Source organism: Setaria viridis, chromosome 2, assembly GCF_005286985.2.
Source record: "Setaria viridis chromosome 2, Setaria_viridis_v4.0, whole genome shotgun sequence".
In the NCBI taxonomy this organism is placed as follows: Eukaryota; Viridiplantae; Streptophyta; class Magnoliopsida; order Poales; family Poaceae; genus Setaria; species Setaria viridis.
The window spans coordinates 44,538,001-44,669,893 of record NC_048264.2 but is presented as its reverse complement, the minus strand read 5'-3'; the positions used below and the strand labels follow the sequence as shown (position 1 = coordinate 44,669,893).

The following is a 131,893-nucleotide window of genomic DNA, read 5'->3' as shown; positions in this document are numbered from 1 at the left end:
CACTGATGCTGCTGTCGATCAGTCCGTCAGTGAAGATGCATGGTGACTCATGCTGGTTCATTTGTCGTCATGGACTACAGTACACGGTTCTGTCGTCAATTTAAAACTTTTCTCATTAAGATTCTTAATTAAACAAAGTAAAAATAACGGCGTATGTATGAACACGAGATCGATTCATCATAGAACACGTAAGGTAGCTTAGCTAGGTAGGTAGCATATAAAAAGTTTATAACTATCAATTTCCGTGTACTTTTTCCCCATGAAAAACGGGGCTAGGTTCCAGTTTACCCTGCTCATATTTCTACCATTTCCGCCAGCAGCTTCCCATACTCTATATAGGCGGAGCCCCAACCAAAACTGGAAATTCGTGTCGGAACCCTAGAATGAACCGGCAGAGTCAAACAAAATGGGATCAAATCTCACTGTCCAGATACGATCCCCGTATCTTTAACCTTAACAAAGTAGCTCGCGCCGATCACGTACGCCCCCGAATAGCATATTGCCGCACCAGCCTCTCCAGCCATGATCGATCCATCTCGCGTGAGGTCTACGCGGGGGCGATCGATATGGTACAATCATACGCGCGACTCGGCGTCGCCGGTGCTCTCGATCAGGGTTTGCAATTCGTCAGTGCTAGCTAGGACCACAGCATCGATCACTGAATAATACAGAGAGCTCTACTGGGAGCTAAAGATGCCACTCCCCCTTTGGCGATCGATGATCATGTGCCCGGACGGCCGGCCTTTGCCGCCTAATGCTCTTTTGGCGCTGCTGCTTTATGACCACGGTCAAGCTAAGTGCAAATGCAAGAAGCAATCGCCGGCACTTGTTCTCCTCCATATGGTCCTGGACGGCCATGACTGGCACGCATGTGATCTCTCTCCTTGTAGCCTCCAAGTGTGACAGGCTTGAATATTAGGGTTCAGTCAGTCAGTCAGTCGCATGATGCATCCAGCATCCAATGTATATTCATTCACAAGTGGGCGTGTCGTTGTGCTGTGCACCGTACCCCTAGATCACACGCCATTAAACCAATGATTTGTTATATCGAAACCTGCAAAAGCTCCCGTGCTTTTCCTGCCGATTTGAGGTTAAGTGGTTGGCCCGGAAGCCATCTTTTGTGCCCCCAATTATTCCAGCGCCGACGACGGCCGGGGGTGTGTCAATGTGTGGCGGTGCCGGTTTCTTTTGGGCATGCAAGGCAGAAAGCAAGCAGCTACCACCACCCCTGCATGGGCTTGCACTTGCACACTACTGGTAGTGCATCCGTCTTTCCACGCACGCCGCAGGTAAAAAGAGCAAAAAAGCCCTCAGCATTAGCAAGGTCCCCGCCGTGTAGTTAAACAGCCAGCTTATTACGCAGCACTAATCTATACATGGTCCCCGAATCTTGCTAGGGCTGCTCTCATAAGCATATGAAATTTGCGAAACGTGTACGGATTCTGTGGGTAAACGTGGCTGCAGGGGCTGGCTTTTCCAAGTTTAGACCGGTTTCTAAGTGGTTGCCAGGATACCATTTGGTCCCGTGTGCCTACACCGATCGCCCGATCTGCTTTACACTTGCATATATGTACAAGTATATAGTAGCCGGTGCGTGGCACTTGTCTGGTAGTGCAGTGTGCGCGCCCAGCTTCTTCCGGGCTAAGGCATCTACCACTGCCATGCTATTTGCTACGCAGCATTTCTAGTTTAGGCTAGGCTGCCTTAAAAGTGCCTTGTGCGATGTTGCGCCGATGCTCCTGGTCCAGAGGCATGGGTGGCGGTGGTCGCCCGCCATCCCCACATCGGCAGCGACCCCGTACGCAGCATGCATGTGTTGAGGGGCAAAAAAGAGTTCAATCCTCCCATTTGCAGACACTGAGTTTATTCTCTGCTTGTTAATAAATTCAGAGATGTTCTTGTAGGCAGTATCGGCACACCTAAATACAGAATACTCAGCTGTATTACTGTAGCAGGTATATTGTCGCGTACTATACCTGTGTACGTACGTACTCCCATCTGCAGTGTTGCACGTTGCCACTGCGAGGTTCTGCTAGCGTGCGAAACTGTGCCGAATGGAAGCGATGCATGGCCCTGTTGTGGTCACACCTCACCGGCCTGGGCCTGACCCTGCTAGCTGCAGGTTCCAGCTCCGTCTGATACGCCGAATCGCTGCCGCGCATGAGCTCGCGAGCACGGATCGGAGCAGCAGCAGGGAAAAAGGAGCGGAGCGCCGGAGCCCGTCGCGGGCGAGGGCCGGCAGCGCCTGGTCAGGGGCGGCATGTGGCCTCGCTCCGATCCGCATGCAGCCTGCGCCTGCGCCCCGAAAAAGGCGAGCTGATGGATCCGCGGCCGGCGGGGAGCGCTCGGCCGGCGCAGCGGCGGCACCGGCACATTGCCTCGGGGGCGCGCGCCCTGTTCGCGTGGCGCGGGCGCCTGGTGCCGTGCCCACCCCTGCCCGCTCCTCCCATCGCATTCAATCATGCTTCTTACCTCTTTCCCCCCGGCCTGCGCCACGGCCGTGCCTGGCCGGGCCTGCAGGGCCATGTGGATCCTTGCCGTTTTCACCCACCGTACCCCGACGACCCCCGGCGCTGGGAGGAAAAAGTGGCACGGCGAGCCAAGGACGGAGTACTCCCCTTCCCCTACCGCATGCATGCATGCTCCCAGATCTCTGATCTTTTTGGCACCACGCCATTGATGATCGATCCCGTCTCGTTTGGGAAGCCATCAACTACTACACTTGCTTCCAAGCATTGGTGGTAGCTACTGGATCCATCCATCCATCGGCTACTACTCCGATCGGATCCCTCGTCTCTCTCCTGGTAGTTGCTGCCTGCGAGCGAGGATCTGGTATGATTCAATGTGGGAGAGCCGGGCCGGCCGGCGGCCAGCCATTGGAAACTTCATTGAAGAATCTGCCTCGTGCAACATCTGGAGATTCAGGCTCGGTCGTGCCAGGCGATCGACCGGCCGCCCTGATTCCGCATCTGACAGGGTGCATGTTGCATTTACAACAAACTAGCTGCTGCTGCTGGTCCAGCGCCATGCACTGTGCACCGTGTTCTTTCGGTTCCTTCCACGCCGGCCGCCCTGCCTGTTCCGGCCGGTTTCCACCAACCAGAGTAATTGCGATCGATCGATCGATCAGTGTGCTGATCTGTGTGTCCACAGACACGCACGCAGAGATTGCAAAGCTAGCTAGAGCGAGACAATGCAATATAATGTAGAGGTAAAGGAGTAGTTAGGCTTCTTCTATTCCTCCCCCCTGATGCCATCCTCCGCTGTCACAGGTACGACCAAAGGCTAATTACAAGACCTTGCTGGGAAGGATATAGTAATAGGGACCTCCCAAGAGACACAAGGCCCTAGCAGCTAGGTTGTTTCTCCTTCGCATGGCCAGATATATCGGCCACGCGTGCAAAGTTCTAGGTAGACTACTATCATTAGAGCGGCAAAAAGAAAACAACAAAAGATAGGCTCCATCTCTTGTTGCTCGCCATCACCCACCCGGCGGCATCCATGCATGTCTGATAGAGCTAGTGATCGACATGCACTATGTCATTCATCATCTTCACTGGCCCGCCGTCCCCCTTGCCCTTCACCATCTTGCGAAGGAACTCCTTGACCTACAACATCACAAATCACACATGGGTCATTAGTTAAAACAATGTTAAGTTTACCAACAGAATTTCAGAAGTAACCATTAGAAGAAGAAGAAAAAATGAAAAAGTAAATGCATTATTCGCGCTGGTGCTCTCCTTCTTTTTATCTCCAAAAGCGACAATGTAACTTTTGGAGCAATGCAAGTTGATGGAAGGAACTCCTAGCACTAACAATTGACAGTCACTGTCACAAGTGCTTCCAAGCAGTTTCTCTAAGATTTGATTTGTAGCGGCTCGATCGCTTTCGGATCGGTGGGCAAAAGGCGCCAGTTGATTCTCACCTCAGCAGGGTCACGCAGCGAGTAGGATGCCGCCGTCTCCTTGGGGAACTTGGACACCAGGATTCCGATGCCCTGCCCCATGCCGCGCAGCACCTATATATGCGAGCATGTCGACAAGATAAAGAGACCAAAGCGTTACTACCACATATAGTGCTCAACTCGTACTAGAAATAGAACTAGCTAGCCACAGAGGCTTTATTTGTCTTTCTTTCCAACACAAAGCTTGCTAGTTCCAAATTGCAAGTTATTTTGGTTTTTCTAAGTTCACGGACATACGATATAGATGCATAATAATATATACATCTAGAAAAGCTAAAACTATATACCTATAGGAGCGATCTATGAATTCCATCCATATAAAGTGAAGATCATTAAGCAACTTAATCACGTTTAGCATGTATTACATGGAGTATGGAAGAAATGAAGTGTGTAGTGTATACCTTGAAGGCATCCTCGTCGGTGCGATCATCTCCAATGTAAATCGGGAAGACGTCGCTACGCCCAGCATAGCCTTCAATCAAAGAATGTAAAGGTTAGAATTTCTTTTGCACCTGTAGTGAGAGTAGATTGCTACACAATGGAGTGATCGTGTCGACATCACGCATCTGTTTCTGCAGAGAGTTTGTTTTGCAGAGGGCTGGCTGCTACTCACCGAGAGACTTGAGCAGAAACTCAAGGGCCTTGCCCTTGTCCCACTTGATGGAAGGGCGAATCTCCAGGACCTGCATGCATGACACCCAGTGCAAGCGCATTACCGTCATCGCCCTTGTGCATGCACGTCGTACGTGACAAGGAGGAGCTGTCGATAACAGGACAAGGTCGGTCGCCGGTCGCCGCCGACCAGCTACTACTTCTAGCCCACTAGTGGCAGTACTAACATAATTTTGATTCTTTTTTTTTAAAAAAAAATAAATGCATGCCCGTCAGAAGATACGGGATACCTTTTCTTGATACCACTAGTGCAGCATAACTAACTCTGAATTGTGGCATGCTTTTTCTTGATCCCACTAGTATTTTGTGAAGAAATATATTCTATCGAAAGACGTGTATTAACACTACCGCGAATATTCTACTAGCAATAAAAAAATTAAACTTGACAGAATTCCAGCATAGATTCATAAATCTGATATGATACGAGATGCTCACCTTTCTTCCATGAGTGAGCTTGAGGTCCGGGTACTCCTTGAGCACCGACCTGACTTCCTCCTCCACGGCTTTCCATTCCTGCCGAGACCAATCGATGCAACGTATGTAAAAAGCAATCAATCAACCGTAATTACGATTTACAACTGCAATTAAGAGTGTGGTTAACCAAGAGCCCCACAGAATTAACGTGGCTGATTCGCAAGCAAGCTGCCAAATTGCTCCTGCTCAAGCTGATGCAGTAAATGTGTATGATCGGTAGGTGGATGGTCCTCGCTAGCTCACCTCCTCCTGGACGCAGCGGAAGTGGACGGAGAGGCAGTACTTGTTGTGCTCCACCTTGGCGCCGGCGATGGACTCCATCTTGGCCGTCAGCGTGCGGTACACCTGCCATCGACGGCGACACGTACGTACATGCATGACATCATGTTTGGCTGGATGCTACACAAAGATCTTGTCGGGACGCGGCATCGCCGGTGGCCGCAACGATACAAAGATCGGCGAGCAAGAAACGCCATGCGCGCGTGCGTGCATGGAGGAATTGAAGGAGGAAGAAGAAGACGACGACGGAGCGGTCGCTGGCTGACGTTACCTCTTCAATGATCGGGAGGAACTCACTCCCCGCTTGGTAGTGAACGGCTTCTTCGGCCTGCACGAAGAGGTGGGACCATGGTCAGGGGCATGCTTACGTGGACAGTAGTCGTCACTATTTTTACATGAGAGAGAGAGAACAAAGATGGGGACTGTGGGCAACTAACATTTGCCTGGACATGCTTGTTGGACTGCTTGGCGGGGCCCTCGATGTCCATGCCATGGCTCCCGGCGTAGTACAGCTCGGTCAGCTTCACGAAGTTGAAGACCTATAAATTGCACCAAGGCCATGGCCATAAATACAATACAACCCCATCACTCACTCCCCTCTGCTAAGTGCTAACAAACAAAAACAAAAGGCGTGCAGCAGCAAGGCTCGCGGAGAGGAAAGGCAAGCTACACGAAGGCCAGAAAGGCAGTCGGCAAGAAATAAAAGGTGAAAACGCCGGGAAAGAAAGAAACGGGGCCCTGCATGCCGTTGCCGTCCCGGGCTCCCTCCTCGTTCTCGGCATGTTTGCCGGCCTGCCCCGGCCGGCGCGGCGCCGGCCTCACTCAGATGGAAGCACAGCAGGAAACGCCTGCGGTTTCCATGCACTGGCCCGGCCGGCGCGTCCAGGTTCATCACAGGCGCCACGCCGCCCGTGCATGTGGACGGACGCGGGCGCGACGCGTGAGATGAAATCCTGCGGGGTATCGGTAGAAAAGGAAACCTGGGAGATTCTTTTTACAGTTTGTGGGTGTAGCCGTGTAGGAGTAGGAGGACAGCATGGCAAGGCTGAAAGCCTGAGAGGCACCCCACAAGAGAAGAAAATCTCTCTGTTTTTTTTTTTTTACCGCGTGAGTGAAAAAAAAAATGAAACGGAGAAAGTTGCAGTGGCAGCTTGCCTCAAAGAAACTGAAGGAAGAGGAGTTCATATGGAATCGGAATGTACCTTGTCCCTGCACCGACCGCTCACAATCGCGGTGGGGAAGTGCTCGGCGACACGCCTCACGGCATCTCTCATCTGAGAGAGGTGAAAAAAGAAGAAGAAAAATTACAGCGACGGTCATTAGATTGAGCACGGTTAAAACAGGGAGGGAACAGAGGATACTCTGTTCTAATAGGAGAGGAACTTAATAAAAAAAAAAGGAATCTTTTGCATCTAGAAGAAACCGGGGGAAGAATTTTTGTTGACCTCCTCAGACATGACGGCGCGGTCGGGGTCCTCGACGATCGGCGACAGGGTGCCGTCGTAGTCCAGGAACATCACGATCTGCTTCCCCTTCGCCGCGGCGAGCGCCGGCTCGAACCAGGTCAATGCCGACGGGTGCTTCTCCTGACGACGGAACCATGAAAAAAAAGGGTGAGTCGCGGATCGATCGATCTCGCCGCGGAAAAAGGAGGAGAAGATGTGGGGGGTGCTCGTAAAGGTGGTACCATCCAGTCGCCGTGCTCGGCGTCGGCGGCGCGGCGTGGCGAGGAGGCCTTCATGGACTCGAACCAGGAGCCGCCCCCGCCGCCCCCGGGAGCGGCGCGGTCAACGTGCAGGGCGGCGACCTTCTTGCAGTCGCGGGCGGCGCCCTTGGGCGGCGGGAACGGCGAGAAATGCAGGCCCGCCGGCGCCGGCGCCGCGACGGCGGTGACCGCCTCGTCGGTGGAGAAACCGGCGTGCTTCGTCATGGCTCGTGCGGCGGTCGGGATCGAACGCTAGCAGCCACGGGACGGCGGCTACTGTTGCCGGAACAGGAGGTGTTGGCTACAGGGGGAGGAGGTGCTCTCTGTGATCGATATGGATTGGTGGTGCTCTCTGGGGACGGCGCGGCCAGGGGGTATATATAGGTAGGGGAGGGTGGCCCACCTGCAGGGAGGAGAATTGGTTGCCTGGGCTGTGGGAGGTTGGGAAAATGCATTACAGATTGGAAATGGATTACCCCTTTTATTTTGCTGTTTAGTAGATTCTGATGCATGAATGACTGTACAAGTGTTGAAATCGCCGCGTAACGACAAGCGGTATTCTCTACGTATACATCCTACGTACCGACAGGTTGCACGTAAAGTATACCAGGCGTGCTAGAGTGGTTTTGTCGGCGAGACGGTGGCGTAAAGTGTCTACGAGTTACAACTGCCCGGACAAGTGGCACGGTTTCTTGCAAGTAAGCCTCTTAGTCTATTTGCAATAGCTAAGGAAATTTGTCGTTTATGAACAAAGATAGATACAAAAATTATCGGGGATTTAACTTTAAAAATAATTATTATTGGAGATATCATATTAGGTTGCAAAATTAATTGTGTTGCTACATAAGTGCTACCCTTTCACTAAAGCTAACATAGCTGCATTGCACAATTTCAACACCCCCCTTCACTAAAGATAACATATCCTTGAAATTGGTATTGTCTCTCTGGGATGTATAGGTTTGATGATACATAGATTGCGCAGCATTAGCTCTACTCCCCACTCTAGTTAGTATACATGTTGGCAACGTATGTAAGTCCACTTTCCTCTTTTTGATCTCAATATAGAGCATCGATCTGTTGGCCTGCAAGAGACCTTCTGCCGCCAATCGCCTATCAATCCTTACTTGTAGCGACCATGCTAGTAGGGGAAACAAGGGATGCCATTGCCCTCTTATGCTCCAAGTACACGTACTCATGCGTATATATCTATTTGCTATGTTGAATTGGTTTGGAGGTTACTGTTTTCCATGTATTGCAAAATTCGAAGGCCCCTTGGCTCCATCCATATTGCCTGTTGGCTTATTGCATGAAAAATCTTAGAATAGTCATTAAGCCCTATGAGTGGATTCAAGCGTTGATCATCCATATATATGTGTTAAATTCTTCTCTAATAGTAAGATGGCACTACATATCAATTTGGAGCATCTAGGTTCACACCAGGGACACGTACCATAGGGAGGTAGTTTTGAGGATGACTTGCACTGTAATACGAGAGATTCCAAATGTGATGATTGGGGTACGAGGACCTTGGCGGTGCATGGTCGCTGTTGGCTCTACTTCCCACTTCAATAGATACGCAAACGTTCTATACTTCTCAACCTCGACAGATGGAAGGCGCCGGTGTGGTGTCATTCATGGGTTGTACATAACTACGTGAACATTGCTACATTGTTTCCCCCCTTACTTTTTTTTCGAAAAGTTTGCAGGAGCCATTTAAGAAGAAAGAGGAAGTAAGTCTTACAAGTTCTTACATAGCGTTATTACATAATAATGAAACTCTAACTGCTCACTGCACTTAACTAAAAGTTTCCCCCTTTACTATAGTCCTCCATTTATGTTTCATCTTTCATGTCCCTGTTGAAATACCAATAGCATGAAGATATAACAACTAATTGAAAGTATTTTCCTCTTGAGAAATGTATATTCGCTAGACATATATATCATGCATGTAGCGATATTGCATACTTGCGCTGCACGGTTTTCTCCCGGCATAAGCGATCCACATATATCGACTTACTATAGTTTAACTTTTTTATTAACAAAATGTTCAATTACGATTGGCATATATCAATCTTATAAAGCAAGGCCGTTCGGTGTTTACACGTGCATACACAGAAATCGAACCCTTTTTTTTTCACTCGCCCTAAAAAAAACTAATGGGATACCAGTAGTAGTCATGTCTGTCTGTGATCCTCTAGACCTAACTAGTAATTGTGATCAAAATGGAAACAAAGATACAAACCAGATTTCATCAGCAATGCGTGTATACCAGTCAGCTTTCGAATGCAGCATTGTCACTTTGTCCAGATGATGACCAAGCGCTGTGCTGAAAAGTGTGGAGATTTTTTGCTTTGCCCTTTCTACCCTATTCACCTTTTCAATCCTGCATCGGTTCCCCTTGGTGTTTTAATTTGTGGCTTCATTTCCATCGCGATTGGCACACATGGTTTGTAGGGATAGCCCTACTGCAATCCGCATCCGACAGCCGCGCCCCTTGGAAAGACATCTGCATCAGTGAATCTATGGGCTGCGCGCTAGCCTTTTGGAGTGTACGTGGCACTAGCTAAAGTCATGCGACCATTTCGGCAAAAAGGTTAAATAACCGAGGGAAAGGCCTATGCTTTTTTTCCTGAAAGCAACATGTATTATTTAATGATTTATATATATCATATATCTGCAAGCAAAGTAATGAATGATTTGGTATAGAATAAACTGAACATGAAACACGCAAATCTGGATCGAGATGAATAATCACATCTTTTCTGGTGACTGAAAAAATCAGTGCAAAGTGTTAGTCGCCCTCTGAAATTAAAGTCCAGCTTATGCATAGACACTCAATGGCTTTCTGCTTGAAGACATAAAAATAGCTTGTGAGAACTGATCGGGAAGCATGCATCATACTTATATACTGACTTCATCGTGACTCCATTCGTGGTCCCTTGACTCGATTATCGGAAAGCTTCGTCATTTCGAAGTGATGGCCATTACGATTCTGTCAGCGTGTGGGTTTATAATAAAGTTATTAGTGCATGTAACAAACTCATAATCATAGCCAATCATATGCTTTCTTGGCATGCAATGATCAGTGCGAGTTCGTACGGTCTTAGCCTGCCGCCCATGGCCGGCCATGTCGTGATCATGCGTGCGGACACAGCACGGAAAAACAAGCGGTGGCCGCGGACGCTTCCTTGCCCTATGTAGTTGCAATGCAAGATTCTAGCCTTGTAGGCTCTCTGCGGCTCGAGCGTGCAGGGCAGCGTGAAAGGTAAAAAAACGTGCGCAGGCCTGCTCGTGCTTTCACGTAAAGAACTCTCCCTCTCGCAGTGGCGAGCTGAAAAAGGTCATTCCGAATTCCGATCCGTCCATGTTTTTTACGATGGTCGTCAAGGCTGGACTCTCGCATGCATGTTACTTCAAGTTACTAGAACATGTCTAGAATGCCTTTTTCTTTCCTGCAATTATACATGCATGCATCTAGAACGTGCATGGCCTATAGCAGATCAGTCACGTACGCGTGCAGAAAATAAAAGCGTGACGTGTTCATACGACGACTTGCTTGCACAGTTGCACCGGAGTTGAGAGAGATATCTGCACGTGGCTCAAATCTTTCATCACATCCACGCCAAGGATCGATCGATGATGGGCACACGCAGGTATTTGCGACCAATGATCGACCGGCCATTGGATGTAGACGTGCAATGTCCCTAGCTAGTGCTACACCACGACCCTATGAAAATGCCAATGTGGAAATAAAACCTCATGCATGACATGCATCAACTTTCTCGCAGTAGGTGTCACCGTACGTGTCGATGTGTCCATGTAACGCAGTAGTAGGGGCCTGGCCCTTCCTGTTTCATCAGAAACAATTCGTGTACATACACTAGGAAAATGAATTGAAGTGGCGGCGGCTTTCTTTTACTCATTTTATCACCACCATAGCTGCATTGTAATTTCTACGAACCATTACACTCGCCGAATATATGGTACGGTCATCTTATGGCATCTACGAGATACTACAAACAAAATGCACCACGGCTAGGTGGCAGTATCTTTCACGATGTACATGGAAAGCGAGACCTAGCAGACCCTGCTCTGCTGCAATCTTTTCAGATGAAAAAAAGGGCATCATATCATTATCATGCTAGCAAGTTGCAACGTACTTAGCATCTGCCTGAAGTACGACCACTAGAGAGAGGGACGCGCGCACAGCTGTCGCGCACACAATGTGCCGCCCCCACCGGTGGAAAATTGAGCAGGTTGGAGAGACATATAGGTACCGGGATTAAAGCCTACCTTTTATCCTGGAATTAATAACCAGGACAAAAGATTTCTGAAAAAAATAAAAAAAATGCAGGCAAATTGCCTGGCCCCCATCGTGCCTGCTCGTGCTGCCGCCCCTGTAGCTCCACCACGACCACCACCTTCTCGAGCTCCAACTCCACCACAGAGACAACACATGAGTTCGATTTGATATACAACGCAACCAGCACAATCACAAGCGAATCATTCACAAACAAATCATACATTATTGGATCACTCACAACCACCACCTCCTCGAGCTCCAACTCCACCATAGAGACAACGCATGAGTTTGATTTGATTCACAACGTGACCAGCACTATCACAAATGAATCATTCATAAATAAATCATACACTATTGGATCACTCACAAACAAATCAATCACCAGCTTCTTGTATCCACAAACGGGAGATTCTCACCGGTCGGCTGGAGCTCATGGAGGCGGCAGAGGAGATCCCCGCCCGCACCGTGTCGCGCTGGGGCGCATGCGCCACGCCGGGCCACACCATGGCGACGGCTCGCCCACCCACGCCAGGCCGTGCCGCTCGCCCGACCGAGCCGTGCCGGGCCGCCTGCGCCGCACGCGGTGGTGGCTCGCCCACCCGTGCTGCGCCGCCGCCCACCTGCGTCGTGCCGCGCCACTCACCCGACCGCACTGTGTGGGGCCGCCTGCGCCGCGTGCGGTGGCCATCTCGCACGAGGAGTAGCTAGGGAGGAGAGGGAGGAGACAGGAGGCTGTGGAGGGAGAGGAGACGAAGTGGCTAGTGGGGTGGGGAAGATAAGGCCGGTGGTGAGGTGTGGGGAGGAGATAAGGATAGACCGGTTGGTAGAGATAAAAAAAAGTCGAAGGGAAAGAAAAAAGAGGGTATGTAGTCCCGGTTGGTGGCGTCAACCGGAACTAAAAAGTCCCTTTAGTCCCGGTTGGAGCCTATTTCATTTATCCCGCTGTTGGCTCCAACCGGGACTAAAAGCTCCACTTTTATCTCGGTTGGAGCCACCAACCGGGACTAAAAGAGCTCACGGACTACGAATTTTAGATCCGGAACTAATGCTTCTTTAATCCCGATCCAAAAACAATCAAGATGTTTATATCTAGATGGAAAGTCGTTTCTCCACTCGTGCCCGGTTCCGATTCCGATCCCTTAAAGCTTCCAGTACGTGCATGATCTCAGTCTCTCTCGTCCTCTCCCCATCTGAAAAAGCTCATAGGGATCGAAGGGAGGGGGAGGCAGACAGGGCACCGGCCACCCAGTACAGCAGTGCTTGTCCCGGCCTGCACGTCATGACTCGTCGAAGAAATCTAGCTTTAGCATCAGCACCATCTCTCACTCAGAAACGATCGAGCTGCACATATTCCATGGTCTAGGTTTCTAGCGACCGATCATCCATGTTGATGTGCATAAACAAGTAACAACTCTGCATGCCCGTTGAAAATCTAGTCAGGAACACCCTGGTTTCTCGAGTATTCTACTTGCCAATGCAAAGGCCGGCTTGGCGAACAGAGATGACTGGCCGGCCACTTGGATGGTCGACAAGGGCCCTGTTGTTTAGGGATCCCGAAAAGGAGCGGGAATTGCCTTTGCAAGTTGCAGGAGTTGCATTGCAGCTCCTAGCAGGCAGCTTGACTTGAGAGCCGGCCGGTGCACTCGAGACCGAGAATATTCTCTTGTCCCTGCGTAGGTCCAAGGGGAAACATTCCGTGCGATTGGCATGCATGTGAAGAGTACTGGGGTATCTCTGTTCTTTGATGAAGCCGTCGCCCGTAGACGACCACACCCGTATTTTAGTAGTGGAGCTGTCCCGTTTCGCTGTCTGCTTGGAATCAGCAAGCGCAAGCAACTTTGGTCTTTGGGAGCACACAGTATCAAGCGAAATCGTCCAGACTACTGGCGGCAGTGTAGTGTAGAGATCTCACTCACTTTTGGTAGCCCGCAGGCCCTGCACAGTAGGTGGCTAGGTGGGGTAGCCTAGCCTGCTTGAAGAATTGCTAGTGCTGGAGGAAAGGAAATGAAAGCCCAACACAGCACCGCTCAGTGTCGCTTCATCTCGCAAGACAAGATGGCTTTGGGTTGCATGCATTCAACACAGTACACATACGACGCATTGTTGTCAGGCGACACATGCACAGACGATGGATCGATGGTCGTCGCCATGGTGCCCTCTCAACGCGTGAACGATCGATCGAGGAAGCATGCCGAGGAGGCGATCGAGGACAAGGGCTAGCCGCCTAGCCCGATCGGTCACGCTCGGTCAGGTCCAGTCCAGCAGGTCGGTGTTCAACGTCGGATACATGCCGCCGCCGCACCACCCGGGCCAAACGTGAAACGCCCATACCGCGAGGCCGGCCGGGTCGGTGCGCGCTATGCTAGCTAGGCCGCGAGCGCGCGCACGCGCCCAGGATTCTCCGGAAGCAGCCAAAGCGCACGGCCGGGCACGCGGAACCATACACATGCGCGGCGCAGGAGGCGGAGTGCAGTGGGCGCGGCGGGGTGCCGGCCGATCCAGCGGCCGGGGCGAGACGCGCGCACGTCGCGCATGAGCCCCCCGCTCTCGGCCTCGGGATCGAGCCAAACCGCACGGCCGGGGCACGTGAAGGCGTGCACGCATGCGCGGCGGCGCAGGCGGAGATGGACAGAGAGCGGGCACGTTGGAATTGGACGCGCACACACCGTAGTACGGGCCAGACCAGACCGCGCGCGCGGCCGGGCACGTGGGAGACGTAAGCGGGCGCGGCGCGACGCGAGGAGACGAGGCGTAGGCACCCATGCCGCCATGCGGGCGTGCCGGCGCGACGCGAGCCATCGCCCATCAGCTCCCTGTTCCTTCTTCCTTGGGCGGTGGCGGTGGCGCGGGGGGCCCCCCGGGCGCGCGCGGCCGTTTGTTGGGCGGCGGAAAGGGAGCAGTGTTCCCTCGGCCTCGGGCCTCGGCTGGCTCGCGCGTTTGGTTTGTTGTGGCGCTGCCGCCGCTGCTGGCTGCTGCGTGCGCGTACCTGGCTGGTGGCGGGCCCACCGAGGCGGGGAAATGGGACAGGACAGAGGAGGCTGGATCCGCAGGGCCCCCACCAGCCTGGTGGAAGTGAAACAAAGCCAGGCGGCCGCTGTATTGGCTCTGCCGGCCGCGCTCTCTGCTCTGCTGCCCACGGAGAAGAGAGGAGGGAGGAGAGGGTCGTCGTGGCCTCGTGGGGGGCCTGGCCGGGTCCGGCTTGGCCCGGAGTCCCCCACACGGGCAACGGTTTTAAATGCCTCATTTAGATCTGGCTCCGGGAGGTGCTACTCCACCAGCTCCATCCGAAATCGTGCTAAAGGTAGAAGAGCAAATGGCTTCAACGACGAAGCTCCTCAAAATCCAGACAAGTCATTCCACGGAAGAGGAGCTAAAAATGTGGCTCCCCACAGCTCCTTCCCGTTTTTGCCATCCCTATCCCTCAGGAGGGCCTGTAGGCGAAGCGAGGATGGCGCTAAGCAGCCAGCGATGGGAGGCGGGGATAGCGCGAAGCAGTCGGTAGCAGGGGTGAGGAAGGACGGCGGCGAGAGTGCGGTGAAGATGCAGCACGGCGGGGAGAAACTGGGTGGCGCAAATCCAATCCCTGTGCGAGGGTTAACCTGGAGTAGCGATGGCGGCCGCCATGGGTGCATGGTCTGCCGACCCCGACGCTAGCATGCGGCCTGCCCTCCACCTCAGACGCTGGCGTAGCAGAAACAAGTTGCAGCGCAGCAGCAGAGACGGCGGAGGTCTAGGCATCAGTGGGTGGCACGTAGAGAAGACAAGAATGAAGGGAACGACCGAACGGACCAGGTTCCAGGAAGAATGAATGACCGGTGGTAGAAAAGAGAGAGAAAACAAAAAAATAATAGGCGTGTAAAAAAAGAGAGGAGTGAAGGGGAAATGGGAATGAGAAAGAAGAAAATAGTAAGGGTGTAATATAATGATTGGTTAATATATAATTCTATTCATTAATATTTTTATCGCATACAAAACTAAAATTATGAACAAGAGAGAAATCAAGGGTATTTTGGATATTTGAAACCTTTCATTTATTTAGGAAAAACAGAAAAAGCCGTTTTGTCAAACTTTTTTCAAAACAGCTTCAGCTCTATCAGAGAAGCCGCTCCACTAGCGGAGCTATTTCAACCACATATGCCGGTCCTGCCAAAGGGCTGATTTGTTACGGCTCTTTTTACGGCTCCTGGAGCACATTTATTAAGTGCCTGCTAGACTCACCAGAATGGGAGATTCGGGCAGAATGCGAAATGCAGCAGCGCAGCAGTACCGGAGCCAAGGGTAAAATTCTGTGATAGTTGGTTTTTGCAACCAAGTGCTTTGTACTGTACTAGTACCAACGCAAACAAACAGGTAGAGACAAACCACCTTACACATGATCAATGACGCCTCCTCTATATTGAATGACAACCAAGTGCAATCATGATATATATATTTTTTTAACATGTCTTATGATGTCATTTTGTAAAATTTGAACTTAAAATTCGACTTGTGCAATTTGTGCATTTATTCAGACTTTGGTTATACTTGAGGAAGTGATTTGATTTTTTTTTTTCAAATTTATATGCATGATTGCATTTTGTCCATCCAGTCTTCTATATTCTACGTACCAAAGTTGCCAAACTACGCAGCAATAAAGTCAACACGCACCATGTGAAACTTCAAATCTGTCTACGTACCAGGGTCTTGCAGCTAGAAAGTATACTCTTCCCTCTGCACCGTAGACTTAGACAATGCAAGCACAACCAGTGATTGATCGATGGAGACATGGAGTAGTTAAGAAACTGTGGATCTAGCCAGCTGAACCGTCCCATTTTTCAATGAGGAAAAGACATGGGAGAAACAACAATCAACTCACACTGTTTCCCTGGGAAACCAACAAATCAACGTGACAACAACGTAGGATTACACAGTAAACCTGCGGCCATCCAAGTCAAATCATTGGTGTGTTAGGCGCAAAACGAACATGCATGCTTACTACACCTTTTGTCACCCTCCCCCCACCCAGATCTCCTTAACTATATGTAGCGTCGGCCGGTCACGTCGGTCTCGCATGCTTTGCAGATCAGGTAGGTAAGTGATGGCATTTTATTAACAAGGTTCCTAATGAGCTACGCCATTGGCTAAGCGCCAAAGTTTGAGAGGGACTGAGGGAGTTAGGGCAAATCAATCCCCTCTTCTATTTTATTCATCCACCTCTTGACAACGCGCCACGTACGCCATCACTTTAAAAGGCTACCTCTTTCTTTTGGACCGGAGCTTTGCAATTGCTTGCTACACTTGCATTACAAATTGTGTTCATGATTTGATACTGCATGTATAGCGAGATAGTGCACGCGTGGGCCTTTATCCCGACCTTTAAATCGCTACGGCAAAAAGGAAATCATAAAATTTAGCTAGGACGAATGCATGAAAGTACGAAAAACTAATGGGAGATGACTAGATTTTATGATTGGGTGATATGGAAAGGCATGGATATCTTTTGTTGACATCTCTGTTGGATTGAAATATATATTGAGGCTTCAACTTTTCATTTCAACTCCATCCATCGTGAGTTTGTCTCTTACTAAGCGTGCCAAACTCTGGTCTATATTAGCGGATCAAAGTGGCTCTATAAATTTCATGTATTTGTGTGGCGTTGAAGGTTTTATTATGTACTACCTGGTGAACTAATGTATAAGGGACTAAAATTTTGAAATATAGGTATTGCTCTCTCGTTCCAAGAATTTTAGAGTAATGTATGTGGCCCAGATTTTATTTTAAGAATTACTGTGGTTTGGAACCCACAAGCCCCCCTTCATTCAAACAAGTTCTATTAATTAAGTGGTACGGATTCGGTATCACCGTACCGCACAATTATTGTCTACATTTGTCGGCAAGGTTGCATGAAAGATGGAATATGGCAATATGCGCAGGCAGCTCTTTTTTCACACAATTATAGACTGTATTGGCCACTAGATATCGATGTACCATTAGCTTATTTTCTGGTTAATTACCAAAAAGGAAGATCACCACTAGTATTTTTTTTAAGCAAACATCCTATCTTTGATCCATGTACAGTTGCATTTCCTGTAAAATAATATTATCGTCTCATTGTATCAAGGCTAAATTAACCTAATCTCTCAAGGGCCCAACACAATACGAACAACTTTCCAATTCTTTCTTACTCATAATTGCATCTACACATGTAGATTCATTCATCCATAGCAAATAAATACTATACCAAAAAAAGTATCAACAGCTTTTTCTCCATATCACTCCTTAACTTTTCTTAGAAAATAGCTGTGGAATAGTCCTATAAAACCATATCGAACAAGCTAGATTGGTTAATATAAAGCAAGCAAAATCCTACATCAAGCGCACACATTTGGAAACAGGAGGTGCAGTATGTGTGCTCTCTTCCTTGCATCGCATCTACCTAGCTATCTAGTAAAGTATATATACATGTATGTGATGATGCTAGCATCTACTTTTCTTTTCATGTACCACCAATTGATGTAAGAGTCCATCTGATGAAAATTGTTCTTTCTGTCACAATTTACATTTTAATTATATATTTTTTATATCAACGATAACCGACTATATCCTATGATTATGGTTCTATTCAATTTGAGAGATTATGGTTTTCATGATTTTTTTTGTCAACTGTATGATTTCAGAATGTTTATATAGTTTCGTTCAGCTGATCTGTGCTATATCTGCAATTACTTAATCATAAATAATTGAAGAAGATAGATCAACCTAATGGCTACAAAATCAAATATCAGTTCTCAGAACATTAATGGCCACTAAACTGTCTTTCAGTGTTTTTGCAGTGAACATGCTGTCTGGACAACCAGTATCTTTTTGAGACTGAAAACGAGCAGAACATTAGAGGGTTCGTGCTTTACAATCCTCAGTGAAAGACATGGAGTACCGAAGAATCAATCTGCATAGTCCTTGGGTTAAGAATCATTATGCATGCACCTGTCCTTGTGTCCGATACAAAGGCACAGGCGCACAGCTGTTCATGCAGAAATTCGTTACCTGAGGCCTGTGCTTCTTCTATGAGATTTCTAGCAAGTGGGATGTGCGTAACTTATAAAGTGCATTGTTTGGCCTCTTGGAACCGTCAGATTATTGCGCACAGCATCTTTAAGGAAGAGTCTTTTCCGGCACCCACCCTCAAGAGCAAAAGGGAGGGGATCTAGCTATCACTAGGTACCTGCCTAACCAATGGCTTGTCAACTTAGTTCTCCTGTTATGTGTCCTCTATTTGGTCCCCAATTGGGTCTGGAATTAATAGGCTTTGGAAAGGACCTTTGACGTGAGATGGTGCAGTACTAATTGTAAGCAGTTCATGTGCGTACGCTCCAATGGAATTTTAGGATCTATACCTGTTGTCTCTGAGTGCTACAAGAGAATCTGCATATGGGCATGTAAAATTATTCTGTTTTCTTCCGATTTACTGCGTTGGTGGTATCCACTACTGCATCTGTTTTAGTTTGCTGAAGAATCGTATTTGTGCTAGATGTGCACTAATGGTAACTGCAAAAGCTCCATGCATGCTGCGTGGGCCTCCCAAGTCCCAAACAAGATCTTTCTTTGTAAAAAAAAATCTTCACATGCATGATATGGCATCTCCATGAGTGCATGTCACCATGGTTTCTTTACAAGTGCACCTCCGGCCAGTATCCTCTCTCGTTCATCACCCAATCAGAACCCATACTAGCTAGCTAGGACGAATCAAGATCTTTCTCTCTTTTGGCCCCTAAACACATTAGGTTCTCTTGATCACATGCACACCTCCGATCCATGTTTGACTACCAACCAACGCCCATATCTCACCTAAACTCGCTGGAACCATCTCAAAATTAGCATCTTCAAAAGTGACGAGCCAGATCGTATCGTCACATTAGGCCAGGCCAGCCTTTGATCGTTGCACGCACGCTTAGCTTGCAGCTGCTGCTCATTTTCGTGCGCCTCGAAGTCCGTAAAGAGACGAATTGTTAACAACGTGTTCAGCTAGGCCGGCAGAGCACTTTATTCTTCCTACAAATGTGTCGTCGCTGATGTGCTCGTGTAGCGCTGCGAGTGATCGATGCTGCTAATGGCTACTCCGTAGAATCAAGCGTGCAGTTGCTGCTCAAACCTCCTATAGGCCTTGGAATCTTGGAAACCTCACGCAGGGACAGGCACGCCGAGTTCAAAAGTTGCACGCTTGGACATTAGTATAGTGCGCACGTACCTGCAGCTGCCAGAAGCCCAGAAAACCTAACTGGTTAGCTTCGGCGACTCGATCGCTCGCTGATCTTTGACCGGCCGGCCTGACGACGACGACGACGACGTGCTCTTCTTCTCGGTCGCAAAATTAAAGCTGCGCGTGCATGAGCGAGAGGCACATGAGGCGCCGCGCGCAGCAGTGAACTGGTGGTGAGAGCGATCGAGCTGACCAAGCATTGCGTTGCTTGCGTATGATATGATTGTGATGCGATGCGTGAGTGTGATCGACTTGATCTGAAGAGACGATCCAACTGCGATGCGATCGATCTGCCCCTACCGTCCCCTTTTTCATGCATCTGTCGTCGTCGGCGCCCTCGCTCGGAGGTCGCCCGCCATCCAATGGCGCAATCCGCACGTGTTGTAAAGCACCTGGGAAACCGAAAACAAGACGGCCACGGCCAGAGGACGACGGCCACTATTGGCCCTTGGAGTATTACCAGAACAGCCGAGGCCAGCACACGCAGACCACGCAGTAGCAATGGCGCTGCTAGCTTTTTCTCACTGCTCTTGGGTGGGCGGCTGGGCGCCCCTCGTTTTGGGATCCGGCCGGCGGCCAATTAGGTGACGGGAAACTGCCGGTGAGCTAGATGATCCCGAGAAAGGCGCGACGCCTTTCTTGGAGTGAGATGCCTGCTGCGTGTCCTTGGACGACGCTTTTGTTTGCTAACTCCTTTGGTCCGTTTGCTTAGTGCTCTAGTGTTTCCCGGTTGGGAGTTCATTCAGAAGTGACAAAAGGCACGCAGCAGGAGTCTGATGAGTAGCAGTGCGTCCACTGTGCAGCTTTGGCGTGCATGGGCCTCGAATTGTTGAGGCTGGTCGAGACAGGCCAATAAAGCACCCAACTATGATGGACCCAAAGGATTGGCGCTTTTAGTCAGTGATAGGCTCAGGTGTCCGCATAGTTCCTTCCATTCAGAACTGAGGGATGAGCAAACGAGCTTTTGATTTCCTGTTTTTTTGCCAGAACTTGGTGGTTGTGGTTTCGGTAACTTGAACTTCCTGGTTTCAGTGGAACTATATACAGACCACAGAGGCCGAAAGCCCGAAACGCCCCGGCACTACCACCACCTTTCGCACCTACAGCCCGGCCCATCGAACTTGCCGACGGATGTGCCGGGCCACACGTAAAGCCCCGCGATGCGGCCCATCAGACAGCAGCGATCGTGGCCCCTCGCCACGGGAGCGGCCCAGCAGAAATACGACTGTTTTTTAGTGGGCTGCAAATTTCAGACCTGAGAGGACATTATGCTGCGAGGAGCTTCGGCCTGCGTATAGTTTTGCTGGGCCTGGGCCTTCTTTTGCAACAGCCAACAGCACGAAGCTGAACACCAAACTCCCCATCAAAACTAAACACTGAACTTCTTCTCAAAAAAAAAAAAAAAAAAAAAACTAAACACTGAACTCCATCCGCACAGCATAGCTGTATATATGAAATTATGAAGTGACACATGCAAAGACTAAGGACTGAAAAATTGCACATCTTTGCCTGCAGGTCTAGCAACTAGTACACTGCTTTGCCCCTGGAGTCGGGTGTTTCGCCGTTGGCCAACTCAACTGACATCTCACTTGATAGATTCAGAAATCAATCAGAGAACAGGGCATGATTGCCTCTGGACTGCAACCTGAAGACAGTTGAACCGTTGGACTTGCATGTGAGAGCTTTTCGCCTGCTGCAGCTGCACAAGTCACCGGAAGAGAAATATAATCCTGCCCATTGACTGTCTTCTATCGCTGCTAACAAAGTTGTCATGCCCATCTTTCTGCTGATCTGCTGAAGAAATCAGAGTCACGCCCTGAAGAAACCGGAATCCAAAGCTGCTGGAACTTGCAGAAATGGTAGGCGCACATGACTTGCAGGCTGCCGAGTCCCAGGTGGTGTCTATCTGCACGTTATGACACTGTCATATGCTAGAGGCCATTCCATGCTTTGCTGCTTTGCGTTGAAGCATCAAGCATACGCACACACTCAACTGACTGATCAGAAATATGTAGGTGCAACCAACCCGTACATGGTTGAACCAAAACTGTTGAAAAGCCTTGCGATTTTTTTTGGGGAATCTGAGGCCAAGAAGCTGAAGCTGGTGGTCTCAAGTCTGAACAGTTGACCTGAATCAAACAAGCTGGAGGCTCTATTATACGTTAAGATTGGGTTAAAGCGGCGATCACACTCCAAATAATTTGGTCAACCAAAAGCACGGAGCTGATAAAGATAGACCAAAATCTAGCACAAATATAATAGGCGTCCAATGGATCTTTTAATTAGAAGCTAGATGGGGCATATTGTGCTCATCATCTTTTGTACTGCGGAATCTGGAAAGTTAATCTGCACGCCTCAACATTTGAAAATCCATTAAAGTTATGCATGCATGCGAATGTTAAACGTTTAGGTTTTTTTATTCCCCGCGCAGTCCAGTCAAAAGTTCGATTCTAATTGTACGAAGGCAATCATGCACACAAGGAAATGATTCAGAAATCAAAACTGAACTTCTTTTCCTCTGCTGATAATGGCTTCTCTGGATTAGTATAATGACAAAGACATCATCAGTAGTACGCCATCAGAAACGTTACTGGCGCCTATATCACTACCTGATATCAAAGATTTTCCGATCGCTCTTTCTAAATGCCCTAGGGATTTTTTTTTCTTCATAATTTCTTATCAAGTGGCCGAAGCCATTCTAGTCTGATTTGAACATTTTCAGGAAGGGAAAAGTAAATTAGCAACAAAAATCCCCGACCAATACTTTTCAAACATAAAAAAAGCATCTGTTGCTTATAGAAAACTCTCGAGGATTGCCTCTATTATTAAAAAAACCTAGGGTATTTAAGAAGATTATAAAGAAGACAAAAACCCGCCGGGCATTTGTAAAAAAGCACTTGGAAATCTTATTATGCATTTCTGCCAAAACGAGGGTAACAGCTTAACAAATGTTACCGATGCTACGACCCAAACGGCAGTACAATGTAGATTCTAGGCACGAAGAAAACAAACACGGGCAAGGCTAGGTGCTTTCTTGATGTGCAAGTATATTTAACCCCTTTCAAAAGTCTGATGAGCTAGAATATTTCTTTTTTCTACCACTGGGAAGGTTTGCTTACAGGCCTTTGGGGTAGAAAATTAGAGCTCGAATCGCGCTGTGACGCGATTTATTCTGTTTACCATGATGGCGATTACCTTCTGATATGACATATTGACAGTTTGACATCACTTTGTCAAATTTATGTTGATAAGTAAATAAATAAAATTACTGTTCTTGGTCTAGGGTTTATTCTTCACCATCCAGACAACTGTACGCTCGTCATGTATATATGCTCGAGTGCATATACTGCGTATATAAGCGTGTATGCATGCGTCAAATATGCTTGTGTGAGAGATGGGAGGGACAAATAAAGGGTTAGCTCGATTTGTTTCGAGTTCAAGTACGAGCGTACTCCGTAGTTTAAACGCTTCGGCGTACGTTGTACGTGCAGGCCTAAAATCTGTACAGGATTTAAAGGATTCCGTACAAGAAATCAAGAGCAGTTAACTGGACGGCTCATCAATAATATCTCGCTACGGATTTATATAAACTAATAAAACGAGCAATAATGTTAACGGTTGCTGAGATTCTATTTTTTAAAAAAACAAATCAGCTACTGCAGTACTGCTGGTGGATTGAAAGGTGTACACACTAACACGCTCCTGTCGTAATTCCGCCGAGTCATCACTCACTCTCAGATCTCAGTCACTAGGACCTTCCTAGATGTAGCATAGATTGCTCCCCGGAGTCATTGTCAAATCAGGATTATTTTCCAATTTCAAGGGTGAAAGAACATAATACCCGCACTTGATGACCTAAAGTTATCTCCAATGCAAATGACAACGCAAGGCTATGGATGGTGGTAGCACCATAAATAATGTGAGCGTAAGCTCATAAACAAAAGTTTAGCAAGGCAAGGTTATGATCATGGATCTAGTGGTATTAATGTACAAAATAGCGGGCTATAAGATTTAGCATAGAGTTGTGCTCAACTATTATATCTCACTATAACACCACTATAGCCTGCTAATTAGTACAACACTGTTGTAGCGGCAGCTAGCATCAACTGCTATAGCGTTGCTATAGTGAGCCCGCTATTTCGTACATTGAGTGGTATATATAATTGTCGTACTGGCCCATCAGAAGGTTTGGATAGTCCTAGATACAGGGCTGGACACCAAGACGTGTCTGACATGAAGACTACAGTGCAGGACAGCGTGGCCTACGTGGCAGGACAGGAACTAGTCAAGGATTAAGAAACTACTCATAACAATTAGAGTAGGACTCGCCTAGTCGAATCCGACTAGCATTCTCGTAAACAACCGACCTGTAACTCTGCCCCCGGCAATATAAGGCGAGGCAGGGACCCCATCCAGAGCAATTCAATCCAACCAACACACAGGACGTAGGGTATTACGCAATCTAGCGGCCCAAACCTATCTAAATCGTGTGTCTATATTCACCTTCGAGTTTCTGATCTCAGCGAGCCCCACAAACCAAATACAACCTCGGGCACCCCCCTCGGTAGGTTGCTGGGTCTAAACACCGACAGCTGACGCGTCAGGTAGGGGCTCTCGCTGAGAATCCACTGGCGAACTCGATGGCCCAAGTCATCATCAAGCCAATGGCCGCGTTCAAAGTGGGCACGACCTTCATTTTTGGCTCCTGGGTTTGCGTTGTAGATGGCGCTGGAAACTTCCACCACTGCATTGCGCCGGCCTCGAAGAAGAAGCAACAAGCCATGAAGCTCCAACGTCAAGCTCTGGAGGATCTCATCGAGAATTTCGGCGAATTTTGAATTTCTGACTTAGTCAGAGGCTGGGGGGACGAATCCAAGTACGTCCAGTCGGACTGATTTTCATGAGAGGGAGCTTAAGCTACCATGCGAATCAGACTACAACCCAAGTCGATTCCCGTTCGGACTCTGAAACACGGTTTCTAATTACCAAGCTACCCTGTCCAGATCACAACGCGACATGGATATGATCGAGAACCCCGACTACTACTTGGACCCAGTCGAGGAGACCCCTTTATCAGGTCTGCAGCAGGGCCTGGAAATTACATCAACTCTATAAGGCAGATTCGTCTACTGGCCCAACATGAAGCCACCTGCTCTTACCAAGAACGACGATTCACACCTTGTCACCTACCTGACACCCTCCCATCCTCCCGTTCCAGGAGGAAGCTCCTTTGTCACCCATCTACGAAGAAGGCGGCTCCACGGAGGTCATCACATCAAGCTCGGGAAGCTACTCTCTGAAACAAGAACTCTTCGCTCTCATTGCGGGATAAGAGGGCGAAGATGAAGAGCAACCAGAGAGAAATCCGCAGCATGAACATCACCCGGATGATGTCTCGCAAGATGAGCTCACCACCAACGTTGCTGGAGAGGAGACTGAAGCTCAAAGAACTCGACAACGAGCAAGAAACGCCACAAGAGCAAAGCCCCACCACCTTGTAGCAGACTTGCCAATCATGAACTTGGATAGCGCGTTTGAAGCAGTTCAATCGTGTCAACATCGTAATCCATTGATCTTATTACCCGCGCAATGCCACAGGACAAGTACACTAGACAATTGGCTGAACTGGCAGAGCGCGTGTATGAATAACTCGATCAGCAAAAACCCATACATTTAATTCAGCATACCCCATCCCAGCATAGTCAACATGGCAGCAACCATAGGCGTACTCCATCCAGACCAAGTCAAATTGGAGGTGCCTAGCCAAGCTAAACTGGAGCAGAGGGTAGTCAGGCGGGATCCTCGGAAGGCCGTGACCACCATGGGGCTAACCCAGAATGCCCAGTATAAGATCTCATATTCTTTGAAATATGAGAAGGTACCGCTGATGTTGTTAGTATCATACATACATCTATGGGCCCACCAGAAGGTTTGGACAATCCTAAATATAGGGCTGGACACCGAGAAGTATCTGACATGGAGACTATGATGCAGGACGGCGTAGTCTACATGAGGAAAATAGAAACTAGTGGAGGATTAGAAAAAGTACTCGTAGTAATAAGAGTAGAACTCATCTAGTCGAAGTCAATTAGTATTCTTGTAACCAACTAACCTGTAAGCCTGCCCCTAACAATATAAGGTGAGGCACGGACCCCTCCAAAGCTATTCAATCCAACCAGCACACAAGACGTAGGGTATTACGCTATTCAGCGACCCGAACCTATTCCGTTTACCTTCGAGTTCCTGATCTCGACGAGCCCACTAACCAAGACACTACCTCGGGCACTAGGTTGCCGGATCCAAACAACGACAATTAGTTTTATATAAAAAAATATAAATTGTAACACTTCCAATGTTTAAAATATTGTATTTCATTGAAATTGTTAGACGAAGTATCCTCTCGGTAGACGTCTTAAACGACCCATATTGTGGACGAGAGGAGCATGTCAAGTTCCACACAAACTTTTCTACTACTTTGAACTATGTTGGAAAATGGAAATGTCACCGAGTTAGCACACGCATAGTCAAAACCCAAGCTCCGCCACTCTCTCTTCTCGCAGAGGCACACGCAGACGTATGCTCGTGCATCAACCCACGTCAGCAAGACACCAACCCACTCATATAGTCTCCAACCCTCTTCCCCACCAAACCCTACATCTCCATCCCACCCCCTCACGCCCTCCGATCCTCCCATGGCGTCCACCGCCAGCGACAGCCCCCCGTCCTCCCCGGCCGCACCGGCCTCCGCTTTCCTCGACGATCACCACCAGCTCTTCCTCGACCCGGGCGCCACCAGCTCCTTCTTACCCGCCACCTCCTCGCGGGAGCCCCTGCCGCCTGCCCCGGCCTCATCATCAGCCGCGGCGCGCAAGCCGCCGCGGAAACGCCCGAGGGCGTCGCGCCGGCCGCCCACCACCGTGCTCACCACCGACACCTCCAACTTCCGCGCCATGGTGCAGGAGTTCACCGGCATCCCCGCGCCGCCGCCGTTCGCGCCCCACCTCGGCGGCCCAGGCGTGCTCTTCGGCGTTCCCCATCACGATCCCGCCGCCGCGGGCACGCGCGCGCCCCTCGAGCTGCTGATCCGCCCGTCGCCTCTCAAGCTCCCCGCCGCACCGCACGCCTCGCCTCCCGCCGGCTCATTCGCGCACTCTCTGTTCCCCAGCAGCAATAACCCGAATCCTGCTGGGTCGAGCTCTGAATTATTCTACAGCGGCTTCGCGCCGACGCTCTCCGGTGACGTCCCGCGATACGACGGCGGCGGCTTCGAGGTCGAGGCGGCGGAAGACGAGAGAGTGGGACATGGCCACGGCCTCTTCTCGTCTTTGTTGCACTCCGGTGATAGGTACCACAGCCACTAATCGTGTGCATGTGGAGATGGGAGGAAGATGCTAATTCTTTCATCATCTACTTGGCAAGGCTCTGATGACAAGGCTAATTCAACATATACGGTATGTTTAGTTGAATAATTCTTCTTGATTTTGGTGTGAGAGATGTAAATAATATACAAGGTTTTCATCTCTTGTTTTGCTTGTGTTTCTTGGAATGAAAAGACTCAATGCATTGTAAAAGGTACTTTCCTTACTGGTGTTTGTATTCTCATCAGTTCGGCTCACGTCCCTGTCGAGATGAGACGATACGATGAAACTCTTTCTTATGGTCATTTTTGTTTTCTCTTCTTTTTCAATGCACCGTGAAGGTTATGTTTATTTCCTGTACCCTTTGGACTTTGGGGATAATTCAGATTGTGGTTAGAAATCTGTTATACTTGCGTTGCATATCTTAGCTGAAAAGGTGTCCCTTGATTACCATGTTTCAGGGGAAATAGAAAAATATATACACCCACTAGCGGAAAACTCAGCATTCGTCCCGAGGCTCAGTGCCGGTTGCATTTTGGCCTAGTATTAATGTGAGCATTAGTACCGGACCTAACGGCTAGTCCCCGAGGAACCCGCCATGACCCCCTTTAATACCGGGTGGAGGCTTCCCCGATACTAAAGGTCACCCATTAGTACCGGTTGAAGCCTCCAATCGGTACTAATGTGCCTAAGGTTCTTTAGTACCGGGTGAAGGCTTCACCCGATACTAATGGGTGACCTTTAGTACCGGGTGAAGTCTCCACCCGATACTAAAGGGGTAGCCCTCTCTCCCCATCCACACATGCAGACCCCATGCAAGCCTTATCCCCTTCCATTCTCCCATTATCATCCAATCACGGCACCCCTTTCCCTCTCCGTTCTCTTGCTCCCACTCTTGCCGACCCTCCACCGGCCCCCTCCCTCCAAGAGGTCCCGACCCCCTCCCTCCCCCTCCACCGGCCCCCTCCCTCCCTCCCTCCCCGACCTCCCTCCTCTGCTCGCCCCTCACCTCGTGCATGAGGCAAGGAGCGGTGGTGGGGCGAGGTGCGGCGGTGGCGGCCATCGGGGCACGAAGCGGTGGCGGCTAGCGGGCTCGGCGTGACAGGATGTAGCAGCGCGGATGGAGCGACGGCGGCGGCGACGAGATCCGAGGATGGCGACGGCGACGAGATCCAGGGGCGGCGGTGGTGACGAGACCCGGTGCTCTTCACTCTCTCTCTCTCTCCCACCCCCTCCCCTAATTGCCCGACCTGCCCCTCTCCCGGCCGCATCCTGCCGGCTGCACCCAGACACCCCTCCCCCGCGACTCGCCGACGCCGACAAGGTGCGGTGGCGGGGCAGCTAGGTGCGGCCGGCGGATGCGGGGCTGGACACCTTTTATTTTTTAATACCCCTGTAGTACCGATTATTTGGCCTGGTACTGAAGGGGTACCGGGCCCCCCTTTAGTACCGAAGTAGCAATACCGGTTGCACAACCGGTACTAAAGTGGGGTTAGAAATCGGTACTGAAGGCGCTTTCCCTAGCAGTGGCCTTTGAGTCTTTGAAGCTTATTTGAGTCTTTGAAGCCAAATAAGCAATAAATTATCAGTAAAATTTGGTAATGAATATATCAATTGAAGCAACATTTAGGGAATCCAAATGAGATCCTCAAAGTTTGACAAACAACCCTTGAAAAAATTAAACCAGGTGAAGCACATGAGTTCTGAATGTCTGATATATATATTGACGACAAAAGTATGCAAATGTCTGCAGATGTCCTTGATATGCATCAATTCAGATTTTTCTTTTACACAAAAAAGCATTTCATGGTGTCGAGTTAACATGACCATGTACCATGTGCTATGATCCACATATGACAAGGTGAATCCTTTCTGCTATCTGTCTACACACATGCAGTCTTGCATGCAAAGCTACGATCTGGGTTCTTATATAAAGCAAGATCAAAGAATCACCATGGATATCACCAGCTAGTGCAAAAATGGGCATCACATCTCACTGTTCCATTGCACCTGAGACAGCAGCTCTGTGCCGCTGGAACTGATGGTGCGCTATAACTTAATAACTACTGTACCTTTTGTGTCATACTGTCATCACGTGAGAATTGTTGAATCGGTAGAGGTACATCCATGTGGAAAAAATCAATTCTTGATGCGCGTATGTGTACCTTGCTGCATTCATATGAACTTCGTACAGAAGCATATTTCTGATGCTGAAGCTCTCCACATATAGCGTGTGCAAAGATGCTGGCGGCACGCAGCCGTAACTGCAGGGAGCCGAATCTCTGGAACGACGAGGCAAGGCGATCTTTGCACTGTGAAGCGAAGCGAGGATATCGTTGTCTTTGTCCGGACCATGAAAACACAGACAGGACGCGGTAGGAAGGATCTGTCTGTTTTTGCACAGAAATATGCATGTCAATGTCCTGCTCACTGTTCGTGTTCATGTTATGATGCGCTGACATGTGACCTGAAACATGCAAACAGCAAACCACATGCTGCTGGATCGTGTAGATATTTTGTCTAGGGCCTTATTGCAACTCACAGTTCGTATAGACAAAGTGAGTGTGGGTTCTAAAGTTTAGCCTATTTTAATTTATCAGATGAGAAACTTTATTTGATCTCCTTGCATGCTGAAAAACTGAAGCCAGCATTATGTTTAATTTCGTCTACGATGGTCCGAGAGCTAAGCAGCCAGGCCCAAGGAAGGATTCAACCAACACTCTTCTCTATCTGGTTCACCAAAGAAATAAGTAAGTCAGGCCGTGCTGTTTAAGCCCAGAAGAGGCCCGGTCCATATACGAACGGTCTTGGCTGATCGATCCACGCACGGTTGGTTCTTCTCCTGTAAGCCCATTTTATTCACCTTTTGTGTTCACGCACCTTCTCTTCGATCGCTGTTTGTGTTCACCTTTGATCGTCTGATAGGCCAGTTTGAAAGCAAAGAACAACCCTAGCCATGTCCATGAGCTAGGCCAAACTGGCCCCTTGCTCGTATCAAGAGCTAAAGTTACAGCACACCACACACCCAGTGACCCCGTTCTTGTTGGAGCTTGCACTCGCTTGCCAAAAGTTACACACACCTACACCCTTCCTCGATCTCCACGGATAGCCCCATGCACGTATAAATATTAAATAGCCTCGTCGACTCTTCGTTGTTGTAGTAGTAACGAGTAAGTGGCGGTAGCCATGGATGGTGATTGCGGCGTCATCTGCCATCTCCAGTGCGAGATCACCTCCGTCAGCGTCACGGGCCTCGGTTGCGGCGGCGGCAGCGGAGGCGAGCTCTTCCTCCGGTGCCACGTCCCGGCGGGCGGCGGGAGGGCGATCCAGATCGACAGCCGCGGCGCCGAGCAGCCGGACGGATCAGGAGAAACGACAACGGGCGCCAGAGCCGTGTCGTGGCGCGACGTGGCGTCGCTGAGCTGCGACGGCTCGCCGGCGTGCGTGCGCGAGCTCGTGGACCGGGGCACCGTGGTGTTCGAGGTGCGGAGGCGTCGGGGAGGGCGCAGGCGCGCGGTGATGCTGGGGAAGGTCCTGGGTTCCGAGCTCGTGGGCCGCGCCGAGGTCCCGTGGAAGGACGCCGCCGCCGTGGCAGTGGAGCGGCGAGTCGAGCTCGCCGCGCCGAAAAGCCGGCCGGGCCTGGGAGAGGAGGCGCCGGCGGTCCTGTCGGCGAGGATGAGCGTGCGAGTGTCGGAGACGCCGGTGCCAGCCGGACGGAGGCGGGCGGGCTCGTCGGCGCATGCGCACCGGCGGCAGAGCGGCTGCGAGTGGAGCGTGGGCGACGAGGACGTGTTCGCGGCAGTCGCGTGTGCTGCTGACGATGCGTTCGAGTAGCCACTCCAAGCTGCAATGCTGATCGCGTTAGTTTGGGAGGAAACTGGCGTGACCGTGTGAGTTTTTCGATGAACTCACGGGTTGTTTCAGTGAACCATATGCAGTTCTTGATCGTTGCTATCGTCTCAGAAAAAAGATTTATCTGGGAGGGTTAAGTGGCTCATGGCCAGGGGTGTAGTATAGTTGAATTCGGGCCTCAGTTGCATTGGAGGATTTCTGAAGAAGTTCAAAGAATTTTTCTATTGAGCCAAGTATTTTCTGCATTTTTGGTACAGTACCATTGGGGTGCATGCTAGATTTTTTTTCTTCGAGTATTTTCACGCTTCTTGAATTTTCGTGACGAAATTTAGAAGAGGGCGATGAATTTGCTGTTGTCGCGTCAGTTAGCCGAATAGAGAGTTGGGCCTGTATGAGGCTCCCCATCTTGGCCCATACGAAGATCTACACGGTTTTGCTCGACCTTGACCCATGAAAGAGGTTGCAATTGCACCTTTTGCATCGCTTGGTCGACGTATTTTGCGCTATATCAGGCGACCTCACATCGCACGTGCCGACATACGCAAACCAGCCAAGCTGCCAGTATGCAAGTCCGATAAAATATAAACCTGTTATGCCTTACTCATATTTAATTTCTAGTGGACTTAGGCCGTGTTTTAGGATTTTTGGAATGCAGGATTCCCGAAAACATAAAAATAGAAAAATCATAGGATTTGAGTAAAAAAAAAAGAAATCCCTTAGGAATCTTAAATGTATGAATGTCACGAACAATCTGATGGGACGATAAAATGACGAATATATATAGGAATCCTGAGATAAAAAGAAAGAAAATATGAGGTTGGACCTCATGCTTATTTTTCTTCTAAAATTCTCTTGAAGTTTTAGATTCCATAAAAAGTTTTAGGAATAGATAGAATTGAATCATTCGTTCCAAAAGCTCGCATAAAAAAAATTCTATAGGAATTGAATCCTGAATAATTCATTTACTTCTGTTCTCCTCCATTCGAAAGGGGTCTTATGAAGCTAACGCTCATGCGCAACGATGTTCCCTCAGAAACATGCAATTTCAACGTGATCACTGCCCAACGATGTTCTCTACTGCTTTGCGAGTTGGTCTGGACACCAGTCATCTCGCAACCGGATCGAAACCTGACGCCTCAAAAAGAACCCGGCACCCGGTGGCATGGTCACCGACTCGCCAACCAAATACACGCACGCTTCAAAATATTTCCAGACTTTGAGATGGCAAGGCGACCTTTTTTTCCTTTTACAGCTCCGCCGTAATCTTGCTCACAATTATACGACGAGATCGATGGATATCCAGACGCGAGCGAGCGAGTAGCTAATAATAAGTTCTGAGCAGACCAGACAGATCAGAGCCGAGCCCAAAGTTGAGACCGACCTGGCAGGCTCTCTGCAGGCGCTCCGCCCAGCCAGCAGCCCAGCACCCAGCAGGCCAGCACAGCCGGCCTGCAGCCTCCCAGCTCACGCCCCACGCATCCAAAGCTCCGCCGCTCCGGCGAGCCCCCATGTGCGCGCCACCACCGGCCGATCCGGGCCGTCCATCTCCCCCCGGCCAAAAGTAAAAGCGCGCGCGGGCACGTGAAGCGCCACGCCTTTTTCAACCGGCCGGGCCGGGCAACGGTGAGGAGCCAGTAGCTTTTCTGGAGGCTTCGGTTCGATGGCTTCTTCGTCTCTCCGATCCATGCCAGCCATCGCCATTGGTGCCGTCCAGCCAGTGCGCGTGAGCTGGCCACTGGCAGGGGTTGCAGGGGATCCAAGCAAAGCGCAGCGAAGCAAAGCCGCCTCCGATGCTGCTTCAACGGCAAGGGATGGACGAACCGAGTGGCTGGTCGAGCTAGCTTAGCTAGATCAAGGCAGGGTTTGCACGAAAGCCCGGAGCAGCAGGTGCGCGTGCAACTGACCAAACACATGCTTACTGGCAGCTGTTACGTGTTGATGACTTGATGCAGTTAGTACTGTGTGTGCCTGATCTGCTTTGTGTGTTGGGGTGCATGTGCTTTGCTTGGGATGGGGATTTATCTTCTTCCAAATGTCAAGCGACGACGTATATACAAATGGGCACTCGCGTAGACGAAACAATACCGCAGAACAGATAACTCGTCTAGGCAGGGTACTACCTCCGTATTAAAATATTTATCACTGTTGACTTTTAATTTTAGCAACGATGTTCAACCATTCGTCTTATTAAAAAAAAGTAATTATCATTTATTTTGTTCGCAATTTACTTTGATGATATCAAAGGTATTTTGATAGTAATTTATTTTTTTATTAGTTGCAATAAAATTTTAAATACGATGAATGGTCATAAATATTTCAATACCAAGGGTACTTATTACCTGATCTTCAATTCCTCTCGACGCCCCGGAATTCCTTGCGCGAATGTCCTCTCGATAGCGATGTACCCGTTGCCAGCCAATTGCATGCACGTGGACAGGCGCAGAACTTGGCACGTGCGTTCTTTAAGACACACATCGTATGCATCGTTCATGCTTGTCGTCCTATGATTTGCCTCTCATTCCACCTTTTATTTCTGCGTGAATATTGCCCGACTTTTCTCTGACGCTAGCTACTGGTGCATGCATTGGTCCCTGCTGGCCGTGCACCAGCAGTGATGCACGGGCGGCAAAAAAGAATGCATGCTACGTTATTTCAAGCGTACGTAAAAGGCAATGGATCGATCGATCAGTGTCCACTTCTCCTTGTCTTAATTCGGACACAGATAAGATCATACCTTATCTTCAAGTGTTAGAGCAAGTACATTACTACATCTCAACAGTCTCATAAGTCGTCTCATGCAGTGCCACGTATAATTTTGACTGATGTGGAGGAGAAAGGGTGAGGAAAGAGAAAGAGGTCGATGTTTTGCGAAACAACTGCCTCATAGGTTAGATTTTATGACTATGAGACGACTACTCCACCATTGTACGAGTTGTGGGTGCAATGCAACTCATAATATTTTTTTTTACTATGCACAAATTAAGGAAATAGAATCCTATGAGACAACTTAACAAGATAACCCATTGTACGTATATGTTGTTTGTTAAACCATCTTAAAATTACGTGTTAATGCATGAGACCATCTATTAGACAACACCAATGTACTTGCTCCTTAGATACGAACAAAAGGGACAAACAACACCTGGTCGATCGAACAACCTTAGCACACGTAAAATTAAGCAAGCTAATCATGTCTTAAGGTCGAGACACTGACGTGCAGTGGGGCGTAAGTACGTGCCATGCGACCACGGGGCACAAGCAATGCTAGCTTCTACGTAAAGTCAAAGCTATACACACAGCATGCAGCTTTGGAAGTAAGTGCCAATTATTGGGAATATTTTTCACCGGTAGAGATAATGCCAGCATTGAATCTCTATGCTCACCTTTTTGTTGAACTCATGGCTGTCTTTTAAAGGGATTTTAGTAGGGGCCCTCCTCCCACATTTACCTAAAAAAGGTTGTACACACTATTGTTGCATAGTTGAAATCTATTAAAGAATGGTTAAGCTTGCAACCTCAACTCCTCCTCAAGGGCACCTTGCAGCATCCTTTTCTTTATGAGCGTGCAAAAGCGATATTCGATTTTCAAAGGAAAAAAAAAGAGTTGATGTAAAATGTGTCATTTTCTCTTATGAATTAAAATGCAGACCAATTGCGCCAATTGCGGTTAGCGATTTAGCACTAAAAGAATGAATATTCCTGTTGCCATTAATGTAGTTCATAGTCAGAAAAGACAAAATGAATTAATGTCTGAATGATGCTTTTGTTTTTGCCATGCTTGAGCTTCTCAACGTACTCACTCCGTTTATCTTTATAAGGCGTACATGCATATCAAGATTCAAACTTTATTATCTTTGACCAATAATTTAACCGATAATTTTTTAATTTTTATGATGTAAACTTGAATTGGTTGGATTTGTAATCAAATGTACTATCCGATGATTATAAGTTTATAACCATAAACAATATAATATAAGATAATTTAATGGTTAAAATGTAATTTGGGAGACCGTGTCATGTCATACCACACCTTATAAAAATAAACAGAGGGAGTAGTTAAATACATTCAATCCCAACATCTTTCTTACATTTAGTTCTTTCCTATTTTTTAAAACAAACAGGAAGGAAAAGGAAGCTGCTACTTTTATTTGTTGATAAAGATCTACTGAAGCCGAAGCGAGACATTATATTAATTTCTTTCCCTTTGGAGCCAAAGTGAGAGATAAATTGCAATTCTTATTTGGCCAAATGATCCTACATGCTAAGAAGAAAATTACCTGTGATTACCTTTTTTTGTATACGAGCAAGAATATAATTTAAAAAGGAAAGGTAAAGTAACCATCCTAGACTAGGACCATAACACCCATATTTTGCTAGCTAGACTAGGACCATAAGTCCATAACAGCGATAAAAAAACATTTCCCACATGTGGAGTAGAAGCTCGACCTATAGTACTAGCTAATAGCTAGCCCATAGAGTGTTTGTTTGTTTTTCCTTATTTTAATATCCCACGGATGTCATGCTTATTTTATATGCATCTTTTTATTCATTGCTTCATTTCGCAGTGTTGAGCATGAGATAATTTATCGGTGACATTTGCTCTTGCGAGTTAAAAACCATTGTATCGCATTCATATTGATCCTCCTTTTACATTTTTGATTCAACTCTAGGTACTACACCTTTTTTTTTCCTTTTCTTCTGCGACCATGAGCGGTCCAAACAAAGATTGCATTTGTAGTGGCACGGTACAGTCATTTCGTACCAAACAAAGAATTGCATTTGTACTTTTGCAGTAGACAATTACTCCTATAAGCTCGAGATTGTATTACTCTCTATCGTTAAAGAAAATCAATCCCCTGATCTTTCCTACCAGTGGCCTAGTGCTTTGTTGTTAGGACATGTTAGGTGTTTCTTGCACGTTTGGTACGTACAGTCACCCTTGCTAGCAAATCGGTCTGAAAACGGGTGCTCCATTGGTCATTCCGTCGTAGCCTCAAGGGAACCGTTGCTTTCCTGATACTACTGCTTGTCACCATGATTTGTTTGATTTTGGTTGCTGTTTGGTACGATAACGATCGCAACGCAAATCAGGACGAAACGGCCACTTCGTCGGGGCATTAGTGCCTGCTACATACAGTGCTACGAGAAAGCCGTTGGCCCATCCGCTCCGATGGCGCCACCGTACGTTGATTATGGTTGGGAGTGGTTCCAAATCCCCTCACTTTCTTTGGGGGTCGCAATCAAACTTCCATCAAAGATTTCCTCTAAAAAAAAGTTCGATCAAATAGTGGAATGGCATGCATGCACCTCCATGCGACCATGCCTAAAGAACTTATTTTACATGTAGAGAACACAAGTAATCTTTTTCTGACTTTTCTTTTTTAAACGATTTTCGGACTTTTCTTGGTTTTGAGCTTTCTTCTGTCTTATGGCTATATACTGATTACTGATTATCACTGACAGAGGGATGAAAGCGGATCAGATACGAACGGAAATATAGAATACAAATACACATAGTTAATTTTTTTCTCGAATTAAATTCGGATACAAATAGTGTCAAGATGTGTTGAATATTGATATTCGTCCTATTCACATCTTAAATATTCAAGTTTGTACTCTTTTTTATTTTGAATTAAAAAGTAGAGTGTACGCACAAATGTTAGGGGAAATGTCTACTTTAGAGCCTTGAATCATTCATTTTGTCTACTTGACACTTTGTATAGGAAATGTCAACTCAATTTACTCCTAAGTATCCAAATTGGCAAATTAAAAAATGATTTTTTTTTCTTATCTAGGTTCAAGGTTATATTTTGAAAAACATGATAATATCAGCGAGATAAAGTGTATTCAAAACGAGCTACGTGCTCTTTTTTTTTTCTTTCTGAATCGTAATGGCAGGAGCTCTGCCATTCATGATTCATCAAGCTAGAAAAACGTGCTCCCGCTGCTTCGTCACAAAAATTTAACCATCATGATGCGAATCCTTATCCAAGTGTTGCACGAATACCAAGGTAAATATACGACCGTAGCTTGTACTTGCATTACAAGAATACAAGATCCAGAACATTCTTGACTCGTTGTCAGCCTGCTCCTGCTCCTGCTCCGCGTCCGTAGCTGACGAAACAGACAGGGAGAGAGAGAGAGAGAGAGAGAGACGGCGACCGTTACGGGGGCCGATCCGGCCCGTTCCGTGCGTGCCGCCCGCACGCGGCACGCGTTCAAAATTTCAAATACTGACGGGCGCTGGGGGAAGGGACGCGCACCGCACGGCGTCGCGACGCGATCGTTACGGGCGCCACGGCCCCGTCCCGTCACGCGGTCAGCCCCCCTCAGCCCGCGGGCCCCGCCGGGCAGCCGCACAACGATCCCCTTCCGCCGACGACCGGGCCCGCCTGTCATCGGCCGCGGGGGGAGTGGGTGGGCGTGGGTGGGGTCTTTAAAAAAGGGTGGGGGCCGTGAGCCACCACACAGCGACCCCTCACCTTCCTTCCATTCGACTCCACACTCCACTCTCGTCCCACCTCACCTCGCCCTCGCCTTTTTAGAGAGAGAGAGCCCCCCAGCGAGCTAGAGAGAGAAACGCAGCGGCACCTCCCCTCCGTTTCGTCCCCGGCAGGAGTGTGTGTGAGAGGGCTGTGCGAAGTGAGGAGGGCGGACATGGAGAGGCCGGCGCCGGTGAGGAAGTCCCACACGTCGACGGCGGACCTGCTGATCTGGCCGGAGGGGGCGCCGCAGGAGCCGCTCGCCGGGGCCACGCCGCCGTCCAACCGCCGGCCGCACCAGGTGAGCGGACCCCCGGGTCCCCCACGAGGCGCCGCGGGGGCGACCAGCTCTCGGTCGTCATTGTTGACAAAGCAGGGGTTTCGGCTTGTCTCAACTTTTTTCTCTTCGGTGCAGCCGTCGGAGGCGGTCAGGAAAGTGGTGTTCGGCGGGCAGGTGACGGAGGAGGAGGCCGAGAGCCTCAACAAGAGGTGAGCTTCCGAGCGTTTACCCTGCCGGGATTCTTTCGGGGTGGAAGGATTTGGTGCTCTGTTCTTGTTCAGCCGTCTGATGACGGGTTTTTGGTCTTGGCGATTACTAGATCTCTCGAGATTTACGGCCCCAAGTTACGGAGAAGTTTAAATTTTTAGGTTTCGGTTATTGATCTGTGGAGATGCGAGCAGAGAAATCCGTTGGATTTGAGTTTTAGCTAGTTTTGCATATGCGCGCCGAGTTCCGACTCTGTTCTTTAAGATTTTTCTGTTTTCGGTTCTGCTCTGCAGGCTCCAGAAAAAGGAATTGCTAGTAGTGTATTCTAGTGTGGCATGGTTTGGATGTTCATGTAGTTGCCATCTCACCAAATATGTTGGAATCTTGAAATCTGACCGTACCTTTTGTAATGTTGAAGGTCAGTTGTGAGACAAACAGAAAGAGTTTCCTTGAAGATCACTTGCACTGTTTAAATAAGTAATCATGCTTTCGAGCGCTATTGATGAATTCGTGTCGATCATGAGGCTGCTGATCCGTGTAGGTTTCGGCAAGTTCTGCAAGCCATCTTAGTTTTATTGCTTACTCAGATTTCAGATTAGCTCCTGTATGGAGCTGTGATTTACTAGCTGTGGTTCACCAAGCTGTTTGGAGCCTTGATTTACTGGTTGTATTTCACCAAGCTGTTCTTCTTTCTTCAGGAAACCATGCTCTGCTCCTAAGTGGAAGGAGATGACAGGAAGTGGCATATTTGCAGCTGGAGGCGAGGTTGAAGAGGATGAATCTGCCAATGCCTCTGCTACTCCCATCCGAACGGCTCCAAAGAACTACCAGGTACAGCTTCTGGTTGTTTTTTGAAGGACTATGTAGGCTGATTTCCCTTCGGTTTTGGTGCGACATGGTCAGCTAGGCTGTACTCCTGGCAATGCTGCAGTGTTGATAGTATATTTTTATTTTCAGATGTTGTGCCGATTTTTTTTTTTTGCGGTGAAGAAGTTGATTTACATTCTTGCTTTACTATGCATTTAGAATGCCATTGATAAGCTGCTGATTGCTATGATCAAACTTGCTAAATGTTATACCTGTCCTAAGAGTCAGAGGTTGTTGGGATGAATCTTGAGTGAAGGGTTTGGGCAAGCATTATTAGTTTGTATACGCATTGGTTGGTGAGTGGTGACCTTTCCTTGTGATAGAACCGAACGTTTTGATTGGTCAGTTGGACTGAAGGAAATATTCAGAACTTTTATTGATAGACAAATTAGATTTAGGTACTTATCTACTGTCGGTACCTTTTGTTGCTTAAAATGTCAATACACAACAAACCTTGACTAAATTTTAAAACATTTTAGATTACAGCAAGTTCTGTATTTTTCCTGCATAATTAGCTACTGGAACTGAATTTTTGTACTGACTGCTAAGCCTCTCTAAATCTATCATTTAGTAATACACTACTTGCTGCATGCACACTTAAGCAGGTTTGTAAAACTTAATCATCTTGATGTAGCCTTCAAAGTGAAAGGATGAATATCCATTCCCATTGATTTGATGATAGGTTTAACTGAATTAGTAGCTGAAGCACAGTTACACGGATAGACTAATCCTGCTGAGTTTTTGTCTAATGCAGGCAATTAGTACTATAAGCCACATCTCATTTGCCGAGGAAGAAAGCGTTTCTCCAAAGAAGCCGACTTCCATAGCTGAGGTTGCAAAGCAGCGCGAGCTAAGTGGCACGCTTCTGAGCGAGGATGACAGCAAGATGAAGAGACAGATATCTGACTTGAAATCCAAGGAGCTCAGCGGCCACGACATCTTCGCTCCTCCTGAGGACCCGCGGCCACGCAACTCGGAGAACGGCTCGACCTCACAGACACCGGGCAAAAACGCTTATGTCCTGATCTCTCAACTCATTTCGTTCTTAATTGAGCCACACACACACAAAAAAAAAAAGTTGTGTTGCTTACTGTTTGTTGTCGTTCACGCAACAGGTAAGCAACTTCAAGTTTGGTGAAGCCGACGAAGACAGCGTGGTGAAGACGGCGAAGAAGATCCCCACGAAGAAATTCAGCGACCTGACCGGCAACGGCATCTTCAAGGGTGACGAGGCCCCCGGGATGGCGGAGAAGCACCTGAGCGCTTCGAAGCTGAAGGAGATGACCGGCAGCGACATCTTCGCGGACGGGAAGGCCCCTTCCCGGGACTACCTGGGCGGGATCCGCAAGCCTCCCGGCGGCGAGAGCAGCATCGCGCTGGTTTAACAAAAGCAGCAGCAGCTTCAACAACAACCTGATGGACATAGCAGCCCCTACACCATTCATTTCCTCATCGCCGTCGCCGTCCTCTAGGAGTGATCTTTTAGGAGTTCCTTTTTCCTTTCCCCCCAAGGACTGATCGATTGGAACCGCCGGTTTGCTTTCCTGTTTCCCGCGACTTCGCGCCAGGTTTTCCCTCGTGATCGTTGTTAATCCCCCCTCTGATGGTGGTGGTGGTGTGTGGGTGCGACAGCAACGATGGTTATCTCTCTAATTTAACATTGATGATTTGGTTTGCGCTTTTGTTGGTTGGTCGGACGTGCCGTGCCCGTGGTGCGCGTACTGATGTAACAACCTAGCGGTGCATTGTCTGATTCCGTGACTGGATGTCTCAGCTGCTGGCTGCTGGATCAAGGATCATGATCCTTGCTAGCGCTGGAGCTGCTGCCTTTTTTTTTCTTCCGTCTTCTCAAGTCTCCACTTTCAGTTGCATGAAGCGTCCCTGTTGGTAGGTCAGGAGGATGGGGATGGTCCCTTGATTGATGCCGGTCAGTGGCACCTAATCCCATTTTACTAAAATTGTGAGGAGCTGTAGCACCATCACCGCTGCTACAGTACGAGAAAGAAAACTGAGAGCGTAACGAGCTTGTCATGTTCTGGTGGTCTCGTTCCCATGGAGGCATGGAGCGAGCCATTGGTGGTGGGCCCAAGAGGCAAGAGTTTCTGTTACTCCTCCATGTTAGGGATAGCCCTGAGCTGCCTGCTGCCTGGCACGCTAATGATGGTGGCCATGCTGCATTTGCATCAGTGGCGCAGCCCATAGGATTCCCTGCTTCTGTGAAAGGCTACTGCTCTGGCCGTCCCGGTGAGTGACCACCGGCCGGGAATTATTCCACTCTCCATTGCTGCCATGGCAGACAATTGGATCTGGTTGAGTCATTTAGCTCCAGAGACTGTAGAGTCTTGTAGCTGTAGCATGCTCTGTTACTCTTTGAGAGTAGCCGTGTAGGACGGTAGGAGGGGCCGTTTCATATTTGATCTGCAAGCTCTACACTTCTACAGTGAAGTCTGGTCTGTAGTCTCCAGCTGCAGCCTGGAGGAGTAGAACAGTTTTTTTTTTTTTGAGAGTAGGAGTAGAACAGTTGGCCTAGAAGGACAGTGGCCCATGCGCTATGCCTCGCCCACCACACAGCAAGCAAACACCTTCACAGAGCGGCCCAACCAAACTCGTCGCGCTGCTGCTTCCCCCCGCCGCCGCCGCATCCCCCCTCCTCCCCCCCCCCCCCCCCCCCCCCCCCCCCCCCACCGTCTTGACACGGGTGGGCCTCAACGCTTGACGGGCCCGTTGATATCCCTGTTGGGCTGAGACGTAAGCCCAAATCTTCCGATGCCACACACACCAAACAGGTCCACAATACGACGAAGCGACGAGAGGGAAGCCCAGCCAGAGTCCGTGTCCGTGCGAACCAACGCGAGGAAGAAGAAACCGAGAGAGAGAGAGCTCTCGAGGAGAGGAGGGAAGCGAGCAGGAAGCGGGGGCTATCGGAGCGGCGAGGATGAGGGGCGGCGGCGGCGGAGGGATGATGGACGACGACGACCGGGTCACGCACGCGCAGATCCCGACTAGCTTCGGCCCCGAGCTGCGGGCCTGCCTCCGGTGCCGACTCGTCAAGACCTACGACCAGGTACCTTCCTCCGCCGGCGTCTCCTCGCTCTCCTCTCGCCTAGGGTTATGGTGTAGGTTCTCTAGCGGTCCAGCCAGGGTAGGGTTCTAGGATTGGGGATTTTGGGGGGGGGGGGGGGGGGGCGCGTTTATCCGGGAGCAATCCGTTCTCGGCGGCGGCAGTGGCGGACGCAGGATTTCAGAATTGGGTGTACAGAGATTCCAAACTTAATACCTCCATAAAAGAAGGGAAAAAAGTCTGCATAAGCAATTATAACACAGTCCACTATACTTCGCGTCTAGGTGATTGTCATTGCTGCACGATTTTACACTTATCTTGGAAAATCATATCCTCAAGGTTGTCATGGCGCTAATGCAACATATCTTCGTCTTGCAGAGTTGCAGTAGCTTGCTTGTTGACATCATAACCTAACATGGCACGGCACTCATCCCCCCGCGGTTATACAAAAGCTAGCCAACATCATAAATTGTCCATCATCTTCAAGAATTTAGTCATGTTAATCTTCATGAATTATCAACACCACATGATGTCCCATCAACCCGACATTTTGTCCTTGCAATTTCAGTTTCTCTACTGCAATGTCAGTATCCGTTTGCAGATGAAGATTAGGGGAATTTCAAATTTCTTTCTTATTGATGTACAACCGAAACTGCCAATTTTTTATTACTGAGTAGCTAGTAATCGTGTACCAACTATAGCAAGATGTGGCCATTGCGGAGACACAAACCTTCTATATAGATGAGATGCTAGCTGATGCCCTTCCCTTCCTCACTTCCACTCGTCAAAGAATCCACAATGAGCGCGATGCCTTCTCTCAGCTTGCGGCGGGCCGCTGGCGTAGCAATCCATGATAGCATTTCCTCACTCCCGCCGATGTTGGCTTGCCCCTTACCTTGGCGCTCACTGCTCGCATCTGGCCTGGATAGCGCGCGCTTGCTCCCCTGCCTGACGAGGTGGCTTGAATTGTGTAGACTGCACATGTGGGCAATACTAACAGGCCGGACATCATTGCATGCGAGAGAGAAAGAGAGGGTTGTGAGGGAGTTTGGGATATTGGCTGGGCTATTTCTAGTGCTGGGGCTCAAATATACACATTCTGGACAAACTGTGAGTACGCATATGGATTGTATACATACAAGATGCTAGTGTTTTGCAAAAAATATTGGGTGTACAGATGTACACCCATGTCCCTATACTAGGTCCGCCCCTGGGTGGCGGCTAGGGTTATAGCGCGCCGTCCCCTCGGTTCCGGATTGTTGTGTGTTGTGGCATTGAATTCCTGGGGCAAGTTGTATCGTTGACACTGATGCTGGTGGCGTTTGCACCATCTTGTGTCTGATTGTTCTTTGGGGGATATGTGTGCAGTTCAGGCAGAACGGTTGCGAGAACTGCCCATTCCTGGAGATGGACAAGGAGCACGACAATGTCGTCAACTGCACCACCCCGAACTTCACTGGGTAACTCCACACATCATTGCAACCAGCTTGTACTTATTATTGCTCTGTGATTCTGGAGAGTAGCTCATGAAAGCAGTTTTAATTGCAAAAATTCAAAGGATAGATTGATATGGAATACTATGCTAAGGAAGGTTCTTTATGGTATGCAGAATAATCTCTCTGATGGACCCCAGTAGGAGTTGGGCTGCTCGTTGGTTGAGAATTGGTGAGCGTTCAATTCTCTTGTATCCTGCAATTTGTTTTATCCTCCTAGGTCTACTGCATTATTTTTCCTTTCTTGCACTTGTATATGTTTATCTATTAGCATAGCTTACCATGGTATGCATATTTTGTTGTAATGCCATTTTGAAGGACGCAGCCTGTATTGGCATATTCGTTTAGGGGGAAAAAAACTGAGGTCAAATACATGAACTGGGCTTCATCTGCTTCATACTTCTACCAATTCCTGCTGACCTGTTTTGTGTGGTTATTAATTGTCAAGGATTATAAAACCAAGCTAAAAACCTTGGCCTGGGTTTTTTTTCCCCCAGTTTTAGCAAGTTTAAGCCCAGCAGTTTGCCCCAAATCATGGCACTAAATGAAAATTGCTTGTTGATTAGTTCATATCATCTCACAAATGTACAGAACGAATTGTTTTGTCAAGAATTTATGTTAATGCCTATTTTGCAGTGCCTTTATTTTTGGTTGACTTGTTACAATCTTCCAGAAGTATACTGTGCTTAAATTCCTTTGTTTCCTCTCTGAATTCTAAGGAGGCTTGCACAGACTGCTGCTTCATAACAGATCTAATTCTTTGATCTTTACACTTTTAACTTGAACCGTCTAATGATATCTTAGAAATTATGCTCAAACAGTGAGCAAAGTCTCACTCACATCAAAGTGTACTTCGTACTAAATATTATTGTTATAGACAGATATTGAATTGCGTGTTACATTTGTCAGAACTTTTAGGTGGCTGGCATGTTCTTTTCATATGATGTTTAAGTATGTGGTAGTGATCAAGAGCTTAACAAAATCATTACTGTAAAGTTGTTGAAAGATCACTTCTGTTTTGTGCAATACATGAATTAAGATACGTTATAGCTTCCCGGTGATAAGCATGCCATTTCCAAATTATGTGTAAGCTTGCAGTTTAGAGCTTAACAAAATTAATGCCTTACGTAAAACTCTTTTTGTGTATTTGTGCAATTCAAGATAGATATCCATTTGTTGCTCCATGGCACTACTAACCAAGATCATCCACCTTCGTCATTCTGCAGGTAGGTTCATTCCAGGGTGCTACACACTGGCAGTCTCGGAGGAACTTCCGGAAGAGTACCAGGTAAAACCACATACATACATTTTAGAAACGCTTATGCGGCAATGCTATGCACTTTCCAGAAACCTCATGTTTCTGTTTATCATCGCAGGGGATTTGCCAGGACAACAACGTGCAGTATGTGCCGCCCAAGCGTGTCTAAGGGGCTCAGTGTGTTCACGGCAACCAATCCTGAAGCAGTATGATAATGTAGCATAGCTTGTACTGGTTGTTGCCAAGGGGACTACTCGCCTCGCTCGTCATATCAGAGATTGCAGCTAATCTGGAACTGATGTAACGCTCGTGTACTCAAGGAGTCTATTTAGTAGGCGGTGCTGGTTGAGCCTACGCAATTGTTATGTTGCCTCTTTAGCTGCTTCAACGTGTGATCATGCCGTGCCTATCTGTCGGAGCAAGTAGTAGTTCTGTGTACAAGCTTCTGCATCTGTACTACGCTGCAGTGCCGTACGTTCAAGGCCTTGTGCATTGACGCATTCTTGCCTCCTCATACTCGTGATTTTTTTAAAAAAAATGCTCGTGATGTTTTTTGGCCAAAGAAGTATGGCCTTCGCCGGACAGAATGCGAATGCTGTGGTTCTGCACGTTCTGATATATGGCCTTCGCCGGACAGAATGCGAACGCTGTGGTTCTGCACGTTCTGATATACCGGTTGAACTGGTAACTTGTTAATGAAGTCGTCACAAGTCACAACATTGCCAGTGAATGTGGTGAATTGCTCAAGAAACTATCAGGTGAATGTTAAATATGTTCATGAAATTAGCCGCTGAATGTCAAACATGTTATGGTCCATGCCGTCAGGATCGGGGTCGGGAGATTAGCTAGCAGCGCATGCGTTATCACTTCAGTGTTTCTTTCGAATTTTGTGCGTCCGTACGAATCAGCTATCTAGCTTCTTTGAACTGCGCCGGTATGTCAGTATGCCTGGGGGAGCCGTTGCACCTGGCCCCGATTCAGGATGACGCACTGGCGCTCCAGGCGCATGGTGCACGGCTGCAGGCACCACACCACCACTCCATGACTGACCAAGTGGCCAGCAGACTTCATGCAGGAGGCACGCTCTGTACCCGCTTCTTACTCTTTCTTCACTTCAATACCTTCACCTTTGCGCTACCAAACAAAGCACGCAAACGGTGATCCCACCTCCAAACCCCCTGTAATGCATTTTCAATACCATTACAGTTACCTATGTGCCAACCAAACACTGAAGGTTTACATCTTCAAGAGCTACCAATGTTTATCGTGCTGGGGAAGAAAAGAGCACAGCACATCAGTTGTCGAATTTCAATAACTGGATAAACGCTAAAGCATGCATAGCAGAGATTCCCTTTCTTCACACGAGTGTATCAAAGTCAGCGTTACAAATTATCGCAGGTTACAGAACTTAATAAATTGGTCAGCAAACATCTTTCATAAGGGCCACGGGACGAAGTCTCTCAGCAAACCATCACCATTCAACCAGTCGATCAAGCGAACGGAAACCAGTTCGGCTTCTGTTGCTGAAACCTCTCCCACACGCCTTCTATTGCTGAAGAAGGGTCAAGAGCAACAACAGATCCACCTTTCCAACTGCACGATGCATGAGTGCGAGTGCAAAGAAAAACTTTTCGTATTCCACTCAAAACATTAACTTGCATATGTTAGTGACGTTCAATGTTGAGCATAGAAATAAAAACGTATGACAAGACCCCAAACAGAAGAAATCAACAATTGATCTCTATGTTCATGAAAGGCTCATGACAAAAGAGATCTAAAACGGATCTGTAAAAACATCACCGCAGACGAACATTAAAATCCAAATATTGAAGAGGGACACCCAGCAAGTAGAAACTTGGGCAAATCATTTCAAGATTATAAAAGAAATGAAACTCTGAACTCAGCTAAATCTTTGGAATCTTACTTGTCAGCATAAAAGGTGCAGACAGCAAGGGATGCAGGCAGCTGCAGTGCCACTATCATCTCATCATCACCATCAACTCATCATCATCAACAAGGCAAACGGCACAGATAATATCAACTTCAACAGTAAGCTACGTGCATGTTGACCGCATATCAGCCATCACATCTTCACTCCATCATGTAACTAGAAAGGTGCAGTCACCATGAATAGTAAGTACCCATTACTGGAAAGACAGTGATAATATGAAGTACTAATAGGAAAGGAAAATGGAATGGAACTGGTGTACACAAAGTTCTTGACAAGCAGTTCTGGTGCCAAATGAAAGTAGCATTCGAAGATTGAAGCAGCAACTGACAGCCAGCGTTACAGAACTGTAACTGAAGAGGGCCCACCATCAAGCAAATGCATAGCCTCTAGTTCATCCATCCTTCTAAAAGCAAGGAATTTGCATTAACAAATATTAGATATAAACTACAATCAACATAAAATAAGATGAACAATCTAGGGACCTGAGCTGTTCAAGATGTGCTGCAAGTGATACACTGCTCATGTCGAAGGGCTCCGAGAACGAGGAGACCGGTCATCATTGCGCCTGACAGGAGATTTCTCAGGAGAAGGTGATGCCTTGCGAGGAGGGGAGCGGCTAGGGCTCCTACTTGCAGGTGACGCACTGCTACCAGTTATGGAACAAAAAAAAATGTTCAGTACAATACAGAAAGACAAAAAAAAAAAACACCAGTACTCTCAAATGTGCAAACCTGTCTCTGCCACGCCTCTTGTAATCATCAGGACTATAGCTGCGACTTCGGCTACGACTAGGGCTTCTACGTGCAGGAGACAAACTGTTCATAATCATAGGACAATATTGGAATAAATCAGTGCAAACCAGCAAGATGAAAAAAATATAATTGATGTTTTAATGTGTATACCTGTCTCTCCCATGCTTTTTGTAATCATCAGGGCTGTAGCTGCGGCTCCTGCTACGACGACGATAGTCCCTCTCTCTGTATCTGTCACGTGTGTACCTATCTCTACTCCGACTCCGACTTCGCCTTCTATAATCTCTATCCCGATAGTCATCTCGATAATCATCACGGTACCTTCAAACATGTCAAGAATCACGATAGAAAATGAACAAGACTCCGGCATTCAGAAAATGAACAGAACAAGACTTGAATAAGCTTGAACATACACAATAGAAAATCACAGCTTATGGTGGCAATGCGTAGTTCAGAAAATGAACTATCATGTTTGTACACAGGCATGGAATCATGGCATGTGCATTGGCTTTGGCTAGATATTGGCACTTATCAATCGATGATATGCATCATCATTAAACACACACGAACTGATTAAGTTTACACTTAAGTACAGTAAAAGAAAGTACTGGGTATCATTTATTCTACAAATTTTGAAGAGTTAAGGTTCAAAAAATAATGGTAGTGTTATACCTCCGTCTTGGACTGCGGCTTCTGGAACGGCCCCTTGACCTTGGAACTGGCTCGACTATTCTTCCTTTGTTACTGTGAATATAAAAAATAAGAATATTATGAATGGTTCGGAAACTCACACCATATTGCTTTCCAGTGAGATTTTTTAAAGGATCAGCTGTGGTTGATTTGGTCACCATGTGGCACTATAGACCATTTTTAACTATTGTGAGTGTTGTGGATTTCATTTTATACATCCTTCTTGCTAACTCCCAAAGAAAATTACATTAAAAAAATCAGTATATGCACTTAGTCAGTGGTGTACCAACACAGAAGACATAATGAAAGAAAACAAAAGAAGACACTCACGACTGTTGTGACAGCAAAAGTGACAACTATATTGCGTAAGAGACCAGCGCGACTAAATAAATGGCGAGTAAACTCAAGACATGTAGACACTCATAATGACAGGTAAATGTAATGGAACTATTTAAACAGTCATTCTTAGCATTATAAATCCTCTACCTACCAGTGTTTGCTCTAACATAAGGTATTCTGCCATTTGAAAAGGCAAAACAATTTCAGAATTTCGCTGTTGCTTAATGTATCCAACCAGTAGCAGATAGCAGTTGCATATTTGCATTTATGTTTAGCAAACAATTTACATACTACAGCTATATCATTTCAGAACAACAGATAGAGCAAAGGTAAGTAAAAACTAAGTTACTGATTGAAGATCTCATTAGTAGCCATAAAAACAGCGTAAATAAGAGATAGAGATATCTTACATCCGTTCAGCATTTGGGCCATACTTGGCAAACTGCACCATGATCTCCCTCCCATCTACCAGTTTCCCTGCAAACAAAACACACCAAATGAACAACAATCCAAACACAAAGCACACATGACACACATATATTTCCGCCGGTGAGGAATTTAGGCGCACCATCGAGCCTATCAACTGCCTTCTGCGCCTCGTCCTCGTACTTGTACCTCACGAACGCGAATCCTCGGGAGTCACCAGTCCTACAGCCATAGCCATAGATAAGCATACACAAATCAATGAATCGAGCATAAATCAACTCCCGGCACCTATACAACGTCACTCCCTAATTCCATATTCGACACCACTCAGCCTGCCTACAAATCGCACACAGGTCAACACTCGAATCGGCGAATGAGACAACCAGGGGTCCATGGCCCCAGTTCGCCTCACACTCACCTGCGGTCCCTGGGGATGTAGATGTCGACGACCTCGCCGTACTTGTCGAAGAGGGGGAAGAGGTCATCGGCCGTCGTTCCTGCGAGGCCCCCAAACACAGATGAGCTGCCAACTCAAACCACGCGAAGGAGACGGAAGCGCCGCAGCGAGAGGGAAACTCACGGAAGGTGATGTTGAGGACGAGGAGGGAGTAGGTGTCGCGGATTGGCGGCGGGCCGGATCGCCCGAAGCGCGACATCTCGCCGGAGATGCGGCGGCGCGGAGAGGGGGTCGAGGCGCGGCGGGGTGGATGGAGGTGGGAAAGCGAGGGAAGGAAGATGACAGGAGACAGGTAGGGGACGGGAAGGGGAAGAAGAGAGGGGCGGCCACAAAAGCTGCCGATTCTTCTAGAGGCTTGCGCACGCGGCAGGGGCCAAGAGGGCAAGTGGGCCCCGTCCACACAATGTTAGACGGGCTATTCTTGTGTGGGCCATGCTGATTTCACCTCAGACCGGCCCAACTCGGCCCCTCTGTTATTCTACACGTCATTTTCTCTGTCCCTGAGATCGAGCTGAACAGTAAATTCCCAGAAATAGACATCTAAAACATTGAAATAAAAACTTTTAGTGAGGCCTTGGGATGCAGGAAGCCACCCATCAACACATACAAATTTGGACAATGTACCAGTGATACCAGATTATCTGCACATGCTGAGTAGCAACACGAAACAGCGCAAAGGTAAGTTTAAAACAGACAGCGCAAAGGTAAGTAAAAACATGAAAGCTATCCAAAAGTTCAAGAGACTAATATTTATCTTTATAAACAGCAAGGAATACAGAGGAATGAAGAGCGGAGTCATGTACACTCCTTGCCTTGCAACAATGGCATGAGATCTTAGCCCATGAAAAAGGAAGCACTAGAACACTAGCACTAAGCCTGAGCTCCATGAGAGGGAACACAGAAATTCGGGTTGCAAAACTCTCCCGGGCTCCCGGCAACGAAGACAGACGATGTTGAAATGAACCATGTGATCATTCATGTGACATCACTTATATTCAGTATCAACTTTGTTTGGCTTCATCTTAGTCTGTGAAAGAGTTTTAAAAATAGTGTTAGTGGAGTTCATAGTACATAAGAGATTCTGTTTCAAAATGCTAATGAAGATGTTGCAGTAACCATGAACCCCAAACATACTTCAAGCTAAGACCTAAGAAAACTTAACTTCTTTCCATAAATAATACGCGTATATGCTAGGAATCTGTGTTTCAGAATTCAGATATGAAACATGGAAACATTGTATTGTTCAATTGAATTAGGATACTCATCCAATGGGTTGATATACTTCTAACCAAATTATAGCAGGAAATATAGCTGATTCAGTTTTGGTCTACTCTGTACAATGATTATAAAACATGGTCTATAGATTCTAGGACTTCAAAATTTCCAAGGAAGTATCCGCATTGAAATTAGTGTTTGATTGGTAACTTCCATAGTTTAAAATGAAGAAGCAGGAACTTCTTAATGTAAGGATTTAAACAACTCAATGTATTCATTGGCCACCACAAGGATAGGGGAAAAACACATGGCCATTTACCTAATTGCCTTGCAGCCGAGACTCAAATCCACAAGTGCCAAGGTGTTTAGCAAGTTTCTCTCCACATAGCTTATGCCAATCATCTGATGCCCTAGCTTCAGCTGTTGTCCACACGACTGCACTTGCTTCCTTAAAATCAACAGTAGCAGATGTAACTTCTGGCTGCAAATGGGGGCAAAGGCAAGTATCCCAAGGTATGAGTATAAAGGAGCAGAAAAATTATTCAGATCATTGTTCAGCAAAAATCCTAAAGGCAAGTATCCCAAGGTGATGTTTAGCAAAGTGGGGTAACTACAGAAGCAACATAAAACCAACTGATCAGATAATTGTTCAGCTAAAAGCCTAAAGGTAAACGATGCCCCAGTAGCAAAAAAAAACTTTTCATCACTAAGCATCCACAACTTTTGTATCCTCTGAAACTACATGCAACATGTTATGAACTTGTCCTTTATGAATTCTTACTAGACTTGCAGGTTGCAACAGGAAACCGTTTCATGCTGGTGCATGGATATTCTCAGAAGAAGAAAAAATGCTGGTGCATAGATGCTGCACTGTTGCAAATGCCTAACAGCAAAGAAAGTTAGAAGGCTTGTCTGATCCACGTTCGGTAGTTAGCTACTTGAATTTCTCCGATTATTCTTCACTTTTGATCCTTCAGCATCATACTGCAAACCAATAACCATGCTCCATTTCCTTCGGATCCTCATCAACCCCTTAATTCTTAACGCAAACAAATAACTAAGAGATAGAAAGGAAAGGGGATGCATACTTGGCTCTCCAGAATCCGCTTCACGCTCGCGGCGCACCCGTCGCACATCATCCCCTGCAAACAAGAGTCAGGCAACAGCACGTCACAGTCACAGCCTCACAGGCCTGGGCTGGCTGTGGCTAACCAAAACCAACCATCGAAATCGAACAGGCGTTCGAGAAGAGGACACGAAGGGGAGGGGAGCTTCGAATTCGGGTAGGGTACCTGGACACTGAGCAGGATGGTCTCGGAGCCGCCATCCGCTGCCTCCCCAGTCGCTGCGGCGGCGGAGACCGAGGAGCCAACGCCGGCATACTCGCGGCCGCGGCGGGAAAACAGGGCGACGCGGCGGCTGCCGGAGGAGAAGGAAATGGAGGTGAGGCTGCGAGCTCTGGTGACGGAGGCAGGGGAGATGGGTTTGGAACGGGAGCGAGAGATTAGAAGAGGTAATTGTGCGATTAGCGCGGTAGACTCCATTGCTGACTCGCGTGCTGTGATCTCTCGTCGCGTCTGCCCCGACTCCGGAAGAGGGGCTTATCCGATTCAGCTTGTTGTTCGCTGCGAGATGCGAACTGCCACGTCATCATCTAGTATGGGGCCCGCTTGTCAGTGAGCAGAATTGTGTACGGGATCTATGTGGGTCCCTTATGTCAGTGAGCTATTCGCTCAACAAAGAACAGAGCACAAGAGCTTATTTCTGAAGCATACAGAGCAGGACACATGAAACAGTAAGAAATCATATGGTCTTTCGCCGTACACAAAATCGAGATGGAAATGAAAAAAAAAAGCAAACTAAAGATGGACTTCAGGTTCACTACAGAAGAAGCATCAGGAAATTAAAGGGCAGTATCAACACTACCGAAAAACTGCGTAACAGTAACAACACGTCAGTCAGGCGAGCGTATGTGCAGAGCTAGCGCTGTTTCTAGCATGCGCATCCACTCCCCGCCTGCTGCTGCGAGTTGGACTGGCTGGAGGTCGGCTTCAGGTTCACGTCCACCATGTCCTCCTGCTTCGCCGACGAGAGCGTCTCCATCCCCGGCAGCGCCGCGGCGATCTTGCGGAACAGCGGCTGCACGGATCACAGTGCAGTGGTGAGGTGCGGAGTAATGCATCCAAGGCAATTGCATCAGAGCATTTCGGAAAAGAGGTGCCATCTGAAATCTGAATCTGACCTTGATGTTGAACCCGGCTTTCGCGCTGGTTTCGATGAACATAACGTTGAGTTCTTTCGACTTGCTTTCCCCTTCCTCTGTGGACACTTGTCTGCAGAGAGCGTGAGGCATAAGCATCAGGCACTCGCAGGTTGTATCAGCCTGAACAAGTCCCACTGGAAAGAGAGATGAAAGCACAGGTCACCTCTTGTCGACAAGATCAGTTTTGTTCCCAACGAGCACGACAATCACATCACCACCCCTCTCGGTGCGGACTTCGTCGATCCATTTTGAGGTGTTCAGAAAAGACTGCCTATCTGCAGAGATAAACATTTCAGTAAATTTATAAACGAGAAGTCAGGTTATATATTGTGTTTTCAGAAAAGAAAACTGAACAGTAACTGATGGCCAGCTGCCCGGCTGCAATAGTATGGATTTGATGTGTCTTCGGTTCATTAGAGTTGAAATTTTTTGGAAAAAAAATCTGCTGATATTCTGAGGCATTAAAAATGCGAATCGTGTACATGAAATTGTTCGCTGAAATTAGAAAAGACAGGACAAAATAGTGTCATACAATTTTTTTGAGCAACTTACTGGATACATCATAAACAACCACTGCAACAGATGAGTCCCTGATGTAGCTTGGAATAAGACTCCTAAATCTCTCCTGTCCTGCAGTATCCCTGACAATGACGGGGATAAAATGTTAACTGTTCTCCAAAAAGAAAAATATAATGTTGATTACTTAAGCTACTGAAGCTCAATTTAGTCCTGTGAATCACTAGAAACTTGGGCACAAGGCTAGTAATTTCATATTTCATTACTGGGCATTAATCGTCCTAAGGATTACCGCTCGAGCATTTCAACATTTACCACTGTGGCTGAACCTACTGAGTTATCTGGTTTTTGCCTTCTTGGCAGACCAAAGAATAATGTACTTACCAAAGCTGTAGACGAACAGTGCGGTCCTCAAGATACATCGTCTTTGACAAAAAGTCAATGCCAATCGTAGCCTGGATAAAGTGCCCCCGTATGAGGACAGAGGAGTAAGAAGCAAATATATGAACCAGCATGGCAATCCTCACTGCAATATCTGTCCTACCACAAAACGTCATGCAAACTCCGCTCTCCACAAAATGGGTTATATGAAATGAAATTCAGGGAAGTGGTTAAATTTGCAAAGATGCATTCATCCAATCAGCAGAAAATAAACCAGCTGTCCTGCAGCGTGCTCGTGCATTGTCCAATCTTGGTAATATTTTCTTCAGAGTTGACCCGTTGGGCAACAACCCACGCAACCACTACGTTTGGACACTCCACTCCTACGCGATCAAACACTTTTGCGCAACATGTGAAACTATGACGTAATGGCAATTGGCATATGTGGCATTGCCCGCAATTGACGAAAGTATCTTTATTGGATACATTTTATCAAGACCGAGAAATGCTAGATTTAACGCCAAGGACAAGGATCAGTCACCCAAGCTATCCTTTGCATGAATGCTGAGATGATGGCATTAAAATCTCTTTCGAGGTAAAAAAAAGATAATGGCATTAGAATCAGAAGACATCAGCAAATTGGAAGCCAGTGGCAGATCATAAACGGCTCTAAACATGCATCCTCGTACCAGATCGCTGAAATGCACGATGCAAGAAAGAAGGCAACGCTGGATCAATGAAGAACACGCGCATTCACAGAATCTGATCGATCGGCATTCAGGCAATCGATTCCTCCCAAAAACAAACGAAGAGGTACGATGCAGTTACGCGAATTGACGAAACGGTGAATACGATTTGCGATTTCGGTTACCTGGTAGGTGGTGTCGAACTTGTCGTACATGAACCTGGTGATGATGCTGGTCTTCCCCACGGACTGGTCGCCGAGGAACACGAGCTTGTACTTGGCCAGCGCCGACACCACCGGTGCCATCGTCTCCCCGCGCCACGCCGCCTCGCTTCCCCGCGTCGGCTAGGCGATCGGGTTCTGCTCCGAGCCTCCGATCCTCTCGATCCGGGAACCGGAGGACGGCCTCCCGCGATTCCGAGATCTCCCGCTGTTCTGGCGAGGGCCGAGGAGGAAGTGGAAGGAACGCAGGCCGGTCACCACGACGCGCGCACGTCAGTGCTCGCCGCGGGGACGTGGTTGACGAGAGAGAAGGGAAGGCGTTTGCTGGGTTGCGCTCGCGTTAAATGGTGTGGTGTGGAATGCTGCCCGCTTCCGCTGGACTGAGAGCCAAGGCCCAGTCACACGGGTTGTCCCTGTTATCGGGCCGGTAGGTTGACATCCACTTAGCAAAATCTTCTCATCTACGTTAACGAAAAAAAATTCAAAATTTTAATTTTGTCAAAAGATGTCCAATGACATTTTATACATGATTTATGTTAAACAAAACATCAACCGTTATATAATAGATCATGCAAAACGGAATATGACGATCAAATTCGAAAAAGTCTTTTCTCCACCGCCTTCATCGGCCATCGCAACCATGTCCACTCTGTGTCGTTCCTTGTCGATCCTTTCACAACTATTATAAAAAAGTATTGTAAAAGAATTTCAATATGAATGTGTATGCTTTCGCTTTCATGAGTGTCACCTCTACTGCACCATGGCTCACCTTCTCCCAAAAAACTATTCTGCAATCACAAGAAAAATGATGCTATCATGTGAGTGTGACAGCATGGAACTAGTTTAAGAAAGCCAAGGGTGAAAAGTAGAGACAAATATGTTTTCAAGACGATGACAGGACATACCTTTGCCTATAGGACACCTGATATGTTCAGCATAAACTTCAAGGCTATCCAATGGATAAATTTCTCCACACATATAGAAATTATAATAAAAAGAAAAAGATGCAATATTCTCTTCCTCTAAATATTTTACGGGCAAAAACACGATTTTGCAATGCCGTAGGGGTAGGGCCAATATTTATATTTAACATAAGTAAGCAAAGTCTTTAGTCAATGCCCCTATTAAACAACTCAGTTGTAGTACAACAAATTGGTCCTGCAAACATCCTATTCTATCAAGAAAATGTGCATGTAAATTGTAAGCATCTGCGTGCTGAAGTCCGAGACGCGAGAGCAGGAAGCAAGCAGGCAGTGTGGATGCACGTGCGCAATTTATGTGACGCACTCAGCAACCACATCAAAATCAAGCAGGCACAGACTCCTGCTAAGGCCCCCCCGATTAGTGGTCCTTAATCTCGGAGGGCAGAAAGGTCAATTTCAATTCGTTCCGGGGAGTTACGTCGCTATCTCCGGCCCTCACCTGCGTTCCCGACCGGCATCATTATAATCAGGCAATTTACCACCTTACCCACCCTGTGAAAACCGGCTTCTATGGTTGCTGTTTTGAGTAAAAGAAACCCGGTTCTGTTTCTATGGGTTGAAACAAAATACGGCAGCATTCAACATCCAATCGCTAATCAGGATCATTATTTCTATGGTTTGAAATAATCTGCTAGTTTTTATCTTTGGTGAACTTTACTTCTTTTTTTCTAACACAAGATGCTCCGTAGTCCGTATACTTGGCAGTTGGCACACCTGGCAATCGTATCTTTAAGCCATGAAGCGTGTCCTACTATCTCATGATCCGCTTATTTTTTTATTAATAGCTTGGTCAGTTTGACCAATCCAGGCTCGGGGCTGCTAGCGCCGGAATACATGCCAAATAAAAATATGTATTAAAATAATCCTAAGTTTATTTTTGATAGGTGCGGATAGAGCCAAAGTTTTAAATTAGTATATGAACTAAATTTGATTTCTCAAGAGGAAATGATTGATATCAAATATTTTTTTTTTGCAATCCAAATTGATCAATGCATAGAAAGCCAACCAAGAATCCATCGCGGATTATGGGTGCCCCTGGGATTCCTGCTAAGCCGAAGACGTCCAAGCACTAGCGACGGCGGAAGCCCACCCACCGAAGCGACAGTCGAGGCAGGGGCATTCCGGTCATTCCCCACCAGTCCCCTCCCTTCTACTGCTACTTTTTTTCTCCCTTTTCCCACTCGTCACACTCACCGCCGTCGCAGCAAATATTCCAATCCGACGGCGCCGTGTCCTCAAATCCCGTGAGGCACCTCGCCGCGCAGACAAAAATCCCCAAATCCCCTCGAGAGCCCTGCGATTTTTAGCCTCCCAAACCCAGCGATTCGAGCCGGCGGTGGCGGCGGCGGCTGCGGCGGCCCCGGTCGGATCGTGGCATGGCGGAGATTCGCAAGTACGCCATGTCCAACCAGCCCCCAGGTACGCGCGGGTCGGCCTCTCGGTTTCCGCCACAGCTGAGTTGATCCGTATGCCTCCGCGGAGGCTGGTCTCCTCGGAATTTAGGGATATTTTTACCGTTTGTTCGTTTAGGGCCGAGCTGATGCCTTGTGTTGATATCTACTTAGGGTTTTGTGGTTGCGTGTTTGGGTGTGATTCTAGGGCTTCACGTTATGCTTAGAACAACAACTCATCGTTAGAAGTAGAACTAATCATTTTTTGTTTCTGTTTCTGGATTTAGAACTGATTTATTCTTTCAGAGGCTCACAAGGTGTTTGAATTTGTCAAAAATGAAAGGATAATGGTTGAGCATAAAAGGAAATATAGTGCATGTGCTAGTGTGGGAAGCATGGCACTAGTGATTGCTGGTGTCTTTGGCTAATGACTGATTAATGTCGCCGTTAATCTGCAGATATTGCTCAGATACTGCTGGAAGCTCAGAATAGGTGGTTGCGGCCCACCGAAATCTGCCAAATCTTGTCAAACTACAAGAAGTTCTCCATTGCACCTGAGCCGCCGAACAGACCTCCAAGTATTGCTTCTTCTTAGTTGCACTATTCCCCTCCTGAACACATTGGCAGGCAGTGTTAGCCATTTAATCTTTTTTCGGTTTATTAGATGCTGGATTGCTGTAGACTTGTGCTCAGTTGGCATGTAGGATGGTACAGCATAGAGGATGCATATTGAGATTTTTTAATTTTGTAGGAAGATTTACTCTTACCTCATTTTTTTCTGGAATACATCAGGATTGCAGTTTATTAGTTTTCCTTTTTTGTTTTGTTGGATGCCGTAGACTTGCGCTCAGGTGATTTATAGCATGGAAGTGGCATCATGGATACATTATGAGAATCTTTATGCCGTAATAAAAGAAATATTTAATTATGCTCTAACTGCAAATATTTCAGGTGGTTCGCTGTTTCTGTTTGATCGGAAAATATTGAGATACTTCAGAAAGGACGGACACAACTGGAGAAAGAAAAAGGATGGAAAGACAGTCAAAGAAGCTCACGAGAAGCTTAAAGTTAGTGCAAATTCTCTGTACAGAACTTTGTTTTCTCATATTCTCATAAAATTCAAAGGAATATTGAAAATATGATGCCTATTGCTGTGGTTCATGAAACACACTGAGTCACTTCGTACCATTAGTTTCTGGATGTAGTCTGTTTCTAGATACTGATCTCTTATCTACATGGTATTATTATAGAAGTAAATGAAGTTCTACTCTCTTTTTTTCATAGCAGTGTTAAAACTTAAGAAGTTCTGAGTAATGTGTCACTGATATTTCTGTTATGCTGCCAATAAAATTTAACCTTTTATTAATGAAAAGGATGATGGGAATTGCATGGTCATTGGTCATATGCCAAATGACCGCAGCATTTTTTTTCTGGCAATCTGTTGTTATTGACTGTGATTCAACCACCAGACTACTAAAGCTGAAAGCTTGTTTCTTTAGGTTGGAAGTGTTGATGTACTTCATTGCTACTATGCACATGGGGAGGATAATGAGAACTTCCAAAGACGGACATATTGGCTACTAGAAGAGTAAGTGCTAGAACAGTATTATAACTTAAATGGATATAATGTAAATAAAAGTATGAGATGCTGCCATTATAAAGTGTCATGATATGACTATTCTCCTTTTTTCAGGGGTTTCATGAATATCGTTCTGGTCCACTACCTTGAAATCAAGGTATGTTTACTTTCATACACGAACTTGTTTTTCGGCATTTTCTTTTTAAGTTTTGATAAGTGTCAGTTGAAAGGCTCATATTTGTGAAGCATCATTGCTAACATTCTTGATATTCACACCTACTCATCCATTTGTATTAGTCACACGCCCCCCAATGGAAAAGTAAGAGAACAAATGAAGAAGAAAAATTGACAGGGTACCACAAATTGTGACTGGAATAGTCTATGCTAGAGTATGGGTATTTGCATACTAGAAGTTTGCTACTGTTGTACCCGGTTCTCCATATCACTTGCTAACTATAATGAATTCTTTCTGGCAGTGAAATAACATCCTGTTAGGGTGCAAAATTTTTCTGAATCCAGCTTTTGCTTTGACCCAAGTCCTTTATTAAGATTATTTTATTTCTATATCTGATTGCTCAATCTGAATTATTTTTTTGCAGGGTGGTAAACAAAATTTCAATCGTGCTAAAGAAGCTGAAGAGAATGCAGGATTATCTAGTGCTGATAGTCCTGCATGTTCAAACTCTTTCGCTAGTCAGAGCCAGGTAGCCTCCCAATCTATGGATGCTGAAAGCCCAATTAGTGGACAGATTTCGGAATATGAAGATGCTGAAACAGGTCTTGCTGTTTCTCTATCTTCGTTCTGCATCATCTGCACTAAGTATACAATAACTGATGCATGATCAATAATAAATCTTTCGGTGCGTCTAAAGCATAATTCATTGCAACAGATAATTGTCGAGCAAGCTCCAGATACCACCCTTTCACTGAGATGCAGCAGCCTGTGGATGGGATCATGATGGGTAACTTTTTGGGTGCTTCAGCTCCAAGTGCTTCTGTAAATAATCTAGGCAAGCCTTTTACTCTATCTTCAAAGGTTTCAGAAAAATGTCAGCTTTCAGCTCATGTTTCATTTACTACAGGTGCAGGTTATCTTGGTGAAATGCAGCCTACGCCAGCTAACTTTACCAATCATTTTGTCACTCACGATGACATATCTAGTGCTTTCAATGAAACTGGAGCTGGGTTAAGAGGTGGTCCCAAAACTCCAATTGATTCAATGCGGTTTAGTGAACCGGTTCCAGAATATCCAGGTGGCTTCACGGAGCCAACACTCTATTCTTCTGTTGCTACAGTGGGTAACAATCTGGATGATAGTTTGCAGACATTTATGTCTGAGGCACTTTACACCAACAACCTCACTCAAAACGAAGTTGACGCGCTGAATGCTGCTGGCATAACATCTTCGCAGGTGATTTTCTATCTTCTTGTCATCTATCGATGTCTTGCAATGTCCTAGTTCCTATGCTGCTGTGCTTCTCTACACCCACTCTTTACTGGCGACAGTTGTGTCCAGTAGACCAGTCCACCTGCAGAGGTGTACGTTCCTTCCTGCTCTGCAGCATCTTAGTAGTGCATTGTTTGGGAAGTGCCTTTCAATTTTATCTTTAAATCTTTGAGCACTTACAATTTGGATCTCAAAGGCATAACCCAGGAGAAATAATATTCACTAGTGGTCTTCTTGTGCAAATAATAGGTCAACTTAACATGTCCGCTGCTGCCTTATGTATGTCGAATTACTATGTAGAAAGCACTAAATTCAGTGGAGCACTTATGGTTGACACCTAGCTGTAACAAATTGTCTTGAATAGTTCAATATATCTGTGCTTTGTAATTTACAGTAGTATCCAAACGTGACACATGAAAAGTTTACCTACTTCTATGTACTGATATGATGTGATCCTCTATTTTCAGGCTGAGAATGATGGTTATACAGATCAAAGTGCTAGATATCCACTTTTAAAGCAGTCTTCATTAGATCTCTTTAAGATTGAGCCAGATGGTTTGAAGAAATTTGACAGCTTCTCAAGGTGGATGAGCAATGAACTTGCAGAGGTTGCTGATTTGGATATTAAGTCCAGTTCTGATGCTTTCTGGAGTACTACTGAAACTGTGAATGTTGCTGATGGATCTAGTATACCTATCAATGAGCAGTTAGATGCATTTGTAGTCAGCCCCTCGCTTTCCCAAGACCAGCTCTTCAGCATCATTGATGTATCTCCAAGCTGGGCATACAATGGCACGAAGACTAAGGTTTGTATTTTGTACCATCTGTTACTATTACTACCATTATCATTTTTAGTATGCTGCTTTCCTGTCCGTAGGCCCATTGTATATGAGGCGCCCAAGACTTACTAGCATGTTGAGTGCTCTGTTCTTGTAATTTCAGTAATTAACAGTGTTCTGTTTCTATCTTTTGCTTCTTATACAATGCAGGTCTTAATTACTGGTACATTCTTGGCAAAAAAAGAAGATGTGGAAAATTCCAGGTGGTCTTGTATGTTTGGGGATGTTGAAGTAGCTGCTGAAGTTTTAGTGGATGGCTCCTTGCGTTGTTATACGCCAGTGCATCATTCTGGACGGGTTCCATTTTATGTGACATGTTCAAACAGAGTAGCTTGCAGTGAAGTGCGAGAATTTGAGTTCCGTGATTCTGAGACCCATTATATGGAGACTTCAGATCCGCATACTACTGGCATAAATGAAATGCATCTACATATTCGTCTTGAGAAGTTACTTTCCCTGGGGCCAGAAGACTATGAAAAGTATGTTTTGAGTAATGGAAATAAGTCTGAGTTGGTTGACACTATTAATTCCTTAATGCTCGACGATAAATTGTCAAATATGGCATTGTCTTCTGGTGAGAAGGAATTATCGACTGTACGGGATCAGAATGTTGAGAAACAGGTGAAAGAAAAGCTGTATTATTGGCTTATCCATAAGATACATGATGATGGAAAAGGTCCAAATGTGCTAGGCAAGGAAGGACAAGGTGTGATTCATTTAGTAGCCGCACTTGGCTATGATTGGGCTATAAAACCAATAGTTGCTGCAGGCGTAAAAGTAAACTTTAGGGATATTCGTGGATGGACTGCGCTTCACTGGGCTGCATCTTGTGGAAGGTATTGCAAAAATAATTTACATATGGTAGTTCTGAATCTCCTTTTCATGCTTAACTTATTGTATCTCTGTAATTTTAGGGAGCGTACAGTTGGTGCACTGATAGCAAACGGAGCTGATCCTGGTGCTTTGACAGATCCAACACAGCAGTTCCCATCTGCGACTCCTGCTGATTTAGCATCAGAAAATGGACACAAAGGCATAGCCGGTTTTCTTGCCGAGTCTGCTTTGACAAATCACCTTTCAGCTCTTACACTAAAAGAATCGCAGGGTGGCAATGTGGAAGAAATAGGTGGATTAACAGCAGCTGAAGAGTTTGCAGAGCCTAGTTCTGCTCAGCTCGCTTGTGTGGATTCTCAGGAAGAGTCCTTAAAAGATTCACTTGGTGCGGTTCGTAAATCAACTCAAGCTGCAGCCAGAATATTTCAAGCTTTTAGGGTGGAATCATTCCACAGAAAGAAAGTGATCGAATATGGAGATGATGATTGTGGATTATCTGATGAACGCACGCTTTCACTTATTTCGCTTAAAAATGCGAAACCTGGACACAGTGATATGCCTATGCATTCTGCTGCAGTTCGTATTCAAAACAAGTTTAGAGGGTGGAAAGGAAGAAAGGAGTTTATGATTATCCGACAGAAAATTGTGAAGATACAGGTATTTCTATTTTCTAGTCTATAATCTTGTTTTTGTTTGCTGAAATTTCATACAACCGCATCTTTCATTTGTTCATACTATACTTAATATCGTAAATTAAGCATTGTACAAACCAGCTAAAAAGTAATTTGATGAAATTATGCTCCACACTATGGATTGCTCAGTGCCAAACATTTTGAGAAATCACTGTTTAGTGTTGCTTGTCAGATTTCAGTCATCTGTATCAAACTACCTGTTTACACCCATTTGATATTTTTTTTTCATTGGGCAAATCATTCCAAGCTCCATTTCTTCGGTGATGCAGCAAGTTTTTTCAGCCACGGGTCATTTAGTTTGGATCAGATGCAAAAAAACATAAAGTCAAGTGTTTGTTACTCCCTCCGTTCCAAATTGTAGGTCGTTTTGACTTTTCTAGGTTCATAAAAATTATTATGCATCCAGATATACACTGCATCAAGATGCATAATAATATCTATGCACCTAGAAAAGCCAAAACGATCTACAATTTGGAACGGATGGAGTAGTACTGTAGTAGTCATGGTCTTGACATTTCAGTTGACAACGCTACATTTACTTGACGATAAGAGTGACGCATTAAGTTAGGTTGTCAAGTACAACTGTAAAATTCCCATCCCTTATTCTTTTCTGTATCTAACTGTACATTGTTTATTAGGCCCATGTACGAGGACATAATGTAAGGAAAAACTATCGGAAGGTGGTCTGGTCTGTTGGCATCGTGGAGAAAGTCATACTGAGGTGGAGGAGAAAGAGAAGGGGCTTGCGAGGTTTCCAAGCTGAGAAACAACTTGAAGGCCCATCATCGCAGATCCAACCTGCAAAGTCTGAGGCTGAGGATGAATACGATTACTTGAAGGATGGCAGGAAACAGGCTGAAGGCCGGCTACAAAGAGCACTTGCTCGTGTGCATTCCATGACCCAGTATCCTGAAGCAAGGGACCAGTACCGCAGGCTGCAAACCTGTGTTAACGAGCTGCAGGAGTCCCAGGTCCTCTTTATTTTTTCTCTAACAATAATCATCGTTTCCTTGAGCACTAACTAACATGCCATGGGTAGCGATCGATTTAACTTTGTATATGCTGTTTGATATTTGAACAGGCAATGCAGGATGGGATGCTGAGTGACGCAGCTGGCACCGATGGGGGTGATTTAATGGCTGAACTGGAGGAGCTGTGCCGGGGCGATGGTGATGCGCCAATGTCGACTATTTCATGACATTGAGCTTACTAGATCAGTTAGGCAGTGACCCGTTCTTTACCAGACTAGATGTAAATTCCTGTTACTAGATGGTCTGTTCTCACCGTTGGACACCATATATGATATAGCTAATACAATGGACTTTATAGTTCGACTTGCACTTGCACCTCGTTGTTGCGGATGTTGGTTTTTGTTTTTTCTGTAGCTCCATGTATGCCGTTGGGTGGGTCGTTTGCAGGCATCATGCTTGACAATTGACCTGCGCTCGATGCGATTATGTGTGAGGATTGTTCGCCCGTTCGGTTTTGAAGTTTCGTTGTTTAATCCAGCAACAAATGCTTCTGGTATTCTAACAATTTGTTCAAGCCAAAAATCCAAAATAGGTGCCCCGTTCGCTGTTAGCCCTATCCAATTGTCGCACCAGGCCTGTATTTCCTGAAGCTGGATGGTTACCATCTATCTGCCTGCTGAGTTTACGCATTGGACATGGATTAGCGTATTCCTTCTAGCCGCCTTCTGCGGCCGTGCGCGTGTCGCATGATCCTCCATGGTAGCGCGAATCTCAAAGCAACAAACCCATCCAAAACCCTTTCTCCCCTGCCTCTCCGAATCTTCATCAGCCACCGTCCAGCCCCCATTCCCCCTACTCCGCTAGGGTTTTTCTCCGCAGCCGCAGCACGCCGCCGGAGCAGCGCGAGATCACCTACGCCGTCGGCAGAGGAGAAGCAGCAGCTCGGATCCCATCCAATCGAGAGATGAGGCTCCTGACGCACAACATGCTGGCGTCGAACGTCCGGGGTGCGACGACCGGCTACCCGCTGAAGCTGGAGGCGGCTAAGTGGGTGACCAAGGAGGTGGACCTCAACGCCGACTTCATCCGCGGCCTCCTCCCGAAGATCGACTGGCGCGCCCTCGTCGCCGCCACCCGCGCTCTCGGCCTCCCCGAGCTGCTCCCTGAGGAGCAGCCCCCCGAGGAGGAGATCTTCGCCGAGGGCGCCGCCGACGTCGAAGGCAGCGCCATCCGCCGCATCCACCACGCGCTCCTCGAGATCCACGTCCAGGAGGGCTCCCTCGTCTGCCCCGATACCAGCCGCTGCTTCCCCATCGACAAGGGCATCCCCAACATGATGCTGCACGAGGACGAGGTCTGATGCGTGAGTCTCGCCACGGTCGCCTTTGCTTACCTGCTCGTTGTCGGCTGTCATAAAAGGGTTCAAGGGCTTGTGGCTGTGAAATATAAATGTGGATGATGACGTTATAATTTGAATGGATGACCGTGTTCTGTTTGGAATTTCGTTTTTGTCCCAGTAATTTGATACGGCTGAAATTGGATACTGCAACTTTATGTGTGCCTTTTAGTGTGGAATTGGGGGTGATTTGGTGGAACCAATAATTTCTCATTGAGTTTTGTGTTTGCAGTTGTTCCCAGTGGATCAATTGTTCCACAGAAAACTTTATGCTAATCAGGTTCGGTTATAGCAGTTCCAGTGAGGAAATTGCTTTTTGGTTGAGTAGTTTGGTGCCAAACTATGATGTTTTCTTGTAATTGTGTTAGAGGTGCTTGCTTAGGTGGTTAGTCAAGTTGATGTGAGCTTTGTGAACCTTGACGCTGAACTTGCAGCTTTGCTCTCACTGAGGTGATAGTAGATCGATGCATATAGTTGCACTTCGCATTTGTGCAGATATCAAGTCTTGGCCGCTGTCAGTTTGTGGTGATGCATAATAATACTGTTTAAGTGAAGAAATTTACTTGCACATCCTTGCAAACAGCCGATTGGATTGCTTATACACTTTGTATAACATAATATCATCCTTGCAAATTTGAGTGAACATATAGTTTCTTGGTGCACAGATCCAAGAATATATTCTCATAGGGTTTTCTCTGCATCTCTATCATCCATCTCGAATTAGCTCCTTGAAGTTACCTATGTATGATATTCAAGTATGTTGTGTCTACAACTTGCATTTGTAAGTCCAAGTCGTGTTACTATGTTTTACTTCCAATTTAATTGTTAATTGCTGTACCTTGCCCATCTCATTTCCTCATCTAGCTGTTCACTATGTGATAGGATGATGATATCATTATACTCATTGTGATTTTACTTTATTAGCTTGCAATGACAAGTATATGCCAGTTAGGATGATTATGTCTGTGCATTGCTAATTGTATGGTGTGGAATCCAGTTATCGGGTGTAACCCCTATAAGTCAATCATCTGTGTCCGTGAGCAAATATTTCATCCTCCTGCATTTATACTACGAAGATGCATGCTTGTACAATTATTGCTATCTGATTTGGGCAGTTTCAGAAATACCCTTTCAGAGGAATAGCGCACCAAATACTTACAGGTTTTATCAATGATATACCCTTTGGCCTTGATGCACAACCTATTTGCTGAATATATGTTGCATAACATTCTTCTATGTGTTTGATAATGGTGCTCAACCTCAGTTTTCTTGATTATGAAGCTGAAATCTGGGACTACACATCTGAATTCATGTTGGATTTTTATGTTTTTTTGAAGGAACCAATTTGTGTATCAGTCACCAGCTTATCAGTGGGTGAGTTGGTGGCCAATTTTTTTCGCTATTGTAAGCATTTAGATTTTTTTCCATGTACAGTTATCCCTATTTTACCAAATACAAGGTCTCCTTTCACTAGTGATGAGCTGAGCTTATGACAACATTCAAAAGGAAGCTATTTGTTAGCACTTATGGAAATTTTGGCACTTTGACGATTCATTTATTTTATATTATATTATTTATGGTTATAAATTTATAAACATTGTAGAGTATATTTGATTACTAATCCAACCATATAAAATGTACATTATAAAAATAAAAAATTAATAGTCAAATTATTGGTCAAAGATTGCAAAGTTTGAACCATGATATGCGTGTGCGCCTTATAAATAAAAACGGATTGATTATTTGTTAATCTTCATGTCTTCAACATCTCCTTTCCTCATTTGGCTGTGTTGATCAATATACTTGCGTTTGATGTTCACTATGTGGTATGATGACATTCATTGCGGTAGGTTTAAAGTATTGCCATGTCAGCTGCAGTTGTAGCAATGACAGTATTTGAATAACCGATATGCCAGTTAAGATTATTTTGACTGCATGTTTTTTTGTTAAGATAATTTGATGATATTGATTCTGTAGCAAGGATTTCATCCTCATGCATTGATCTTGTGGTCTTGCACAAATATTTCGTGGATAGATAAATATTCAAGGTAGTTGCACTGAAGATGTTTGTACGATCTTGTTATGTGATTTGGATACTGTTCAGAAGTCGCATTTTAGGATAACAATGTACCAGACCATTGTGTTTCTCACAAATATTATGCTTTTGCCTTCTTGTTGAGTAATATTTGTTGAATCCATGTTGCACAACCATTCTTTGTGTTTGACTTGAGCTGTGCTTGGGACGGGCTCGGAGCGTCCCTCTGAATCTCTGATGCCCGAGTTTTGTTAACCGTGAAAGCCAAATCTAGCACCCCATTAGATGAAAGCACAGTTGTATGTCCACCCAGCTCATCGAAGCAGCAACCCGCTATCTGTGGGTGAGTTGGTCACCAAAAAGTTGTCTTTGACATTGCAAGCAGCTTAGAATCTCCTCTAGGTAAGATATCATTATATTTCGGCAAACTGATGGTCCGGGCGACGAGTTGATTGAGCTGACGAGGACATTGAAACTGAAGCATCTGATAGCTCATGCCATATTGGGCGGTCAATGCGATCATCAGTGCTACATGATGTGAGTACTTACTTGCTTAATGATGCTGGTGACATCCGGCCCATACGCAGGACAACGACGGCTTCAGGATCCTGGCTTTTTGTTTCGCCCTGAGCTTATCCTTCAGGCTAGCACAGAGTAGCATCTCGAACCATTTTTCTTCTTTACTGATAAATTAAAAGGTCCTTTAATCGTGCGCCAGAAAAGCCAAAGGAAATAGCCAGATAAATAAATACTGCAGAAGTCGCGGCAAATTGATAGAGACAGTTTGGGTGAAGTGAAGGCGATGGAGATATGGGATGGCCGGAGCTTGCGGTGGCCCGTTGAACGGTGGCGGGGCGATGTTTTGGATGGCTGGGTAGTCGGTAGGTGCTGATGCGCATAGCTGACAGTGGCCTCTGGAGCCACTAATCAGGATATTCCCTGCAAATTATGCGAACGTGAAAAGCGAGTCAGGATAATTCTATGTAGTTCTGCAAACGTGAATAGCGAGTCCATGGGAGGCGCTGCTTTGTGCCCTGAAGAAGTGCAGACGGAAGCTAAGCCATTCCTATAATCGTATTTATAAAGCGTGATGTTTATGGCACGATATTCCGATTAAACTTTAATCATTTATTTATCCTATAATATATTATTTATGATTACAAATTTATAATTATTGGGAAGTGTATTCGATTGCAACTCCAAACATTTTAAGTTTACATTAAAAAAATATTAGCTAAATTATTGGTCAAAGATTGTAAAATTTGAATTTTGATATGCGTGTGCACAAGTATCTATTTGATTACAACTCCAATCATTTTAAGTTTACATTATAAAAAAATATCTAAATTATCGATCAAATATTACAAATTTCAATTTTGATATGCGTGCGTGCCTTATAAATAGGAACGGAGAGAGTACGTATAATACTGATAGGTTGTCCTAAACACCACATTTAAAAGCTGAGGTAGTAATATTTAAATCTTCTAAACTTGATGTTATAGGGAATATTGGTTATCCGCCACGGTTTACCACGCCAAGGTTTGACGGCGCCACAAATACAGCGATGTGCTTGGTTGGTCATTTTTGTGCCGCTGGCGCCAATTCTGAGCGCCACAGTTTCTGCGTGGCTGGTTGTAGCCGCCAACCAAACAACCTCGTAAACGGAATGCACCTTGTACAAAATACCTTTCAACTTTGCAAAAGCTATCTTTAAAAAAAACAAATAAACAGGCCCCTCGTAAACTTAGGAACAATTGAGAAGGAAATAAGTAGCAGCTACAATTCGTATCTTTGTTTTCGACGAAAAGTACAGGTCCTTGTGCCGTCCCACATGGAGGAATCCGGTACCACGACCCCGCAGAATTACTCCAAGACGATCGATCGATCGCCATTCATCGGATCCTCAACCCCCCTACTAAATGCAGCGCAATGCCGAATTGGCGATCGATGTGCGTCCATTCAATGGGGACAGGGAAGAAAACGTCCACTACTCTGGAGTGCATACCATAGCAGGCCAAACAGTGCGTCGCAGTTGCAAGATCAAAGCGTTTACGTGTACCCGAGTACCGATCCATGATCGATGAGATGGAGCACTGTCCAATGATGCTACGCCACCACACAGTGTCAACGTTGGTAGCAACAGGCCGCTACCATGAGGACCGGCTGAGATGTGGTGTCCAAGGGCACAGGTTTTTGCTCCACTGTCGATCTTTGCATGAAAACAAACTTTCTACAGATAGTGTTGTCAAGAGTCGGCAGCTAGAAAAAGGAAAGGACATCAGCCATCAAACAGTATTTTCCTCTCATAACAAATCAATCGTATCAGCTTTTCAGCTGGCTTATAAGCTGAAGCGAACAGACCCGAAATCATGGTGTTTGCGCCTTGGAGAAGACTGAGATCAAGTGAGCTTTTACCAAGTCATTGTATTCTACAAAGAAGCTTAACGAGCAAAGCTCCAGCTAAATCAAATTTGTCCACTCATCAGTCAACAACACCTTCCTGCTCCATGAGCACGCACGCTGCACGCGAGGTGCGTGCGTTCCCCGTCCCCCGACCCGGAGAAAACTTCCGCTGCGGGTCTATTCCGGCCGCTTACCGACCGGTGGACCGGCCGGCCACCGGCGACCTCTAGCCTGGCGTGTGCGGCGGCGGGGAGAGGCGGACGCGTGCACGACACCCGGTCTTAAAACACCCCCACCTGTCCCGGGCCCGCCGGCTGACCGGCCATCTACTCCTCCTCTACTACTCCCTGCCGCGCCAGCCGGACGGGATCCTCTGCGCCGGCCAGCTCCCACCCCCGCCGGGTGTCGCGCACCGTCCCCTCCCCGTCGGCGCCCGTGCCGGAGACGGGGAGGGCAACCGGGCGCCGTGGGCCCGGCGGTGGCGGGGAGCTCTTGTAGGCGGTTCGCTGGACCAGACCAGGAGAGCCGTGGCCCCACATGGCATTGGGCGCGGTGGCTGCGTCTGCGGGAAGACGGCGGAGAGCTGGTCGCTTTTGGAGTGCGCGATTAGGCGACGGCAACCTCGTGCCGCTCAGCTAAACTCATCTGGGACTGAGCGTGTTTTACGTGCCATCTGGAAACATTTTTTTTGTCTCGTTGCATGACCATCCGATCAATTCCGTGTGCAGGATTAAGTTGAGTACTGCGTTCAAACTCGGCAACCTGCAGCTTTCTCTTTCGCCATGGAGGATGCAACTGCCAACTGGGTAGCCTGCACGACTACACGCTATAACCCTAAGGCGAGAATGAGGAAGGGCACGCTATAACCTGAAGCTTTCTCTTCTGCCATGGAGGAATGCTTCAAGGCGTCGAGTACGCTCATGCATGGGTTGGTCTCCCTCTTTCAGAATGGAGGATGCATGCGTATTCTGTTAGCTCAACCAGATAGATTCGTCATCATAAACTACTTGTGCTAGTGCTACCAACATGTATGCAACATAACATTTCCTTTAAAAATACAATCCTCATTCCATTAAAAATACTTGACCTTTTTCCATCTCCGAAGTGTGACTTTGCTTGCATTTTAGAACCGGTCCATCATGAACAGTTGAAAACGAGAGTTTCCAGCAAATCGATCTGCGAAATCGATGGCGGTTTGTCAACACATGTTGTTGGCGGTTGTCCACGAACCCGCCCTGAAAGCCCCCCCTGGCCTGTGCCGTGCCGTCTGATCTCCTCAGCTAAGCTGCGTGACACGTGGGCTAATAACTTCATTAACTCCTGACAGCGGCTTGCTGATCCACTGTTGCTTGCGGTGGGCCCCACGTGTCTGCCTGTTAATTCCCCCCTCTCGACTTGCCCCCACGCCATAAAAATAGACCGAGTCCATGTCCCCGCGCCAGAGCCCCCGCCCGAAGAGAGACCACCAGCAGCAAAGCGAGCCGGACGGCCAGTGGGGAAGGAAATCGAGACAAGCGGCGGCGGCGGCGGCAGCAGCAGCGCAGGGCGCACGCGCTTCTCGTTTCGTGTCCCCAGGAAGGGGAAGGGACGGAGGCAGGGAGCCGAAGCTTCGAGAAGGGTTGTTCGGTCGAGGAGGAACGGGGAGGCTGGCGGCCGAGGGCCCGGGCGGCATGGGGAGGGACGAGCTGCTGCGGCGGAGCCTCGTGGCGCTGGCGGCGGTCGTGGTGGTTACGGGGCTTGCCACGGCGTCGCTGCGGAAGGCGGCGGCCACGTACGGCTTCGGCATCCTGGCCATCGCCGGCGTGCTGCTCCCGGACTGGGAGTTCTTCGACCGCGACTTCTCCCAGTGGCTCACCCCCATGCCCGCCTCCCGCCGCACCGCCGCGGCCGCCGCCGCCGAGCGCGAGCACGACGTCTGGAAGTAAGACTCCGCAGCCTCTCCCTCCTTCTCCGTGTTCTTTGATCTTTCGCCACGGTCTCTACGTCTGTGGAATTTGTTATTGGGGAGGCTCGAGTACTGCCAAACATCGCTCCTTTCTACGCTTCTCAAGTAGTGAAATTCTGGTTGATTTTTTGGGTATATAGACATCTTGCTTTATTGGGGATCGAGATGGGGTACAGGCCACATGCTTGCATAGTTCCGGATCGGATGATTTGTTTCTCAACTTTTAATTTCAGAATTTTGATGCAAGTTCTTGCTCGTTGTTCAAAGTGGCAGTCGAATTGCGTGGCTGGGTTTGTGGCACCTGAGAACGATAAACTTTTAAGCAATTTCCACTCACCAGGATTTACCTTCCTTTACAAAAGGTCGGGGTTTGCATTTGTTCTGAAGAGAGTTCTAATGCACGCTAGTGGATAGCTGAGGTACTGAGATTTGTTCTTGATCTTTTGGATTCGACACAATAGATCGAACGCGCCATGATCTCTGTATGGCCCAGAATATTGTTGCATTAATTCTTGATCTAGAATCATAACAATCGATGGGCCCTGAAGATACAATGCGATCACGGAAAGGAAGCAAATTGCTTGAATGGTACTGTTTAGAAAAGAAAATGTCTCGCCAGTAGCAGTAATATTTGAGATAGGGACTTGCGGACCTATAACTAGTTTAGTTGCAGAATAATAGGGTCGCTGGCGGGTGGTCCTCTCTGCTTTTATTGCTGCTATCGATCGCATTGGTTCAGTGTCCTATTGCTCCGTTCTATAGAGCAGCTGGAGGTTGGTTTATGGTTGTGTTTGTGTTGATGAAACTTTTAGAAGTCAAAATCATGTGGATGTAAGTTTGAGCCATTGATTCTTTGCATAACCTAATAGCAGTTGAACAGTTGGTGTTTTAAGTAGTGGATTAGGTTTTGTAGTTTGACTATGAGCAGCTGAAATATCGCCTTTCGGGACAACTTATGTGTCCTTTGATGTACAAGTTTCTACAGGTTGGTTACCTGCTTGTCGCTATTATATGTAGAACGTAGAGGAAGTCAGTTTTTTTGACTTGGAGAAAACTTAATGCATTTGTCTAGAAGTGACCTATACTATCTGATGTTTTAAAAAGTGTTAGAAATGAAAGACAACTGCTATCTTGATGGTGCTTGTTTATTGGTCGATGGAAGCCCAAGTGTAGCAGGTATTAGCATGAGGTGTAATATAATGAGTCCACCAGCGAGAGATGAAAATTGACCCTCCTTGGAACAAACCCCTTGAGCACGTACATGCCTGAATTCTCCTGACTGTTTTTCTTGATAGCCTGGATATTCTTACAGCATTGTAATATTAGCACCCAAGAGAAGTGATATCAGATAAAGATTTTGAGTGTTGGTATTCTGATCATGGTTTAGATTGATGTCACTCTAGTCATTCTGCTTGGTCGTATCTCTGAACGTCTGAAAACGTTACTATCAAAATGATCAATTGCTGTCCAGTTGTTTACATAGGTCACCTGGTGTATTTTTAGTTAGAGGGGCACTAAAGTAAAAGGTCAAGCCAGCTCTGACCTCTTAATATCTGGTGAAACCTGCAAACAGAACAGTCCTTTCCTTTCTGAACCTTATTCTTGATATAGAATAATCTGGAAGGCATATTTGACCTACTTTTAGGTTGCTAGTAACAATTGTATAGACAATAAGCATGTCAGTATCCTTTTGTTTCAAGGGTAATTACCACCATTTGGTTTCATAAGTTACACTTGGCGCCTAACAATGAATTTAGTTCCTGTACCAACAATAGCTATCCTATCATATTCAGAGCACTACAATATTATTATTACTTGAACATGTCTGCATGAGGCTTTGCTGGTTCTAACATACTTAGGTCCATGACCTATAGAAGTGCTCACATGATTTCCATAGTGACTAACTTCAACAGTTATTACAGAGTAGGCAGGTGATAGTGCTTTGAAGCTCATCAAAATCTGATGATAATCTCTGAGGTTTGTCGGTGACAAGCCTCGCGATTTAAATAGCAAAATTTGTCAGTGTTTCAGTTAAGGGTTGGCTGCACTGACTGGTGTAGAATATGGACTTTATATCACTCAGCTTGTCCTACTCTAGAATTTTATATCACTAGGTTATTGAGCTTTCACCTAATTTTGGCATCAGATTTTGACTGATGTTTTGAAACAGTTATGGGACAAAGCTCCTATCATTTCGAAGACAATTAAACCAACTGCAAATCGCAAGTCATTGCGCTCACTGCAAACAAATGGGCATCTGCACCATGCCTTAACACTTGAGTTGAGCACCGGCATTTGTGGCTGCCAGATCACAGCTAGAAAACTAGGCCTAAGAGTTTTCTTGATGCCATCAAGAAGAATATTTCTCTGATGAAGTATGGAATACTATTCGTTCCTAATGGTGGACGTGTAGCTGTTTACTGTTGATTGCTATTCTTAATCTTGCCTGTCCCCTGCATGCTCAGTGTTACTCTGCATTTAGCGCGCGTGAAAGTGAAACAATTTCTAGTCCTGCTGCTGATGTAGCTCCAGTTTTATTTTGCTGTCAACACAAATACTAACCTTCATGTCCTGTTTTTTTTTTTTACCTCGTGCAGATTCAAGCCCTACCCGCTCAGGATGGCCATGCTGACGACGATCTACGGGTTCGGGCTATACAAGTGGTGGATGTACGTATCTAGCTAGTGGATCCTCCTCTTTCCCCCCTGTAGTGAAGTTCTTTTTTTGGAAGAAACACCATGACATTGCCTTCTCATGTCCCACCATTCTTCATTGTGATCAGATCAGCCAGTTATATATTTGCCTGGTTATACGCTGCTGATACGAAAAAAAATCTTCTGATGGGAAACTCCCGACACAAGTTGATTGTATGTAACTAGCGGGTTTTGTAATGTGGAAACGCCATCATTCTTATTTCTTAGCTTGAAAACACGAAGCTAGGTTTTATTCCTTCTCCTCTTCGTCACTCTTGCAGCCTTCCTTCATGAATCATGATGCTTCTCCATCAGAAACCTTGATTTTCAGAGGAATATGAATATATATAGTACTGTGCCTCACCCTGATCTTGCACAACCTGTTTCTGATGCTGTGACAGTTACTATGTTGAGCCGAGGCCGAACAAGAACAAACTTGGTTTGGTGTGAGTGGCTTTCACTGGTTTATACGTTGCAGACTATGCCATATCTTGTTGAGGTTCTGAAAGTTTGTTCTCTTGGCTGGCGTATGTGGCTTGCTGGTTGGCCAAGGCCAATCCCACAACGGCCGTACAGGCCTGCACTACGTGTGTGATCCGGAGACTGGGAGGCGATCCCGTTTGAAGAGAGCGCCGCGCGGCAGGGTTGGCGACGCCACGCTGGGCGCCTGGGCGGGTGGGCACGCCGCATACGACCCATAATGCTTGGCATTCCGGCAGGAAAGGGGTTGAGATGCCGGGGCCCGGGCAGCGGAAGCGGGGCTTCCGTTTCGGACTCTTGGCCGCGAACGCCGGCCTGCCAAGTGCCAAGTGACCCGGGTCACGTCGTGATCGTGAGCGTGTCGGCTGGGGGAGCCAGATGGCCATGCGGTGGTGCATGGGTTCCTTTTCTTCCGTGGCTCGCATTCAGGTCGGTTTCGGCCATCGTCCAGCACTTCTCCGGAGGAATCAGGAACGGGTAGGTCCATTCCGGTGACCATCCTCTTCCTGCCTCCGGGGAACATTCGCCCAATCGCCACGGCTGCCTTCAGGCGCGGGAAAAGAATCAGAGAGTCCTCTCGACGGCATGACGAACCGAACTCTCTTCTGAATCCTGATGCCTTCAGCCTCTATGATCTACTCTCAAACGTTATTTTTTGTTACTTATGACACGCAAAAGTTTCAGAGTTTAGGAGGATCACTTGAGTGCAGAACGCCTCTGTTTACACTAAACAGTGAGTTCTCTCTCCTTGTGATTTACGCTAGGTGATTAGCATTTGAAAACGCCGGCAAATAACTACACACGAGCCGGCCGACACCAATCCGCTGCCACAAACACCCTGCGATGCGAGCGTGCCGCATTAGCAAGGCCTCACCGCATCACCGCCCGGCGAAAACCCCCCACCAAAGTTAGCAGAGCTCCAGGATTAACCACGCCACCCGCCCTCCCCTGTCCCGCGATCGCCGGCGGGCCACCGCCGTCGTCCTCCCGGGCAGCAATGCCTCCCCCTCCGCCGCCGGCCGCCGGCAGCCGGGGCCGGTGCGTGCTCAGCTTCGCGGCGGCGCGGGACCGCTGCTTCACCCGCCGGTTCCTCAGGGCGGGGCTCCGCCCGCTCGCCGTCCCGCTCCCCGCGGGGCCCGACCCCACCACCACCGTCCACATGTGGGTGCCGTCACGGCCGCCACGGAACCCGCTGCTCCTCCTCCACGGCTTCGGCGCCTCCGCCACCTGGCAGTGGGCGCCCTACCTCCGGCCGCTCATCGCCGCCGGCTTCGACCCCATCGTGCCCGACCTCGTCTTCTTCGGCGCCTCCTGCACCAGCCTCCCCGACCGCTCCGACGCCTTCCAGGCGTCCACGATCAAGGCGGCGATGGACGCCATCGGGGTCGCCAGGTTCGGGCTGGTCGGCGTCAGCTACGGCGGCTTCGTGGGGTACCGGATGGCCGCCATGTTCCCGGAGGCGGTGGAGAGGGTGGCCATGATCTGCGCGGGGGTGTGCCTCGAGGAGAAGGACCTGGCCGAGGGGCTCTTCCCGGTGGCCGGGGTCGGGGAGGCGGCGGCGCTGCTCGTGCCGCGGCGGCCGGAGGAGGTGCGCCGGCTCGTCAGGCTCACCTTCGTGCGACCGCCGCTCATCATGCCGTCCTGCTTCCTCTGGGACTACATCAAGGTTAGTTTCAGTCTTCAGTGTTCAGATGTTAGCGAATTTGGCCTGAGATTCCTATGTGCTCTACTGGATTCATCACACGACTATAGGATACCTGCTGGGATTATAAAATCACATTAGGGGGCAGATTTAGGCACCTCTAGATGGGAGAATGTTGTGTTTTGTGTTCTGTGGGATGGTAACTGCAAACTGCGTTGAATCGTAGCGGTGTTTCACTTTTCTCATTGAACATTGTCTGGTGCATGTGCAGAGACCAAAAGTTAACCTTGGAATCTGGGCTACACCATTTGAAATATCTGAAATTGCTAGGCTTCAGTGATCACCTCAAATGCATTGAACCAGTAGACGTACGGAGTAGACGCTTAACAACTCACTAGATATCTTGTGCTCATTCTTCCCCTGAAAGAGAATTGCTATTAGTGGACACTAGCTCACTGATGAATCCACTCTACACGTCGATTTGATGGAGCCGTCAAAGCCTCATAATGCTTACACGTGTCACTAGTGGGAACAGATCATCGTTTTGACTTTTGTCCCATTCGCTTTTTTGCTTATGATTTGCGGCCTTCTGTGGAAGGCAGAGGCATGGCCGCACAGCCACCAGCCATTTGCACGTGCAGGGCCCATGGTGGGCTGTGAGTGGTGGCAACACACCCAATGTAATACGGGTATTTTAGTAACTTTGTCTTTGCTTTGTTCCCATGATCAATACTGAAATACACACTCTTATGTTCTTGGAGCTTCCCTAAGTTGTATTACAGAAATTATTGAACCAGAGCGACGCCTTGTTCACAAGCCATTCATGACATCAAGCTTAATAAATTGCTTTACCACATTTTTTACCGCTCAAAAAAAAATGCTTTACCAGATACGTGTTAGGAATTTCAAAAGATATTGAAGTGCATGCTTGAAGCTTCACTTTTTATCTGAACTTAAATTTCCTTCTTTTGTATTCCCAAAGTATACCCAGAAAGTAGTCCTTTTATTTGCAAGTGGAGGCTGTTTCCACCTTCCAAGTACTAGCAAAGCTCACCTCCATGACACGCCTCATCGTTTTTATGCAAAGCTACCTTCTTTATGTAAAGATTATTCAAAGCTACTTGCCACTTCCCCTTTGATCCGGTGCTTTCACGACTAACTACCTAACTTGAATCATCCTTCTGACAGTGGCTGGCTGTAATGGTAGAACATTTTTTAGCGAACCAAGTGCGATTTGTAAGCTTACACATTTGATAAGGTATTTAAGTGTACACTATTCACATGGATGTGCTGCTCAAACGCTAAGTGTTATCTGAAACAATATAACCCGACCGATTTAAACCTATATCAACACCTCTACACCCCAAAAATTATACATCATCCATCCACGCTGAAGAATTAGCCCGCTTTTGTGAGAAGCAAGTATTTTCCATGCTAGTCCAATGAATTCCAGGCATATGGATGCATACCTCTGCGGCTCTACATCCTAAGCTATGTTGTCAATCCACTCTTGTTTCTGAAAATTAATATACAATTCTCTGAAAAACTAGCTAGCAATCCTGAGATGCAAATGGTTGAAGATTGAAATATTTGTTAACATGATATATGCAAAGCTTTAATCGTCATTAAGATTAGGATACTGAAGAACAACATAAGAAACCGAATAGTTACAGGTTCATGAACATTCATGGAAGGCTGTACAGTAAAACATCATTAATTTGATTTACCTGTGACCCTAATGACTAGTCTTCTAAGTGTGGCCTTGTTTTTCTACATATCAGGTGATGGCCTCGGCCCATATCCAGGAGAAGGCTGAGTTGCTATACGCTTTGATTAGCGGGAGACAACTCTCAACCCTTCCAAAATTGACTCAGGTAGTTTCTTTGTAAAACCTTGCTTCTCAAAGCTAAATGCCAACATGTTTATATTCATATACTAGAGAGAGTTATCTACCACCTGCTTGTGATAATGCATTCATGAATTTGTTTTATCAACTCGATAACTATGACACTAAAAGGGAACAAATGATTGCAGCTTGTTCTATTGATATAGTTTTCTCAATTCAACCTAATGCAGCCGACGCTTATAATTTGGGGGGAGCAAGATCAGGTGTTTCCAATGGAGCTGGCGCACAGATTGAATCGGTTCGTTGATGCTACCTTTGAAATCCTTTTAGAGTCATGAAGTTTACTTTGCCAACGTCCCCATGAAAATTGTTACGATATTGCTGATCACTTGACAAATTCACAGGCATCTAGAGGGGAATTCTCGATTGGTTGTCATAAAAAACGCTGGGCATGCAGTCAATCTTGAGAAGCCCAAGGAGGTGTGCACGAACATCATTGAGTTTTTCAAAGAGCCGGTTGCTGAAGCTGCAAACGGGGTTGACAAGGTATGAGAATCTTTGCATCTTTAACCAAGAGACTAAGCTATATCAATGTGCAGAGTTCCAGGACTAAATTTTTACTAGCTCAATTCCTCAACAGTTGTATAGCATTCTCGAAACACACCTGCAGTCCTGCACACAAAAGAACACATCCAGAAACTTGATAATTGATATGAACATATGTTGGCACGGTTCCTGCATATCCTGTAACCTTTTGTCGATTCATCTCGCAGGTATAGCTTCACCAATGGCGGACAGGCCTTCGCTGGGCATCTGCAGATCCGCCGCTACAAACGCAAACCAGGACAGATGTGTGACACACTGTACATCTCTCCGCCATTATCTGTTGTATCGTATCAGATTAGTTGCAAGCATGTGTAACGGAGAACAGTGCAGACCAGACCAGTGAAATCCCTGTGCTGTTGCCGTTTCTCGCATGCCTTCGCTTCCATATTTTTGCCGTGTCGGCTGTCGCTTCTCACATGCATCACCGCTTGACCATGGGGAGCATCACCGCTTGACAGGGAATCGCGATTTGGTTGACCATGGGGAATCGCTATTTGAGCATTTGAAACTGACGCAGCTGCATGTGAGCACGCAGAAGCAATTGACGCATATGACTTGCCATCCCTGATACCTGTTCTGCTGTTCAGTGTTAGCCCGAACAAACCTCCACTGTCCCGTAGTAACTCTCAACCTCAGGATCACTCACGTTTAGCTACGAGACCTACGAGCTAGCCAACAGGGCGACCACCCATTGTTATTAATAATTTCTAAATACTTATTTATGCAATTAATGCAGACGAATAAATTTGTGTAATAAAACTCGGCTAATGGGCTTAAGTTGCGCAATGGCACGGCAACTAAAGTTTGGGAACAATCGTTACGGTGATGTTGCTCCTGAAGATGGCCTAATAAGCCTCGTCTCGCAAAAAAAAAAAGAGCCTAGAAGTGATCAAAATGCAAACATTAGCTTCAATTTTACTGTTTGACATCAATCATCCACCGGTAATCCATCCGGCACACGCACGTATGGTATCACAAGACACGCCTGGCGCACGCAATCTCCTCCTCGATGAATGGATGGGGCTGTTGATGCAGGCTCGGTTGGGCTGCTGTTTGGTTTCCAGGTTGCATGAGCCTGCACGAATTTTGTCACCGTTCCTCACGACCGGTGGATAAATTCATCAGGTTTAACGAGTTTTACAAATCATCAACCTTCACCAGCTTGGCTTACAGGAACAAAATGATGCCAAATTGAGCTACGATAATCAGATCTTTCCAGTGGAAACGCACCATGGATGGAACATCAACAGTGTTGTTAGATGCACAAACCGCATGTACGCAGCTAACGCAGTGTCCCTCGATGCAAAGTTGTCTGGGAAACGATGCATTTGCTCATGACATTTTGCCCATGCCAGGTCATCGCCACCTATGGTATGAATGTTCAGAGTAGTGGCACAGTAAAATTCACACAATTACTTTGTGAAACCAATAACAAAATAGTGAGTTTCAACAAAGTGGCTAGATCACACTGAAACAGGAGTGTTTAAATCACCACTGTTCTGCTCAACACATTAACATGATCCATTGTACACTAGCAACCTAACAGCATAACATCCAGCACAAAGAGCTACAACTAGTAAAGCCATAACACAGCGGCCTCGCCCGACTACATGGAAATGCCACATGTGGTTTGGCCACCCACGGAGATGGTAAGGCTGACACACGGCAAACCTTTTATAGTATTACTGAAAAGTGAGAATCACTTTTCATAATTTTTTTTAATAAAGGAATAGTAAAATCCCGAGCGTATCCGGCCACTATTACAAAAAAGAAGCACACATATCCTTTGCAAAGCTAAAAATGGTGGATAGGTTAAAAGCAAAACCTTTTACTAAACCGCCACCTGTTCTTCGCGAAGAATTCAATAGCTGTAGATTCCAACGCTCGACAAGCCCATGAAATAGTTTCCCGGTCTCCCTCCTTATGAAATGGAGCCCAAAATCTGATCCAGTCTGTAGCCCTGAAAAGAATTTGCAAACAAGTTTGTTTGGATTTACAGTCCAAAGGGCCCAGGCCCAGTGAACGAAAGAGGATTTCCTGCTGGTTTTAGATATGGTTAATGTTGACACATCATATGGCAAAAGGGACAAGTGCTTCAGTGTGAAACTTACATAGCATAACTGATTCATGTTTTCCCTAAAACGTGTGATAACAATATGCCAGAGTGTGGTTTTGATGATGTTGAAGGTGCAGATGTCGCCTTCCTTGAGATTATTCTCCTGAAAGAACCTCTTCCAACCCAGCACAAGTGTGTAGCTGCTAGCACAAGTGTGTAGCTGCTATTCTTGTATGATGCACCGTGCACCTTCCAAGATTGAGTGCTGTTCATTGAGATCTTCAGCATGATCGTGAAATGTCCCCGCAACCCAATCACATCATAGAAAGCTGTTGACAAAGACTGCAATGATTGCCATCACAAAAGTTTCAGTAAGGAGTCAACAATGCACTATATATCACAGGGGATGAATGCTGACTGCTAGATCTAAACTCTGCTTCTTGGGTTTGATAACAAGATCTTTAGTGCATTTAAGCAATAAATGTTATATAGTGCAGCTGACGTTATATCAAATCCAATACTGTAATACATTCTTTTGTTTCGTCCTGCCACCATGTGCATATATGATCAGTATTTAAAGAATCAAATGACCGTATGAACATGCTAGTATCTATTCCTATGTAAGGAAATAAAAGCTGTTAACAGGAGTCTCTGATGACATAGGCCCGGCCACTAAATCTGACAGTTAGCCCGGTAGGTAGGGGTGATCGTGAGATACTCCCCAGCGAATTTGATGGCAGTTATTTAAAGATCGGGTGAGTCGTTCCAACATGTTGATATTAGATTCATCTGATTTTTCCGTCGCTATCACATATTGGCTTTTTCGTTCTGATCCTTGCGCGCGGATCCTCTCTTGATGACCTAGCGCCGTCAGCATCATGCGGCATCACCCTGGCGCAAGAGTTGCGGTGGGTGCAATGCGCTCCCAAGCTGCACTTGTCTACGCCAAGCCAGCTACCGCCCAGAAACCCATCTATGCCGGCTTTGCGAGCACACGAAGGATGCGGCCAGCAGATTCCTACGTCCCTGCACGTCTGCATGCGGCCAGCAAAATCGATCTACAAGGAGCATACGTGAACAGGGAATACTCTCTATTCTATTTTTTTTCTTATCCGATCATAAGCAGCCGCTTTGTCTTTTGATCCGAGGATTATTCTAATGAATCTGTTTTATGAATTGTGATGCGTGCATCTTCTTTGTCCATGTGACTTGCCGAGAACCGGAGGACGGATCCTGTGGGTCAAAATTCGTGCATGCTCAGGGCGCTTGGAGGAGGCATTACTGAGGCGGCGCCAACATCGTCTTCACCAATGCTCTAGCAGCAACAACACCGCCGACCACCTTGAGTGCGCCGGCCATCGCTTGATGGATCGGCTATGATGAGTATGCAACACCAACGCTCCAGCGACAGCTGCATCCACACACTCAGACCTGACATACTAGTCGGGCACAAGTCCCGACTCATTCACTTCATCAACTGTTCGCCGACCATGACGACTGAGATCATACCTAGGACTTCTAAGCCCTGATTTTCCGACTCGACCACAAATCAAAGCTAAGCTATATATTCAACTAAATATTTTACAGCTTCTGTATATCTCCACACGCCTCAATTCTCCTATGTCTCCGTGACTTTCGCCGACCACCCTGTCACACATCGACTGCTTACACAGCTTGGTCCGTCCACTACACGGGCAGTCGGGGTTACGACCTACGAGTGCCCAGCGCACGTTCTCGCTTTTTCGCACAGTTTTGACTGCTTTACGGCTTGTCTATCTCTCTTAACTGTTGCTAAAGTACTTGGGTAGCACACGCCTTAATCCGTGAAGACTGGCCCTCATGTGTCGCTTCCTGCTAAGCACGCTTGAGCCCGCCTCGGCAACACCCCGGCAGGATCATGTGCTTAAACGTAACGGGCTAACTACTCGAAGAAATTACATGGCCTACAAGAGCAAGATGTGAAAGAATTTACTTCTACGTCAAATAAAACTCCGAGTTATTCAATTATTAAATGCTCTACATTATGCTACATAATCTTTGTATTGTTCTTTTACCACTCCAAAACTACTTGGCGTGCCTCCCATTGCCCAATCGACCTCTCTGGCTTGTGGCGGGAGGCAACTCAGCGTGCTTCCGTGGCTCGGCTGGCTCCCAGGCTCGGGGGCCGGGTGCGGCAGGCGATTTGGCGTACTTCCATGACACGGCCGGCTCTCAGGCTCAGGGGTTAAGCGTCTTATTTTGGTCGGCGTGTCTCCTTAGCTCTGCTAGTCCTCGCGTTCGGGGGCTATGCACCGTATTTAGATCGACGTGCCTTTGTGGCTCCGCTAGTCCTTGCGCTCGGGGCCTAGGCACCTTATTTTGGTCGGCGTGCCTCCGTGACTCCGACAGTCCTCGCGCTCGAGGGCTAGGCGCCGTACTCAGGTCGGCGTGCCTACTGCCGCTTGACGACCTCTCAGGCTCGGGGCGGGAGGTGACTTGGCGTGCTTCCGCGGCTCGGACGGCTCCCAGGCTCGGGGGCTGGGCGCAGGAGACGACTCGACCGGCTCCCAATCTCGGGGGTCGGGCGCTACAGACGACTTGGCATGCCTCCTGCCACCCGGCCAACCTCTCAGGATCGGGGGCTGGGTGCGGAAGGTGACTTGGTGTGCTTCCATGGCTCGTACGGCTCTCAGGCTCGGGGGCTGGGCGCCACGGACAACTCGGCGTGCCTCTTGCCACCAGGCCGACCTCCCAGGCTCGGGGGTGGGTGCGGGAGGTGACTTTGCACACTTCCGCGGCTCAGCCGGCTCCCAGGCTTAGGGGTTGGACGCGGGATCTCACTAGATGTGCATCCATGGTGTTTTCTCAAGACGAAGACTACAAGATCAAGGATTTTTCTTTGAGAACTACGCAGCTTCTCAGCAACTAGATGACGAAAGCACTCAGGCAAAGCTTATCCAACTCAGCATTCACGTCGGGATGCCGCTCAACTCCACACCGCTTGGGGGCTTGACAGTTATGGATACCTTGGTACCCTCATGGAGGGCCCAGTCGACCACTAATGGGCTAGCCCAACTTGATGAAGAAGGTAGAATCTAGGGCTCCTCACAAGCAGTTGTGATCCGACTAGATCTCATCTTTAGTAACCGACTGGGGGTCCTGCCATTTAACCATATCTCTCAGAGTATATAAGGGGAGATAGGGATACTCCTAGGAGGACAGCCAATCCCTCAACACAACAACCAATACCCGCGTGCAGGGCGCAATACAATCCCCCGAAACAGGATGTAGGGTATTACGCTACACTGGCGGTCCGAACCTGTATAAATTTCTGTGTCTTGTGCCTTGCATTACCATCAAGTTCATGGTCTTGTGATCCTCTCTACCTACAAATCAACCATCTGGGTACCCCTCTAAATGGATTGTCGGTCACTAAATCTGACAGTCGCATTCTTCAGGAGGAGGAGCGCTTCAAGGTCACCCCCGTCATTTTGGAACGGGAGGTAGGAGGTCATGCTGGATCCGGAAGAGCTCTAGCGCCAACCCTGCCATGCGGAAGAGCTCTAGCGCCAAGATTAGGAGGGATGGCGGTGATGGTGGAGTGGATCTAGTAGGGATGAGGGAGCCAGCCGCCTTCAACCGTTTATATAGCCCTAGGGTTTGCGACGATCTGTCCTCTGCTGTTGGATGCGATTTAGGGTTTGTTAGGAGTTGGTACGATTGACTCCTACAGCTTCGAAGCTTGGCGGGCCTGCTTGCGGGAGGGCAGGCAGCTGGGCCGGGCCGGGTGGTCTACAAACAGACATTGGGCGGACTGGTTATCCGAATTTATTTTTATTTCTATATTTTTTTATTTTTGCAAAACTAGTGTTATGAGTATCGGTACATCCTTGATGCAGAGCAGAACGAGCATCACTTCAACTGTCAGCCCAACGCGACAAGAAGACCAGCAAAAGCAGCGCGATGACATACTCCCTTGTACCTTTCCCACGCCACGACCGTTCGATGTGGACGAACAAACAGGCAGTATCATGCGATCCATCCGTGCCCGGGCGGCATCACGCACCGATCTCCTTGGCGCCGTCCATCCAGATGATGCACCGGAGGCACCTCCCCTGGTCGAGCAGGTCGAACGGGCTGTTAATCTCGGCGAACCCCAATGATTCCGATGCGTCGCGAACTCGCCCAGCTCCAGCTCCTGCAGAGAAAACCAAGACGGCGACGTCTGTTACTGCAGAAGATGGAGTTCAGATTTACGAAAACAATCACGGTCCACGGATCACGTGGCCTGACTGATCAGTGATCACCTTGTCGAGGTACTTGTGCGCCAGCACGGGGATGTCGTCCTTGGGCTTGATCCTGCCGAGGAGCACACCGGTGACGGACCTCCCCCGCTTGATGCCCGACGACGATATGCTGACGGGCGCCGCCGCGGCGTCGGTGCCCAGGATGATCGTCTTCCCCCACCCCTGCACGCGTGCAACCGTTATTAGCATTGCACGAGATCGCGCGGCCGGGTTCCAGATGTACAGTGCTCCGCACGAGTCGGGCGTACCGTGCGAGAGCTTTGGAATGCTTCCGCCATGACCGAAGGTATGCCGATGCGCTCGAAGCGGCAGGGCCGGCTCAGGCCCCATGCAACAGAGGCGACGGCCGGGGGCCCTGCAGCCTGGGGGCCCAACGGCCAGCACGTACGGTAAGAGCTCTGCGCTTCGGTAGGCCTTCACCCGTGCGCAGCATGCAGGCACGCGATGCGACATGGTGACCATCTGGCTGAAATTCTACCAATTAGCAACAATAAGCATGATAAATTAGCAATTAGCAACAAGATAAATCAAAACAAGCTGCATGCGCTCGTAATAAGCATGATACGTACCGTTGGTTGAGACCCTTCTACATTCGCGATCTGGCAGCAGAAGGGCGTGCCTTTACGGTGGTGGAACTGGAATTATTAGAGGAACTTGGATTTATATATTTCTCAAGAGCTTGAGCATGGAAGAGGGGATAAAAAAGAGTTGGGGTGAGAGAGGCTCGAACTCTCGACCTCAGGATCACTCACGTATAGCTATGAGACCTACGCGCTAGCCAACTGCGCCACCACCCCTTTGTGTTGTAACTCTTAGTAAATATTTATAAAACCACTAGGAAAGGGTACCAAAAGCCAAAAGATCATGCTCTCATTTTCGGCTCGTTGCCTCACACATCAAAGTTAAATATATATGTATATATGTCGAGGACCAATTTTGCAAAGGATTAAGAGGTGTGCAAGAACATCATGGGTACGATGTATGGAGCAATATATCAACAGAAAGGTAAAAAAGAGTAAATTTCATCGCTAGTTATCCCGATCCTAGTGTTAAAAAACCTAGTATGCGTCACTTAATCCAGGTTTTGTGTGCGGATGGCATTGTGGATTATGGCCTTGCGCAATGGTATAATCGAAGTTTGGAAAATCGGGTGATGGTGATCAAGCTTTGACGAAGTGATTAAATGGCAAACGTCAGTTTTATTTTTATGTTTCACATCAATCATCCACCGATAATCCATCCGGCACACGCACGCACGTACGTGCGTGCGGCATTACAGCACACGGCCGGATTCAGCATTTGGCGAGCGCCATCTCTTGGACGAACCTCTCCAAGTTGGCGCACGACGACCCGCCCGGCGCGACGGCCGCCCTGGCCTTCTCCTTCCACTCCGCGGCCTTCCTCCTCGCCGCCGCGCCCCTCCCCTCAGCGCCCATCAGCTCCCTCACGGCCGCCTCCACCTCTTCGCGGCCCGCCTCGCGCGGCATCTCCAACCCAACCCCCCACTCCTCGCACGCGTACCGGCAGTTGGTCACCTGCTCCGAGAAGAACGGCCAGCACAGGAGCGGCACCCCGGCGCGGAGGCTCTCCAGCGTGGAGTTCCAGCCGCAGTGGCTCAGGAACCCGCCCGTGGCCGGGTGCTCCAGCACCGCCTCCTGGTCGCACCACCCCACCGTGAGCCCGCGCCCGGCCACCGCCTCCGCGAACCCCTCCGGCAGCGCCCACCCGCCGCCGTCGCGCACCATGTCCGGCCGGACCACCCACAGGAACGGGCTCCCCGCGGCGGCGAGCCCCCACGCGAACTCGTCCATCTGCTCGCCCGTCACCACCGTGATGCTCCCGAAGTTGACGTACACCACGGAGCCCGCCGCCTCGGCGTGGCCGTCCAGCCACGCCACGCACCGGTCGTCGCCCCGCCACAGGCTGGAGGTGAGGGAGGGCAGGTACGACGGCGGCGCGACCTCCGGACCGAGCGGGCCCACGGTGAAGGTGTTGGGGAGGCGGGCGCGGATGGCGCCCAGCGCCCGCCGCTCCAGGTCGTCGAATGTGTTGAGGAGGATGCCGTCGGCGGCCGGGGAGTCCAGCTCGCACTGCTTGATGTTGATGGTGAGCATCGTGTCGTCGGGGTCCGTCGTGCGGATGAACGTCGGGAGGTCGCGGAGACGGGCGCCGGGCAGCATGCCGGCGATCCAGTCCACCGGGGTGTCGAGGTACCCGTTGGTGAAGCAGCTCTCGTCTGCGTTCATATACGATCCATTATTTTATGACGAGTATATTAGCCTAAATTCTAAAATAGCCTTAAATTCTAAAATAAAAATCATAGAGCTACAGCAGAACCATCACATCCTAAACTAACGAACCCATCTCCAGTTGGTCCGATCTGCCTTAGTCAATCAGCTCTCAGTGGGACATCCCAATGGGACACCCTTATAGCTAGCTCAGCCGGCCCACTTTGGATTTGTTCTTGTGGAATACAATAGGTTATCTCCTTGTGCGTGTGCATTAAGCTTTGTTTTAGTGGTGTACACTTATGAAGCTGAAAGAGTTGGACACGGATGATGCCATATCTTCTTCAAAAAAAATGATGCCAATACGCCATCTAATACCACTAATCACTTTCACAGATGAATGAAACGTCTGAAAGTGCGGGGAGATGCGTTAGATAATACGCAACGACAGTCAAATTATGTGTTTAATTTGGTAAAATGCGGTCGAAGAATTCTACTTGTGCACATCTACAAGGACTGAAAGGCTCCATGCCAAAAAGAAGAAGAAGACGTAAGAAACCTAGAGGAGGAAAAAAGCACATCCACTGATGTAGGAGCATCGATCTCCTTGTGATTTCTTTATTATATACTTAAGTTATGATAGTGGACTATTACGTATGATAGAACATATTTTCATTTTAAAAAATTCTCATGGAGCATTTAGATGCCCTCGGATCAGCACTTGTATTCAAAATTCACAGTAGATTTTGGGATCGCATCCTTTGATGCTAGTGGAGTAACAAGTCTCATTTTTTCAAGTCCAAGCTAAGTGTTTAATCCTTGCGAGAAAAGAGCAAGTGCTCAGGATGAACTTAATCAGGAGTTCGTTACGTATGAAACACACAATTTAGTCATCGATCCACAAGCAGCTTGATCATCAGTCACTCATAAACTGAATTAGAACTTGGCTCATGATCCAAATGATTGCAATCTACTACTAGTTTGTTCCAGGTCGATGGTTAGAACTTAGATGCAAATTTGTCATGCACACTGGCTATATTTGGTTACCTTTGAGAGGCACGTAGCCTCTCTTGACGAGCTGATCAAAGTTGAGGTACGCCAGGAACCCGCAGCCGCTGGGCGTGAAGAAGAGGTACGCCGGCAGGCCCATCTCCTTGGCGACGTGCACCACGTACCCCATGGCGCCGTCGGCGACGACGCAGCTCACTGGCGGGGCGTCGCCTGCGCGGTTCAGCCGCTCGACGAGCCCCCGGACGGCGGCCGGGCCCGTCCGGCGCGTGGCCTTGCAGAGCGCCCAGATGTCCTGCGTGGCGTCGAGGTCGGAGAGCGGGAGGCCGTCCGGGATGGTCTCGAACCGGAAGCCCTCGTCGCCGGCGTCGAAGGCGGCGGCGCCCCGCGCGCGGAGGAGGCGGCCGTGGTTGTACTCGGTGTGGACGAAGGTGACGTGGAAGCCGCGCGCGTGCAGGGCCTTGGCCAGCTTCAGGAACGGGTTCACGTGGCCCTGCGCCGGGTAGGGGATGAGCAGGACGTGCGGCTTGGCCGGCTTCGGCTGCGGCTCCGACGATGCCATGTTGTTCTCCTCCTCTGCTCAGGGCTGAGGCTGCTGTTGATTGGGCTGCGTGGTTAGGGAGGATGGGAGAGGAAGAATATATCAGCTGGTCAAGATAAGAAGGTCGATCTGCGGACTTAAATTTTGCTCTGTTGGAGGCAACGCCGGAAGCCCGGAACAAAGCGAGATTATAGTACGTTACAACTTGGTGTGGAGCATGGACCATGGAGTGGACACGACAAAACTAGCTGCTTTAAAATAAGTTCAAATCATATAAAGAGCATATGGTGGGATGGCAATCTCGTTGGTCTTTATGTCTTTAGTCAGAGAAATAAAATAAAATAACTAAAAAAATGCGGCAGCAAATGATAGCAACAAGGTGAACTAAGAGCTTAGCTAGGGCTCGAATTATTAAGCCAGCACGTGTACTCGTATTTTCTAAAAAAATCGTGTTAAAATTAATAAAGTTATTTTTCTGTGGTAGAATATCCATCAGCACAGCGAGACCGTTTGCGGTGACTTAGTCAATATCAACACACGCAACCCAGCATCTCAAGGTGCTCGTAATGATAGAGTTTGTCATACTGTCTTCTTGACCCATTACAGTTTTTTGCCACGTAGGCACCAAAATCACATAGACGCATCTCTTTCCTAGATCGTCTTCCTGATGCTCTCACTCACCGCAGCAGGGAGCTGCGACGCGGCCCCGATGCAGTTACTGCCCTACACCATCAGCACGACCGGTGCTCGTGCTCCGGCCTCCGTGTCAGCAGCCACCATAGCCATCAGCAGTGTGCGCTGATGTTTTTGGTCCGTATGCTTCTGAATGGTTTTGCCCGTGCCCTGCAAGTCAGCGAGTCTGCCCTTCATCTTAACCTTCCAAGCATTTCTCTCCTTCAGTCCCACCCACTGTCCGGTTCATCGACGGCCATAATGTACTTGATTCAGGTTTCCTGAGAAACATCAGTGGCAACGCTGTTACGATGAGCTCACGGCTAACTCGACACAACGGTGCCGACACTTTGAGGCCGTACACCAGCCGGCCCACTGGGAACCATCCAAATATACAGCGACGAGTGCTGCCAATTGGACTGGGCCATTTAAGCGGCCCATCGTGTCCGTGTCCCTAAGCGAGGGCCCCCATGAATGGTTGAAGCCCATTGGGAAAGGCGTCAAAACTCAAAAGTGCGCACGTCGAAGTGCGCGACGAGAGACCTTCTCTCTCAGTACCTAAAAATAAATAAATAAAACGACCTGCTGCGGCGTGCCCCCGCCAACGCACCCCCCCCCCCCCCCACCAAAAGCCCGCATACCGATCACGTGATTCGCGTGGCCTGGAGGCTGCAGGACGAAACCACTGCGCTAAACTTGGCCAGCCGTGGTCACGACGTCGTCTCCATCTGGTGAAACTGCATGGAAAACAATAAAGAGGTGTTTTAGGTACTACTTGTTAAACTTTAGCAGTGTCATATTGGATGTTCGAATGCTAATTAGAAGGACTAAATCTAAGCTAATTATAAAACTATAATTGCAGAACCCTGTGCTAATTCGCAAGACGAATCTATTAAGCCTAATTAATCCATCATTAGCAAATGGTTACTATAGCACCACACTGTCAAATCATGGACTAATTAGGCTTAATAGATTCCGTCTCGACTCCATCTGTGCAATTAGTTTTTGTAATTAGTATATATTTAATACTCCTAATTAGCATACAAACATCTGATATGACATGTGCTAAATTTTAATCGGGTGTATCCAGAGACCTAAAATCGAGTAGCATATGATCCTCTTGCGTAGTTGCATGGGTATTCAAGTACCAAAGGCCATGACAAGACGTCACCGTGCAGCCCTGCACCTGCGCGTTGCGCGTCAGTCAGTCGGTCGGTCAGTCACAGCCGCTGCTCGTGAGTTTGTGAGTCGCTGCAATGCAAGCAGCAAGCCCTGGGAAACCAAAATAGAAAGCAGGTGAAGGTGATGGATCGATCGCGCCGCGTCGCTTTCTCGCTTGACCTCTCGTGTGAAACGTTGCAGCCTTGCGGGGTGGGAGGGTGGTAGGTGAGGAAACGGACCCTCCCCGCACCAGCAAAGCTCGATGCTAAAAGCATATTCCAGGAGCAGCGGGGGGGCAGGCAGGGATGCATCTGGTCAAACTTGCCGGCCGGCCCGGGTCTTTGAATTTCCAGGCGGCCTCCTCGATTTGCCGTCGTGAACATGATCGATGACGCCGTGAATCCGCGGCAGTTTACCGGCAGGGCACCGTGCCGAGACTGAAATCGCTTCGCACGCACGAGTAATGCATTGTGCGGTCGGGCTCGGGCACCTGGTTTGAGCAGGGCAGGGGGCGATCCGTGCGGATTTGTTTGTCTGATTCTCTCTTGATATGTCTTCAGGCAAGATCGACATCTTGACGTCGGAGTGGTTAGCCGTCGTGCACACACAATCCCAGCTTGGTCGCTTGGGTAGCGAGGAGCGGAGGACCCGTGCACGTGCTATAAGCTGTTGGATCGGAAAGGATTATATAGAGGAAGAAGCGAGGAAGCGGAGGCTCCGCTTATTTTAAGATTATTATTATCATCTTAAGACCCTGTTCAACCAGCCAAAGGCAGGGGAAATAACGCTAGTTGCTTCACTAGAACTTACCCTAATTACCCGATTGATAGCTCCATTGACAAAGTAGTTGAATTGATGTTTTTGTCCGCTACAGCTTCTGCTCACCCATTCCATCATTCAAACCAACAAGCAGTGACACCGCTATCATGCATGGAGCAGGAAGTGCCGAGCAGAGAGAGAGAGCACATTTTCTGGTCCCGATCGCAACACATGGGCGTATCTTCACGATGCACGCGCCCGGCCCTTGTTTTTTCTTTTCCATTTGCCGCGAGGCAAATTCCTCGGGAATCTCGATGCGGCATCTCCGGTTCCACGCAGACGGAGTATTATGCCGTCTCGTCAGAAAACGACGCCCAGGTCTGTGGCATCTCGTACGTCCAGGACTGTAGCGCACCACGTGGAGAATCGCCGTGCAATCAGAGAGGGCAGCGCAGCGGGTCCGACGCCTGCGCGATGTGGCCGCTCCGCCGCTGGCCGGGCGGGCAGGGAGCCACACGGAGAGGCACACAGTTGCGCTGGGCCCCGGATCCCCCCGGCCCGTGCGTGCCACCAACCATGCAAGCCCCGGCCCACTCGTGGGGCACACGTGATGGCGAGCGCGGCTGATTTTGATGGCTGGTCGCGCTCGTCGCTCGGTGGCAGGTGGAGACCGACAAAAGGGATTGGGGCCTACATGTCAGCTCCAACGGAGAAGCCGTACTGGCGCAACCGATAGTTTTGGTTGGAGCCGCTGGCAGGCCACGAAGCTCTGAGCGGAGCCGGATACTGAGCCGCTAGCCCACTACGATGGTTAGTGCGCGGCCAACAAATCCACATTCCATCTAAAAAAACCCTCGACGCAGCATGATTGCCATGGAAGGCCAATCCTAGATTTCCATGAAGTCATCAGATACCAACAACGATGTTTTTCTGCTCCAAAGAAGCACTATACAGGAAAGCCGCTTTAATTATAATAATCGACACGCATATAAAATTTGTTTTATAGAATTATATTATTAGTTTTAGTATAAATAAACACATGGATTCTTATAGTAGAACTCCGCAATTAGGTTTTAGTATAAAGATAAGAGCAATGAGATGTCTAGTTCAACAATGAATTGCGAGGATTTGAAGCCAACCAAGACTTACTGATTATAGGAAAAAAAATTTCAATAAACTTATTGCGCCCTCTAGTAGCCAGATAAAACTAACTATGTTAGCATCTAGGCAATGTCAAATTTGTGAGTGCGTGTCCAATTTGGACCGAGTAAAATTTAGTGGTAGGACGAGTGGCTGATGTCATCAAGGTCACGTAACTAAGATTTTCACGCAGGTACGAGGCAAACTGCACAAGCCGTCAACTATTGTATCAGGTCAGCGGCTCGGTCGATTAATAGCCGAGCCGAACGCGGAAAACCTACCTTCCAAGCATACTCCCACGGTCCCACCACCCCAGCCTATCTGTGACAGGGCCCTACTTGTCATTGACGCAAACTCCTTACCTAACCCGGTTGCTCCATCCCTGTCGAAATCCCCAAACTGCCCTTCCCCTTTCGTTCCACCACCCGGCGGCAACTACCATCTGCATCCACCCCCGTCGTCGCTCACCGCTACCAACCCCCTCCTCCTCCGTCCGCCAATAAATACCTCCCCGCTCGCCGCCTCCATTTCCTCAGAGGAGACGCCTTGCACCGTACGACTCCTCCCCCAAACCCTACCTACCCCCCTCTCGCCCGCCTCGCAATGGCGCTCGCCACCAACTCCGCGGCAACCGCCGCCGCCGCGGCGGCCGTATCCGGCGGCGCGGCATCCCAGCCGCGCCGCGCGGCCGCGTTCGTCCCGCTGAAGAGGCGCACCATCTCCGCCATCCACGCCGCCGACCCGTCGAAGAACAACGGGTCCGCCGTCCCCGCCGCCTCCTCCTCCAAGGCCTCGTCCTTTGCGGTGGCGACGCCGGAGAAGAAGCCGGCGGCGCAAGGGAAGTGGACGGTAGACAGCTGGAAGTCGAAGAAGGCGCTGCAGCTCCCCGAGTACCCGAGCCAGGAGGAGCTGGACTCCGTGCTCAAGACGATCGAGACGTTCCCGCCGGTGGTGTTCGCCGGGGAGGCGCGCCACCTCGAGGAGCGCCTCGCCGAGGCCGCCATGGGCCGCGCCTTCGTCCTCCAGGGTGGAGATTGCGCTGAGAGCTTCAAGGAGTTCCACGCCAACAACATCCGTGACACCTTCCGCATCCTGCTCCAGATGGGCGCTGTCCTCATGTTCGGCGGTCAGGTCCCGGTCGTCAAGGTACCAACCAACCCATCGATTCCACCATCAATTTCGTCCATCCAATCATGTCGATTTGCTAGATCTGATCCGATCTGTTCGTATGGTATTGGTAGGTGGGGAGGATGGCTGGCCAGTTCGCCAAGCCAAGGTCCGAGGCATTCGAGGAGAGGGACGGCGTTAAGCTGCCGAGCTACAGGGGCGACAACGTGAACGGAGACGATTTCACCGAGAAGAGCCGCGTGCCGGACCCGCAGAGGATGATCCGCGCCTACGCGCAGTCGGTGGCCACGCTCAACCTTCTCCGCGCGTTCGCGACTGGAGGCTACGCTGCTATGCAGCGCGTCACACAGTGGAATCTCGATTTCATGGATCACAGCGAGCAAGGTGATAGGTGAGAAAATTCGTCCCTTTCCCTGCGATTTTTTGCAGCACTTTCTGTCTTTTGGTGTGGAGGTTGCTACGTTGCTGTCTTCTTGAAACGAATCTCTTTCACATATCCCTTTATCATGATAAAAGAAAAATAACTAGTTGCCCGTGAGAACACAAATTTACCTCTTTTTGTGCTAATTTTACCAATGGATAGGCAATGAACATTTGTTGAAAGTTGAAAATATGGATGGAATTAGAAATATTCTTGAAGTGTTTAGATATTTTTCCTGTGGCTTGGTTAGGTGAATAAATTGTGCTCAGCTTTTTTGGTGGTTCTTGATTGTTCATTAGTTGGCAGTGTTGTAAAATATCACGTGGTTTTTTTTAAGTCAGTAGAATATGTGCGATCTTCCTTTTACATGTCCCTTTCCTTCAATGAGACTGCTAACAGGGCATCGCTTTCTTCCTTTGTATCTCATTGTCACCAATATTGATTGTTTGCGTCAACGTAAATTGAGAAATCACTATTGTCGGTCAATAAAACATGTCATTGTCTTACTGCACGTTAGCAATTTTGTATTTAAGAGTATTAAATTAGTCAACTTGAGTATGGAGCTCCACCATGCAATCCATTTTCTTATGGGTCATACATATTTATCTTGTTCAAATTTCGGAATTTTAGTCTATACTGTTTATATTGATACAAATAATATAATGTGGGATGAGTGTTTGGCTTTCCCTGGAAAGGTGTTTTCATAATGGCATGCATGAAACAAGACTGACTCGTGAATAGCTACTCATATTCTGCATGACTATATGAGGTGTGGTTGCAATTTTAGTTGAATCTAGAGCTTTATAATTGTCAAATAAAAATTCTAATCTGATTGTTTTTTTTTTTTTCATTGGATGCTGTATAGGTACCGTGAATTGGCCCATAGGGTGGATGAGGCTCTTGGATTCATGACTGCAGCGGGGCTTACAGTTGACCACCCGATAATGACGACTACTGACTTCTGGACCTCGCACGAGTGCCTTCTCTTACCATACGAGCAGGCTCTTACCCGTGAGGACTCCACCAGTGGCCTTTTCTATGATTGTTCGGCCCACATGCTGTGGGTTGGGGAGCGCACTCGCCAACTTGATGGGGCTCATGTTGAATTCCTCAGAGGTGTTGCCAACCCTCTTGGCATAAAGGTCAGCTTTATAAATCCATTTTTGTATTGGCCAAGTGAATTCTAGTTATTGTACTCAATATCTTGTGATGCTGATTGTCAAATTGGCATGCAATTTGTGGAAATGTAGGTGAGCGACAAAATGAACCCCAGTGACTTGGTGAAGCTGATTGAGATTTTGAACCCTTCAAACAAACCTGGAAGAATCACCATAATTACAAGGATGGGGGCAGAGAACATGAGAGTGAAGTTGCCTCATCTTATCCGTGCTGTCCGCAATGCTGGACTGATTGTCACATGGATTACTGATCCTATGCATGGAAACACAATCAAGGCCCCTTGTGGTTTGAAGACTCGTCCATTCGACTCCATTCTTGTGAGTTGCCTTCCATCAGTAACTTCCATGTCATTCTGTGATATTATGCATTTATAGTATGATAACTCTGATAGAGGCTCAATTTTGTTTGGGCATTCATTTGTATTGGACAAATGAGATGATATCTGAACTTATTAGTTTGGGCATAGGTTATCCTCTGTCAGAAGAGTCTATCTGTTCTATAATTTAATAGACGTTTGTCTACTTAGGCTACTCGACAAGTGAATAAATTGGAGTAAAATTATTAATACGTTTTTAAGCATACTGTGTCTGCATTTTAGGTGGTGCTATTATACGTGTTTTCACCTGTGTTCTGATAGTAGCCATTTTACTTATGTTCCATGTTTATTTGTTTACTCTAGCTTTGTACTTCTGGAACACTTACAGTTTATCTAGGAGCATCCTAGCCTTACAACCAATATGTTGACTAATCATGAGCTTTACTACCTAACAGGCTGAAGTACGTGCATTCTTCGATGTGCATGACCAAGAAGGGAGCCACCCAGGAGGTATCCACCTGGAGATGACTGGGCAGAACGTGACTGAGTGCATTGGTGGATCACGGACCGTGACCTTCGATGACCTGAGCGACCGCTACCACACCCACTGTGACCCAAGGCTGAATGCCTCCCAGTCCCTTGAGCTTGCCTTCATCATTGCCGAGAGGCTCAGGAAGAGGAGGATGCGGTCAGGGCTCAACAACAGCCTGCCGCTGCCACTGGCTTTCTAAAGTGCCGAAACCAAACAGAGAGGGTAGAATAGTTGCGACTTGAAAGCAGTGACCGATGCCTATTCATTCGTTGGTGCTTCGTATGGTGGGTGCTCTTGGCACAAGTTACATGCTCTTGAGCTATAGGAGGCACTTGTGGAGCTGTGGAAGACAGTAGCTAGCATTATGTGTTGTAATAGTACTATGTTTTTGTTTGATGTTTTGGGTGTGCGACTTGCCGACTTAGCTGTTTCTGGGGTTTTGACCTTGGTAAGGAGAAAATAAAAGAGATAATGGGATTGCAATGCCTAGTGAACTGGTACTCAATAAATTGATCCCTTGATGGTTCTGTTTGGTTATCTTCTGAGGCGCCTCTCTCAGATTCAGTGATGTGAAATGTTTGTTTGTGTGGTTCCTGCTCTTTCGGAGGAAATGCAGTGAACTGTGTGCTTGTGTTTGTCTGTGCCTTTCTGTTCCTTGGTTTCTGCTGCAGTCTGCTAGACCTCCGGCGTCGCCTGCCGGGCAAACTGCAATCATGTGAATTACATCCAATGCCTCTTTCTTAGACAATGCACGGATGGGATCCGGGAACGAGCTAAGGGGGCGTTTGAAACATACTGTTAAATTATAGCACCATTAAATTATAGCACCATTAAATTATAGCACCTGTCACATCGGATGATACTAATTAGAAGTATTAAATATAGTTTAATTATAAAACTAATTGCACAGATGGAGTCTAATTTCTGAGACGAATCTATTAAGCATAATTAGTCCATAATTTGACAATGTGGTGCTACAGTAATAATTTGCTAATGATGGATTAATTAGTCTTAATAGATTCGTCTCGCGAATTAGACTCCACCTGTGCAATTAGTTTTGTAATTAGCTCATGTTTAGTCCTCCTAATTAGCATCTAAACATCCAATGTGATTCTGCTAAAATTTAGCACCTCGTATCCAAACACCCCCTGAATTGTAAAATCACACCCATTTGGATGTCACAATGCGCTGATAATACACTTCCCAAGCCTCCCGTTTGCTACACTCTCGGGCGCGTGCAGTCAAGAATAAGCGGGCAGAATTACTCAGTAATTTCAGGTAGTTTTCCGCGAGGTTCCGGATCATACGACTTACCATGCCTTGACACAAACTTTCACCATGCACCTGCTGTCGACTTCAGCAGAAACAACACGACGAGAAAGCTCAAGACGTTAGCAGAAGAAGATTATTACAAGAACATCTCACAAGCAAATTGGTGACTGGCCAATGCTGGATTCAGTTTCCAAATTGGGTGACAGAAACTTACAGCCGCGTGCCAATTTGAAGTTGCTGCGAGATTGGGCTTCATGAGCTCCGGCACGCCGTCGGCGCTTTCGGCCACCTGCTCGGCCAAGCTCGCCTCGATGGCCGCTAGCCACGACCCCCGCGGGCTCGGCGGCGCACCACCATCTGCATCTCGGCCGTCCCCGTGCCCGTGGACGAAGACGAGGAATCCCAATCTCCGACGGCTGTCCCTGCTCAGCGGCATTCTATGGCGGCGTGCTCCGACGGTGCCGTCCGCCCGCCCGCCGTACTCCGATCAACTAGTTCCCATCTCCTCCTCCAGAGACTGGGTCCTCCCACGTCAGATCCCGAGCGAATCAGACGAGAGCAAGATGGGGAAAACAGCAAGAACAACAATGTCCAGGCAAATTCAGAGCACGAGGTCGACATCCCATCCGCTCCGTTTCCTTTTTCCAGGCCTCTGTCGGTCCGCCACCTTCAGATACAGCCTAGGAACCGTTCCTTTCCGCCGTCCCGCCCCGCCGGTGCCGGGCTCTAAGGCGGAGCCCGCCGCCGTCGCGCATGCGCCGGCGCCAGGCGCACACCAAGGTCTAATCCGGAATCGGGGGGGGGGGGGGGGGGGGGGGGGGGGGGGGGGGGGGTGGGGGGTTCCGCAAATATTTGGATCGCAATTAATAGTCGCGGTCCATTTAAGGATTTTATATGTAAATATTCAGTTCGCGATTAATAGTCGCGATCCATTTAAGAGAGTTTTATTTAAATATTCGGATCGCGATTAATAGTGCGATCCATTTCAGGGGGATTTCTGTAAAATACGTTAATACACGGTCTTCTTCCGTCTGCGTCGATGCCCCCCACGCTCCGATCCTCCCGCGTGCCCGCGCCGCAGCGATGGCCGTGGCTCCTCCTGCCAGCGGGGACGGCCACCTCTTTGTCGCGGATGGACTAGCCGTCTCTGAAAGCTTATGTTTCTCATCCACTACAACCGCCTCCCCGGCAAAGCCACCGCCACCGCTACCACCGCCGCCGCGGGCACATCATCCTCGCCTCTTCTCCACTGGAAGTGCCGAGGCCAAGGACCAGAAGCGCCAAATCCTTCGCCTCCGTGAGTATTAGACTAGAGGAAATCAAGCGTAAAGATTGATTGTATTACTCAGGAAGGCGGATACAATATATAGACGAGCCTGGACAGCTAGGGCCGGCTGGCCGTGATCTACGCACGCGTGAAACCAAAACAGTGCCATGCAAGGCAACAGACCAAGGGAGCGCTAATCACGCTTTCACCCCCCCGCAGGCAGAACGTCGATCGGACAGACGTTCAGGCTGGACCCAAACTCGGTGAAGACGGAGGTCGGCAGGCCTTTGGTGAAGATATCCGCAAATTGGGACGTAGTCGGCACATGAAGGACCCGCACGTCACCAGCGGCCACCCGCTCACGAACAAAGTGGAGGTCGATTTCCACATGCTTGGTGCATTGGTATTGGACCGGGTTCGTCGAGAGGTACATGGCGCTGACGTTGTCGCAGTAGACCAGCGAAGCTCGAGGAAGTGTACTGTGGAGTTCTCGAAGAAGTTGCCGCAACCAGGCGGCCTCAACAACACCATTGGCGACGGTGCGTTATTCGGCTTCCGCGCTGGACCGAGAGACTGTCGGCTGACGCTTAGATGACCATGAGACAAGGGTAGCACCTAGGAACACAGCATATCCCGATGTGGACTTGCGCGTGTCGGGGCATCCCGCCCAATCAGCATCGGTGTATATGACAAGCTCGGATGGTGTGGTGCGGCGAAGGAGAAGCCCATAGTCGATCGTCCCCCGAAGGTACCGAAGGATGCGCTTCACTGCATTGAGATGCGGCTCCCGAGGATCATGCATGTGAAGGCACACCTGCTGAACGGCATAGGAGATATCAGGCCGCGTGAAAGTCAAGTACTGTAGAGCCCCGGTCAAGCTGCGGTAGTGAGTCGGATCACTGACGGAGGGTCCAGTAGCACCGGACAACTTCGACTGAGTGTCGACTGGAGTCAAACAAGGCTTGCAATCAGCCATGGCAGCCCGCTGAAGGATATCCAAGATATACTGCCGCTGGGAGAGGAACAGGCCTAAAAAAAGAACACCGCTGAACTGAGATCCCCAAGAAGTGATGGAGGTCCCCCAGATCCTTCATAGCAAACTCCTGCTGAAGAGCCGATATAGTCTGACGAAGCAGTGCAGACGACGAGGCGGTGAGAACAATATCATCAACATAAAGCAACACGTAGACTGTGTCAGTGCCGCGCCGGAAGATGAACAGTGATGTGTTGGACTTGGCCTCCATGAATCCCAGGCTGAGCAAGTAGGTAGCAAAACGGCTATACCAGGCACAAGGAGCTTGCTTGAGACCATACAGGGATTTGTTGAGGCGACATACCTAGTTCGGATGAGAGGAATCAGCAAAGCCAGTCGGCTGAGAGCAGTACACTGTTTCTGAAAGTGTCCCATGGAGAAAGGCGTTCTTGATGTCGAGCTGATGAACAGGCCAATCCCGAGACAGAGCAAGTGTTTGCACAGTGCGAACGGTCGCCGGCTTGACGACGGGACTCAAGCTCCTCCAAGGTATGTACGCGAGTGCCAATCCATCCGCCGCGTTTGTTCGATTGCCAACTCCCATCGCCGGTCTCGTGTAAATTCAATGTGTTGTGGGATCAGACGGGACGCGCGGGGAGGAGATGGAACCGCCTTCCCGGTGGCAAGCCCGGTGCCACTTCTTCGACGGGTGCAAGGATCTGATGCCACAGACGGGCTGCGGCGGCGGCAGAACTGGGTTGACGAGGTCCTGAGGAGGTTCATGAGACTGGGTGCGTCTCCCATCAAAGATAAGAAAAATGCAAAGCTTACTCCTGACGAAAAGGATAAGATATCTGTTGTGCGCAAACAATTCCAGGCAAAGTTTTCAGAAGAAAATGCCAAAACTCTCTCAAGCGCAAGAATGTATATGGAAATAGTTTACAAGGACAAAATGGACTCAGGAGGTATTCCTATGCGTTGTCAGGTGCATGAAAATGGCCTTGAGTTCCTAGTCAAGTTTGCAGCAAGTTTGTCAGGAGCATGGTAGCATGCATCTGCTCCCTTATCCCAATATTATGAAGGTAAGAATAACTTCAGGCAGTGTGTTGAATCGGTGTTTAGTGTACCAGTAATTAGTTGAGGCTTCTACGATCAAACCCATATACATTATATGACCATCTTATGTTCTTCTTTGCTGGTTTACATGATTCGAATGCAAGGACCTATTGGAATTTCCTGAAGGCAATGAAATCTGGTATAACAGGTTACAGGCTCCCTCTTCGTGGATAAACTTAGTTAAAGTTGGTCATCAACGGAATTCATAGGGTCAACGGGTACAAAAACGGAATTCAATGCAAGCATACTTACCTGGTAAGGGCGGCAGCTGTGTGGGAAGAATTGGTACAAGATCATGACGGTTGCATTAGAAAAAAGGCAAAAGCTGAACCGAGAGGCCTCTCGATTTAAGCTTATTGTGAGAGGGCTCCCGATTTAGCAATCCGAGGAAGGGAGGAAGAGATCGAAAGCTAGAAAAGGGGGAAAAAAGGAGAAAAGTAACAACTCCGGCGGGTTGTGGGCAGAGTGGCCGGCGGCGGGTCGCCGTCAGGCGCGGGCGGCAGAGGAGGTCGGCGGGGCTAGGGTTTAGGTTTGGGGTTTAGGGTGGGGGCGAGTGCAGTGCAGGATATCCGGTTGGGGAGGGTTGGGCAGTGGGGGCGAGGCATGGAGTGGTTAGGAAGGGCGGGGGCGTGTGGCGGGGGTGGGAGGTGGGCGGTGCGGCACGGCGGCAAGATCACCACCGGTCGTAGCTGGTGGTGGAGGCGGCGACGGGGAGGGATGTGCAGGGAAGGTGAAAAGGGGATGTGGATTGGGAGGGGGAGGTGGAGAGCAGAACGGACCTCGCCAACTAGGGATGGCAATCGGGCGGGTTCACACCCGAAACCTGCGGGTTTGAGACCCGGCGGGTGCAGGGGCGAGTCTAGTTTCTCCCCCGCGGGGCTACGGGTTCGAGGTCTCGAAATGGGTTGGGGCGGGGCCTGATTTAGTTAGGTCAACCCACGAAGTCAACGAGGTCGGCCCACAACGCTCACCGCTCCTCCCTATCTACTTCAGCCCACGGAACCGGCCGGCCCACAACGCCTACCGCTCCTCCCACCTGCACCCCACGCCTCTATGACAGCCCGCCGCTCCTCCCACCCGCACCCTATTCTATCCCTCTCCGCGAGCTAGCCAGCCAATACTCACCGGAACCCTAGCCTGCTACCGCCGCTGCCATGCCGCCGCGCCGCAGTAGGGGGAAGGGGACTAGAGGAGGGGCATGCCGAGGTCGAAGGCCGTCGAGATCGAGCCCGAGCCTGTAGAGGAAGCCGTCGAGTTCGCCGGCGAAGCCCGCACGGTCGTCCGGCGCGACGTGCTGACCGCCGCCAATGGCAGCGCCCTGGATCCGTCACCGACGGCCACGGCGAGCCCAGTCGCGGCGGTAGCCAGTGCCCCCGCCGCCAACCTCGCCCCGGCCCCCGCGACGCTCCGCATCCAGGTGACCCTGATCCGGAGCGAGCGGTCGAGCGCGATACTGGCTCCCCTGCCGCACGCCCCCCCTCCCCTCTCTCCCCTCCCGCGGCTAGCGCTCCATCCCACGAGGCCGCCACAACGGCGGCCGGCGAGCCCCTCCTCGGTTGGCCCTGTCCCTCACGTCGGACGGCGTGCCGAGCTCCTGTGCCTCATGGCCACCTTCGTCGACGGCTCGAGTGTCAGGCCCCCCGTCGGGTGTCGGGGTCCATCGGGTTCGGGTGAAGTTTTTCACTCGTTTGTTGTTTCGGGGCCGGGGCGGGTTTTTGGCTCGAGTTTGAAGGTGGGTCCGCGGAAGCTCCACCCGACCCCGATCCCGACCCCGAGCCCATCGGGTTCGGGTGAAGTTTTTCACCCGTTTGTTGTTTCGGGGCCGGGTCGGGTTTTTGGCTCGAGTTTCGAAGGTGGGTCCGCGGAAGCTCCACCCGACCCCGACCCCGGGCCCATCGGGTTCGGGTGAAAATTTTCACCCATTTGTTGTTTTGGGGCCGGGGCAGGTTTTTGGCTCGGGTTTCAGGGGTAGGGCCGGGACGGGTTTTTGGCTCGGGTTTCGGGGGCGGGTCCGCGGAAGCTCCACCTGATCCCGACCTGCCCCGTTGCCATCACGTCGACGTCGGAGGCGACGTTGGCGAGGGCGAGGGTGGGAGCAGCAGGGTGCATCAGGAGCCATCGCGTGCGGGTGGAAGACGGCGTACCTCTTTCTTTTTCGCGCGGTGCGGATGGATAAGACATGGGGGCTAGGGAGGGCTCTCGACCGAAACTTATCGGGAGAGCCCTCTTCCTTAGAAAAATAACTTGGCCAACCAAATGAATGACAAGAATTACTGAATAATTTGGCCTAGGTATTTGGAGCGATGGTTTGGTTTGAATGACAAGAATTACTGAATAATTTGGTCAAGGTATTTGGAGCGATGGTTTCAATGACAAGAATTACTGAATAATTTGACCATGGTATTTGGAGCGATGTTTTGGCAGCTGACCACTGAGCGAGCACGAGGGCGAGCAAGAGGAGGTAGTTTAGCGACGCTATTGACATTTTCACCAAACCAATCCAGGAATCCAGCAAACCCTCCGCGCGAAACAGCCATCGTGGCTAGTAACGAATCGGAGAACAATTAAATTGCAAGATTGCAGAAGGTTGACATATGACGGTGTGCTAAGTAATAAAGCTATCTGAAACTTTCACAATAGAAACCAACATGGTAAATCTCCAGTACTGGAAAAATTCCGACAAGCCAGCAGCATGTTCATGCAAAATTGCACTCGAGAAAGCTAAAGGGTAGGGGGTCGACTGATCCAACACAGAACATGAGGGTTCTTCAACTATAGCTTAGGTAGGCATTCAAACATCTCTCAAGCTCCATACAATCTTAAGCGGAGGTGGCAGCGGAGGCCTTGGCGGCGGAAGAAAGCTTGGACCTCCTCTTCGCCAAGCTCTCGCTCCGGCGGTCCCTCTGCTCCTTCAGCCTCTGGGCGAGCAGCTTCTGGTATTCAGCAGCCTCAGACTGCTTCTTGGCAATCCTCTTCTTCTTGTCAGCAATTCTAGCGCGCTTCCTCTGGAGGGTCAAGGGGGTCACCAGACGCTGGATCTTAGGAGCCTTGCTCACCTTCTTGCCTGGCAAAGGAAGTAATCAGGTTAACATAGCAATTCAGAAAACAATGGCTATAAAAACACATTTCGCTAATCCTCAAGTATCTCTAGCCAAATATAAAAGTAAAACAAGGGCTGAACAATAACCAAGTCACAGCATTCAAGCACTAGACACTAAATTAACTACTATATCTAGATGCATAATATCTATGCAAAAAGAAAAGCCAAAACGACCTAGATTTGGAACGGAGGGAGTAGTTACTTATTTTCAAGACTAGGAAATTCCTCCCATCTGCAGTGATATAACTAGGCATGCACTTGAATCAACAAAATTGTCAAGGCAGCAACGCAGTTCGACATGAGAAAGCTTACCGTTCTTGGTAGTGAATGTCCTGCGATAGGTGTTCACATACTTGCGGACATCATCATCCTTGGAAAGGTTGAACAGCTTCCTGATCTTGGAGGCCCTCTTGGGTCCCCTCATTCTAGGCTTCTCAGTGTCGGTCAGGCCAGGGAGATCATTCTCGCCCTTCTTGACGATCACCAAGTTGATAACAGATAGATCCTGGCTGACAATGCAACCACGGACAGACTTCCTCCTGCGCTCACCATCGCGCCTACCGTAGCCACGGAAGCATGGAGTTCCTACAGAATGCATAACAAATGTTCAGCTAATAACCTCAAGGAAAGAAGAAAGAAGCCGATCAGTTAGGGGTGCTGTGGAAACAAGAGTACAGCTTCTCACCCCTGTGGAGCAGAAGGCGGACACGGCCAGAAGTTAGCACTCCTTGTTTCATGGGGAAACCTTGCTTGTCACAACCCCCCATGATCTTGAAGACATAACCCTTGAATTCCTGCAAAACCAAGATTTTTAAACATTATTTGAGCATGAATCAGATGGATGAAGGATCATCAAGAAAAAAGTTATTCGAAGATTACCTCGCCCAGAGCATCACCACTGACCTCCTGGGAGATCCTTTTGTCAAAAAAGGCACGCCTGCAGTTGATATATAGGTATTAGATATTGGAACCAAAAACAAAGTGGAGCATGAACAAACAACATATCTGAAATATACACCCTAATGATAAACAGCGAAATAGATAAGGCTGAGAAGAAAATGCAGTCGCACTTCAATAAATAAATAAAGTAACGTATCTTCAGCATGTTACCATTCTGTTTTCAAAGTGTAACTTCAAATTTTCCTATTTCATAAACAGTTATATGCCCTAAAGACATCATGACTGCATGACCTAAGGTTTGGCAGCACTAGTGAGCACAATTTATCAAAAAAGATTTGTGAATATTTGACTGCAATGACCTAAGAAACAAACACTAAAATGTCATCTCATAGCAAATCAGAGATAAAATCACAATCAAAACTATTCTTGCATTCTGATTAGATTTAAACAACCTCAACTGCAAATTAACAACCATGTCCTAGCCAATTTTTACTGCCCTCATTCTAATTAGTCCTCACACACCAGGAGGCTGATCCACTCATAACCCAACATCTACAAAACTTGTGTTCAATGGATACTACAGTTTACAACCTAATGTAGTCATAAAGCTAAGCTGCCAAACTGCTGAAAGAGATAAACGATTCCTAAACTATATCGTGACGCCCAATCGCCTGACCAATAGCCAGAACAGTGCTCAATTGAAGCAATACAGCGCTCACACGGATCTAAGTTAAAAAAAAAGGGCACAAGAAGTGGAGGACGAGAAATACACAACAAGTGGAGGACGAGAAATACTCACAGCTTCTGGTCGTCATCAATCTCAAGCTTCTTCTGGCACCCGGTGGTCGGGTTCGCGATGTTGAACTGCAAGCATCGCCAGAGGCACGCACATCAGACACTAGATAGCCACAAACCCCATCTAAGAACACCCAGAGTTGCAAATCAGCGCGGGTACGGAGAGGAGCTGCGTACCTTCATGGCGGCGTTGCAGCGCGAGCTCGCGGGCGGCGAGGAGCTCGAGCGCTAGGGGCGGCGGCGGCGCGAGGGCTAGGGTTTTGGGCGAGAGGGCTGCGTGGAGAGACGGGTAGAGCTTATATAGGTGGGCGGAGACTATTAGGAGTGGGCGCCGCAGGTCGCGGCTGCGACGCTCGATCTGGACCGTTCGTCGCTTCCTGCGCCGTTGGAATGCGTTAGCGGGCCGAAGCGAGAAATGGGCCGCAACCTCAATGAATGCTAGCCCACCCGATCGGCCTATATCGAACTTTGGGTCAGGCAGAACTGGAGCCCATCTAATTTTTCCTCTAGAGAAAATTTGCTTCCCTCGGATGGGTTCGTTTACCTTTTATGGTCTGATGCTCTCTGATCATGTGCCAAGTGATTTTATTTTTCTCGAACGTGTGTCTATATTTCAGTGATTTAGGGGTGTTTTGGGTACACCGTGCTAAACTTTAGCACCTGTCACATCGGATGTTTGATACTAATTAGGAGTATTAAATATAGTTTAATTACAAAACTAATTGCACAGATGGAGTCTAATTCGCGAGACGAATCTATTAAGGCTAATTAATCCATCATTAGCAAATGGTTACTGTAGCACAACATTGTTAAATCATGGACTAATTAGGCTTAATAGATTCGTCTCGCGAATTAGACTCCATCTGTGCAATTAGTTTTGTAATTAAACTATGTTTAGTCCTCCTAATTAGCATCCGAACATACGATATGACAGGTGTTAAAGTTTAGCATGGGGTATCCAAACACCCCTTTAGTAAAATGACCAAGAAATATGATCAGTAAGTTCAGTACATAAAGATGGTTCAGTGGAATGAAAAGAAAAACAAGATGAGCAGTGGCGTCGGCATGCAGATGCAGTACATAAGGCTAAAGGTCACGGGAAAGAACAGGCCCACGAACATACACATTGCGACGTTCATGAAACAGCCCCTTCATACAGGACAAACAGAGGATCCGAACACTAAGAATTCAGCAAGAATACAGCCTTAAAAAGTCTTATTTATCCACAGCGTCACTACCTCGGTTACAGAAAACAAGTGAAGTGACAGTGATATCACAACAACAAAATGGGAGCTCGGAGCACGCTGAAACAAACGTCGTGGATCAACAGCAGAACACATGACCAGAAGAGAAAGGAATTTCAAGGTGGCTTCGGCGTCGGACGGCCTGAACCAACAGCTTGCTCGTCACAAGGCGCAGACGAAATCACCGCTGTCGTCGACGTCGATGTCGTCGACGTCAATGTCATCCAGCTCCATGCTTCCCAGGCCAGGGAGCTGCCCAGTGAGCTTCATCCCGTCGCCAGGCTTCCGCGCCTCCTGTATGATGGCCATGATCTCCTCCAGGCTTTGTGAGGGGAAGTTCATGTCGGCCGTTAGCACGCTCATCTGGTACTCGTCAGTCATCTCGATGGGCAGGTTCTTCAGGAACCACGGGTGGTTCTTGATCTCCGGGATGGTTATCCGCTGCACCCAATGGATGATGAGAATGCAGAAATTCTGTGTTTCCTTTTTCATCTAAATGTTTTGAAAAAGAAAAATTACTTGTTCAGGGTTTGCAACGAAAATCCGGGACAGAAGATGCCTGCACTCCATCGAAACTCGGACAAAATCAGGAATGGCATATTGTACGCTGAGAATCCGCTGCAAGAAAATTGGAGGTATGAGCTGAGCAGAACAAGGTGAAATGCATAAGTTCATATGCATAATTGATTGTTGCGTGACACTTGGGGTCAACTCACAGTAAGAGTCTTGCGGAAATTCTTTGGTTCATCAGGGTCCTCAAAGGGATAAGCCCCGACAAGCATCACATACAAAGTTACTCCACATGACCAAACATCGGCGACCTAAATTGAAGAAGGTGAAGGCTGAGTTAAAGGAATTAAGATTGCATTTTTTTTTAGACTATGCAATTAGTTTTTACCATTCCAAAAAACAATAGACAATTAGAAAAGGGAAACAGCAAAGGTTTGGATCACCTTTCCATCATATTCCTTTCTAGCAAGCACCTCGGGAGCAATGTAAGCTGGTGTGCCAACAGTGGATTTGGGTTGTGAGTGCAACACAGAGGACTGAAAAAGACGAGTGTGCAACAGTTTAGTTTGGCAAGGTGGTTATTATTTAAGGTAAGAAGATTGCAGTAGTTTACCTTGGAATAACCAAAATCACATATCTTTAACCGAGGTGCTATACTACCATCCAGCAGAGTATTTTCTAGTTTCAAATCTCTGTGACATATTTGCTGCAGCAACAAAACAAGATATTGTCTTGTCACAACTCACAAATGTTCCACTTAATAGTTGCTCTTGAAAAGTTAGTAATATACCATGGAGTGACAATAGCTAACTCCGGAAATCAATTGTTGAAAGAAGAACCTTGCCTATGGAGAAGAATAAATAAATGTCAATAGCAAAACATCTCTTGGCTAAAATGACAGATTCCCTTGTAGTAAATCTGATCTACCTCATCCTCGCTAAATCTCCCAGCGTTGCAGATCCTTTCGAATAGCTCACCACCAGAAGCATATTCCATAACTATGGCCAAATGTGTGGGAGTTAGCACAACCTGAAAAACTAAGTCTCTCTTTAAGTTTGCAATCTAGAAATGATGACAGATTCAAACTTGTGTGAGAAGAAAAGATGCAGTGACCACGATAGGTCCCGATACTAGTGTTTTCCATTCAAAAAAAGTAGTGATAAACCTTAATGATAGAACTTTTTTGCAGATGTATAGATAAATATATCTAATTAATTCCTCAACATTTAATGTCAAATGATCACAAAACTAAGTACTTTTCCAGTATTGCAAAATTCAAACTAAGTACCTCAGAACCAGAATGTAAGTTACCACTGAATCATAACTGATCGATATGTCTTGCAGCTAATTCCATATCTACTCAAAGGAACATCTCTTAAAGAATTCCATGCAAACAAGAATATGTAATAACAGAAACACCATTCATTTGCAAAAGAGAATAAGAGGATAAAGAAAACTTCTGGGGTGCTGTCACTTCGAATGATTACATTATAACCAATCAAAAATTATGAAGTGTTGACAAAAAAGTCCCAAGCCTGAATGACATAAGTACTTCCCCATCTTAGAGGGCATGGCACTAGTGCAGACTATGCATAGCTGCTGAGTGCTGATAGGCATCCAAGTATCCAACAGATATTGAAACAAGTTGCCAACTAGTCCCACACAAGGAAAAAACAGACAAGAACTCTAGGAATGGGGATCTAAAGGAATTATTCTACCACATAATTATGTAACCACACAGCATATACACTATCTATGCAAAACAGTAAAGGCACATATGACAATACAATCATAACAGAACCTACTCACTACCAGATAATGAGATAAGCCATTCAAGTCTACACATGGAGATCCCTTTCGCCTTAAATTCCATTTGTCCAATAAAAATAGGAGAATGGATAACATATAAGCAATACTTTGTTTCTGGATGGTGAATAACCCAGGAGCTTAGAAGTTGAGCATCATATTGTGATTATTTTTTGGATCTAGTCACTCAAAAATTAGATGTTCTCTTATGCATTTCAATCTCAATTCAGAAGTTCTAGCAATTTTGAATAATTTTCACAAAATGGAATGTGTGGAGATGTTCCCATAAAATTATAAAAGTCACTAGCAGCTCTTATGAGATATTCTGCATAACTTCTTCTGTAGTATGAAACAGAAGGTATTGATGCATTTAGACAAAAAAAACATTCACCACAAGTATTGCACAGAATCAGATGTATTATTGTTCTCAACACTAGAATCGGATGAATATTTAAGTTTGTACTGCTTTCACAAAGGCAAAAAGGAACTTACCTCCTTGAATTTAACTATATTTGGATGCCTCAGCGATCTGTGGTTCATGATTTCCCTTTGGACATTCTCATCAATCTATGGAAGCAGAAGAAAAGATTTTAGCAATTGATAGACAAACAAAAGATACACAAGCATCATTTCGGAAAAGCATTTTACTGAAGTGAGCTAGAGGAGCAGTCAAGTGCGATGAAAAATTGTAACTGGCAAGACAAAATAATGGTTATAGGTAAACAGACGCTGTAAAGAATATGATGAACTCAAGTAAACACAAAGCAACTGATCGACTAATCTAACCCAGATAAATAAAGTCCAACACATCATTTAGCAGCTGTACCACTACAACAGTACCATTAATCAACTACAGAGTTAAAGACGTCCATGGAACAAGGATGATAGCTTAAAACAGATCCTAGCCTCCTAGGAAGCTGAAATTAGCTCGAAGCTGGTATTATTAGCAAAAATGTGGGAAAGATCAACTAAACCATAAGTGTGTTGTTGGCAGTTTTATCACATTAGTATAATCTTGCAAGTTTGCAATGATAGCATCCATTTAACTAGTAATATCCTCTAGATATGATTGTATGAATTATTTATAGTAAAGCATGTCCACCTACCATAGCAGATTTTGTTAACTCTGGACCGCTCCAACTTTACCAGCTTCGTCGAAAATGAATAACTAAGGTTGCATAGTCCTATAAATGGAACTAACAATACATGCAGTTTGCAGTATTAAAATAAAAAGAAGAAGTTTGCAGCATCTAATAAAACGTATCACAGGGAATAAATTGGACGGACCATTCACTCAGTTTGAAGTTCATCTAATAAAACGTGGTGCACATTTTGGAAGTGGTCTCAAGCTCAGATGTAAAAAAGGAATTTCCCAACTGAAGCTATAGCTCTTTAACAAATCACATCAATGGCACGAGATACATAATCATCTAAATCCAACAGAGCTAGACTGATGGATGTACTAATCAGTAAAGAGGTGGCCTGGTGCAAGATTCAGCTCTTCGTTTGGAAACAGCGAGAAGCAGAGTAACATCTGCATTGATCAGCCAAGTGTGACTTGAGGCCAAGCAAGCAAAGAGTCATGCATCACTGCTAGCAAACATATTGTAGGATCTGAATAATGGAGGTGGTCCAAATTCACGCTCCATATGTAGAGCCTCAATCATTCAGAGGAAAATTTCAGACACAAAAAAACAACAGAGCAGATCGGTGGGGAAATAATGGCCACACCATCTCCCGAAGAAGCTATACCAGTAACGCAGATACATGGCAGGTAGGCAGTAAGTGGCAACAAACCAAATCATCAAACAACCAAGTAAACTGTACCGACCAGTACCAATACCAACCCCAATCAAGGAGTTCCTTTTATGCACTACAGGAGCCCAAGCAAAACCTAGGAGGCACGAAATTCGAAAATCCGATCGAAACCCACCTGCAAGAATTCGCATTAACCGATTGCGCAAACTCCATGACCAAAACGTTTTTGACGCGAGAGATGAACCCGATTGAGGGAGGGGAGAAGGTAAAGAAGTCAAAATAAGGTCACCTTCATTCCCCTCTCGATGAACTTGACGGCAAAGAGATCCTTAGTCCTGACGTCCCGGACCAGCTTGGCCACCCCGAAGTTGCCCGATCCTATGTCCTTGATCACCTCGTACCTCTCCATCGCCACCTCCCTGGCGCGCACGAGCTTCTCGGCCTCTGACACCCCGTAATCGGCACTGGTATGAACGCGAGAACCGGAAGCAAGAAGCAGCTAACAGGCTCGCAAGCTACCTCCACCAAGGCACCAATCGGTCAAATACCGAGGTGCGGGGCCGATGAGTGGAGTGGACTGTGGACGGGGGCAGGGAGGAAGCAACGGAGGAGCGAGCGAGGAATGGAAGGAAGCAGGGGAGGTGGGGGCAGAGGAGGGGAAGGTGGGAGGAGGTGAGGGAGTGCGGGGTGGAAGGGAGGAGGGGGGCTTTTGATAGGGCCGGCCAGGTCGAAGTGGGAGAGAGAGAGAGACGTAGCCATGTAGCCATACCAGTATACCGTCGTCATCGCAACGGCCGTCGTGGTGATGGTGGTGCACTCGTGGGCTCGCCCGAGCTCTGAAGTGGTCGCCGCGCTGGTAATCGCCGGGAAAGAAACCACAACTCCCCAAGCAAAAAAAAAAAGGGAATATTTTTTCAACGGTTCGGGCGGACCGGGAGTGGCCAACTGAACCCGGTCTTGCTGTCAGTCTGTCACCTCTCTTTTCTTCAACTTTTTTTTTTTGAAAATTTTCTCCTCCTCCTCTATGGCTTCATGCAATCAAGTAACAGTGTCACTGCATGACACTTGCTGATGAACCTGAACCATGGGAAATTCAGATGTCTGGACCATGTGAACCGATGCAAAGACACTGGGAATGATCCCCTCTTGATTCTCTAGTCAGGTTCCTCTGGACTGAACTGCAGGGTATATTGCAAAAGTTTGGAATCTTCAGCTTCAACAGTCGATGATTCGTCAAAGATATGCCTGATCGATTCAACTTATCAGGCCTCCGAAAAGATCCTAGGTGATGCCTGTAAAGCTGTGTGGAAGTGAGAGGATAACAAAGGCATAATCACGAAAAGATGCTGCTAGCCTCCGATAAACCCATGTCGCCTTTTGTTTCCTCATCTGATTATCACAATCACACACCTGCAGACTGAACCCACCGAATTCCCCTGAGCCCTTCACATGACCACCCAACAACTGTCATCCGGAAAAAATAGTGTCAAAAAAAAAACCCACCACTGAGAAAACTATAGGATAGATGCTGTGGATCCAATTGGGGCAGAGCTGGTGAACATAAAGAACTTGGAATGTCCATGTGGCATCACCCGAGCCATAAAGGGAAACATGGAGCTAGTCCTGCTCTCACGTATGAGCAGGAAAAGATTCGCTCTGCTGAGGTCGTATGTGCGCTAACTGAACAATACGGCTATTTAAGGTGTGTGTGGTTAGAGTCGTACTACTCCAGAAAATAATGCCCAATTTAGTACTTTAGGTGGTTCTACCTGATTCAACTGAAATAATTCAAAGCTGCATAGTATCGTCGGTTTTGAATATAACAAAGTATTTCCGTCATCAGAAACAGAAGAATGTAACAAAGTATCATCGATTTCGTAACTTAATGCAAAGCAAGAACCTAAACTTCCACGGCACTGCCTTAGCTTTCTGCATTCGTTGAAAGCTGTTCTATCTCCATCTGCTACTAACACGAGCCAAAAAGCAGCACACAATCATCAACCAGACAATCACTGGGAACAAAAACCCTCCCTGATGATTTCCGTAGCGAGCTACTGATAAGAAGATCACTTTAAAATCCATCAATCAAGCACTCTTGAATCTATCTTCCCTTCTGAAGCCATGTGATCCTGCTTTATCTCGTCAATCAGATAGCTGCACGCGCGCGTGCATTGCTCTCGCCTGGAACCAACGGCGCGGCGGATTTTGAAACGGGAGAAAAAGAAAACACTCTACCAGGAATGGAAACTTCTGGATGGCGAGAGCTGTCTCTAGAGCGGGGCATGGTCATGGCCTCACGGGCACTTGTTTACGCTACGCCCGGCGTGCCTGGCACCAGACGATCAATAAACAAGTGACCAGACGCGGATAAAAGAATTGGGCGGGGTTACTTGAAGTGGAAAGCAAACTGCAGCGGCCGCAGACTTTTGCTCGCGCTTTTGCTTTGACAAATTTGCTGCTTGCCCCGAAGCGAAACCGTGCTGTCGTGGCCTAATCGACACATCTGAACGCTGCAAAGTGACACTCTGATTATTGCAAAAAAAAAAGTCGCAGATAGTAAATTTGGCTCCACTATCTTGGTTATCGTGTCGGGACCGTCGCTGCATGCAGCGCCAAGCTTGCTTCTCTCTCCTCCCCTTTCCTCTCCAGCTCAGCAAATGAATCGACCATTGTTCCACTTGCTATTATAAATACGCTCCGTATCGTCTTGCTGCCACGTATAACAGTACCTAAATTCGTAAGAAATTTCAAAACATTTTAAAAATTAGGCTATTTGTATACGTGTATGGACGTACGCTATGGTTGTATCTATGCTCAAGTAGTGGTCCCACGGTAAATTACAGACAGCATCATGTTCGGACGACGACGGAGCTTGACCGCGCCGCTGGGCGTGCATGGAGTGGCCGGGTTGGACTCCCAAGAAGGATAGCCAGCACAGGTGGTCCTCCACGTGGGATGGTAGCGGCGGCCGCAGGCATGGGCGCCTGCTGGCTCCCCACCCCGCCGCCGTGGAGGCCCGAGGGCGGAGTACGTGGCGGCCGGTAAACACCCGGGTATCGATCGCATTGCTTTGCTTCCAGATGCTGCTTCTTTCCTTGGAGTGGCCTTGGCTTTGGGGACAGACAGCTCTGGAGCACTGTGCCTTGCTCATCCGATTAGGTCACTGTGCGTTCAAGAGACGGCCTGTGTAGGTGACCGCTGGCGATGACGACGCGGGTCGAGTAGGGGGCCCGTGCCCTTCACGTTCAGTTCACGGGCGCCATACCGCCGTGCCCCTGCATCGGTGGAGCAGGAGGCGGCGGCGTAGTACTTTTCAGTGGCGAGCTGAGAGCTGATGCGATTTTTCGTTCGTGTGAAACCGACGCCATATCTCCCCCTCGGCGTCGACGTTTTTGTTCTCTTCGTGCCCGTTCGCTGCACCGGTAGGCGTCGCCGGCCCGGCGACGGCAGACAGCAGGCAGCCTCAGCTGCCAAAAAGACCGACGCGTCGCCGCTCGTCGTGCCCCACTGGACCATGCGTGTCCAGTGCCTAGTGCCCGTCATCCTATGACAGGCAGGGACCCATGCCATGCCGTGCCGGAGCTCGCACGCACGCCCCCCGGCCGCGCCGCCCGGGCACATGCCGCGGGAAGAAAACAAGCCGCAGCCGGTGGTGCCATCCGAAAGCGAGGAGCGATCGTTTTTGCACGGTGGCCGCTGAACCGGTCGCTGGTGGATTGGTGGCCGTGCCCGTGCGGACGCCGGACGGAGCTCTCTTTTCAGAGGAACAGGGGTCAACTTCACGCTGGGATCTCGCGTTCAGTCATCCCACGGACTGACGGACAGCTCTGGTTTAGCCATGTGTGATGTGGTCATGTGGAGCGGAATAGCCGACACGGTGCTTCCATGTGTCGACCGCTCTCCCGTCTGCTAGCCACCGCGATGACGAGACGAGCGACTCCTGGGCAACGATGACGGTTAAAACCGCGGGAAGAACGACGGTCGGCGAACAAATTAACGACTGGGTCGACCGAAAGAGACGTGTGGCGGTGTGCGGGTACTTGCTGCTTTTCACTGGCTCTCAAGTTTACGAGGTGGCATCGGTCCGGCTGGATCCAGGCCAGGGCACACATGAGCATGCGCCAGCCCGCGGCTCCCGAAAGCGAAGCGGCTGATAGGTACGCCCACCGCGCTGCTGCTGACTGCGGAGAAGGAAGGAATATCTATCCAGGTTCGTTCTCAACGACCTCCACCGGCCACGCCCCCGGGCCCCGGCGAGCCCCGGCCCGGAACACGGTTTCCACTTTCCACTGCCGTGCCGACGTCGCCTCGTTCGTACCAGGTGAAAGCACGCGCGCGCGCACGTAGTTATCTCGCGCCGGCGGGCGATCGGCAGGCGCCCGCCCCTTGCTGGCCGCGCCTCGTCGGACGATGGGAAAGGGGGGGGGGGGGGGGGGGGGGGGGGGGGGGGGGGGAGCCGCGAGTCGCCATCGGCCGCTGCCCCGGTACGTTGGTAGACTAGCGCCGCGCCTGGCGACCCAACTCGCGAGTCGGTGGCGGGTCGCTGTCCGGCTGGGACCGAGCCCGGGCGGCGGGAGAGACCCTCATCCCATCTGAAGCGGTGAGCGCGCGCGGTCGCGGTCGTGCCGTGCGCCTGCGTTTATTTATCCGCGGTCTGGAAGGAAGGTGCATGGATGGCCGCGCGCGTGAGGAAGGACGGGGGAGAGAGGCGACTAGGCGAGGGAGGGAGGCCGGTGCCAGTGGCGGTCGCCATCGACCGTGGGCGGCGCTTGGGGCCGGACGAATTAGCTAGCGTGCGGTCACTGCTTGGCTCTCCTGTTTATGCCTTTTTCTCGCTTTGGAGCATTTTTTTTTCACGAGGAGGATAACAACGTCGTGTCGTATACTCGTATTGCTCGCAGAAATATCCAAAACATAAAAAAGGTCGTGTCGTGCAGAGCCGGGGCGGATCGTTTTTTTTTATCCTCAAGTCTTGCGACAAACGAACATAGTCGTTGCTGCAACCTCGAATACTCAAGGTTCAATCAAACTTGTGATTCCAAACTTAAGAAAGGTCCGTATATCAAGGAAACGAACCGAACACTGAGGAAAAAAAAACAAAAATCAATGCAAAGTTTGCGTTTCTGAACAAGGCCCGTTTAAACCGAACGTCCGTCGTCGATGCTGAAAATAAAGGCCCAGATTAAGCAGGTACCACCTGTAGCAGGCCCACGGCCATGTAAAGGCCGGCCTTTCAAAGCCATTCGATTTAACGGCCCCATTGGTTAACGCCATAACGGGCCCTCTAGTAACCGCAATGCCTTGTTTTTTCAGCATCGATGCTTTGTGCAGTTAGTCATCTTTTATATCTTCTTGATGCTAGTATACCCCCCTCTCTAATTGTGATCTTGCCCTTCTTGTTGTGTCTTTGTTCGTGGGCTACTTTACTATCGATTTTAGCCCGTTAGAACTTAGAAGTGACGGGTTAGCGGAGAGTTTTCTAGCAGAGTGATTCGGGTATCTCAAAAAAAAAAAAACTCGAATTGGTCCAACAAGCCTACAACACCGATGTGAATCTGACAGACAACTTCACAAATTTGACTCTGAATCAATGTTTGTATGGGTTAAAAAAAAGGTTGGATACTGGTTGAAATCCTAGAATAAATTAGCTGAGTAACATGTAGTAGATGCTTGCACAGGCAAAAGGATAAGATATTCCCTTTAAGAAAACAAACAAAGGGATGTCGATGAAGTTTTAGAAACTGTTAGAATTAGAGGTATTTTACGGTGAATTTTAATCCGAAATATAGAATAAAACATGACAATAAACATAGCATAGACAGGAACTTGATCTATTGTATTTACAATGAACATAAAGCATGCAATAGATACTATGAAACGCAAGAACTGACCTAGGAAGTTCATAAGGGAGTACCTTGAGGCGGGGCCAGTTCCGGAGGAACCAGATATGCCATTACCCAACATCATTAGTTGAGCTTGTTCGAAGTAGTCGATCAGAAGTTGATGCTGTGCAGGTGACCGCAGTGCAGCTGCGCCTCCAGGAAGTAGATGTGCACAACGAGTAGTCGCGTAGATGCGCTCCTCAAAAACTTAATCGCCCTTCTACTCCTCGAGAGTAGAGTCTCTGGCAAAGGGCGTAGCTTCGAAATCCTTGCCGGAACGGAGACAGCAAAAATGCAGCGCAACAGTGGAGGAAAACTCTGGTGGTTTACGTTGGCACCAGAAGATCCTTATCAAAAACTGCAAAACCTAACCCAGCCCAATCCACACATCACATCATGTCCGGTCGCGTCTCGGCATGGCTCGGCGAGGTGAGCGAGCACGCGCGCGCGGCATCCTGCTATCCCTCCTTCAACTTCTCAACAAGTGCAACACGGCTCCACCTTATAGGTTGGTTAGAGACTCTATCAACTTCCAAGTTATTCTATTTGTAACTACCACCACTAATGGATCTTGGGATTTATTTGATCAATTAAATCATGGGCCAACAACCCAATCATTCTAACAGAAACGGGAGGAAATGACACTGATAGACAGAAGGTGGCGGCATCTGTTTCATGTTTCCTCCTACCTCACCAGCTGCACCTTTCCCCTTATATAATAGGCACCAAGGCACCCCTAATTGCTAGCAGATGCCATACGCCTCATCCGGTCATCCCGTAGCGAGCGCGAGCAAGAGCGAGAGCTCCTCCGATCTGACTTTGATGGAGCCGAACGGCATCGCCCGGCCGATCAGATGCAAAGGTACGCGCGAACATGAACACACACACCGTCGTCTGTGCATAGTCAGCTCGAACACTTGCTGCATGTCTCGCCGGCTCAACTCTGAAGTCTAAGCGCCTCGCGGTTCGTCGTCGCGCAGCGGCGGTGTGCAAGGCGGCCGGGGAGCCGCTGGAGACGGTGGAGGTGGAGGTGGCGCCGCCGCGGGCGCACGAGGTCCGCATCAGGGTCGTCTGCACCTCGCTCTGCCACACGGACATCACCTTCTGGCGCATGAAGAAGGTAACCATCATGCCATGCGTGCTCAGCTCACTCCCCGACTTGCTTGTTACAATAGAATGTCTGGCCCTGCCAGCAAAGAACTATACGATCAATGCGGCGTAGTTCTTTTTATTTATTCTTTTAATGAAGAGAGCCACTACTATTAATTAGTTCAGTATCATCACATAGCAAGTAGCAAAATGTGCCTTGTTCATCTAAGAAGCATATGGTTTCCATTTCTGCAAAATTAGTGCGCAGAAACAAGCTAGGTGTGAACTGTGCATAGTTTCGCATATTTTATAGTACCTTATGTATGCACGCCGTTTTTCTTTGTTTCTGCAGGATGGGTTGATCACGTTCCCGTGCATCCTGGGGCATGAAGCCGTCGGGTAAGAAAACTACCTGATGTACACAAAAAATCACAGCCCGTGCCTTGTAGTTAAGCACTGAAAACTTCAGAGTACGTAGACGCCTAAAAACGCCAATGGATAAGCATGTACCATGCAGTTCAAAAAAGGTAACCATGTGCTCACTGTAGCTGCTTTGGCCGTGTCAAATGCAAGGCCACACCGTGTGAATCCCGTTGGTTTTGTTAATTGAAACCCGTTGATCTTTTATGAAAAGGATAAGATCACGAGTTCTTAACTTTTGTGGAAATCATATCATATGAAGAGAAGGTACAGCACCGAATAATATGGGCTCATAGCGACTGATTCGTATCGAACCCTCTTGCCAAATAAAAAGATATTGGAGTACGTTTATTTGTTATTAAACGGACACTCCAATTTCATGGTCCAAATGGTCAGATTATCAAACTGTGTTGAACATTAGTTGCGTCATCAACATGCTCCTGCTAGTGTGGTGGAGAGCGTCGGGGAGGACGTTGAGGAGGTGGCCGTGGGCGACACGGTGGTTCCCGTGTTCCTGGCGCAGTGCGGGGAGTGCGCCGACTGCCTCTCCGCCCGCAGCAACCTCTGCTCCGCGCTGCCCTACCGCCCCGGCCTCATGCCGCGGGACGGCACCACGCGCTTCTCTCTCGCCGCCACCGGCGAGCCCGTCCACCACTTCCTCTCCGTCTCCAGCTTCGCCGAGTACACCGTCGTCGACGTCGCGCACGTCGTCAGGGTCGGCGGCGCCCTCCCGCCGGAGAAGGCGTGCCTGCTCAGCTGCGGCGTCGCCACCGGTACGCCCTCTTAATTTGAAGGTCGCAACACGATAAACAATACCATCCGTGTGCTATTGCCACTACTGATTGATACATGACGACGCTGCGTTGCAGGGGTTGGTGCGGCTTGGAAGGTTGCGGCAGTGGAGCCCGGCTCGACTGTCGCCATCTTTGGACTAGGAGCTGTTGGGCTAGCGGTAAGGACAACGGACAACCAGTTCTTCTGATATCGCTGCATAAAGCTCTGATATACGTAGCTCTCCAACTTTCACCTTTTCTGTTATCGTGTGGACTTTGTTGTTGCACGACGATCCGTTTGTTGGCTCCGATGTATCGGTGTTATCGTGTACCTACCATCTACAATGACTCGACAGTGACTGGCCAGATCCTGTGTGACTGCGTTCATGACGGCGACGCCTGAACGAGCTGCAGGTTGCGCAAGGGTCCAAGATGCGCGGGGCCACGAGGATCATCGGGGTAGACCTGAACCCGGACAAGTTCGAGATCGGTAATGCCAACTGATCTGCTCTCTTGATTTCGTGTTAGATCAAAAGTGTATACGAGTGGCAGATCGCACTCACCGTCGTTCACTCCTTGCAGGCAAGAAGCTGGGGATCACCGACTTCGTCAACCCGAATGGCATCGGAGAGCAGACCGTGAGCGAGGTCTGAATTCTGAATTACAAACGCACGACCTCTGCATTAGCGATACGATCAGCAATTTAACAACCAACTGATGGACATGCAGGTTATCAAGGAGATGACCGGCGGCGCAGGCGCCGACTACTGCTTCGAGTGCATCGGCTCGGTGTCGGTCATGGCGGAGGCCTTCAAAAGCTCTCGAATGGTACGCACAGCTCGTGCAATGCATCTGCATGTATTCGCTGGTTTCCTACGAGCAGCCATTGATGAATCTTGTGATGTGCCAACTGCCAACGCAAGTGACCAACTGATCAATGGCCCTTTCTTTCTTTTCAGGGCTGGGGGAAAACGGTGGTGCTGGGCGTGGACGGCAGCGCGGCGCCCATCAGCATACCGTCGTTCGACATCTTGAGGGGGCGGTCGGTCGTCGGCTCCTTCCTCGGCGGGATCAAGCCCAAGGACGACATCCCCGTGCTGGCGCACAAGTGCCTGGACAAGGTGACCACTTCAACCAGCCACAGCGTACACACTGGCGTGAACTTTGCATTGGTTCATGTCGGAATCGGGAGCAATTCAATGTGCGCCATGGCATCATGATGTTTTGTTTATTTGTCTGTGGGTTGCGGCCTTCCGGCGTCGGCCAGGAGCTGGAGCTGGATGAGTTCATCACGCACCAGATGGGATTCGACGACATCAACAGCGCGTTCGACCTTCTTGCGCGGGGAAAGTGCCTCCGCTGCATCATCTGGATGGACGGCGCCAAGCAGGGCAACGGCGCGTGAGGTTGAGCCGGACATGTCTTCCGCCGCAGTACTTCGTTCCGCAGTCGTCATTGTTGATCTGGACGTGTGTGAAAGCGATCTGTGCGACAGTGCTCGCCCTTAGCTGATTTATGTTGTTGGTTTGCTTTGGATGTGCCGTGTTGATGGTGAAACGTGTTGTAACAGCTACGTGCGCAAAGCGAACTTCTTCCTTGATCATGGCGACAATACGGGAAGCGTTGGCTGCTCCAGCATACCCTTAAAAATTATTCGATTACGCTCCTTTCCATGCTGTGTACATCATAATTAACTTATTTGCTTTGGTAGGGCTCGGAGTTCGGTTGCCATCTTCAATGCTATATGTCAATGTTAGGACTCTAATCAAGTTACTTGTCCATGCTAGTTAAGCCCCTAAAAATTTAAATACTAGTTCCGTGTTTTATTTAGAAAGAATTATTTTACCTTTTAATCTAGAAATTTAGTATACATACATGTTCAATTTATAATTTAACACACTAGTCTATCAACCCGTGCTCCCACACAGGCTAAACATAAGTAGTGGATTTTTTTGAAAAAAATAAATTCAAGATAGCTTTGGGCTCAAAATTAGTAATCAAAATTGCTTAGCTCGCTTCCTCTCATTCCTTAAATATTCTAACATAATACCCACATTGATATCTACTTATCTTTATCGGATTGTGCCAGAATTTAGTTAGCAATGACTTATTCACTTTTTTTATCCACACTAATAGTTTTATTCACATCGCACCTCTATATGTGCTTTCCATTTGTTTAATTGAATCCTTAGCAATGAGTTTAATATGGAAATCAGAATTCTCATTACTTCATGCATACATGTGTATCTGGCGACACTCATGCATGTATATCATGAGTTAATATTTTCTATTTTAACATTGGCATTAGTAGATAATTTAAAATCATATATTGGTGTACTTCGGCTACTTTTTCATGGCATATGTAGGGCATGGCAAAGTAGGTTGCAGAATTTTTGTAGTAAAGCTTATGGTTAGCAAATACAGTTATAAAATTTATCTTAATACAAAAATAATATCTTCTCCGACATCAAATATTAAGGTAAATGTGTTTTATATTAAGTAGATTATGGTATTTGATCGTGAAGTGTTGGAGGGGCTTTACCTGTATATTGCATATCGAAATTATTAATATTTCACTTTTTTTTCATAGTCACTTTGATGCTCTTGGTCCTCTCATGCTATCTCTCTCTCTCTCTCGTATTCTCTCAAGTTATGCCACTTAGTGAGGGAAGTCTAGTATATACTCTTAAGTTACAACTAGGTTACACCCTAAAATCTAACTATAAAACCTACTACTAGATACGACAAAAATAATAACAATATAGGAGTAACAAGCAGTACTAATTACTAAAAGAATCTATTTATTAAGTTTTGCGAAGTGATACATAATACAACTTATATTACATATGTAATGCCTAGGATCTAATGTGAATGTAAAATGAAGGTTTCTAAGTATCAAATCCTAGGTCTCATTGCTAACTTGGTGACTCTATGCCCCGCTGGCAGCTTAGCTCGCCTTTTAAATGGACAATTTTAAATCTCTCTCTTGCAAAAGGGTGATCCATATGTATTGCTCGTTCGAACTGCGGAATTTGTTTGGTTTCCTATTTTGCTAAACCCCGCATATATTTTGCTAAATTAGGAAAGAAAAAACATAAAAATGAAAATTCTATCGAAAAGAGAATAGTGGAACAAAGAACCTGTTATAAAGCCGCAGAATTAATATAGATATGGCGTTAGCCAGGATAGATTCCACACACAAAAAAAAAGAAGGCCAGTCACCGTCAATGGCAAAAAAAAAAAAAAAAAATCAACCCAGGATTGCTTGGCTAGTTCGCAGCAGCCGACCAACCCCAGCAGCACCACACTAGTACATAGCCGTCGCCAAGCACACGCACACGCACACGCACATAGAGCGGGCAGGACAGAGCTCTGGCTTACTGTGGACTGCGAGGCCGCAACGATGGAGCAGAGGCAGAGCACCGCGAAGCCAATCAGATGCAGAGGTACGTACACACCTGCCTCCATCCCATGCACTTCCAAGCTCCAAAAGCATGAACAGTGCCACGCGATCGTCGCGCAGCTGCGGTGAGCAAGGCGCCGGGGCAGCCGCTGGAGATGGAGGAGGTGGAGGTGGCGCCGCCGCGGGCGCACGAGGTCCGCGTCAAGATCATCTGCACCTCGCTCTGCCACACGGACATCACCTTCTCTCGCATGAAGGTAAGCAATATCTACTTTGGGATGTAAAATCAGAAAAGGAAAAATGATACAAAAAATCATCGATTCTTAAGTTGCCTGCTTCCAACCCGATTTGGTTAAAGTGTTTCATCGACCCCGAGTTCATCGCTCAACCGTTTGAAATCACTTCTCGGTGAAGCCGAATGTAGTTTCTCAGTTTTGTATGTCACGCACGCTGTTTTTTCTTCCTTTTTGCAGGATTTTCCGGCCATGTATCCATCCATCCTGGGGCATGAAGCAGTCGGGTAAGCTTTACATTCAAGTTAACCACCAAAAGCTTTCAATAGACAATAGATAAGAACATGTAGGTGTTTCTTAAAAAAAAAAGTACTGTAGGTGCACTAGAACTTCTTTGTCCCTGTCAAGTGCTAGGCCAAACTCACCGTGTGACATCCATTGAATTTTTTTTAAGAGAACGCATCGGGTTCTAATTCTGTTGCAAATCGAATGGTATTAAAAGGCTAAGCCGCGAATCATTGTGAAAGGCGCTTACTTTCAAGAAAAAAATTAGAACCCGATGAACAGAATGCGCCTTGAACAGTACTAGGAGATTCACGACGGCTAGCCGCGAATTAGGAGAACAAAATTAGGAGATTCGCTAGTCGTTACCATAAGAAAAAAAGTCGCTAGTCGTTACCGCGAATCATTGGACTTGGACCTACCACCCACGTGCTAATCTGTGTAACCACAAGAAAAATGAACTGACTTTATAAAAAAAGAACACGAACTGTCAAACAGACGTCTCTCTTTTCTAAAAAAAAAGCAGTCATAGACAAACATACTGTCCTGTTGATTTGTGCTGCTGGTTCGTTTCCAGCGTGGTGGAGAGCGTGGGGGAGCATGTGGAGGAGGTGGCCGTGGGCGACACGGTGGTGCCGGTGTTCCTGCCGCAGTGCGGCGAGTGCGCCGACTGCCTCTCCGCCCGCAGCAACATCTGCTCCGCGCTGACCTACCGCCCCGGCCTCATGCCGCGCGACGGCACCACGCGCTTCTCGCTCGCCGCCACCGGCGAGCCCGTCCACAGCTTCCTGTCCGTCTCCAGCTTCGCCGAGTACACCGTCGTCGACGTCGCCAACGTCGTCAAGCTCGGCGCCGCCCTCCCGCCGGAGATGGCCTGCCTGCTCAGCTGCGGCGTCTCCACCGGTACGCTACTCTCGATCCATCAGCTGCGGCAATGGACAGCACAGAGCACGTAGCTTGCTGGCTGCGGCAATTCGTACTGATGCTGATGCTGCGATGCAGGGGTTGGTGCGGCTTGGAAGGTGGCGGCGGTGGAGCCCGGCTCGACCGTGGCTGTCTTTGGATTAGGCACCGTGGGGCTAGCGGTAACGACTAGCGAATCTCCTAAACGAGACGTCGCGCTCCTTGAACAGTACTTGAACCTAACACCAGTGTACTTTACTCCTGTTCACGACGGCGACTATTCTTGAACGAACTGTAGGTAGCGCAAGGGTCCAAGATGCATGGCGCCACGAGGATCATCGGGGTCGACTTGAATCCGGACAAGTTCAAGATCGGTGTGCAATTGCTCTGGCATCAACAGTGACGTCCAAATAGCCAGGTTAAAACAGTGGCGTCACACCATTGCTCTTCCATTCCTTGCAGGCCAGAGGCTGGGGGTCACCGACTTCGTCAACCCAAACGACACCGGGGAGAAGACTGTCAGCGAGGTCTGAATCTGAACCGGAGCATGCAATGCAACTCCATCTATCTCCAGCAGTTGTCGTGCTGATTGCTACAATTGCCGACCTCCATCCAGGTGATCAAGGAGATGACCGGCGGGGGCGCCGACCACTGCTTCGAGTGCATCGGCATCCCTTCAGTCATGGCGGAAGCATTCCAAAGCTCTCGGACGGTACGCTACCTGGGCTCGTGCAGGGTACTCTACATCTGGCAGCAGCTGGCCGCACGATCTCGTGGAACGCCAAGTAACCATAACGTGGATGTAGGGGTGGGGGAAGACGATCATCCTGGGCTCCGACGCCGCGGCGGCGCCCGTCAGCATATCGTCGTCGGGCATCAAGCGGGGGAGGTCGGTCACCGGCGCGCTCCTCGGCGGGATCAAGCCCAAGGACGACATCCCCGTGCTGGCACAAAAGTACATGGACAAGGTGATCACTGATCCGTCAGGCCACGTACGACGTACTTGATCCGTGTTTTCTTTTCCGTAACAAACGCCGGCCATCTTGCTTCATCTTCTGCAGGAGCTGGAGCTGGACGAGTTCGTGACGCACCGGATGGGGTTCGACGACATCAACATCGCGTTCGACCTGCTCGCGCAGGGGAAATGCCTCCGCTGCATCATCTGGATGGACGGCGCCAACAAGACCACCGCTTGATGCCGCCGTCGCGCTCGCGCACGGATGGATCGCATGACGCACTCTAAATCGAACGTGTCGTGGGGTGGGAAAGGTTCAAAGAAAATAAGCTATTCTTCCACTTTCTCTCTGCTGCCTATCGGATTAATTGTCACCTGTTGATGGTAGGTTTGATCTAGAGGCAGATGAGGCATTACTTTGGCCAGGTAGAGGCGATTACCTTATTTATCACAACCCGTTGCTTGTTTGGAAGAATCAGCAAATGAATATATGCTTTATTTCCTCAATGATTCTTCTGACGCTCTAAGTGCTGTGAGAAAGTAAACCGGCTAAGAAGAGAGTACCTCCTTGACTAGAGCGTTACGTCCCGCAATATTATAGGCGCTTTGCCAGAAGCTCATCCTGCCAACCACTCTGCCGATTAGAGGCCGGAAGTCCACTCGTCGAAGTCTGTGGATGCTCAGGAACGGGAACCCAACCCGCTTCGCTGGAAAAGGTGCTAGCACCGACCACCGAGTTGAGGTTGATCCCTGCACAGCGAATCGCTGAGACCGTGGGTTTGTCGACGTTTGCATGCCTGTTACCAAACCATGAGATGAAGTAATGATCGTTCTGCTCTGCATCAGTGATATTAGGTTTAGTTCCACGTTGGAAAATTGAGGGTGGGGAGCACAACATATAGGTGGGGGCAGTCATCACCCATCCGGCTAGTCTTGTTGTTGTGGGTTCCGGTGAACCTGGGCCTGTCAGGTTTAGTTCCACATCGGAAATTGAGGGTGGGGAGCACAACATATAGGTGGGTGCAGTCCTCATCCATCAGGCTAATCTTGTTGTTGTGGGCTCCGGTGAACCTGGACCTATTGGGGCATCGGCTTGTGGGTATAGCGAGCCGGACCGGAATTCGCTGCGCACTCTAACAAGTGGTATCTGGACCAAAGGTTAGGAAACCTGGAACGAGGGAGCCCATGAACATCTCCGAAGGATCACACGGGTTGTGTTGTGACGGAAGAGTTGGACTCTTGTTAGAGTGCGCAGTGAAATCCTCTGGCCCGGGTTGCTATACCCACGAGCCAGGCCCAGATCGACCAGAGCCCACAACAATACCTCACCTATATGGTGTGCTTCCCCACCATCAATTTTTGTTGTGGGACTAAACTAACAAGTGATGTACCAACACTCATAACAATTGTTCTTTTACCAGAATGACCTCACTCAATCAATGGTGGCGCTCACGTATTAGCGTTGCTGTATGTTTGTCCAAGCGACGATCCGAGGAGAACAAAAGCTGTGCAAGTGCAAGCGGTATACGTGGAAAAATACCAGAATGTGGAAAGATATATAGGATCAAAAAATGGAAAAAGTTCTATGTATCTCCCTGAACATTGGGTTGAGTCCGCGTTCCCTCCTGCGATTTGAAAACCACTCGTTCTAGCTCCTCGAGTGGCGGAGCTAGGAATCAACTTAAGGAGGAGACGGTTGCTACAGTAATTGCACAGTTGGTTCAGCTATCCGGTGGAAGGGTAGAGGTCGGCGCGAGCTCAAAGCAGTCGAAGGGTGAAGGCTGGCGACGGGCACGCGTCGGCCGTAAGGAGTGGCAGTCAGCGAGTGGAAAGCTGTATCGGCAAAAATGGAAAGACGTACAGCAGACTAGCAGCTGTAAGCTTGAGCGTTGATGTAGAAAAGAATGGAGTGCAAGAGTCGAAATGGAGACTTAAGTGAATTATGTGCCGTCGTGCTGCTTGCTGTGCTTAGTGTAAGGAGACTTACATATGGACTTGCTAGAGTTAAACATGCATGACCTGCTACAGCTCAGCCCTATTATAACTCATGTATACCGATGCTTAGAAATCTGCATGGACCGGGGGACGTAGCCCACCTTGGTCAATACCTAGATCCGCCACTCACCATCCAAACCCGAATCCACCCTTATTTCGTCCTACGTGGTGTTGACATAGTGTTGATGGCGGTTAGCACGCCAGTTTGAACCGTAAGTGCATGGATCAGTTGTAGCTTTTCTCTTAGAGTATTCTCACAAGGTTTATCAATCCGTGGAAACAAGATCACAGAATCTAGACTGACTAAACATCAGCAAACATGATTCGAGTTGCAAATTGATTGTGAATAGGCATGAATAGACATAAATAGATTAGAAGCATGAGCAGATATGAACAAGAGCTAACTCATCTAGAGCAAAGTATAGACTATGCATATGTTGTAGTTCTAGCTAGATGGCAAGCAAACACATGGTTCTCACACAAAGCACCTTTAAACCACTACCTTCGGTCCAACTCCCAAAAACCCCCAACTTACACGGTATTAGATCCCGTCACGATCCTACCTATCAGCGAGGAAGTCTGCTAAGGGCATGAACATAAAGCACACGTTTAGCTGTTATGATAGATCAGACATGTAAATCTAGTCACCATGACTACAAGGACATCCTATGCCATCTACTACGTAAATAGATTGGAATAAGTAAACTCATAACAGGAGAAATCATAAAAGGAGGCATATGGATCGCTATTGAATCGGAACCAATCTATTACTTCACCATGAATGATTCTTCATCACAGGATCTCCACCGAGGCCATACCCGCGACTTGTGAATTCTAGCTCCAGAACTCTGGCGTGGATCTTCCTCGCAGGGTGATCACGCCGGCCAGAGCCTAGCCTAAGCTAGCCTCCGGACAACTACACGGTCCTCAGCTCTTCGTCGATGGTTGTTCCTCAAGTTCCTCGGCTTCTTCTGCTTCGAATCTTCAATCCAATCTCGTGCTCGATGAAATATCGGGGTATTTATAGTCTGGAGGACCCGTGGTTTAAATTGGAAGGCGAACGGACGAAGGAAAGGGTTGGGCCGATCGGCATAGTGGGATCCAGGCCGATCGGCCTAACCCCTCCTTTTACCCCCTCGCGTCCAGCTTCATCGCCAAGTCTTTGATGTTTAGGAAACTTATTTTTACTTGCATGCGAGCTTGGCACATCGATAATCTCGAGATAAGTATGAATTTTGATATCTTTCCAAATTCCTACTTGCTTCTATCTTTGATCCTGAAGTGAACTTGCCATATCTTGTGAAACTTAGCCTCTAAGTCTTCTTGGAGGAGTGCTCGCCAAGAATGAGCATGAATGGGGGCCAGAGAACCCTGGGTAAATCGGCCTGGGCCTCTATAGGCCTTTTTTTGGAGCCTCTAGTCTTCGTCTTTCCCTGGGTTATTGCTTGTCATGAGCCTCATCCAAATATGCTTCAATTAAGTCCAATTTCTTGCGAAAACAGAATGTCCTCCAAAATCCAATGCATATGCATAAATGGTCCGATTATTGAGTATGATCAATAGTTATGATATCATTTATATGCCAATATTGAAGATAAACAGGGGTAAAAGTGTCTAAATAATGAGCATCAACACATGGCAGGAGTTTTGACACCTGTACAGACCTTTTGCTGTCGTGGCCTGTAATGTCACTCTCTTATCATTTTTTCTCTTGCCGTCCTCCCCAGTCATCATCTTCTAGGGACTCAACCCCAATGCAATCTTCATATTAACACTCGTTATTGACACACTTTTACCCTTGTTTATCTTCAATAATAACATGAATTTAATATGTAAACTATTGATCACACCTAATAAACCAGTCATTTTCACATGTGCAACATATTTTGGAGGATATTCTATTTTTGCAGGAAATTAGACCTAAAGTTACTTTTGGATAAAGCCTGAAACAAGCAATGAACCGGTTGAAGACGAAGGCCAACGGGCCCAGGAAGGGCCTAGGCCGATCGGCCTAGAGGAGCCCTAGGCAATTGGCCTAGGGTCCTCTGGTGCCTCCTGATGCCCATCTTTGGCAAGCAATCCTACAAGATGACTTAAGGGCTATGTTTGTGAATATATGGCAAGGATCACTTCAGGATCAAAGAGAAATAAAAGAGGATCAATCCCACTACTCCACTAGTGTGCTTCACATAAACATAGCTCACATCTGAGGCACAAACACGGGCTCTTGAACATTGCCTCCAGCTAGTATCCATCGGTGCTCAAACTCCTCTACACCCAGTCCCAGCAACGTAGAATCAAACTTTATTGTCAGTTACTCATCGTTGATACCAAGAAGACAACAAATCGTGGTCTTCTCAAAGTACCTAATGCACTAGTCATGTAATAGGTTTGGTAAAGCTAGTGTTCCTCCTCGCAGCTCTTCTAGGACAATCTTTGAAAAGTTTGACCAGCTTCTAATGAGTTCCAGTGCAACTTCAGCAATGGGTGTGGTAGCATGTTGTATTGTGAATAGAGTATGCTTCCGAAGACCATTTCGCCACCAGGGCGCCTGCAGGTTAATTACATAACAATGTTAAATGCTATTTTAAACAATGAAAGTAAAAGGAACGAACCCCCTAATTCCCAACACGTATTAGAGTTAAGGCATCAGAACTGCTACCAAAAGTAGGAAAATAGTACTCTTATACTCATTTAATCTTAGATATAGCTCTGATAAGAATAAAAGCTTTGTGGGCAATAAACATACTGATATGCTTAACTACATCATCAACTCCTATGAGTTGAGAGATCTAGCTTTGAATGGGGGGTGCTTTGCTTGGAGTAATAACCAACAAAACCCTACTTTGGAGAGGCCAATCAAAAAGGTATAAGAGTATCCTGCAAGATGAGGTTCTCAGGATTGAAAAATTAGAACAAGAAAACATTCTACCAGTCCAGATAGAAATTCAGTTAATGTTGCAAGCTGATTTCTCAAGTCTACTTGACAACAATGGCAAAGAAATTATCATTTCTACTTTTGAATTGGATGAGAATACTAGGAGAATGGACTTACGCGTTATCATGAGCTGAAGGAATTTCAGTTTGTGTAGCATTCAGAAAGGCAAGCACGATCATCTCCTCGATGATGAACCACCTCCCCAATCCTTGTGCTCCACCAACTCCAGCTCGAGTAGCCTAAAACTACTCCACCGTGAACCTTCCTCTTCGAAATGCAGCAAAATACCAATCATCATCATGAAGCAATAGGTCAACTACTTAGCAGTGCTCATGTTGTGGAGGCCGCTCTGAGTCCCAAAGCTTGATGATATGGTTGCTAGTTATTCCAGTAACCGGATTGGCATGTGGGGTGACAGGGACACCATGCACAAGGAAAGGTGAAATCTGCATATCCCGATGATGCAATGTGCACCATGTCCGCCTGAAACCCTAAATTCCACTGCGAATATCATGCCACAGTATTGGTATGTCAGCCTCTGTGATCTGTAGTGGACTAGAGACATTCCCCAAAAATGGCGCAGCCATATTTACTGCAAAATAACAACATGTCAATCAACTAAAAGCGCACACTTGCAAGGAAATGAAACAAGAGGGCAACGGCTATGGCGCTATGCGGGTCTCTCTGCTTCTCTTGCTGGGTTCTTGTGGCAATGTGGTTGGACTGCATTGCAGCGTTGCTCTGAAGCTAAAGGTGTAGATCAATTTCACGGGAAAGCCTCCAATGGCTGGAAACAGCGGCCTGCACAGACCGTAGAGACACCCAAAGGGGCACAAACGATGCACAACCTCATAGTTTTGTCCTACTTCGAAGCCTCACGGGATGCTCTATGAGGCAACGAATCGCCCAAAGGGGTGGTGAGAGACGGCGGATCAAAGCCCTTCCTTGGCAAACAAAATTGGTCAGTTGGCTTGGGTCAACGAGCTCGCTTCGCCACTCCACCCAAACACCAAATAGTACTACGGTGGTGGCCGACGATGAGTAAAACCGCTGGCGGTGCACGTCTAGGGGCGAGCAGGAGGGGATGGGAGTGAGTGGGTTCTCACCTTAGAGCCACCCGTCCAAGTTGATGCTGATCATGTCTCTTGACGGTGTGCTTCCTTGTTTCGCGGGCTCCAGAGTTGATCGCGAAGGAGGAGGCGCTTGATCGGCTCGTCGGTCGTCGCGGCTCACCGGAATGCTACGGTAGTGCTACTACCGTAGCGGTAGGATTTGAAGTTTTAGAGGGGCTTTCGTCGGGATCGGCCGGTCAGGGCACTCTTGTCTTTCGCCACAAGTTTGAACGAAATGGGTCCCGTTAGGGTATATGGTGACGTGGCCGAAAGCAGGTGGATGTCAAGGTATAAGCAGGGACGTGCTAGGAGGAACAGTGAGCTTGAACGGAACGGGGTTTGGTTGCGTTGGATTCCTCTGGCCGCGGCCGGAGAGCGTGACGCCACCAGTCAGTGCCACCCGAGCGGCAATAGGCGACTATTCTCGTGGGCGATGCTCAGATCACGCTAGATTGGGCCGGACCTGGACGAAGCGAAAGGGAAAAAAGGACCGGGTGAGGAATTGGTCCGAGCTGACGAATGGAAATGGAATTTCTACATTTATATCCCGAATTTCCATTTCTTTGCGAGGCCCTTTATCCCGAAATTCAAACAGACCGCTTAAAATAATTCTAGGAAGTTTCCAATAAAATCCAGATTCAATGCACCGTTTTATGCATATTTAAATTCTACCTGAACATAGCAATGTATGGTATGTCTTGGTGGAAGTGGTCCTAGCCATATACCCTTGCTACTTGGACTCCTTGCCACGGTGACCAAGTGGGGAGCGGCGTTTGCCCAGCGCTACTGCGGGGTCCTACTTCCTCTTGCATCGCCGCAGCCAGAGCGCGCTGTGGCGCCGACTGATCCATCCGGCATGATTTGTCGTGCTCCGGCATGGTCGGCGGCTGGCCCACGGCTGTCGACATTCTTGCTACTAGTTGATAAATTTATATTCCATATGGATTTTTGGCTCCCCTCATTTCAAATGATCCGGAAACTCGTTGAAGAAGTTAGCCCAGAGTTTATGATGCAAAATGTTTTGTGAATAAGTTTCAGATAATCATCCTTAGCATGGGCGCACGGCGCTTCAATCTCTGATGATACGCTCAGCTCGTGTAGAGCGTTGTACATCTGGCAGCTGGCCGATGAACCTCGTGCATTGCCAAGTGACCAACTAAGGACCTGTTTGGTACAACTTCATCTGATTCTGATTCTTTACGAGAGTTGATTCTCTGCGAGAAGTGATTTTATGGCTGAAAGTAATTCTTTTTTATTCTCTAGCATAAACTCTTAAAATCAGGATGAAGAATCACTTCACAGAATCAGAAGAAGCTACTTTTTGCAGCTCGCATCCTCGTAGTTTATTTCAGATAATCACTTTACAAAAATAGCAAAAATCACTTCTCTTTAAAAAAAATTATTTGGCAAAAGTTCTATCGAATTGGGCAGTACCAAACACGATGTAGTCATAACTGTCGTACGATCAAGGGCCGGGGGAAGACGACCATCCTGGGCACTGAGGCCGCCGCGGCGTGTCAGCAAATCGTCGGTCACCGGCGCGTTCCTCGGACATCGGGGGATAAGCTGA

General features: G+C 48.0%; 17 protein-coding genes and 1 non-coding gene across 22 annotated transcripts; 10 read left to right on the top strand and 8 right to left on the bottom strand.

Moving 5' to 3' along the window:
- Positions 1-3,206: 3,206 nt before the first annotated feature.
- On the bottom strand, positions 3,207-7,427 carry LOC117842806 (trehalose 6-phosphate phosphatase RA3). The gene is made up of 11 exons (XM_034723318.2): positions 7,077-7,427; positions 6,835-6,975; positions 6,592-6,663; positions 5,827-5,928; positions 5,661-5,717; positions 5,354-5,455; positions 5,072-5,149; positions 4,578-4,647; positions 4,366-4,436; positions 3,926-4,018; positions 3,207-3,608 (listed from the first exon to the last, which is right to left on the bottom strand). The coding sequence occupies exons 1-11, from the start codon at positions 7,317-7,319 to the stop codon at positions 3,519-3,521; spliced, it is 1,119 nt and encodes a 372-aa protein (XP_034579209.1). The 5' UTR covers positions 7,320-7,427; the 3' UTR covers positions 3,207-3,518.
- Positions 7,428-26,202: 18,775 nt separating this feature from the next.
- On the top strand, positions 26,203-27,351 carry LOC117845518 (uncharacterized). Its single transcript, XM_034726577.2, has one exon. It carries the CDS (start codon positions 26,326-26,328, stop codon positions 26,992-26,994), a length of 669 nt encoding a protein of 222 aa, XP_034582468.1. The 5' UTR covers positions 26,203-26,325; the 3' UTR covers positions 26,995-27,351.
- Positions 27,352-37,304: 9,953 nt separating this feature from the next.
- On the top strand, positions 37,305-40,361 carry LOC117846035 (uncharacterized). 2 transcript variants are annotated; one of them, XM_034727132.2, is made up of 5 exons: positions 37,307-37,626; positions 37,741-37,814; positions 38,511-38,643; positions 39,434-39,697; positions 39,795-40,361. In XM_034727132.2, the coding sequence occupies exons 1-5, from the start codon at positions 37,501-37,503 to the stop codon at positions 40,062-40,064; spliced, it is 867 nt and encodes a 288-aa protein (XP_034583023.1). In that variant the 5' UTR covers positions 37,307-37,500; the 3' UTR covers positions 40,065-40,361. The 2 variants fall into 2 exon arrangements, with proteins under 2 accessions (XP_034583022.1, XP_034583023.1); XM_034727131.2 differs by having other exon boundaries at positions 37,305-37,814.
- Positions 40,362-41,497: 1,136 nt separating this feature from the next.
- LOC117843607 (transcription elongation factor SPT4 homolog 1) lies at positions 41,498-45,005 on the top strand. Its single transcript, XM_034724257.2, has 5 exons — positions 41,498-41,743; positions 43,109-43,200; positions 43,350-43,405; positions 44,460-44,521; positions 44,610-45,005. Exons 1-5 carry the CDS (start codon positions 41,615-41,617, stop codon positions 44,658-44,660), a joined length of 390 nt encoding a protein of 129 aa, XP_034580148.1. The 5' UTR covers positions 41,498-41,614; the 3' UTR covers positions 44,661-45,005.
- An 806-nt stretch (positions 45,006-45,811) lies between these two features.
- LOC117843604 (uncharacterized) lies at positions 45,812-49,424 on the bottom strand. 2 transcript variants are annotated; one of them, XM_034724253.1, is made up of 9 exons: positions 49,230-49,424; positions 49,068-49,146; positions 48,792-48,871; positions 48,634-48,700; positions 47,867-47,938; positions 47,345-47,515; positions 47,174-47,257; positions 46,925-47,088; positions 45,812-46,845 (listed from the first exon to the last, which is right to left on the bottom strand). In XM_034724253.1, exons 1-8 carry the CDS (start codon positions 49,303-49,305, stop codon positions 46,962-46,964), a joined length of 756 nt encoding a protein of 251 aa, XP_034580144.1. In that variant the 5' UTR covers positions 49,306-49,424; the 3' UTR covers positions 45,812-46,845; positions 46,925-46,961. The 2 variants fall into 2 exon arrangements, with proteins under 2 accessions (XP_034580144.1, XP_034580145.1); XM_034724254.1 differs by having other exon boundaries at positions 46,925-47,085; positions 49,230-49,423.
- A 406-nt stretch (positions 49,425-49,830) lies between these two features.
- On the bottom strand, positions 49,831-51,936 carry LOC117843606 (uncharacterized). Its single transcript, XM_034724256.2, has 4 exons — positions 51,614-51,936; positions 51,410-51,463; positions 50,641-50,802; positions 49,831-50,133 (listed from the first exon to the last, which is right to left on the bottom strand). Exons 1-3 carry the CDS (start codon positions 51,863-51,865, stop codon positions 50,641-50,643), a joined length of 468 nt encoding a protein of 155 aa, XP_034580147.1. The 5' UTR covers positions 51,866-51,936; the 3' UTR covers positions 49,831-50,133.
- Positions 51,937-52,067: 131 nt separating this feature from the next.
- LOC117843605 (ras-related protein RABH1b) lies at positions 52,068-54,766 on the bottom strand. Its single transcript, XM_034724255.2, has 6 exons — positions 54,353-54,766; positions 53,485-53,555; positions 53,137-53,225; positions 52,748-52,859; positions 52,564-52,654; positions 52,068-52,460 (listed from the first exon to the last, which is right to left on the bottom strand). The coding sequence occupies exons 1-6, from the start codon at positions 54,470-54,472 to the stop codon at positions 52,314-52,316; spliced, it is 630 nt and encodes a 209-aa protein (XP_034580146.1). The 5' UTR covers positions 54,473-54,766; the 3' UTR covers positions 52,068-52,313.
- Positions 54,767-56,550: 1,784 nt separating this feature from the next.
- On the top strand, positions 56,551-63,499 carry LOC117845241 (calmodulin-binding transcription activator 3). Its single transcript, XM_034726207.2, has 13 exons — positions 56,551-56,790; positions 57,221-57,340; positions 57,714-57,829; positions 58,262-58,350; positions 58,456-58,498; positions 58,941-59,118; positions 59,232-59,351; positions 59,424-59,752; positions 60,256-60,594; positions 60,778-61,463; positions 61,542-62,118; positions 62,792-63,124; positions 63,235-63,499. Exons 1-13 carry the CDS (start codon positions 56,748-56,750, stop codon positions 63,349-63,351), a joined length of 3,090 nt encoding a protein of 1,029 aa, XP_034582098.1. The 5' UTR covers positions 56,551-56,747; the 3' UTR covers positions 63,352-63,499.
- Positions 63,500-63,921: 422 nt separating this feature from the next.
- On the top strand, positions 63,922-64,624 carry LOC117845245 (multifunctional methyltransferase subunit TRM112 homolog A). The gene has a single exon (XM_034726211.2). The coding sequence runs from the start codon at positions 64,089-64,091 to the stop codon at positions 64,482-64,484; it is 396 nt and encodes a 131-aa protein (XP_034582102.1). The 5' UTR covers positions 63,922-64,088; the 3' UTR covers positions 64,485-64,624.
- Positions 64,625-70,382: 5,758 nt separating this feature from the next.
- Positions 70,383-73,852, top strand: LOC117845244 (signal peptidase complex-like protein DTM1). Its single transcript, XM_034726210.2, has 2 exons — positions 70,383-70,879; positions 73,501-73,852. The coding sequence occupies exons 1-2, from the start codon at positions 70,386-70,388 to the stop codon at positions 73,586-73,588; spliced, it is 582 nt and encodes a 193-aa protein (XP_034582101.1). The 5' UTR covers positions 70,383-70,385; the 3' UTR covers positions 73,589-73,852.
- A 240-nt stretch (positions 73,853-74,092) lies between these two features.
- LOC117845242 (uncharacterized) lies at positions 74,093-78,541 on the top strand. The gene is made up of 5 exons (XM_034726208.2): positions 74,093-75,742; positions 77,500-77,592; positions 77,795-77,862; positions 77,969-78,110; positions 78,338-78,541. The coding sequence occupies exons 1-5, from the start codon at positions 75,074-75,076 to the stop codon at positions 78,341-78,343; spliced, it is 978 nt and encodes a 325-aa protein (XP_034582099.1). The 5' UTR covers positions 74,093-75,073; the 3' UTR covers positions 78,344-78,541.
- A 5,490-nt stretch (positions 78,542-84,031) lies between these two features.
- On the bottom strand, positions 84,032-88,671 carry LOC117843073 (UDP-glycosyltransferase 85A2). 3 transcript variants are annotated; one of them, XM_034723638.2, is made up of 6 exons: positions 87,788-88,671; positions 86,048-86,748; positions 85,082-85,147; positions 84,761-84,986; positions 84,513-84,674; positions 84,032-84,403 (listed from the first exon to the last, which is right to left on the bottom strand). In XM_034723638.2, the coding sequence occupies exons 1-6, from the start codon at positions 88,308-88,310 to the stop codon at positions 84,264-84,266; spliced, it is 1,818 nt and encodes a 605-aa protein (XP_034579529.1). In that variant the 5' UTR covers positions 88,311-88,671; the 3' UTR covers positions 84,032-84,263. The 3 variants fall into 3 exon arrangements, 2 of the variants coding, with proteins under 2 accessions (XP_034579529.1, XP_034579530.1); XR_004637598.2 differs by lacking the exon at positions 84,032-84,403 and having other exon boundaries at positions 84,539-84,674; positions 84,761-84,978; positions 87,788-88,641; XM_034723639.2 differs by lacking the exons at positions 84,032-84,403; positions 84,513-84,674; positions 84,761-84,986; positions 85,082-85,147 and having other exon boundaries at positions 85,692-86,748; positions 87,788-88,535.
- TRNAM-CAU (transfer RNA methionine (anticodon CAU)) lies at positions 85,222-85,309 on the bottom strand. The gene is given in 2 exon segments: positions 85,222-85,257; positions 85,272-85,309. It is a non-coding gene; the product is annotated as a tRNA-Met (tRNA).
- A 3,887-nt stretch (positions 88,672-92,558) lies between the features above and the next one.
- LOC117844786 (phospho-2-dehydro-3-deoxyheptonate aldolase 2, chloroplastic) lies at positions 92,559-96,134 on the top strand. The gene is made up of 5 exons (XM_034725577.2): positions 92,559-93,167; positions 93,263-93,540; positions 94,436-94,712; positions 94,821-95,066; positions 95,521-96,134. The coding sequence occupies exons 1-5, from the start codon at positions 92,625-92,627 to the stop codon at positions 95,794-95,796; spliced, it is 1,620 nt and encodes a 539-aa protein (XP_034581468.1). The 5' UTR covers positions 92,559-92,624; the 3' UTR covers positions 95,797-96,134.
- Positions 96,135-102,828: 6,694 nt separating this feature from the next.
- LOC117842757 (small ribosomal subunit protein eS6) lies at positions 102,829-105,335 on the bottom strand. Its single transcript, XM_034723265.2, has 6 exons — positions 105,198-105,335; positions 105,025-105,089; positions 104,205-104,262; positions 104,011-104,119; positions 103,638-103,910; positions 102,829-103,289 (listed from the first exon to the last, which is right to left on the bottom strand). Exons 1-6 carry the CDS (start codon positions 105,201-105,203, stop codon positions 103,045-103,047), a joined length of 756 nt encoding a protein of 251 aa, XP_034579156.1. The 5' UTR covers positions 105,204-105,335; the 3' UTR covers positions 102,829-103,044.
- Positions 105,336-106,207: 872 nt separating this feature from the next.
- LOC117842756 (serine/threonine-protein kinase SAPK2) lies at positions 106,208-111,039 on the bottom strand. Its single transcript, XM_034723264.2, has 9 exons — positions 110,628-111,039; positions 109,073-109,147; positions 107,702-107,803; positions 107,565-107,618; positions 107,388-107,480; positions 107,218-107,310; positions 106,981-107,085; positions 106,784-106,882; positions 106,208-106,705 (listed from the first exon to the last, which is right to left on the bottom strand). Exons 1-9 carry the CDS (start codon positions 110,745-110,747, stop codon positions 106,427-106,429), a joined length of 1,020 nt encoding a protein of 339 aa, XP_034579155.1. The 5' UTR covers positions 110,748-111,039; the 3' UTR covers positions 106,208-106,426.
- A 5,874-nt stretch (positions 111,040-116,913) lies between these two features.
- On the top strand, positions 116,914-120,173 carry LOC117842786 (alcohol dehydrogenase-like 2). The gene is made up of 10 exons (XM_034723298.2): positions 116,914-117,082; positions 117,201-117,340; positions 117,662-117,708; positions 118,177-118,502; positions 118,599-118,681; positions 118,917-118,992; positions 119,085-119,149; positions 119,232-119,330; positions 119,462-119,623; positions 119,770-120,173. Exons 1-10 carry the CDS (start codon positions 116,971-116,973, stop codon positions 119,905-119,907), a joined length of 1,248 nt encoding a protein of 415 aa, XP_034579189.1. The 5' UTR covers positions 116,914-116,970; the 3' UTR covers positions 119,908-120,173.
- A 1,617-nt stretch (positions 120,174-121,790) lies between these two features.
- LOC117845477 (alcohol dehydrogenase-like 5) lies at positions 121,791-124,785 on the top strand. Its single transcript, XM_034726524.2, has 10 exons — positions 121,791-121,948; positions 122,026-122,162; positions 122,379-122,425; positions 122,998-123,323; positions 123,423-123,505; positions 123,622-123,697; positions 123,786-123,850; positions 123,940-124,035; positions 124,130-124,291; positions 124,385-124,785. Exons 1-10 carry the CDS (start codon positions 121,906-121,908, stop codon positions 124,517-124,519), a joined length of 1,170 nt encoding a protein of 389 aa, XP_034582415.1. The 5' UTR covers positions 121,791-121,905; the 3' UTR covers positions 124,520-124,785.
- Positions 124,786-131,893: the final 7,108 nt, after the last annotated feature.

Coding starts and splice junctions, on each gene's coding strand:
- LOC117842806 (XM_034723318.2), bottom strand. CDS start 7,319: ATGACGAAGCACGCCGGTTTCTCCACCGACGAGGCGGTCACCGCCGTC. Junction 5,718..5,826: donor ACAAGCATGTCCAGGCAAAT/GTTAGTTGCCCA, acceptor CTCTTCGTGCAG/GCCGAAGAAGCCGTTCACTA. Junction 5,456..5,660: donor TCCTCCCGATCATTGAAGAG/GTAACGTCAGCC, acceptor CGTCGATGGCAG/GTGTACCGCACGCTGACGGC.
- LOC117845518 (XM_034726577.2), top strand. CDS start 26,326: ATGGCGTCCACCGCCAGCGACAGCCCCCCGTCCTCCCCGGCCGCACCG.
- LOC117846035 (XM_034727131.2), top strand. CDS start 37,501: ATGGAGAGGCCGGCGCCGGTGAGGAAGTCCCACACGTCGACGGCGGAC. Junction 38,644..39,433: donor CGGCTCCAAAGAACTACCAG/GTACAGCTTCTG, acceptor TGTCTAATGCAG/GCAATTAGTACTATAAGCCA. Junction 39,698..39,794: donor CACCGGGCAAAAACGCTTAT/GTCCTGATCTCT, acceptor TTCACGCAACAG/GTAAGCAACTTCAAGTTTGG.
- LOC117843607 (XM_034724257.2), top strand. CDS start 41,615: ATGAGGGGCGGCGGCGGCGGAGGGATGATGGACGACGACGACCGGGTC. Junction 41,744..43,108: donor TCGTCAAGACCTACGACCAG/GTACCTTCCTCC, acceptor ATATGTGTGCAG/TTCAGGCAGAACGGTTGCGA. Junction 43,201..43,349: donor ACCACCCCGAACTTCACTGG/GTAACTCCACAC, acceptor TATGGTATGCAG/AATAATCTCTCTGATGGACC.
- LOC117843604 (XM_034724253.1), bottom strand. CDS start 49,305: ATGTCGCGCTTCGGGCGATCCGGCCCGCCGCCAATCCGCGACACCTAC. Junction 49,147..49,229: donor CGTCCTCAACATCACCTTCC/GTGAGTTTCCCT, acceptor GGGGCCTCGCAG/GAACGACGGCCGATGACCTC. Junction 47,258..47,344: donor AAAAAGCATGGGAGAGACAG/GTATACACATTA, acceptor GATTATGAACAG/TTTGTCTCCTGCACGTAGAA.
- LOC117843606 (XM_034724256.2), bottom strand. CDS start 51,865: ATGGAGTCTACCGCGCTAATCGCACAATTACCTCTTCTAATCTCTCGC. Junction 51,464..51,613: donor CCATCCTGCTCAGTGTCCAG/GTACCCTACCCG, acceptor TCTTGTTTGCAG/GGGATGATGTGCGACGGGTG. Junction 50,803..51,409: donor AGCGGATTCTGGAGAGCCAA/GTATGCATCCCC, acceptor CCCCATTTGCAG/CCAGAAGTTACATCTGCTAC.
- LOC117843605 (XM_034724255.2), bottom strand. CDS start 54,472: ATGGCACCGGTGGTGTCGGCGCTGGCCAAGTACAAGCTCGTGTTCCTC. Junction 53,226..53,484: donor ACTGTTCGTCTACAGCTTTG/GTAAGTACATTA, acceptor CGTCATTGTCAG/GGATACTGCAGGACAGGAGA. Junction 52,860..53,136: donor GGTTGTTTATGATGTATCCA/GTAAGTTGCTCA, acceptor TTATCTCTGCAG/ATAGGCAGTCTTTTCTGAAC.
- LOC117845241 (XM_034726207.2), top strand. CDS start 56,748: ATGGCGGAGATTCGCAAGTACGCCATGTCCAACCAGCCCCCAG. Junction 59,753..60,255: donor CTGGCATAACATCTTCGCAG/GTGATTTTCTAT, acceptor CTCTATTTTCAG/GCTGAGAATGATGGTTATAC. Junction 61,464..61,541: donor TGGGCTGCATCTTGTGGAAG/GTATTGCAAAAA, acceptor CTGTAATTTTAG/GGAGCGTACAGTTGGTGCAC.
- LOC117845245 (XM_034726211.2), top strand. CDS start 64,089: ATGAGGCTCCTGACGCACAACATGCTGGCGTCGAACGTCCGGGGTGCG.
- LOC117845244 (XM_034726210.2), top strand. CDS start 70,386: ATGTCCCCGCGCCAGAGCCCCCGCCCGAAGAGAGACCACCAGCAGCAA. Junction 70,880..73,500: donor CGCGAGCACGACGTCTGGAA/GTAAGACTCCGC, acceptor TACCTCGTGCAG/ATTCAAGCCCTACCCGCTCA.
- LOC117845242 (XM_034726208.2), top strand. CDS start 75,074: ATGCCTCCCCCTCCGCCGCCGGCCGCCGGCAGCCGGGGCCGGTGCGTG. Junction 75,743..77,499: donor TCCTCTGGGACTACATCAAG/GTTAGTTTCAGT, acceptor TCTACATATCAG/GTGATGGCCTCGGCCCATAT. Junction 77,593..77,794: donor CCCTTCCAAAATTGACTCAG/GTAGTTTCTTTG, acceptor AACCTAATGCAG/CCGACGCTTATAATTTGGGG.
- LOC117843073 (XM_034723638.2), bottom strand. CDS start 88,310: ATGGCATCGTCGGAGCCGCAGCCGAAGCCGGCCAAGCCGCACGTCCTG. Junction 85,148..86,047: donor GGCCGTTCTTCTCGGAGCAG/GTGACCAACTGC, acceptor TAATAATTCCAG/TTCCACCACCGTAAAGGCAC. Junction 84,675..84,760: donor CATTCCAAAGCTCTCGCACG/GTACGCCCGACT, acceptor GCACGCGTGCAG/GGGTGGGGGAAGACGATCAT.
- LOC117844786 (XM_034725577.2), top strand. CDS start 92,625: ATGGCGCTCGCCACCAACTCCGCGGCAACCGCCGCCGCCGCGGCGGCC. Junction 93,168..93,262: donor GTCAGGTCCCGGTCGTCAAG/GTACCAACCAAC, acceptor TGGTATTGGTAG/GTGGGGAGGATGGCTGGCCA. Junction 93,541..94,435: donor CACAGCGAGCAAGGTGATAG/GTGAGAAAATTC, acceptor GATGCTGTATAG/GTACCGTGAATTGGCCCATA.
- LOC117842757 (XM_034723265.2), bottom strand. Junction 104,263..105,024: donor ATTGATGACGACCAGAAGCT/GTGAGTATTTCT, acceptor TATCAACTGCAG/GCGTGCCTTTTTTGACAAAA. Junction 103,911..104,010: donor CCGCCTTCTGCTCCACAGGG/GTGAGAAGCTGT, acceptor TGCATTCTGTAG/GAACTCCATGCTTCCGTGGC.
- LOC117842756 (XM_034723264.2), bottom strand. CDS start 110,747: ATGGAGAGGTACGAGGTGATCAAGGACATAGGATCGGGCAACTTCGGG. Junction 106,883..106,980: donor ATTTCCGCAAGACTCTTACT/GTGAGTTGACCC, acceptor ATTTTCTTGCAG/CGGATTCTCAGCGTACAATA. Junction 106,706..106,783: donor TCGTTGCAAACCCTGAACAA/GTAATTTTTCTT, acceptor CATTGGGTGCAG/CGGATAACCATCCCGGAGAT.
- LOC117842786 (XM_034723298.2), top strand. CDS start 116,971: ATGCCATACGCCTCATCCGGTCATCCCGTAGCGAGCGCGAGCAAGAGC. Junction 118,503..118,598: donor CAGCTGCGGCGTCGCCACCG/GTACGCCCTCTT, acceptor GCTGCGTTGCAG/GGGTTGGTGCGGCTTGGAAG. Junction 118,993..119,084: donor CCCGGACAAGTTCGAGATCG/GTAATGCCAACT, acceptor CACTCCTTGCAG/GCAAGAAGCTGGGGATCACC.
- LOC117845477 (XM_034726524.2), top strand. CDS start 121,906: ATGGAGCAGAGGCAGAGCACCGCGAAGCCAATCAGATGCAGAG. Junction 123,506..123,621: donor TAGGCACCGTGGGGCTAGCG/GTAACGACTAGC, acceptor AACGAACTGTAG/GTAGCGCAAGGGTCCAAGAT. Junction 124,036..124,129: donor CATTCCAAAGCTCTCGGACG/GTACGCTACCTG, acceptor ACGTGGATGTAG/GGGTGGGGGAAGACGATCAT.